The sequence below is a fragment of the Lampetra fluviatilis genome, chromosome 64, assembly GCF_964198595.1.
Source record: "Lampetra fluviatilis chromosome 64, kcLamFluv1.1, whole genome shotgun sequence".
Lineage (NCBI taxonomy): Eukaryota > Metazoa > Chordata > Hyperoartia > Petromyzontiformes > Petromyzontidae > Lampetra > Lampetra fluviatilis.
This window is the reverse complement of record NC_136338.1, coordinates 449,026-591,359: the sequence shown is the minus strand read 5'-3', so window position 1 is coordinate 591,359 and position 142,334 is coordinate 449,026. Positions and strand designations below refer to the sequence as shown.

Sequence of the window (142,334 nt, the reverse complement as noted above, 5' to 3'; positions counted from 1 at the left end):
TGGTGATGGTGATGGTGGTGATGATGGTGGTGGTGATGGTGGTGGTGGTGATGGTGGTGGTGGTGATGATGGTGGTGATGGTGGTGGTGATGGTGGTGGTGGTGATGGTGGTGGTGATGGTGGTGGTGGTGATGATGGTGGTGATGGTGGTGATGGTGGTGGTGATGGTGGTGATGGTGGTGATGGTGGCGGTGGTGGTGATGGTGGTGGTGATGATGGTGGTGATGATGGTGGTGGTGATGGTGGTGATGGTGGTGGTGATGATGGTGGTGGTGATGGTGGTGGTGATGGTGGCGGTGGTGGTGATGATGGTGGTGGTGGTGGTGGTGATGGTGATGGTGGTGGTGATGATGGTGGTGGTGATGGTGGTGGTGATGGTGGTGATGGTGGTGGTGGTGATGGTGGTGGTGATGGTGGTGGTGATGGTGGTGATGGTGGTGGTGATGGTGGTGCAGGCAGTGAAAGTGAAACTAGTAGTGCACGCACACACGTAGTAGGAGTAGGAGTATGCTGGACAACAGGAAAAGTGTGTTGTGGTGGTTGTTGTTGTTCTGGAACCGGAAGGGGAGGAAGAGCCAACAGAGGATGGCGTGACGACGACGACGAGGAGGACGTGAAGAGATGGGTGCCAGAAAGATGTGGCCGCGACTTGCATGTTTCTCGTGGGGGGGGGGGCTGGAGAATCTCACCCCCACCCCTCCCCCCAATTCCGCCGCGCTGCAGTAGAGGGCAGCACCCTCTTGCTGAACTGCCTCTGAGTTCTAGATTTGAAGCTTTCGTGACTGCAAGGAATCATCTTCTTAGGTTTTTTCGGTAAAGTCACGTAGAAAGTAAAATAAAATAAAAACAAAAATCAGCCTCCGAAACGTCGTGATTTTTGTTTTTATTTTATTTTACTTTCTACGTGACTTTACCGAAAAAACCTAAGAAGATGCCTCTGAGTATGGGTCTCTCTGGGTATGTGGGTTTCTATTGGTCTCTGGTTCTATACGAGTCCCATTGACTCGCACAGAAATACAATAGACTCACACGGAGACGCACAGACTCACAGAGAGACCGACAGACTCATACAGAGACCCACAGACTCACACGAAGACCCACAGACTCACACAGACCCATAGACTCACACAGGGACTCACACGGAGACGCACAGACTCACAGACCGACAGACTCACACAGAGACCCACAGACTCATACAGAGACCCATAGACTCACACAGAGACCCATAGACTCACACAGAGACTCACACGGAGACGCACAGACTCACAGACCCACAGACTCACACAGAGACCCACAGACTCACACAGAGACCCATAGACTCACACAGAGACCCACAGACTCACACAGAAACCCACAGATTTACATCAAAATTTATACTGGACTCACGAGACATCTAGACTTACATAGACATCAAGACTCATGGACATATTGAAGGCAATACTGTATATATGGCGAGGGAGAATCTTGCATTCGTAGCATGTTTATTTAATTCTCATGAAGATCATCACGTACACCGCAATCTAAATTTTATATATTTTTTCAAATCTTAAAAATTCCACCTTTGTAGTTGCAACACAAAATCACGTCGTGTGTTTCAATCAACTCCTAATGGTTCCTTTGATCAATGAATTCCTTTCATTTAACCGGGTCGCAAGTCACCACCAGCTCACGAGCACAAACACCTCGCAGTTGAGAGCACGTGCCAGGCGTCCGATCACCGACGGATTCTCCGCGGGGACAACGCTGCACCTCCCAACATCCCCCGCTGCACGTCCCAATGTCGGTGAGTGTCGGTGAGTGTCGGTGAGTCCCGGTGAGTGTCGGTGAGTGTCGGTGAGTGTCAGTGAGCCCCCGGTGAGCGTCGGTGAGTCCCGGTGAGTGCCGGTGAGTGTCGGTGAGTGTCGGTGAGTGTCAGTGAGCCCCCGGTGAGCGTCGGTGAGTCCCGGTGAGTGCCGTGAGTGTCGGTGAGTGTCGGTGAGCCCCCGGTGAGCGTCGGTGAGTGTCGGTGAGTGTTGGTGAGTCCCGGTGAGTGTCGGTGAGTGTCGGTGAGTGTCGGTGAGCCCCCGGTGAGCGTCGGTGAGTGTCGGTGAGTGTCAGTGAGCCCCCGGTGAGCGCCGGCGAGTCCCGGTGAGTGCCGGTGACTTCTGGTGAGTTCCGGCGAGCGAGCGCGGCATTCACATGGTGAGCACCATCTTGCCGAGCGTGGGGCTGCCGGAGATGATCTCGTCGTGGGCGCGAGCCGCCTCCTCCAGCGGGAGGCGAGTTCCCACCGCGGGACGCAGCCAGCCGCTCTCCACGCCGGCATGCAGCGCCGCGGCACTCTCACGGCGCTCCTCCTGCAAGAGGGGGCGGGGCGGGTCGTTCTAAACAACGACTAAACTACGCTCCTCCTGCAAGAGGGGGCGGGGCGGGTCGTTCTAAACAACGACTAAACTACGCTCCTCCTGCAAGAGGGGGCGGGGCGGGTCGTTCTAAACAACGACTAAACTATGTTTTGTTCTACGAGCTGCCACGTAGCTCAACGGAGTGGCTTGTCCCGCACCTCGCTCAGCGCGCTTGGCTACGTACGGTAGAAAGAAGTGCAGCGTACGCACGTCCACACAGCCAAACACACTGAGCGCACGCGGCGACGTTGATTCTAAACGTGGATGGAAAAACCGGATGACCCGGAGACAAATCCACGCGACCACGGGGAGAGGAGAGACACGCAAACTCCAAATATACAGCAGCAGCAGGCGTCAGGGTCGGGATCGAGCCCACGACCTCCTGCGCACCAGGCGAGGTAGTCAACATCTCCTGGCCACCGTGGTGGTATTCTGACGGGTGCGGTGGGGGGTGCGGTGGGGGGTGCGGTGGGGGGGGTGGTGGGGGGTGCGGGGCGCTCACCGCGTTGCAGTTGAAGAGGCTGACCCCCATGACGTGCAGCTCACGCATCAGCGTCTCACGCGGGTTCATCTCCACGGCGCCACGGCAACCGATGATCTGGGAGGGAGAGTTGGTGGTGGGTGGTGAGTGGTGGGTGGTGAGTGGTGGCTGGGTGGCGGTGGGTGAGTCGTGGGTGGCAGTGGGTGGTGAGTGGTGGGTGAGTGTGCGACGGTGGGAGGTGAGTGACGGTGGGTGGTGAGTGGTGGGTGGTGAGTGGTGAGTGGCGGTGGGTGAGCGGTGGGTGAGTCGTGGGTGGCAGTGGGTGGTGAGTGGTGGGTGGTGAGCGGTGGGTGGGTGTGCGACGGTGGGCGGTGAGTGGTGAGTGACGGTGGGTGGTGAGTGGTGAGTGGTGGGTGGTGAGTGGTGAGTGGCGGTGGGTGGGTGTGCGACAGTGGGCGGTGGGTGGTGGGTGACGGTGGGTGGTGAGTGGTGAGTGGTGGGTGGGTGAGTGGTGGGTGGGTGGGTGAGTGGTGGGTGGCGGTGGGTGAGTGGTGGGTGGCAGTGGGTGGTGAGTGGTGAGTGGTGGGTGGTGAGCGGTGGGGGGGTGGGTGTGCGACGGTGGGCGGTGAGTGGTGAGTGACGGTGGGTGGTGAGTGGTGGGTGGTGAGTGGTGAGTGGCGGTGGGTGGGTGTGCGACAGTGGGCGGTGGGTGGTGGGTGACGGTGGGTGGTGAGTGGTGAGTGGTGGGTGGGTGAGTGGTGGGTGGGTGAGTGGTGGGTGGCGGTGGGTGAGTGGTGGGTGGCAGTGGGTGGTGAGCGGTGGGTGGGTGTGCGACGGTGGGCGGTGAGTGGTGGGTGGCTGACGGTGGGTGGGTGGTGAGTGGTTAGGTGGCTGACGGTGGGTGGGTGGTGAGTGGTTAGGTGTGTGATGGGTGGTGGGTGGTGAGTGGTTAGGTTTGTGGTGGTGGGTGGGTGCTGAGTGGTGGGTGCGTGACGGTGGGTGGGTGGTGGGTGGTGTGTGGCGGTGGGTGGGTGGTGAGTAGTTAGGTGTGTGGTGGTGGTTGGGTGGTGAGTGGTGAGGTGTGTGGCGGTGGGTGGGTGGTGAGTGGTGGGTGGGTGGGTGAGTGGTGGGTGGTGGTGGGTGGGTGGTGAGTGGTGAGGTGTGTGGCGGTGGGTGGGTGGTGAGTGGTGAGTGGTGGGTGGCGAGTGGTGAGTGGTGTGTGGCGGTGTCACTCTCTGTGCTGGAGTGTCTGCCAGAGAGACGTCTCACCACCACGCGGCCGTTCTGCCCCAGCAGCTTGAGGTCGCTGGGAAGGTTGACGTTGGCCAGCATCTCAAAGACGACGTCCACGCCGCGTGGGTACAGCTCCTGACCGCCAACCGGCACACACCATCACGCTATTCACATTCTAGTCGACCGTCACCAAAGTTGTTTCGCAAAATTGATGTCGTGTCAACAGAACGCAGGTCGGTTGTTAATATCTGAAATTGTTATCTTCGGCACGTACCACTGCTACTTCTATTTTTATTTTACCGCACGTCTGTGGAAGAAAGAGCTTCATAGCTCATCGGATTCCTCCAGTAGGAAGAAATATTTTGAATCTAATTTGACCAGGTAAGGCCCATTGAGCTATGGAGCGACCTGGCCATCACGAATGATGGCTCAACAAAGTGGCTTCTCATCAACCATCACGTGGAGAATATGTATAGCAGCAGCCAAATCATCTAAACTTGACCACGGGGAGTTTGCGAGATGTTAACTCCCTTGCCTGGTATGCAGGAGGTCGTGGGTTCGATCCCGACCCTGACGCCTGCTGTTGCTGTATATTTGGAGTTTGCGTGTCTCTCTCTCTCTCATCATCATCACGGTGGCTAAGAGATGTTAACTCCCTCGCCTGGTGTGCAGGAGGTCGTGGGTTCAATCCTGACCCTGACGTCTGCTGCTGTATATTTGGAGTTTGCGTGTCTCTCTCTCTCATCATCATCACGGTGGCTAGGAGATGTTGACTCCCTCGCCTGGTATGCAGGAGGTCGTGGCTTCGATCCCGACCCTGACGCCTGCTGCTGCTGCTGCTGTATATTGGAGTTTGCGTGTCTCTCCCTGCCGTGGTCGTGTGGATTTTTCTCCGGGTCCTCCGGTTTTTCCCTCGACATCTAGAATCGACGTCACCGTGCGCTCAGAGTATTTGGCTGCTGCTATCAATTTACACACGACGACGACGATGATGACGATGATGACGATGATGACGATGATGACGATGATGACGAGCCATTTGGTTGAGCGATCATTTGTCATTCTGAAAAACAGCTACACAGCTCAGCGGGGCCTTACCTGCTAAAATAACAATCTGTTTTTATCCGGCGTCAAGGGTGAAGGGTCGAACCCACGACCTCCTGCATACCAGACGAGGCAGTTAACACCTCGCCGCCAATCGACGGCGTGACGGACCACTCGCCTGTATGCGGCCCACGTATCCATCCTCGCGGTGGTCGAAGGTGCTGTGGGCCCCGTGTTTGGCCACCAGCTCCAGTCCCTCGGGCGACCCGGCCGTGCCGATCACGTGCGTGCCCAGCGCGCGCGCCATCTGGCACAGCGCAATGCCGACCTGCGGTCGCACGCGGCGACGCATTTTCTTTTAACGTTCAAAGCCAGGACTACGACGTCGTAGATTGTGCAAGCGTACGAGCGTGCGTACGAGCGTGCGTGCGTGCGAGCGTGCGTGCAAGCGTACGAGCGTGCGTGCGTGCGAGCGAGCGAGCGTGCGTGCAAGCGTACGAGCGTGCGTGCAAGCGTACGAGCGTGCGTACAAGCGTACGAGCGTGCGTGCGTGCGAGCGTGCGTGCGAGCGAGCGAGCGTGCGAGCGAGCGAGCGTGCGGCAAGGCTCACCCCGCCGCTCGCTCCGTGGATGAGCACCGTCTCCCCCGGTCTCGTCGCGGCCCTTCAACCCCACGGACACACACAGACACGTCCCGTCGGGACATCACGGATCGTTGTTAAGCCATCATTTGTGATAGCCAGGTAACAATATAGCTCAGTGGGCCCTACCTGGTAAAATAAAAATAGTTCCTAGTTTAGTCTGCAGGAGGTTGTGGGTTTGATCTTGACCTTGGGGACACCTGCTGTATATTTGGAGTTTGGGTCTCTCTCTCTCCTTGGTCACGTGGGTCCGTTATTCCCCACAACATTTAGAATCAACGTCATGCGTTTAGAGTATTTCGCTGCCGCTATGAATGTCCACACGGTGACGACGACGACGATGATGATGATAAGCTACTTACCGTCATCATAAACTAACTACACACTCCCAGTGGGGCCTTACCCAGAAAAAGCAAAAAAATTTGCTTAAAAGTTTAAGGCAATTGGAGTGACATCACCGCTGTTGATGCCCACGATCAGACGTCCAGCGATGCTTAGTTTCATTTAAGTTTTAGAAACTGGGGCCCACTGTCAAATCTCCCCCCCACCCCCCCCCCCCCCCGGCTCTCTTCGTAGCTCAGGTTCCCCCGGAAGCCCCCGGACCTCGGTGCAGTCGCACCGCCTGCGCGCCCGATGGCCGCGTCGCCGCGGAGCCGAACGTCGGGCGCGTTTACTTTTGCACGAGGGCGCGGTAAGCGGTGAAGTACGGCACACCCAGCGCGGCGCCCTGCGGGAAGTCCAGCTGGGCGGGCAGCGTGAAGACGCGGTCGTGAGCCACGCACACAAACTCGGCGTAGCCGCCCTCCGCCAGCGCCGTGTACACGCGGTCGCCCGCCTGCTCGCAACACCAACGGCAAAGGTCCCCCCGTGAAGCCTTCAACAGACTGCGTGTGAGTACCGATAGAGGCGGCTAAACGGGCGCGGCACGATCTAGAGGAAGAGATGGAGTGATGTGGTACAGGAGAACGTGGAGCTGTGGACTTGCCGATGACCGGTACCAGCGGTGTCAAGATCGGCCTCTGCGGAGGAGGCTCGTGAAGGACGCTACTGGGCAGTTGGAGGCAGTCGCCCTCCAACAACAACGGAGGGCGGAGGAGCAACGCTCACAACAACGAGCGGAGCGCCGGGTGGCTAAAACACAGCAAGTTGACACAGTAGGGGGCACAGGTGGTGCATCGGCCAGTCATCTCAGTCAACCCATGGCACCACCTGGATCTATCCCGTGACCTCCTGCCAGCGGGCATTCGACACTTCACATGGCCTTAACGTGCACCTAGCCTGGCACAAGCGCCGTGGTGACATCACCGCAACTTAGTGGCGCATGGCGGTTGTTTGTTGAAATTCTTTCGCACCGTACGTAGCCAACCGTGCTCATCGGAGGTGCACACAAAAAGCAGTTCTAGAGAATCGAATTGTCACTCTAGACTGTGGAACACAAAGATCCCCCGCGCGGCCTTCAACGATTACCAAGACGGACTAAACCCGCGGTGGTTAGGAGATGTTAACTCCCTCACCTGGTATACAGGAGGTCGTGGGTTTGATGAAGACCCTGACGCCTGCTGTATATTTGGAGTTTGAGTGTCTCCCTCCCCGCGGTTGCGTGGATTTTTCTCCGGGTCCTCTGGCTTTTCCCTCCACGTATAATCAACGTCACGCGTTTAGAATATTTCTTTGGCTGCTCTACGATGGTGATGATGGTGATGATTATCCACTTTGTTGAACTATCATTTGCGATAGCCTGGTCACTTCGGAAAAGATCCACATATCTCAGTGGCGCCTTACCTGGTAAAATAACAAGTTTAGTATTTAGTTTAATCCGGTGATATACAATAGAAGTGCTATGCACTGGCGCCATCTGTTGGTGGAGGTTACGATTGTTTTAAATACTAATTCTTCGTCGGGAAATTTTATTTGCCATCAGCCATCACGACAATTGTTGTGTGCCAATGATGAGAGACTTTGTTGAGATTTAAATTAAACTAAACAATTTAAACTATATTTTTATTTGACCAGGTAAGGCCCCACTACTGCTATCACAAATGATAGCTCATTAAGTGGCTTATCATCGTCATCACGTACACATTTACATAGCAGCAGCCAAATACTCTAAACGCGTGGTGACGTTGATTCTAAACGTGAAATCGAGAAACCGGAGGACCCGGAGAAAAATCCACGCCACCACGGGGAGAGAGAGAGAGAGACACGCAAACTGCAAACATACAGCAGGAGTCAGGGTTGGGATCGAACCCACCACCTCCTGTATATCAGGCGAGGGAGTTAACATCTCTCCTGGCTAGACTGCGGCACCCCAATGTGCCACAAGGTCCACAGCAGAAGAGAATCTCTCTCCTACAACCCAGCCCGTGGATCGCCGCTGATCTAACCCACACACACTCAACAACAACCAGTTTAACACGTAGTAGTCGTAGTAGCAGGGCTTTCGCGACACCAATATTATCCATAAGTTTTTTTTTGGGTTAGAGCGTGTAAAATATAATACTGTCCTTAAACCCGCAACCACCCAACACAGCCAATCGGCAAGGTTTGTCACGTAAACAATGCGTGCCAATTAGTTACTAGTCCGGCACTAGCCGGTGCGTGGTTTGGAGAGTAAACCCACTACAACATTCACAACATGGACGGGTTTAACGACACGTCCATGTTCACTCGATCTAACCCAAAACAGAACCCCTATTGTGGAAAACAAAAAGACAAAGTCCCCCCCACCCCCCCCCAATCGTGAGCCAGTCCACACCCCCCCCCCCCCGGTCGCGTGGCTCCCACCTTGAAGGAGGAGATGGAGCGGCCCACCGACTCCACCGTGCCGGCAACGTCACCCCCCGGGGTCCATGGCAGCTCGGGCCTGCGCGTGTGCGTGCCCGTGCGTATGTACGTGTCCACGGGGTTGACGCCGCACGCACGCACGCGGATCAGCACCTGCGCGCATTGGTGACGGGGTGGGGCGGTGGGTCATGGTGATGGAAGGTGTGGAGTTTATAACTCGTTCGCTCCCTCGCTCCCTAGTCTAGCTATCCACCCACTCACTTACCCAATCGCTCACTCACTAAATCACTCACTAATTCACTCAAGAACTCACTCAGTCACTCGCTCACCCATTCACCCACCCAACCACTCACTGACCCAGTCACTCACTCAGTCACTCACTCACCCACCCACTCACCGACCCACACATTCACCTACCCAACCACTCACTCACCTACCCGCTTACCCACCCACTCACCCACCCACTCTCGCACCCACCCACTCACCCACCCACTTCAAATGTATTATTAGAGGCAGTGCAAAGTTCAGGACCGTGTGAGGCCATGCGTGGAGGAGAGAGAAAAGAGAGGAGAGGGACAGGAGAGAGAGGGAGGAGAGAGAGAGAGGAGAGAGACAGAGAAAAGAGGAGAGAGACAAAAGAGAGGAGGGGGAGGAGAGACGAGAGAGAAAAGACGAGAGAGGGAAGAGAGGAAAGAGTTTAAAAAAAAATACGAAATGATGAACGAAGCAAAGTGCCGATTACACCGAGCATCTTCTTGTTTCCACTGATCGTAAACAAAAAGAGAGAGAGGCGAGAGAGAAGGGAGGGAGAGAGAGAGGAGGGGGAGGAGAGAAAAGAGAGAGACCTCTTTGTCGTTGGGCGAAGGAACGGGAACGTCCGTCTGCAGGCGCAGCACGGAGGACGGCCCGAACTCCCGCATGCGGATGGCCCGCATCACTCGCACGGCCTGCTGCATCTGACACGCACACGGAGCCCGCGGCGGTTGACGCGACGTAGAGGACCGTGCCGCCCGACTAGCACGGTCGGCTACGTACGGCTTGTGCTGCAAGAAGATTGACGGACGTACGTAGGTGCAGCCGCACGCCGCGGTACGGCAATATCGGTCGTGAGCGGGGAATCGAACTCGGGTCGCCAGGGTTCGTGGGGCGGCGCCGCTAACCGTTGCGCCACCGCTCCCCCGCTAAATGGACACGTGACACACACGCACCCAAAGTGAAGTGGCCGGCGCGGCCGGCGCCTGGCTACATCCAGTCACCACCAGCAGCACCACGTGTCTGAGCAAAAGGTCAAGAGGTTAACCATGGCCAGAGTCACCGATGCCGCCAAGAGATGCCGCAATGATTGCGACAGATGACAAATCGACCTCTCAAAGCTCTCCTAGAGCCTCACAACAACCACCACCACCATCTCGTCACAGACCACTGGAAGTCAACCAAATGCCGTTCTCCACCCTCCTCACGTGCGCCACCCAGCACCACCTCCTCTCCCTCACCCTGCACACCACGTGTCCCAGTTACGGCGATGATGAGCCAACAATGTCTGTGTGTCCCACGCGTGACATCACTCCACGTCGACCAGCCCCTCCCCTCATTTTTACTCATGAACAGGTGACGTCCTCCACATGGACCCCCCCTCATTAATAAGCATGAGCAGGTGACGTCACTCAACATGTAGCACCCCTCCCTCAGTAATAATCGTGACGTCACTCCACATCGAACAGCCCCCCTCATTAATAATCATGACGAGGTGACGTCTTCCAAATGGACACCCCCTTCTATTAATATTAATTAGCGGGTGACGTCACTCCACATGGGGGGGGCGAGGCGCCTCCTCCCCCCTCCTCGGCGTCAACTCACAACCCTCACAAGGCAGAACCCCCACGTCATCACGTGATCTCCGTCACGCTGTTGTTGAGACATCGAAGTAAAAAGGACGTCGTGATGAACGAGGGATTATCACCTTTAAATGAAAGAAGTCTGTGTCACCGCGCCCTTACAAATTGCACACAAATTGATGCAATGAATATCAAGTGTAGGATTTACTGCAATGCACCCGCCCTTGGACGGGCAAAAGTCTAGTGAAGTATATTCACGACGCATGTGTTGTGTTTATTAACACGACAACAAACCCTGCACCACGACTGCGTTTCAGCTCCCGCGGCGGGAGACGGACTCGAAGTCTGGCGCCTGTGGGACAACTCAGAGTCTCAGGGTCGTCGGCTGCAGTTTTGCTGGAAGTCAAATCCCTCTCGGCCGTGATCTGTCGCGTGCGCGTGTCAAGGTGAATCATCGCACGTGTGCGCCACACCACGTGCTTGGCACGTGGTGCGTGTACACGCGTAGATCACGTGGTGCGCGTGCATCCCAGTGCGCATGCGTCACCTCACAGCTGCGTCAGAGGGACAATGATTCAAGTCGTGGTGGGGTTACATTTGACCATACTTCACCACGCCGGTGAGCGCTCGCTGTTGAAGGCGCGTGATGGAAGCAATCAATTGGCGTGGTGCCGTAGAAGTGCAGTACAACAATGGGCTTTGTGCTCCAATGGCCGCCTGATGTCCATTGCCCCGCAGCAGCAAGCCTATAGCACCTGTTATGCACGGACCCGGTGGTGGCGCTACGAACCTGGTCACCCGAGTTCGATTCCTGCTCACGGCCAACACCGGTGACAGCGATTATCTGAACCGATCTGAGGCCTCCCCTAGGTCGACTCAGCCTCAAATGAGTACCTGGTGCGGTGTGTAGTCAACATCGCCAGCACTGGGGGGGAGACAAAGGCGGCCCGGTCGTGGTGCCGGCCTTCAGAGGCCCTACTCGCTAACAGCACTTGCCCCTGCAGTCTGCTGAGGCTACCCGGGGAATATTTGTCTTTGGTTACCCGTCCAAGCAGCTCCCAGTCCCACGCGACTTCTGCTGATTTCACTTTCGAGATCGGAATCGCGAAGAGGCTTGTTAATGGTCTCGATGTGTTTATATTAATATTTAATTTGCTTTCAGAGGCATTGACCTGTCCTTCACCCAGCAGTGGACAGACCATGGCTGCCCTGATGGTGGATAACCGTGCACCTTGTGGAATAATGTTTTTTAAACAAATATACGACGAAAACGAAGCGTGTTGTGTGTTAAACAAACGCGTGTGACAGTACCCACGTGCCCTACTGTACAGCACTGCAGCGCGCTAGAGCTTGACGCGGATCGTGTGACAGCGCCCAGAGGCGTCAATGCGTCGAGGCTGCTGCGCGCTGCGTGGCGAGAGAGTTTGTCGCTGAGAAGGATCGTGGCGATGGTTGCCAAAGGCGAGCTGCTGAAGGTGTAACACTAAAGACGGTGGTGGTGTTGGCAGTGGTGGTGGTAGTGGTGTTGGTAGTGTTGGTGTTGGTAGTGGTGGTGGTGTTAGTGGTGGTGGTGTTGGCAGTGGTGGTGTTGGTAGTGGTGGTGTTGTTGCTGGTAGTGGTGTTGGTGGTGTTAGTGGTGTTGTTGGTGGTGTTAGTGGTGGTGTTGTTGTTGGTGGTGTTAGTGGTGTTGTTGGTGGTGTTAGTGGTGTTGTTGGTGGTGTTAGTGGTGGTGTTGTTGTTGGTGGTGTTAGTGGTGGCGTTGTTGTTGGTGGTGTTAGTGGTGGCGTTGTTGTTGGTGGTGTTAGTGGTGGCGTTGTTGTTGGTGGTGTTCGACTTTACCTCGGACACGTCGTGGGGCCTCCTGCGAGGGCAGCAGCGGTCGTGATCGGAAATCGAGCAAGGTGAGAGCGCCCCCCCACCCCACCTTGCCAGATACGGGAGGGAAAACCTCCAGATTCATGCAAAATTCTTCCCAAGCCGGACTCAACCATTTAAAGAAAAATGTGTAACCAGGTAAGGTTGTGAAGCTTTTTTTTTAAAAGCGACCTTGCTACCACAAATTAGAGGGTGAGTGTGTATGTGCATTGGTGAGTGAGTGGGTGAGTGAGAGGGTAAGTTGGTGAGTAGGTGGGTGAGTTGGTGAGTAGGTGGGTGTGAGTGGGTGAGTGAGGGTGAGTGTGTTGTGCATTGGTGAGTGAGTGGGTGGGTGAAAGGGTGAGTAGGTGGGTGAGAGGGTGAGTAGGTGACTTGGTGAGTGGGCGAAAGGGTAAGTAGGTAAGTGGATGAGTGAGAGGGTGAGTGTAGGTGAATTGGTGAGAGGGTGAGTTGGTGGGTGAGTGAGAGGGTGAGTTGGTGAGTAGGCTCCAGCCCCCCACCGCCCGCTTTGTCTTCCCCATGCAATGATGCCGGATTACTTTTCAGCCCCCCACCTGTCGCCCCCCCCCCAGCTATGACCAGACCTATCCCAACCTCTCCTTATCAATCCTTGTTTTACTGCATCAAAACTACACTACCACTTACAATAACCCAAATCTTAATTTCAAATTATCATGCTCTGTACAATTGTATAATTGCTGTAGTGCCTTGGTAATGGTGCTTTAAAAATCTAATTAAGATGAGAAGAGATAAGTGTTCAGTCTTGCCGGCACTTTTATTCAAACCGCAACAATGGATAGCTTGTGCCCCCTGTGTGCCTACAGAGCGGTGTTCTTCATTGCAGGGCTCGCGGGCCTCTGGCAGCCCCTGTTGGCCTTTAGTGCCGCCCCCTGACATGCAGCCCCCATCACAACATAACACGTGTGAAAACACCCCCCATCATCGTGCTGTCAAACCCCCAATTGTTTCATATGTGTCGAGCCTCACACTGATGATGTCTTATCGGCGAAAGTGGCCCCCACCTCTGAAAAATATAGAAAAACACTGGCATGACAGATGGGCCAGACACATTAAAAATGTAACAAAAGCTGAAGAGAGAGGAGCAAGTGGATGAGAGGTTACACGCAAGTTCACCTCTTTCCTGTCTACAACGTCTGAAAGTTGCAAGGTGGTGGGTGTCCCCGTTCACCGCGGAATCTCGCAACGCGTAAGTAGCTCGAGGTTCAGTTGATGTAGAGAGGCACAGCAGTCGCGCCGTCGTTTTTAAAGACGTTGCTCCTCACCACAGAGAGCCGATGTGACACGACCGCCGAAACTCTACGATAGCTGGCACCAAACTGTGCCACACGCCCTCCCGCGTGGCCTTGTGGGAGCCTCAGCACCGATAAAGTTTTTGTTTTTAGATTTGAAGCTTTCGTGACTGCAAGGATTCATACTCTTTGATTTTTTCGGTAAAGTCACGTAGGTAAAAAAATAAAATAAATTAAAACTAAATTAAATCACGGCGTTTCGGAGGCAACACAAGCTTCCGTCGTCAGGTGGAACCGTTACAGCCAAAATCACTGTATTAAGTTATGATGACGTATATGAAAAACAACTTAAAATATAATACATGTACGTCATCGGAACGGAAAAGGGTTGATGACATCCAAAGCGTTAACGCAAAGCGAGTGGGGATCGGGCAGGATGCGTCACGGCCAGAAGGGACGAAGATGATAGCCAATGGTCAAGAGTGAGAAACGGAGTGGCAGCCAAGGAATGGAACGCGTCCGAGAGGACGGCTACCGTGGAGATGAAGCGATGAAATCGGCTCTCGTGCAGGTGGTGGGTGGATTGTTACGTCGCAGAATCATGGCTGCTGCTGCTGCTGCCGACGATGATGACGACGATAATGATGACCACAGGGGTCGTCGGTAACTACAAACGATAACCGTTGACTCCCCACGGGGACTGCAGAGCTCGGGCGATTGTAGGTGCCGCTGCCTTCCCGCTCATCTGTGGTTCCTCCACGCACCTCTGAGGTATCCCCTCTCTTCGAGAGCGAGTTCACTATGGTTTTATTATACCAGGTAAGGCCCCACACTGAACTATACTATCTGTGATAGCCAGGTCACTGGCTCTAGCGAAGTGGCTTATGTGGAAATCTATAACAGCAGCCAGATACTCTGAAAACGTGATGTTGATTCTAAATGTTCACTACCTTGCCTGGTATGCAGGAGGTCGTGGGTTCGATCACGACCCTGATTCCTTTATATTTTGAGTTTGCATGTCCATCTCCCTGTGGTCGTGTGGATTTTTCTCCGGGTCCTCCGGTTTTGTCCCCTCTGCGTTCAGAATCAATGTCACGCGTTCAGAGTATTTTGCTGCTGTAAATTTCGAGATGATGAGCCACCACTTGGCTGAGCTATCATTCGTGATAGCCAGGTCGCTTCTGAAAAAGAGCTCATATAGCTCAGTGGACCCTTCCCTGGTAAAATACAAAATAGTTAAATTAGTTAAGCTTACCACAAGCAAATATATATTTAAAACACATCGTGTGTGTGCGTGTGGCTTTAATTGTTGTTGAGGACAATGAGCCAGCCGGGGCAAACCACCCCACCGGGGGAATCGGAACCGGCGCCGCGCGAGCGTCGGCCACTAGCAGTAGGAGAGGACCCTGGTGGAGGCAAGCAGCTGGCGCAGGGTGGACGTCAGCGCCGGCGCGGCCGTGGCGGCGGCTCGCATTTCCGCGGGAGTGGAGTCGCGCGCGGCCAGCAGCGCGTGGCACAGCGTTGAGTGAAGCTCGGCGCCATCGGGAAGCTCGTCGGTGAAGGCCGGAGCCGACTCGGACATCCGCAGCCGGCACGACCGCTCGGCCGTCACCAGCAGCAGGCCCCAGGCGTCGCCGCCGGCGGCCTCCTCGCCCTCGCGCACCTGCAGCCCAAAACAAACCAGAAAATGCGATCAAAATGATATGTTATAAATAATTATCGTGATAACCTAAAACTATTAAACGAAAAACTAATTTTTATTTTATCAGCTAAGGCCCCACTGAGCTATGTACCTCTTTTTCTATCACAAATGAGAGCTCAACGAAGTGGCTCATCATCATCACCGTGTAGAAATGTATAGCAGTAACCAAATACTGTAAACGCATGATGTTCATGCTAAATGTGGAGGGGAAAAACCGGAGGACCTGGAGAAAAATCCACGGAACCCTGGGGAGACAGAGACACGCAAACTCCAAATATACAGCAGGCGTCATCAGGGCCGGGATCGAACCTACGACCTCCATATCAGGCGAGGTAGTTAACCCTTTCCCATTCCGATGACGTATGTGTACATCAAAACGAAATCAGAAGTAAAAAAAAACTCAGGACCAAGGCTCCCACAAGGCCGTGCGTGAGGCGTGTCACAGTTTGGCAGCAGCAGCTATCGTAGAGTGCGGGCGTGTCGCTGGAGTTCTCCACGGTGAGTACAATGTCTTAAAAAACAACAGCGATATTACGCCGCTCTAAATACATTTAACGACGAGCCGCTTGCGAGTTCCGGGATTCGGCGGTGAACGGGACACCCTCACCATGCGACTCGCAGAAGACGTCTCGGATCGGGAAAGGGTTAAAAACCGTCTCCTAGCCACCGTGGATGTGTGCAGTGCACGTGTCACCTGCATGACGAGCTGGTGAACACCCCGGGTCGCATTCCATCGGCTCCAGGAGAAGGAGAAGTTTGACACCAGCAGGGCCATCTGCTCGTAGGCCCTGCTCTCTGCCTGCGCGTCCTGGTGGTGTTAGAATCAGAATATAGGTTTTTGGGTCAGATCGCGTTATTTATAACACTAAACTATCAGCTATTTTTTATTTTACCGGGTAAGGCCCACTGAGTTACATAGCACTTGTTCAGAAGCGACCTGGCCACCAAAAATGATAGCCCAATGAAATGGCTTATCACCATGTGGAAATTTATACCAGCCAATTACTCTAAACACACATTGATTCCAATTGTGGAGGGAAAAACCGGAGGATCCAGAGAAACATACACACGACCACGGGGAGAACATGCAAACTACAAATATATTGGCGTCAGAGTCGGGATGAAACCCACTACCCCTGTATGCCAGCTGAGGTGGTTCACATCTCGCCACCGTGGTACCCATTTGTGTGTATGTATGTTGAACTATTTCGCAACGTACATAGTCAACCCTGCTAATTGGAGGTGTGGGGGAAGGACAGCAAACCAAGCACAAAAAGCAGTCCTAAAGAAATGTGTTTTCAATCTAGACTTAAAAGTACAAAGCTCCCGGTGGCTTTCTAATATCGGAAGGAAGAGTGTTCCAGACGGCCACAGAAGCGCCTCTAAAAGAGCGCGATGCGGTGACCATCGTTCAATGGCTCGCCAAAAGCCGCTTCTGCTGCTGCGAGGATGACCGGAGTTCGAGTGATGATGGTTTAACGCTCCTTGACGAGCTCAAGCAGCGAGGTATATCAGTTAATTTGTGGCGAGCGCTTTGTTGTTGTTGTGTGTGACGAGCCGCGCCCGTGCGCACCTTTACGTTGACGGCCACGTATTTGTCCGAGTGTGCTCCGGGGAAGACGTTGAGGCCGTGTCGTCGCAGGGTGTCGCGCAGCCTGGCAGGACTCATCCACACGCCGCGCAGAGACGACAGGGTCTTGCTCTCGCCCCCCTCCTCCGGCAGCTCGCACAGACGGCATTCGCCCGGCTGATACCACAACAGACAAAGATCCATCCCCGTGTAGCCTTTATCGGACTGTTGGGGTTGATCGTGCTGCTAAAACTAAACAAACATCTGTTATATTAAACTAAGCAATTTTATATTACCAAATAAGGCCCACTCAGCTGTGTAGCTCTTTGTCAGAAGCCACCTGGCCACACAAATGATAGCAGCTCAACGAAGTGGCTTATCATCAAGTGGAAATTTCTAGCAGCCAAATACTCTTAACACGTGATATGGATTCTAAATGTGGAGGGAAAAATCGGAGGACCTGGAAAAAATCCACGAGACGACAGGGAGAGAGACACGCAAACTCCAAATGTACAGGAATCAGGGTCGTGATTGACCCCACGACCTCCTGCATACCAGGCAGGGTAGTGAACATCTCCTAGCCACCGTGGCACCACGAGGGTGGTCTGTCCCCCGGCCCATCTCTGTCACTTGTGAATCCAACCCCGATCTGCTAGAATAGCAAACTCCAAATATACAACAGATACCGTCATGGTCGCGATCCAATCCATGATCTGCTGCACACCAGACGAGGGCGATAACATCTTCTAGCCAGCCCCCCGCGGCATCCCAAAAACAAAAAAAACACACCGCCGACGAACGTTGCCGCTCAGCGATTTTGCCCAGCGGCGACGAACCCGAATCTCGAACTCGACGTCGACGAAGGCGGCCATGACGGTGAACAAGACGCGCTGGGGCCCCTTCGAGCGAAGCTCCCAGCCGTGGTAGGGCATGTTCACGTGGGCGTCCGCCAGGAGGCACACAGGCCCCGCTGTCGCCAGCCGGAAGGCCACCTTCCTCGTGGCCTCGTCGTACGTCACGTCGCTCACGTCGTCCGTCCGCCAGCGCTGTCCTGTGGCGGCGGAGAAGGTGGATGTGAGGTGGGGGGGGAGCGCCGCGGCTGACGAGATGTTAACTACCTCGCCTGGTATGCTGGAGGTCGTGGGTTCGATCCCGATGCTGATGCCTGCTGCTGTATATTTGGAGTTTGTGTGTCTCTCATCATCATCACGGTGGCTAGGAGATGTTAACTACCTCGCTTGGTATGCTGGAGGTCGTGGGTTCGAGCCCGACCCCGATGCCTGCTGCTGCATATTTGGAGTTTGTGTGTCTCTCTCATCATCATCATCACGGTGGCTAGGAGATGTTAACTACCTCGCCTGGTATGCTGGTGGTCGTGGGTTCGATCCCGACGCTGATGCCTGCTGCTGCTGTATATTTGGAGTTTGCGTCTTTCTCTCCCTGTGGTCGTGCGGAGTTTTCTCCGGACCCTCCGGTTTTTCCCACCACATTTAGAATCAACGTCACGTCTTCGTCGAGCTATGTGGCCACGTCGCTTCTAAAATAACTATATCACTCAGTGGGCCTTATCTGGTAAAATAACACAAAGTATAGTTTTAGTATTTATATTTATTTTCAAATTACCGAAGTGGGTAAAGCCGCGTGGCAACATCGCCCGCTGCTGTGAAACTCCTGCCGACGGTGTACTTTTGCAATTTGTACTCCCTACTTTATTTATATATTTTAAGTAATTTGCTTATCTTTCCCTACACTTTGCATTCCTTTCAGGTTTTTTGTTGTTTGGTTTGTCGTTGTAACTTTCTGACCCCCAGAGGTCCAGTAAGGAGGGGGGCCCTTACCGCACCTCTGTTGTAAAAAAATCTTCGCAGCTCATGGGCTTTCTCCAGGATAAACAAATAAAGATGCTGATTTACTTTTACATTTTAGTGATTTGCTTACTGTTCCTCTACGTGGCATTCCTATCGGTGTCTTTGTACTGTTTGAATGCAGCAGTGGGGCCAGCCAGGAGGAGGCAGTACAGCAACAATGTGGACATCTCTCGGATTTCTCCCGGATAAACAGAGACTGTGATTCCGATTCCGCTGTGTCTCCGCTCGCTCACTCACTCTGCGGGTCCCAGCGGGCGACCTGCGGAGCCTCAAACACCACGAGCGAGGGCGGCACGGCCACCGTGACCCCCAGCGGGGGGTCACGCGGCTCCCCCTCCGCCTCGTGCTCCTCGCCGGCCCCCCGGGAATCACCCGCCGAGGGGGCCCCCCTTTGCGTGGCCGCGTCGCCGCCGCGGTAGGGGTACGACCGCAGGCCCCCCTCCTCCTCGAGCTCCTGCCGCAAACATCACGAGACCCCGACCCCGTCAAGGAACGCAAACCACCATCAAGCAAAATCCGGTCGGCCTTCTGATATTAGGAAGCCACTGGAGCTATGCACTTTTAAATCATCATCTAGATTAAAAACTCATTTCTTTATAACTGCTTTTGGTGTTTAGTTTTTTGTGCTTCCTTCGCACCTCCAATTAGGACGGATGGCTACATACGGAGCGAATGAAATTAAACATACGCACGTACGCATACATACATACCCCCACCCCCCCAACGCACGCACGCTTGCACGCAGGTCCCACCCCAGAGATGACGGCATTACGAGTGCACCACAACACAGGTGCCAATTCAAAATGCGGGCGGTGGTGGCGGTGATGGTGGTGATAGGGGGAGAGGTAGTGTAGTGGTTAGCACGCTGTGCTACGAACCTGGCGACCTGAGTTCGATTCCCGCTCACAGTCAACATCAGTGACGATTATCTGAACCGGTCCTGGGCCTCCCCTAGGTCGACTCAGCTATTAGGGAGACAAAGGCGGCTGGGCGTGGTGCTGGCCACCCACCCCCTCGTGTGCCGTTCTGGCCTTCAGAGGTGCTCGCTAACAACACTTGCCCCAACAGTATGTTAAGGCTACACGGGGGATCTTTGTTTGATGGTGGTGGTGGCGGTGATCGTGATGGTGGTGGAGGTGGCTACGCTGCTGCTGCGCATGGCTGCCTGCAGCGATCCAGCTCTGTGTGTGGAGGCAGCAACAGCGAGTGTTGGTGGATCACTGCACAGATGTCGCAAAACCCCCTTCCCTAAGCCGTGGGTTGCCGTTGAGGACTCGCCGTGCCACTGGCTCTGCCAGGAGAAGACGGTACGGCAAAGTGTGGACTGGTCTCCAGCTGTTCCTACGGCAACATTCCACTTGCAGCGTTGCCGTGTAGACCTGCAGCGTTGCCGCGTTCACCTGCGAGCGTTGCCGCGTTCACTCGCCTGCGTGATGGTCCAGCCACTGATGAACGTGGGCTGCGGAGGCAGCTCCAGCAGATCCACGTAGAGGACTCCGCCGAGAGGCAACTGCTGCCTCAGGTCCACCTCGTCGCTCCCCATCGTCCCGTCATGCTGCTGCACCGGCAGCTCTGAGGCCGGAGACAACGTTCAGACAACGTTCAGACAACGTTCAGACAACGTTCATCGTCAGGGGTCAATGGCAGAGCGGCAGCGCGGTGCCTCGCAGCACGACACGCATTGCTTCGATGCCTGAACTCGGGTGCGCTTCTATATGGTCTTCCCCCGTGTTGTGCAGAATGTGAGTCTGTGAGTGAGTGGCGTTTGGATGTTCTCCCCGTGGTCGCATGGATTCTTCTCCGGGTCCTTCAGTTTTTCCCCTCCACATTTAGAATCAATGCGTGTTTAGAGTATTTGGATGCTGCTATACATTTCCACGTGATAAGCCATTTCGTTTTGTTATCTGCAGTTGTTCTCCCCTCCTTTTTGAAATCCACTTTGAATTCTGGGTTTTGTTTGACGATTTTTTTTTATAAAAGTAAATTATTGCTGAGAAAAGTAAATGGGCTTGGGCAGGGCACATGACATCATGGCCGAGTTCGGATGACGGCCGATGGTGCAGACTAACGGCGGGAGCGGCAGCCAACAAACGAAACGCGCCCGAGAGAAGTCATCCTCCGCGGAGATGGAGCGACGAAATCATCCACAAACGTGATCATCGCGTGACCGCGATGGGGAGCGATGGCGCGGAGAGAGAGGGAGGGCCTTCATTCAGCAGCGGATGGATTCTAGCTGTGGGCGCTGATGACGATGGTGATCAATCAGAATATCTATACTGGAGGAGGAATCCGATGAGCTATAAAGATTATTTTCACAGATGTCCAGTCGGGGCACGGGGTCAGAACGTTACAGCAACAAACAATACAAAACCACGGTAGGGAGTGAAAAGTATAGGAAAGGTAAACAAATTATGAAAAAACATTATACAAGTAAAACTAAATTATGTTTGTCTTACCATGTAACTATTAGCTTCGTTTTCACAAGTGACCTGGCCACAAATGATATCTAGTTTGTCATGGGGAAATTTATACCAGAAAGCGACCAATATTTAAGAGTTTTTTTGGGTTAGATCGCGTAAATATGTGTTGTTAAACCCGCCACCACTCGACACAGCCAATTAGTAAGGTTTGTCACGTAAACAAAACGTGGCAATTTGTTACTAGTGCAGCACACCGATGTGTTGGAGAGTAAACCCACAACATTTACAATTCCAGTATGACGTTTCGCCAGAAATTACAACTCGCATCATCAGGCGGCGACCAGATTTGTGGTAAAAACCTCCAGTTTCGTTCTTAAATAGATGGATACATGTGATGCCTCTATTATGGATTATAGCAGCAAAGAAATCTACATTATTTTAATGCGTAACGTTGATTCTAAATGTGGAGGGAAAAACCGGAGGACTCGGAGAAAAAATCCACGCGACCGCGGGGAGAGAGAGAGACACGCAAACTACAAATAATCCAGCAGGCGTCAAGGTCGGGATCAATCGCCCGACCTCCTGCATACCAGGCGAGGCAGTTAACATCTTGGTGTAGGCCTGCTCAGGGCGTAAGCGCGGCTCACCTGGTGGTGCAGCTCGGTCCGTCTCCACCACGGTGATCTCCGTCTCCTCCTCTGTCCCAGCAACCTTCTCATCGTCCGCCTGTGATGAGGTGCTCATTGGACTCTGCGCACAAGAGGCCGAAGGAGCGCGCTTCACGTTAAGTTTGATCGACATCGGATGTTTCGGTACGCAGGAGCTCGTGGGTTTGATCCCGACCCTGACGCCTGCTGTATATTTGGAGCTTGCGTCTTTCCCTCTCTCCCTGTGGTCATGTGGATTTTTCTCCGGGCCCTCTTGTTTTTACCACTACATTTAGAATACACATTATGCGTTTAGAGTATTTGGCTGCTATAAATTTCCACTCAATAATCCACTTCTTTGAGCTATCATTTGTGATAGCCAGGTCTCTGAAAAAAGAGCCATATCGCTCAGTGGGCCTTACCTGGTAAAATAGAAAATCGTTTAATACTTAAATAATTTACGCGTGCAAAGTGGCGCATTTCATTCGTAGATCCCACCAAAGCGCCGCCGTGTATGGAAAGCAGGGAAATAAACAAAACCTGCTGGGTACACGGCCAGAACTAGCAGGCAAAGGGCAGTTAACCCACTCACCCACCCACTCACCCACTCGCTCACCCACTCGCTCACCCACCCACCCACTCACCCACCCACTCACCCACCCACCCACTCACCCACTCACCCACCCACTCACCAACCCACCCACTCACCCACCCACCCACCCACTCACCCACCCACCCACTCACCCACCCACTCACCCACCCTCTCACCCACTCACCAACTCACCCTCTCACCCACTCACCCACTCACCCACCCACCCACTCACCCACTCACCCACCGACTCACCCACCCACTCACCCACCCACCCACCCACTCACCCACCCACCCACCCACTCACCCACCCACTCACCCACTCGCTCAGAACCAGGGTAAACGGCTGGAACTAGGGGGGGGGTTAAATCCCTCCCTCCCACCGCCACCGCCTCCTCTCACCTTGCGCCTCTCAATTTGCGCCGCACCTTCCTCTGCCTGCGCGTTCGGCTCCTCCGCTCCGCCGCCGCCGCCGCCACCGCCACCAACGGCAGCCTCCCCTTCCTCCTTCCCCTCCTGCTCGGCTGCCTCCTCCTCCCGCCGCTCCTTCTCCGGCGGCGCCGCCGTTGCGTCTCCCGTCTGCGGTCTCGCGTCCGATCGTTCAGCCGGATCGGCGGCTGGTCCGGCGGGAACGCCATCCGTCGTCGTCGTTGCGGGCGTGAGGTCGGAGGTGGCGCAGAGGTGGGTGAGGTGGTCGTAGCGGGTCCACAGGATGCGCACGGCGACCGGGCAAGCGGCCAGCGGCTTGGGCAGCTCGAAGCCCGCGCCCCGATCCGCAAATTCGTAGCCTTTAAACCTGCGCAGGTGGTTGGCGGACAACGTGGCAGGAGGAATGTCCGTGAATTGTAACTGTAATAAAAACAATGACTTCATTTCATTAAAAATTATGGTGACAACCCGGTTTCACGTCGGGGATGCGTTCCTGTATGCCACCCAGTGTGCCACACGGTGTGCCACCCAGTGTGCCACCCAGTGTGCCACCCAGTGTGCCACCCGGTGTGCCACCTCGGGTTCTTGTTGAGGTTGGCCCACAGCATGAGGGTCATGAAGGGGCTCTCCACCACCGTCTGGAGGTTTCCTGTCTCGAGGTCGGCGTCCTTGCTTGCACACTGGCACCCGGCACACACAAAGATTCCCCGTACAGTCTCAACAGACTGTTGGGTCAAGTGCTGTTTATGACAGACACCTATGAAGGCCGGCATGGCACACGAGGGATTGAGTGGCCAGCACCACACCCTTGTCTCCCCAATGACAATGTTTACACACTGCAGCAGATACTCATTTGAGGCCGAGTCAACCTAGGGTAGGCCCGGGACTGGTTTGATAATCGTCACTGATGTTGATTGTGAGCGAGAATCGAACCCGGGTCGCAGGGTTCGTCGTGCAGCATGCTAACCGCTACACTACCGCCATCACCACCACCACCATCATCACCAATACCCAGCGCCATTCGCCACAAAGTGACGGTGACATCATCACGGTGCCTGTGCCTAGGCCAGGTGCACTTTGAGGCCACGTGATGTGTCGAAGCCTCGCTGGTAGAAGTAAAAAATGGGACAGACCCAGGTGCCATGGGTCGACTGATTGAGATGACTGGCAGATGCACCAGCTGTGACCCCGACTGTGCCAACACCACCACCACCATCACCACGTGCACCAGCGTAGCTGGATAGACCCCATTCCGAGCCATCAACCAATCACCTTCAGCAGGTCATGGGTGACCTGGTCCAGCTTTCTGGCGATGATCTCCTGCAGCTGCAGGATGGAGTGGCGATGCCGGGACACGGTCTGCACATTGAGAACTCCGTCCGGCGTGTCAGCCAGAACAAACTCCAGCTCCTCAATCAGCTGCACACACCACGAAGGCAAAGATCCAGCATGTAGCCTCTATAAAACAGACTGCACCCAACAGCACGTCGCCCTCCATGCAGAATCACGGAGCAGCAGGGTGCGCACGGACTGACGCGAATTGTATCCCCGTACCCGCTCAACACCGTGGGACAGAAAACAGGTGAGAGGGAGCGACAAGGACAAATATCCCCCATATAGCCTTAACAGGTAATTGGGCAAAGTTCCCTTCTCGAGCAGCTATGAAGGCTGACACGGCGCACCTCTACGGGGGACCCATATGAGGGGCGTGGGTGACCGACGCAACGCCCAGCTGCTTTTGTCTCCCCAGTGCTGACGTTGAGGAGCATAAACCATCATCACGGGAACTCCGCCAGTCATCCTCGCAGCAGCAGCAGCGGCTTCTGGCCATCGAACAAAGACGGTCGCCGTATCGCAGCGCGTTCAGATGCGCTTTTACGGCCGTCTGGAACGCTCTTCCGTCCGATATCAGGAAGCGACTAGGGTCTATGCACTTTTAAATCATCATCTATATTGAAGAATCTTTTCTTTAGAACTGCTTTTGTGTGTTTAGTTTGTTGTGCTTCCTCCGCACCTCCAATTAGCACGGATGTCTACATGCGGTGCAAAAGAAGTTCAACATACATACGAAATATCACCTGCAAATCACTCAATTACATTTAACATCGCCCCCCTACTGCAAAAACTTGGCAGGAACCCTCCTGAAAACGAGTCTTGAGACTAAGCGAGGCTTTCCTGTGTAGAAAAAAAACGAGTGAGAAAAAAATTATAATAATAAACTAAGCTAAACAACTCTTTTTCACAAATGACAGCTCAAAGAAGTGGCTTATCATCATAATCGTGTGGAAATTGATGGCAGCAGCCAAAAGCTTTCAACGTGTGATGTTGATTATAAATGTCGGAGGGAAAAACCGGAGCACCCGGAGAGAAATCCACGCGACCACGGGGAGAGAGAGAACAAGCAAACTCCAAATAGACAGCAGGTGTCAGGATCGGGATCGAACCCACGCCCTCCTGCATACCAGGTTAGGTAGTTAACATCTTGCCACGGCGGCACCCCAATAATAAACACGTATGTGTGTGTATACAGATGCAGAGCGGTGGTTGTGTTGGTGCCGTGGGTTCGCGCCCTCACGTCCAGCGCTGTGCTACACTCCCGTAGCATCGTGGCGACGTCAAGCGGGGGCTTATCGTCATGCGTAAATGTATAGCGGTAGGCACATACTCTAGATGCACGTTGATTCTAAATGTGGAGAGAAAAACCGGAGGAACCGGATAAAAATCCACAACCAGGGTCAGGATCGAACCCCCGCACGCCTGTGTACCAGGCGAGGTCGTTAACATCTCACCACCGTGACGCCACGGTGGTGACATACAGAGCGGTGGTTGTGTTGGTGCCGTGGGTTCGCGCCCTCACGTCCAGCGCTGTGCTGCACTGCTGCAGCGCCGTGGCGACGTCACGTGGGGCACTCTCGACCCAGAGGCTCAGGAAGGTGTTGATCTCCTTCGCCTCGCTCGGGTCCGGGGTGCCGTCGCAACGCATGTAGCGCTCCCACTGCGAGTGGCGCGAGAGGGTGCGGACTCAGAGCAGCAGCAGCAGCAAGTTATCTGTGTGTATGTTGAACGTCTTTCGCACCGTATGTAGCCAACCGTGCTCATCGGCGGTGCGGGGGAATGACAACAAAATTAAACGCAAAAATCAGTTCTAAAGAAATTAGTTTGCAATCGAGATTATTCAAGCGTGCATAGCTCCACTGGCTTCCTAACACGATGAAGCTTAGCACGTTTGGCTTGCCACAAATGAACCACAATACCTTGATGATCTCGTCAAGGAGCATAAACCATCATCATGCGAACTCTGGTCATCCTCACAGTGGCCTTTGGCTAACCTTCCGAGCCATGCACTTTTAAATCATCATCAAGATAGACAAGCTCATTATTTCTAAGTGCTTTTTGTGTTTAGTTTGTTGTCCTACCCCCGCATCTCCAATTTGCACGGTTGGCTACCCACGGTGCCAAAGAATTTCAACATCCACACATACATACAAACAATACAACAAACGATAGGAGTGCAAAGTAGAGGTAAAGGTAAGGAAATCACTAAAAAACTAACCCGTAAAAACAAAGTTTTTCACTATAAATCCTTTATATGCGTGGCGGCTAGAGTCCTCTCGTCCTCTGGCTTGAGATGGCTGCCACCTATGGGGCAGATGATTGCCTGCCACCATTAAGCAATTGGTAATTAAATATAATTTATTTTTTCCTAAAAAGTGTAAAATTTAGGAAAAAAATTTTCACGAAAATAAATTGTCACGCACAACGAGTCTGTGTGCAAAATGTCAGCTCGATTGGATCACGGGAAGTGGGTTAAAAAACGACCGAAAGATTTGCACGGTCGTAAGCGCGCAAGCAAGTGAACTTAATATAAAGGATTTAAAAATAAATGAGCACTCGTCAGCTCTGCAGGGAACGCGAGCCTCTGGAGAGTCGCCGTGTAGCCATCACCTGAGCGCTGGCTCTCTGCTGGCTCTCCGCCTGCGCCGTGCTGAGCCGCACGGCCTGCAGGGCCTCGCTCAGCTCCGCCAGTTCACCATCACGGCGCTCGCGCTCCTGGACGCACACAAACACGGTCACCTTGCTCTTACGTAACTTTTTGTAATTTTAGCGTCACCTTTTTTAACTTTTGCGAACCTTTATTGTGTTTTTGCGTGATATGTCTTCACTTTAGCGTAAGTTGTTTGTACTTGCGCTTAATTTTGGCGAAACTTTTTTTTACTTTTGCGTAACTTTCTTTTCTCTTTCCCCCGTCTTGAAATGTTTTGTCCATTTCTGCTCACCCCCAACCACCGCCTACCTCTCCACTCCCATCGTGGCCAAACGTGATCTGGACTTTTTATCTTGGCACCGCGTCACGAGACGGAGTGTCCAGGTCATCGGGGGTCCGTGCCAACCACGGAGATCACCATGTGGCTGGGTTACCTTGGCCTCCAGCCGCTCCCTCTCCTCCACCTCCAGCCGCTCCTTCTCCTGCCTCTCCGCCTCCTCCTGCTCCTTGCGTATGCGGGCCTCCTCTGCACAACGACAAAAGACAAAGATCCCCCGTGTAGCCTCAACAGACTGTTGGGGCAAGTACCGTTAGCGAGTAGCAGCACCTATGAAGGTCGGCGCGGTACACGAAGAGGGTGGGTGGCCAGCACCACGCCCGGCAACTTTGTCTCCCTTGCGGCAATATTACACACCACACCAGGTACGCGTTTGAGGGTGAGTTAACCTAGAGGGGGAGGACCAGGATCGGTTCAGATAATCGTCACTGGTGTTGGCTGTGAGTGGGAAGCGAACTTGGGGCTCCAGGTTCGTAGCGGAGCGTGCTAACCGCTGCGCTCACCTCTCCACTGCACAACGACACACGCCGACAGACACACAACAACAACAACCAATGGTGGTGGTGATGAAGATGTGAGAGTCGAGTGCGAGGCTGTAGTGGTGGCTTGGCTCTGGCTCGAGTGAGCCGGCTCAAAGAGCCACGCTTAACTTCTGAGCCAGCTCCGACCAGTGCACGGTTCCCAGGCATGCTCAGGGATTTTCCCCCACGAACAGAGCCTCAGTCGAGCCGCACTTTTGGAAGCAAGTGAGTGGCTCAAGGTTGGATTATAAGAGGCCAGATACAACGATAAACTATTTTTTTTATTTTACCAGGTAAGGCCCACTTGAGCTTTATAGCTCTTTTTCAGAAGCGACTTGCCCAAAATCAGAATATGCAAACTGCAGGAGGAATCCGATTAACTATAGAGCTCTTTTTCAAAGATGTCCAGTAGGGAGCACGGGTCAGAACGTTAAAACAAGAAACACAAACACGATGGGGGCGCAATAAATGATAGCTCAACGAAGTGGCACATCATGTGGACATTTATAGCAGCAGCCAAATACTCTAAACGCGTGATGTTGATTCTGAATGTGGAGGGAAAAAACGGGAGGACCCGGAAAAAAAATCCACGCGACCACTGGGAGAGAGAGAGAGACACGAAAACTCCAAATATAGAGCGAGCATCGTCAGAGTCGGGATCGAACCCACGTCCTCCTGTATACCAGGCGAGGTAGTTAACATCTCCTAGCCACCATGATGATGATGACAGAGAGAGAGAGAGAGACAAACTCCAAATATACAGCAGCAGCAGGCATCGTCATGGTCGGGATCGAGCCCACGACCTCCTGCGTACCAGGCGAGGGAGTTAACATCTCCTGGCCACCGTGATGATGATGACAGAGAGAGAGAGAGACGCAAACTCCAAATATACAGCAGCAGCAGGCATCGTTAGGGTCGGGATCGAGCCCATGACCTCCTGCGTACCAGGTGAGAGAGTTAACATCTCCTGCCCACCGTGGCGCAATGCTGGAAGACAACAAACCTTCCTCCTGCCTCCTGCGTTCCTCCTCCTTCTGCTTGTCCACCTTTCCCGACCGCCTCTTGCCGCTGGCGACGACGCTGCGGCTCCTGGCCGACTGCTCACGGCGAAAACACGACAGAGACATGCGGCGCTTAACGATATTCATTCATTTTATGTTTTTATATTTGTTGGTGATTTGGTCACCTTTTCAACATACGTTGCTCTCCCATCGCTTGTTTGTATGTACACGTGTTGAACTTCTTTAGAACCGTACGTGGCCAACCGTATGTTGTGGAGGAAAAAAACCGGAGGAGGATCGGAGACAAATCCAAGCCACCACGTGGAGAGAGAGAGAGACATGAAGACTCCAAATATACAGGAGCAGCAGGCGTCGTCAGGGTCGGGATCGACCCCACGACCTCCTGTATACCAGGCGAGGTAGTCAACATCTACCACGACCTCCTGTAGACCAGGCGAGGTAGTCAACATCTACCACGACCTCCTGTAGACCAGGCGAAGTAGCCAACATCTACCACAACCTCCTATAGACCAGGCGAGGTAGTCAACATCTACCACGACCTCCTGTAGACCAGGCGAGGTCGTCAACATCTACCACGACCTCCTGTAGACCAGGCGAGGTAGTCGTCTACCACGACCTCCTGTAGACCAGGCGAGGTAGTCGACATCTACCACGACCTCCTGTAGACCAGGCTAGGTAGTCAACATCTACCACGACCTCCTGTTGACCAGGCGAGGTAGTCAACATCTACCACGACCTCCTTTAGACCAGGCGAGGTAGTTAACATCTACCACGACCTCCTGTAGACCAGGCGAGGTAGTCAACATCTACCACGACCTCCTGTATACCAGGCGAGGTAGTCAACATCTACCACGACCTCCTGTAGACCAGGCGAGGTAGTCAACATCTACCACGACCTCCTGTAGACCAGGCGAGGTAGTCAACATCTACCACGACCTCCTGTAGACCAGGTGAGGTAGTTAACATCTACCACGACCTCCTGTAGACCAGGCGAGGTAGTCAACATCTACCACGACCTCCTGTAGACCAGGCGAGGTAGTCAACATCTACCACGACCTCCTGTAGACCAGGTGAGGTAGTTAACATCTACCACGACCTCCTGTAGACCAGGCGAGGTGGTCAACATCTACCACGACCTCCTGTAGACCAGGCGAGGTAGTCAACATCTTGGCACTGCCGCTATGAGTTGCCACACGATCACGATGATACATTACCTCGTCGAGCTATCATTTGTGGCCAAGGTCGTCACAGAAACACATTTATATAACTCAGTGGGCCTTACCTGGTCAAATACAAATACAATGTTTTTAGTTCGCTCGAGGCGAGAGAATCTGAGAGGAAATGTTCCGTCCAACAAGCGGCAGCGTGAGGTGGGGTAAAGTGTGGGTATCTCTCCCACACTCCAACAGAGACGCGAGTGGCCAGGCGTGGAAGAGTAGGCCTATGTCTGTCTCTCTAGAGGGGGTGGAGGGGGTCCCTTCTCCTAGCACGGGCGTGAGCCTGCACTTGCACGGTATGCGCCTTTAACCAGATTCAACACGAAGCAAGCCCTGTTAAAACTTGTAACGTTATACGCGTAAAGGAAAGTTATAAAAGTTAACATTAATGAGAACTGACCATTGTACAGTGAATCTCAAGTCAACACGGCCCTCCGTGTTGAAGCCAAGCGCCGCGTCGCCATATCAACCGGGGGGCGGGGCGGGGGCGGGGCAAGGGGCGGGGCGATGGGCGGGGTGGGGTCGAGACGCCTTCTCATTGGTCGAGAGCTCCTGCGGGGCTTACTGACCACGCCCACTGGGCACCGTTATAGGCCCCGCCCACAGAGCGATGACGCTACTTAGATGCCCCGCCCATTAGAGTGGAGGATGATTTCATATTCTCAGGTTTTTTCGGTAAAGTCACGTAGGTAAAACATTAAAAGTAATGAAAGTAAAATAAAACAAAAATAAAAATAAAATTCACGACGTTTCGGAGGCAACACAAGTCTCCGTCATCAGGTGGGACCGTCACAGCCAGATTAGCTGCATCAAGTGAAGCAATGATTCAAAATGTAATCCCTTATAAACAAGTTGAAGGGGGGGAGGAGAGGGGGGGGGAGTTCATCAGAATGTGGTAGCCAATGAATGGAACGTATCGGGAGGGAGGGGGGTGGGAGGGGGAGGGAGCCAACAAAACATTTGGCGACGGCTTGGACGCGGCTGTTGGCGTGCGCAGCAGCCGCGTCCACCCCCCTCCCTCCCGATACGTTCCATTCATTGGCTACCACATTCTGATGAACTCCCCCCCCTCTCCTCCCCCCCCTTCAACTTGCTTATAAGGGATTACATCTTGAATCATTGCTTCACTTGATGCAGCTAATCTGGCTGTGACGGTCCCACCTGATGACGGAGACTTGTGTTGCCTCCGAAACGTCGTGAATTTTATTTTTATTTTTGTTTTGTTTTATTTTACTTTCATTACTTTTAATGTTTTACCTACGTGACTTTACCGAAAAAACCTGAGAATATGAATCATTGCAGTCACGAAAGCTTCAAATCTAGGATGATTTCAGTTTATTTCATTTCATGTTAAATTTCGATTTAAAGCTTTCGTGACTGCAGGGATTCATCTTCTTGGTTCTTTCGGTAAAGTCACGTAGAATGGAAATAATAAAATAATATTTTTTTCATTATGTTTTATTTTTATTATTTTTCTTAATTTATTATTTTCATTCTACGTGACTTTACCGAAAGAACCAGGAAGAAAATAAAACCAAGAAGAAAATAAAACATAATAAAATAATTTTATTATGTTTTATTTTTATTACTTTATTATTTCCATTCTACGTGACTTTACCGAAAGAACCAAGAAGATTCATTTCATGTATTAAGTATAGCCCTGTGAGCCATTCGGCTCTTGAATCGGGTGCAGCCGCAACAAACAAAAGACAAAAACATGAACAATAAAACATCTTAAAGTGACTATCTGACCAAGTGCAAACAGAAAATCCAGGAAAAAACAGCAAAATATTGCAGAAAAGGCACCGTACACCAACGCTGTGTGCAAAAATCCCAGTGGGATGCAAGTCAAACAACAACAACCACAAGACAACTTAGATTAAGGCCATCATTTTAATTCCGTACCACAACAAACAAACATGGCCAAACCAAAAAACTTTTCGAAATCACCAAAATAAAGCCATAAAAGCAATGAAACAGCGATCATAGGAACTGTGACCGAATTTTCACAATAAACGACGTGAACAACATGTACCACCAAACCCTGCAGTCACAGCTGGCTGCGTGAGTCACTCCACAACAGCAGGAGCATCAGTCGGAGTGTAAAAAATGTTCAATGCACCTTTAAGATCAGCGCACTAAATCAAAACACAGGTCATACTGTTCAGCGGTCATCCGGAGCGAAACCTTTTATTTGAGGCCACTGAATAGCTGTGGCAGCTCAATAGCAGTGGCAGCTATATAAAAGGTACAGGAGCAGAGCTGCGTATTGCTAATTCGCATTTAATACTTGATCATATATAACTAAATTTCGATTTAAAGCTTTCGTGACTGCAAAAAAAATATATAAAACATGCTTCAAATCGCTTTAAACTATTGTCATTGCAGTGCGTATTTAATGTGGCGCTGCACTCTGAGAAAACATTTATTAAAAGTCTATTTAATTAAATAGAACGTGTTGCGTCTATATTTATTTAAAGTTGCACATTTTGATGTGACGTCACATTTCTCACCCCCCCCCCTCGTCACACATCGTCACAAATGTCTGACCCCCCCTCCTAGGTGGGTGACGTCATTTATGGACGGCCCCTTAACACCTCCCGTTTGATTGCCAGAAAGCGTTAACACCTATTCTTATTTTTCATACAAAAGTGGGTTGCGATTCATTCTGGGGTCAAAATAATCATGCATGTTGTACTTTAGGGTGCGAATCAAAGTGTGTGCATTGGAAACTTGTTTCTGCCAAACCGCCCCCGCCTGAATTAGAGCAGCACCCAATCCTCTGTTTAAACACAGCGCAGTTGAATATTATTTGTTTAACTACGACAGTGGATTTAAAGAGTTCACCATGTGGGGTGCCTCTTTTAGAGAGGCCGCTGCGACCGGGCCGTTGTGGCTTTTAGTTTCTTTCTCTCCTCCGGCAGCGAGCAAAGGGAAGAGATTTGCAGACGAGACTGGCAACTTCTTAGGCATTCACATTCCGTCTGTGTGCGACCTCCGTGCGGGCTGTGTCCACCTGTCCGTTCTTGCAAGTTGCGGACAAACACGCACCAAGTCGGGATTCCAAGTTGTGGCGAAGGGAATTACTCCGTGGACGGTTCATTGTTACGATTGTGTACCGCCATCGTGCCCTGCGTGACCCATCAGGTATGTGGTTGATGTTTGTCCATGACCAAAGGGATTTGCTGTTGGGTTAGATCGCGTAAATATAAAATGTGTCGTTAAACCCGCCACCACCACCACCCGACACAGCCAATTGGTAAAGGTCACGTAAACAGAATCGTGCCAATTTAGTTATATATTCTTGGTTCTTTCGGTAAAGTCACGTAGAATGGAAATAATAAAATAATTAAAAATAAAACATAATAAAATAATTTTCACGACGTTTCGGCCACAACTCAAGCAGCCGTCCTCAGGTGAAGAACAGGTCTGTCGAGAAGACAGACTCTGTCCTCAGGTGAAGAACAGGTCTGTCTTCTCGACAGACCTGTTCTTCACCTGAGGACGGCTGCTTGCGTTGTGGCCGAAACGTCGTGAGAATAAATTTATGATGTTTTTTTATTTCCATTCTACGTGACTTTACCGAAAGAACCAAGAAGATGAATCCCTGCAGTCACGAAAGCTTTAAATCGAAATGTAATTTAGTTCTAGTTCAGCACTAGCCACCAGTTGTATGTTAGGATAGCAGTAAACCCACGACAAGATCTACAATTCGAGTAGCGTGACGATTACAGCCAGCAGCTTAATCACACGCGATTGGCCACAATTGTCAAGAAGTCTTCCTGTTTAATGTATTAATCACGGGATCTAACCAAAGACAAACTCTTATTGTGGATGATATTGATCGCGAAGTATTTGGTCAGGGGGAATGCGACGACAAATATCGAAACGACGTCAGTCGCAGCGATTTTTCCGATTCACCAAAAATACTGCGCCGCAAATAAGATACGGGGTGTACGATGTGAACATACCCCAAAAAAACGACGAAAAGTGTTCGATCGGATAAATATAAATGTGTCGTTAAACCCGCCACCACCAGACACAGTGAATTATTAAGGTTTGTCACGTAAACAGAACGTGATCTAACCCAAAAAACCTCTTATGGATAATATTGGTTGCGAAAGCGTTCGTGTTAAACTCAAGAGTTGTATTGTTATTTGAGATACTAACATAAATGTAGTATGAGTACACGTAATTTGTGATGGTATTGATGAGATATTATCGAAGTATGAACACACTTCTACCTCTCGTCGATCATTCACTATGATTAGTCTTCATTCGGCGTTAAAACTCTTGAGAAAACATTATCCGATGTGGGGGGCGATGGGGGGGTTGGTGGAGGAGGGTTGGTGGAGGAGGGTTGTGTGGTGGGGAGTGGTGGGTGGGTTTGGTGGGGGAGGGGAGAGTGGTGGGTGGGTTTGGTGGGTGGTGGAGTGGTGGGAGGGGGAGCCGTGGGTGGGGATGGCTGCGCTAATTAATTGCAGACGTTGAGGACGGACACCTTGCAAAAAGCTCTGTATGGTTCTTCACGTGTAGTAAGTGTTACATTAGATGTTGTATTACTTTATTTTAAAATACATGCATAAGTCGCATTCATCACGTTCAAAACGGTTGTTTCAAGAGCGGAAACCGTTGGGGCCGAAAACGTAACTCAGTTTTCCAACATTGGAGGGAGTCGATTGGGAAAACGACGACGACGACGCTCAGTTGACGCACACTTCGCTGAGCGAACGAATTGTCGCCGAATGCCCTCGAGACGCACCCGCGGTGTCTTCCGCGTGCTCTCTAGGAAGAGGAGGAGGAAGAGGAATGGCGGTGAGCAGCAGGTACTGCCTCCCGTGCGGCACGCTGCTCCTCTGCTGCTGCATCGTCATCAACATCGCCACCATCGTCATCCTCCTCGTGCACGATCCCAGGAGCAGGAGTCACTCCGAGGCCATCGGGGCCCAGGGACTCCCGCTGCTGCTGGAGAGGGAGGAGGCCCGACACGTGGCCGTGCAGGCCAACGTCAACAACATCGACATCGACAACAACAACGTCAACAACATCGACAACAACATTGACAACAACATCAAAGACAACAACGTCCGGGGTAACTGCGCCGCTGTGAAGGGTCACCCAGACCAAGGGCATCGGTGGCTGGGGGTGTTCGATTCATTCTGAACTCGGGCACCTTGCTCTGGAGCACGTGGGGGTGTGTTAGTGTGTGTGTGTTAGTGTGTGTGTGTCAGTGTGTGTGTGTGTGTTAGTGTGGGTGTGTGTTAGTGTGTGTGTACGTGTGCCAGTGTAGGTGTGTGTTAGTGTGTGTGTGCGCATGTGTCAGTGTGGGTGTGTGTTAGTGTGTGTGTGTGCGTGTGTCAGTGTAGGTGTGTGTTAGTGTGTGTGTGTGCGTGTGTCAGTGTAGGTGTGTATTAGTGTGTGTGTCAGTGCGTGTGTGTGTGTGTTCTCTCAGGTCGACTCAGCCTCAAATGAGTACCTGGTGCGGTGTGGAAACATCGCCACTAGGGAGACAAAGGCGGTCGGGCGTGGTGCTGGCCACCCACCCCCTCGTGTACCGTTCTGGCCTTCATAGGTGCTCGCTAACAGCACTTGCTCCTGCAGTCTGTTAAGGCTATATGGGGGATCTTTATCTGTATCTCTCTGATGAGCAGCGGTAGTTCTAGCAGTTACCCTGCAGCCACCCCAGTTCAATTCCCGCTCACGGCCAACACCAGTGACGATTATCTGAACCGGTCCTGGGACTCCCCTAGGCCAACTCGGCCTCAAGTGAGTACCTGGTATGGTGTGTAGTAAACATCGCCACTAGGGAGACAAAGGCGGTCGGGTGTGGTGCTGGCCACCCACCCCCTCGTGTACCATTCCGGCCTTCATAGGTGTTCGCTAACAGCACTTGCCCCAACAGTCTATTAAGGCTATATGGGGGATCTTTGTCTTTCCCCCTTCATACTGCAGATTCACTGTGGAGTTTAATTCCAAATGTGCAGAGAAACAACTGTAGGACCCGGAGAAAAGTCCACACGACCCCGAGGAGAGAGAGAGAAAGACGCAAACTTCAAATACACAGCAGCAGCAGGCATCGTCAGGGTCGGGATCCAACCCACGACCTCCTGTAGACCAGGCGAGGGAGTTAACATCTTCTATCCATCATGGCGAGCCATATAGGGGACTGCAAGCGCCCACGGTGGAGGGATATTGCGTCCTGACATGAGCAGATTTTTATTTTCTCCGAGTCCTCCGGTTTTCCCCTCCACATTAGAAGCGTGCATTTAGATTGTTGAGATTATGTCGCTGCGATACATTTACACACGATGATGATGAACCACTTTGCTGCGCTATCATTTGTGGCGAGGTCGCTTCTGGAAAATAACTTCATAGCTCAGTGGGCTTTGCCTGGTACAATTAAATAGGTTTGATTTGTATTTTCTTTTGGTGATATACAATGTTTGTTTTTGTAACGTTCTGACCCCGTGCCCCTAACTGGACACCTGTGAAAAAGAGCTGTATAGCTCATCGGATTCCTCGACTGTAGATAAATATTCTGATGATGATTAATTCTTCATTCGATAAAAAAAAACTTAGGATGTGTACACAAAAGAGCTTTTTTGCGTCGGATTGCATAAATATCAAGTTCAAGTTCATTTATTAGGTATAGCCCTGTGAGCCATTCGGCTCTTGAATCGGGTGCAACCGCAACAAACAAAAAACAAAAACATGAACAAAAAACATCTTAAAGTGAATATGTGACTGAGTGCAAATAGAAAATCCAAGAAAAGACAGCAAAATATTGCAGAAAAAACAATGAATGTGTCGTTAAACCCGCCACGACCACCCAACACAGCCAATTAGTAAGGTTTGTCACATAAACAAAACATGCCAGTTAGTTACTAGTCCAGCACACCGGTTGTGTGTTGGGAGAGTAAGGCCTCGACAACATTGACAATTCGAGTGCCGTGATGTCTTGCCGGTAATTACAGCATCCAGCATCATCAGGTGACAGCCACAATTGTGGAGAAATCCACCTCCTGTTTCGGTCTTGAATCGAGGGATGACTGATGCCATCACTTGTGAGCCAATCAGGGGGGGGGGAAGTTAAGGTATTCATATCAATTACAATTCATATCTATTCTAGTCAGTAATTGGCACGTTCTGTTTACGTGACGAACCTTACCAAATGGCTGTGTTAGGTGGTGGCAGGTTTAACGACGCATTTATATTTACGCGATCTAACCCAACAAAATAACCTGTTGTGGATAATATTGGTAGCGAAAGCCCTACTACTACGACTACGCGTTAAACTCAAGATGGGTAATCAATTGCTCAAACAATGCCACACGGATGTAAGTGTCACGGCTGCTTTTGCCCGGCTGTTTGCTCAACGCATGACAGGCATCGGTGCCCATCGCTGCCGTTTCCACTGACGCTTACAACCTTGCCACGGGCGGAAACATTTTTCCGCAAACAATAATCGCCGTCGTTGTCGTCATCATCATGGTATTGTTACTTTTTTTTACTTGAGGAAATTAACATCTAAGAACTCTTGTTGATTGGTTACAACTCGTTCATCCAGGAAAGTAATTTATTTAGAACAGATTTTTGTGTTTAGTGTGAAGCCTTTCCCCCGCACCTCCGATTAGCGCAGTTGGCTATGTACGGCGCTAAAGAAGTTCAATTTACATACATGTACATGATGATGGTGGTGATGGTGGTGATGGTGAGGAGGCAATTGCGAGACTGCCTCAAGTTGAAATAAACCAGTCCCTTGCTGTTCTACCATCCATTGAGGAAACCAGCAAAGCCATAAGCCTCCTCTCATCAGGCAAAGCTCCAGAGTCCGATGCCATTCCAGCAGAAATCTATAAGGCTGGAGGGCCTCGCTTAGTCGAGAAACTGACCGACCTCTTTCAGTCTCTGTGGAAATTAGAAGCCATTCCCCAGGAGTTCAAGGATGCCTCTATAATCCATCTCTATAAGAGGAAAGACAATCGGCAGGCCTGCGACAACCATAGAGGCATCTCCATACTATCAATCGCTGGCAAAATCTTGGCAAGAATCCTTCTGAACCGCATAATTGTCCCCCTAAACCAGGGTCTGCTACCTGAGAGTCGGTGTGGTTTCAGAAAAAACCACGGAACCACTGACATGGTATGTACTGCCCGGCAGTTACAGAAGAAATCCCAAGAACAAAATGCTGATCTAGATATGGCTTTCGTTAATCTAACAAAAGCATTCGACACAGTCAGCCGGGAGGGCCTATGGAAGATCATGACCAAGTATGAGTGTCCAGACAAGTTCATTGGCATCGTGCGCAATCTCCATGATGGTATGATGGCCAGCGTCAGAGACCAGCAAGAACTCTCTGATCCGTTCCCAATCACAAACAGGGCGAAGCAAGGCTGCGTTTTAGCACCAAAACTCTTCAGCATGGTGTTTTCTGACATTCTGCAAGACTCATTCCAGAACCACAACACTGGGATTAGCTTCATCTACCATTTTGACGGTGGGCTATTCAATCTGCGGAGGATGCAAGCCAAAACTAGAGTGGAGGAAGTCACTGTTCGAGAACTTTTGTTTGCTGATGACTGTGCTCTGGCTGCTGGCTCAAGTAAAGATCTACAGGACAGTATGGACCACTTTTCCTCAGCTTGTAACAACTTTAGCCTAACAATCAGCACAAAGAAGACTGAAGTCCTATACCAACCTGCTCCTGGGAAACCCTACACTGAGCCCACCATCTTTGTGAATGGGCACAAGCTTTCAGCCGTTGACAAGTTTACTTACCTTGGTAGTACTCTGTCTCGCACTGTGCACATAGATGATGAAGTTAAAATCAGGATTGTCAAGGCCAGTGCAGCCTTTGGACGTCTACGTGACTCGGTATGGGAAAGGACTGGCATCAAGCAGGAGACTAAACCGAAGGTCTACCCGGCTGTTGTTTTACCAACTCTTCCGTATGGGTGCGAAGCCTGGACAGTTTACCAGCGCCATGCCAAGAAATTGAATCATCTCCACTTGAGCTGTCTGAGGAAACTGCTGAGGATCAAGTGGCAAGACAGAATCCCTGACACGGAAGTCCTCAGCAACGCCAATATCCCCAGCATCCACACCTCGCTTGCGAAGGAACAGCTTAGATGGACTGGCCACGTGACCAGAATGCCCTGCGCGAGACTTCCAAAACAAGTCTTCTTTGGCGAGCTGAAGAATGGCAAGCGAGCGCGAGCTGGCCCCAAAAAGCGCTACAAGGACACCCTTAAAGCTTCCTTGAAGAGCTTTGGATTCGACCTGAAAAGCTGAGAACCCTTAGCACAGGACCGACCTGCCTGGAGAAGAAAAGTACAGGACGGTGCAGTCCTCTGAGAGTAGGAGAAGCTCCCGTGCTATCTTGAAGAAGCAGCAGCGCACATCTACCAAGGAGGGACGTGTGGCTGCACCTCAGAGCTCTACATCCTCCCTGACCTGTCCAGTGTGCCACAGAGAATGCCGGGCTCGGATTGGCCTGCTCAGCCATCTGCGCACTCATCAAAACCCAACAAAATGACAAACGTGCCATGGTCATCATCAACTATGATGGACGAACAAGAGAGAGAGATGGTGGTGATGATGGTGAAGTTGAGGAGGGGGTACCTGCATGATGCTATAATTTGTGGCCAGGTCGCTTCTGAGAAAGAGCGATATCGCTCAGTCGGCCTTACCTGGTAAAGTAAACAATAAGTTCATCGTTCTCATAGTTTGGTATGCATGAGGTCATGGGTTAGAGCCAACCCTGACGCCTGCTGCACATTTGGAGTTTGCGTGTCTCTCTCTCTCCCCGTGGTCCCGTGGATTTATCTCCGGGTCCTCCGGTTTTTCCCTCCACATTTAGAATCAACATCACGCGTTTTGAATATTTGGCTGCTACAAACTTTCACACAGTAAGCCACTTGGTTGAGCAATCATTTGTGATAGCCAGGTCGCTACTGAAAAGAACTGTATAGCTAAGTGGGCCTTACCTGGTGTTTAGTTTAGTGTACTTCACTCATGACAGTATCATGTCATGTGGGGGGGGGATGCGGAGTGGTGGCGCTATGGTTAGCGCGACGCGTTCCGTACGAGCCTGGAGATCCGACGCGTGTGATCCCCGGCGCACGGCCAACATCGCTAGCGAGAGTCACAATTTATTACTGGAGGAGAAATCCGATGAGCTGTGATGCTTTTTATCACCGACTTTCCAGTAGCGGCATGGGGTCAGGACGTGACAGCAACAAACACCAAACAGACGGCACGCTCCCCTCCTTCTCCTGTCGTGCAGAGGCTGCCGGCAGAGCGGGGGAAGACGCTCCACCGGAGCCTCGCGGCGACCACAGAGACCCACCAGAGGTACAAAGAGCTTCCGAGCTCTGCCATAGGAACGTGGAATTTCCATCGCCAACAACAAGGGGCTGCCGACTGGACGATGAGCGCCACGTGGCCCCTGCCTAGTGGCGTGTTTGCCTCACAGAGGACTGTTGTATCCTGGCACGCGTGATAGCAGCAGCAGCAGCGATGTGGTTCCAATGTCGAGGTCTCTATGTGTCTCTACCGCTTGTATCACTCTGCATCTCTATGAGCCTCTTTGTGTCTCTGTGTCTTTATCGGTCTTGATGTATCTCTGTGTCATTATGGGTCTCTGTGAGTCTCTGTATCTCGATGTAGCTCTGTCTTTATAGGTCTCTATATCTCCGTTATGGGTCTATGAGTCTGTGTATCTCTATGTGTCTCTGTGTCTTTATAGGTTTCTTTGTATGTGTCTATTGGTGTCTCCATGCATCTTTCGAGTCTCAGTGGGTTAAACTATATGGTCCATCGCGTGCGTTGCGTAGCCACAATCACACCGCTGTGGCTTGCCATCCAGGCGAAATGGATGTCGTTGATTTGAACCGAGGCATTTGTCTCGTGTCATACTTTGAGTAAATAGTGTAATGTTAAAATACGTAGAGATTAATACCTGGGGGTCAGTGGGTTGGAGATTACAAATAACATTCTGACCCATTGAGTGCATGTGCACGTACATGTTAAAGACTGGAATGGGGGTAAGCAACTTAGAGGTTGGGATCAGGAGGCGGAGGAGGTAGTGATGGGTGGGACACGTGGTGAGGAGGGTGAGGGAGGAGGAGGTGGTGATGGGTGGGACAAGTGGTGAGCAGGGTGGGGGAGGAGGTAGTGATGGGTGGGACACGTGGTGAGGAGGGTGAGGGAGGAGGTAGTGATGGGTGGGACACGTGGTGACCAGGGTGGGGGAGGAGGTAGTGATGGGTGGGACACGTGGTGAGCAGGGTGAGGGAGGAGGTAGTGATGGGTGGGACACGTGGTGAGGAGGGTGGGGGAGGAGGTAGTGATGGGTGGGACACGTGGTGACCAGGGTGGGGAGGAGGTGGTGATGGGTGGGACACGTGGTGAGGAGGGTGGGGGAGGAGGTGGTGATGGGTGGGACACGTGGTGTGCAGGGTGGGGGAGGAGGTGGTGATGGGTGGGACACGTGGTGGGGAGGGTGGCGGAGGAGGTGGTGATGGGTGGGACACGTGGTGTGCAGGGTGGGGGAGGAGGTAGTGATAGGTGGGACACGTGGTGTGCAGGGTGGGGGAGGAGGTGGTGATGGGTGGGACACGTGGTGAGGAGGGTGGGGGAGGAGGTAGTTATACTGGTAGGAACGAAGTGGACCAGACCACCAATAGATTATATCGTCCGACCGTTTGTCCATCCGTCCGTCCGTCCGCGTCCGTTTGTCCGTCCGTCCGTCCGACAAGATGGCCGCCCGCTCCCCCTGCGCGTGTGCGTGTGTATGCGCGTGTGTGTGTGTGTGCGTGTGTGTTTGCGTGCGTGCGTGTGTGTGCGTGTGTATGCGCGTGTGTGTGTGTGTGCGTGTGTGTTTGCGTGCGTGCGTGTGTGTGCGTGTGTATGCGCGTGTGTGTGTGTGTGCGTGTGTGTTTGCGTGCGTGCGTGTGTGTGCGTGTGTATGCGCGTGTGTGTGTGTGTGCGTGTGTGTTTGCGTGCGTGTGTGTGTGTGTGCGTGTGTATGCGCGTGTGTGTGTGTGTGCGTGTGCGTGTGTGTGCGTGCGTGTGTGCGTGTCCGGCCCACTCGAGCGGCGTGATGAATGGGCGCTATTGGGCTTCGGATCGTTATTCACGGCGAACTGGAAGCGTAGCAACACAACTTCATTACGTGTGCGTGCGTGCATGTATGTGTGTGTGCGTGCGGTGTGTGTGCGTGTGTGTGTGCGTGTGTACGTTTATGCGCGTGTGTGCGCGTGTGCGTGTGTGTGCGGTCGATATCCCTGTACCGGTATTAGTATTATTCCTACCAGCCCACCCCGCAGGGTCCTGTTGGGTGGGACACGTGGTGACCTGGGTGAGGGAGGAGGTGGTGATGGGTGGGACACGTGGCGACCAGCGTAGGGGAGGAGGAGGTAGTGATGGGTGGGACAAGTGGTGACCAGGGTGGAGGAGACCAAGTCACCGAGACCGCTATTGCAGTGGCGTGAAGCCAGCCAGTGATGGTAGTGATGATGATGACGACGACGATGACGACGATGTTCATGGTGGTGACGATGATGAGACAGAGTGATCCCGGGAGGACCGTGCTTGCCTGGGGGGAGCATGGGGGAATCGGGCAAAAGGAAGGCAGCGATGGCGACACGTTGCGCTCGGTGGGTTCCTCACACGCACGTCGCGTGCTCGTGTGTCGGTGTGCAGAGGAATCAAGCGGTGAAGCTGCCAGCCAGCGGAAGTGACGCAGGTTGGCAACAGCGCACGTCAACACGCGTTACAAAGACCCCCCCCCCCTCATATATAGTCTAAACAGGCTGTTGGGGCAAGTGCTGTTAGCGAGTAGCAGCACCTGTGCAGGCCGGCACTGTGGCACACGAGGGGGGTGGTGGCCAGCACCACACCTGGCCGCCTTTGTCTCCCCAGTGGCGATGTTACCACACCAGGTACTCAATTGAGGCTGAGTTGACCTACACGCACACACACTCATCACCCCAATGCTCCGACTCACTGGACACCGATTTCATTCATCGTTTTCGCGAGCGATGACGTTAGCCTGGTCCCCGGGACCTGCTTGGCCCCAAGCCACTTTCAGACGTCTTTGTGAGGCCAGCGGATCACAGCTCGGGCACGGCAAGTATCCAGTGGGAAAAACCACCACCCGTGCCGTGATGACCCTGGGCTGGCTCGGTTCAGATGTGCCATTGGAGAAGAAGGGGGGGTATCCATGCGTCGCCGTGTCCCTCCAGAGGTGCCCGGCACCGGGATGGTTTGCAAAGGAACAAAGTGGGTGCCAGACCCGGCTGCTCAGCTCTTCAAGGAGTGGGGCAAGGACCTTCCGGCGCGGCAGAAGCGCAAGGCGTGTGCGCGCTTCCTCGCCTACGGCTACAACGCCTACCTGAGCGACCGGCTGCCCCTCGACCGCGACGTGCCTGACAACCGCCCTCCCGGGTACGCCACTCGGAGTCACACTCTCGCTCGGTATCGCCACCATCATCGTCATCATGATCATCACACTACCACCATCCACGCCATAATTACCACCACTATCCATGTCATCACCACCACCACCACCATCATTCACCACCATCATCATTCATCATCACTATCATCATCATTCATCATCACCATCATCATCATCATTCATCACCACTGTCATCACCATCATCATCACCACCATCATCGTCTTCATCATCACTCCCATCATTATCATGAACCGCCTCCGCCCCGGGTACACCACCCACAGTCACACTCACACTCACCGCTACCATCACCGCCACCATCGGCATCACCTCCATCAGCACCATCATCATTATTGTAATCATCGTCATCATAACGGCCACTATCATCATTCATCACCACCATTATCATCATCATCATCAACCACCCTCCCGAGTATGCTACTCGGAGTCACCCTCGCTCATCACCGCCATCATCGTAATCACCGTCATCATCGTCACCACTATCGTCATCATCGCCATGATCGTCACCACCATCACAACCACCATCATCGTCATCAACATCACCATCACCACCATCATCATCATCGCCACCACCCCCCCCCCCCCCCCGCCAGGTGCGCGACTCACTCGTAGAGAGTTAAACTCATTTATCGTCATCATCACCATCGCAGTGCCGGCCAGCTGAGCGTGAGTGCGAGTGTGCCTCGCCACTGGTGGACTAGGGCCTTCCCACGTCATGCGTTGTCACGGGGGTCGTTTGACCATACTTTCCCTCTCCCGCCCCCCCCCCCCCCCCAGCTGCAGCACCAAAAAGTACCCGTCGCAGCTGCAGGCGCTCAGCGTGGTGCTGATCTTCTACAACGAGGCCGTCTCCGTCCTGCTGCGCGCCATCACCTCCGCCGTGCGCAACACGCCGCGCCACCTCCTCAACGAGGTCATCCTCGTCGACGACTGCAGCGGCTACCGTGCGTCGTCGCACACACCCCCCCCCCCCACAACAACAAGGGGATGTCCGACGTTTCGCCCCGCATGCCACTCAACCTCCTTAAGCTGCTCCATCACCACCTCAACCTCCCCCTCCTCATTCCGCCTCCTCTACCTCCTCCTCTCCGTGCAGGGGACCTGCAGGAGAATTTCGCTTTGCAGATCCAGCTGATCGACCGCAAGTACGAGCACGTGTCCATCCGCCTCGTCCGGCACGCGACCCGCAGGGGCCTCAGCGCATCGCGCGTCACCGGCATCCGGGCCGCTTCAGGGCCCGTGGTGGCCGTCATGGACGCCCACGTGGAGTTCCCCGTCGGATGGTGAGTCCCAAACTCTCTCTAGCTGCTGAGTCCCAAACTCTCTCCGGATGGTGAGTCCCAAACTCTCTCCGTCTGGTGAGTCCCCAACTCTTGAGCAAAACTTTTGGACCGTTTTCGACATCCAGTGGTTCATCAGCAGAGCCCGGCTCGCTTGCAACATTGCTGCTCAACTGCCGATCTTACAGGTAAAGGAACATTTCTCATTGGGACATGGGTCCTAGCTGGAAGATTTTTACCAATTAAATAAGTTCCTTGGACCTCTTCCTTGAGAGCCACCGGTGGTCCACTGGGAACTGCCACCATATAGAAAGGGAATTTAATTTATTGACTGACGCGCATGTGTGGGCGTGTGCGTGCGTGCGTGTGTGTGCTGTTACTCGCTAACAGCACTTGCCCCAACAGTCTGTTGAGGCTATCCAGGGGGATCTTTGTCTTTGCTGTATGGGCAAAGACAAAGATTGATTGAAAACTAATTTCTATAGAACTGTTGTTTGCGTTTCGTTTGTTGTCCTTCCCCCCCGCCCCTCCGATTGGCACGATTGGCTACGTACGACGGTGAGACAGAATTTCAACACCCAGACAGACATGGGCAGCTTCCGGGAGCGGTAGCGCAGCAGTTAGCAGCCCGCTACGAACCCGGCGACCCGAGTTCGATTCCCGCTCACGGTCGCGAGATCGGTGGCGATGATCTGAACCGGTCTCGGTGGCTTCTCCCCAAGGTACCCGACTCCCTTCATCGCTCTTCCACTTGGGCCTCCCGTCATTTGAAATCTTTCCCCGGCCCCCCGACCACCTCCCCCCCTCCGCCTTCCCACCCCGCAGGGCTGAGCCCCTCCTGGCGCGTATCCAGGAGGAGCCCCGGGTCGTGGTGTCCACGGTGTTTGACAAGACGCACCACGACACGCTGGCGGTGCAGCGCTACCCCCTCAACCAACACGTCTTCAACTGGGAGCTCGTCTGCTCCTACCACCCCCCGCCCAGGCAGTGGTTCCGGGACGGAGACCTCACGGCCCCCATCAGGTGACGCTGCTGATGCCCCATTCACCCCCCCCCCCCCTCTGCGGGGGAGGGGTGGGGGGGGTCCATCTCCAATGGCAGTGGGGCGCGGTGCTAGTGGAGCGTGTTTTTCGATTATTCGCTCGCTATGAATTTCCACGCGATGACAAGAAGCCGCTTTGCTGAGCTCCCGCTTGTGGTGGGCACGTCTCCCTCCGGAGAAATAAGTTAAAGGCTCAGTTGGGCTCTACCTCGTAAAATAGAAAAAGTAGATTTTTATTTGCATATCTTGTTAAGTGATTTGTTTACCTTTCCTATACCTCACGTCTTTAGTATTGTTTGTTGTGACGTTCTGAGCCGTCTCTGGTGTGGACCAATCAGTCTTTAAAGAAAGCTGTCTCTGGTGTGGACCAATCAGTTTCAAGGACGATGCATATATTATCAGAGTATGTTTTTTGTTTGCATTCTGACCACAAGCATTGTGGTAAACGCAGACATGATTCCTTGTAAAAGGTTTCAGTTTGGTGTTTTAGCATCTTCACGAAACTGTTTTGTTGCCAGAAAAAAGGGGAAAACCTATTATCGTATTTTGTAACTGGCAAAGGAGGTCCCATGATGCAGACCCCCATGGTTGGATGACTGCTTCTCGCTCACGGAATTTGGCCCAACAGTCTGTTCAAGGCTATACGGGAGGAGGGATCTTTGTTGTGTGTTGTTTGTTTGTGGGTAGGAGCGCAATCGTGATGGGCTGCATGGCGGCCAGCAAGAGCTACCTGGAGGAGATCGGCTTTCTGGATGAAGGCATGCAGGTGTACGGAGGGGAGAACGTGGAGCTGGGCCTCAGGGTGAGGACGCACAGACGCAACCTTGAACGCACCCACCCACCCACCCCCTCATGCGTGTGCCATATATATATGTAATAACACGCTGGAGACGGCTTGTAGAATCGGTCCTTTTATTTCACTTCCTTTGCAGTTCACACACACTCCCCGCTGCTGGAAGGCAACGGGAAGCGGGCAGACAGTCACCAGAGACACACCGCCACGTGGCACCCGGAGCCCCACTCGCGCGTGGCCTCTCCCTCTCTTAGTTTTGTGTCTGACCCCGTGTCTCTCCTCTCTCCCCTTATTTAATGCCTGGGTCACGTGGTACACTCCAGCCAATCCTCAATAGCCTGCGCCGAATGTTCCAGATCCCCCATCAACTCCCGGGACCACGCCCCCGACTTGTCTTCCCATTGGCTGAGGCCAAGACCAACGAAACCAATCACCGAGCTGACATCCCGTGATCACGCCGGGGCCATGCTCCCAGGCTCTCCCCCCATTGGCTGTAAAGCGGGACCGGCAAAGCCGATCACCACGTGAATCTCTTATTACATATACATCGACCTGCATGGGTGTTTTGAGTTCACTGCGCGGCCCCCGCCTGCCTTGTTCAGAGTGGACAGTGAGAGTGGCCTTGCTATTGGTGACCAGCTCCACCTCACCCCCCCCCCATTCCCTCCACCCCGTGTGTCCAGGTGTGGCAGTGCGGGGGCCGCGTGGAGGTGCTGCCCTGCTCGCGCTTGGCTCACATCGAGCGCTACTTCAAGCCGTACGCCCCGGACCTGAGCGTCCACATGCGCAGGAACGCGCTGCGCGTGGCCGAGATCTGGATGGACGACTTCAAGAGGAACGTGTACATGGCCTGGAATGTGCCCATGAACGTACGTGCAGCACATGCATGCGTATTCATGTAGACGTAATGCATATTCATGTAGATGTAGTGCGTATTCATGTAGACGTAATGCATATTCATGTAGATGTAGTGCGTATTCATGTAGACGTAGTGCGTATTCATGTAGACGTAATGCATATTCATGTAGACGTAATGCATATTCATGTAAACGTAATGCATATTCATGTAGACGTAATGCATATTCATGTAAACGTAATGCATATTCATGTAGATGTAGTGCGTATTCATGTAGACGTAGTGCGTATTCATGTAGACGTAATGCATATTCATGTAGACGTAATGCATATTCATGTAGACGTAATGCATATTCATGTAGATGTAGTGCGTATTCATGTAGACGTAATGCATATTCATGTGGACGTAATGCATATTCATGTAGATGTAGTGCGTATTCATGTAGATGTAGTGCATATTCATGTAGACGTAATGCATATTCATGTAGACGTAATGTATATTCATGTAGACGTAATGCATATTCATGTGGACGTAGTGCATATTCATGTAGACGGTATGCGTATTCATGTAGACGTAATGCATATTCATGTAGACGTAATGCATATTCATGTAGACGTAATGCATATTCATGTAGACGTAATGCATATTCATGTGGACGTAATGCATATTCATGTAGACGTAATGCATATTCATGTAGACGTAATGTATATTCATGTAGACGTAATGCATATTCATGTAGACGTAATGTATATTCATGTAGACGTAATGTATATTCATGTAGACGTAATGCATATTCATGTAGACGTAATGCATATTCATGTAGACGTAATGCATATTCATGTAGACGTAATGTATATTCATGTAGACGTAATGCATATTCATGTAGACGTAATGCATATTCATGTAGACGTAATGTATATTCATGTAGACGTAATGCATATTCATGTAGACGTAATGCATATTCATGTTACCGTGATGCATATTCACGTTGATTTGATGCATATTCAGTCCCCAAAAGTCGAGTCGCCACCCCGATTACTTCTCAGTAAACATGGAACCTTGGTTCTAGATTTGAAGCTTCCGTGACTGCAAGGATTCAGATTCTTAGGTTTTTTCGGTAAAGTCAAGTAGGTGAAAAATTAAAATTAATAAAAGTAAAATAAAAATAAAATAAAAATCACGACGTTTCGGAGGCAACACATGCTTCCGTCTTCAGGTGGAACGTCGTGATTTTTTTTACTTTTATTAATTTTAATTTAAAATTTTCACCTAAGTTACTTTACCGAAAAAAACCTAAGAATATGGAACCTCGGCCCAACATTGATGCAACGTTGTTCCAACATCGGTCGAACATTGCCCCAACGTCGGCGCAACGTTGGCCCGTTCACTGGGTGTGCAACTCACGTCTCGTTGACGACCCCTGCGCAGGGCTCCGGGATCGACATCGGCGACATCTCGGAGCGCGTGGCTCTGCGCAAGCGGCTCAACTGCAAAAGCTTCGCGTGGTACCTGGAGAACGTGCTGCCCTCACTGCCGTGGTACCACGACATCGTGCAGTACGGCGTGGTGAGTATCCGGTACGGCGTGGTGAGTATCCGGTACGGCGTGGTGAGTATGCGGTACGGCGTGGTGAGTATCCGGTACGGCATGGTGAGTATCCGGTACGGCGTGGTGAGTATCTGGTACGGCGTGGTGAGTATCCGGTACGGCGTGGTGAGCTCCAGCGCCTGCGGGCACCCTTGCCGCCCGTAGGAACGGTGCCTATCGAGTTCCCGCAGGAGACATTCACCACAACGGCGCTTCATCGTTGTTGTGATGGAGTTTTGTATCGAACCAGGACCGATGGTTAACAGAGAGAGAGAGAGCCCTCGCCTTTAGACATCTGGCAAGTTCAGCATTAGTGATTTGTAAGTCTGTGGGTCTCTGAGTCTATGGCTGTCTACGATGGACCTATGACGGATCTACAACGGACCTACGATGGACCGACGATGTCTGACGTTTCACCCCCACGTGCCTGGGAGCTTCTGCAGGACCTGGCGTGGATATTGAAATGGAACACGGCATGGACATTATCCTGCGTGTTTTGTTGTTGTTGTGTTCAGTTCAAGAACAGCATCAGGAGCGACCTCTGCTTGGATCACGGAAACCCAATTGACAAGCACCCCCTCCTGTACGACTGCCACGGAGAGCGTCCACAGGTACTGTACCGCCACGGTCCGATCCAATTGGCGCCACGGTGGCGAGGAGATGTGAACTCCCTCGCCTGGTATACAGGAGGTCGCGGGTTTGATCCCGACCCTGATGCCTGCTGTGTATTTGGAGTTTGGTGTCTCTCTCTCTCTCTCCGTGGTCTCATGGATTTTTCTCCAGGTCCTCCGGCTTTTTCCCTCCACATTTCGAATCAACGTCACCCGTTTAGAGGATTTGGATACTGCTATAAATTTCCACACGATGATGATGATGAGCCACTTCGTTGAGGCTTTCATTTGTGATGGCTTTGTCGCTTCTGAAAAGAGCTACATAGCTCGGTGAGGCCTTACCTGGTTAAATAAAAAAAATACCCCCCCCCCCATCAGCCCCCCCCCCATTAGTCCCCCCCCCATTAGTCCCCCCCCATCAGCCCCCCCCCCCATCAGCCTCCTCCCATTCGTCTCTGACGTTCTTGCCCACAGCTGGCGATGAGGACGTCGGCCGACAAGATCGTCGTGGGGCTGTACGCGGACCTGCTCGACCAGGAGACCACGTGCGTGGGCATGACCCCCTCGGGCGGGGGCAGCCCGGCCCTGGTCAGCTGCAGGGCCCCGCCGGGCGACGAGCGCTTCCTCACCTTCAAGGTGAGTCGCGGACTGATGACGACGACGTAGCGGTGCGACGTGACGTGAATTGTTTCAGGGTGACTCCGTTGCACGCAGAGGGGTTTTCTTTTGCCCATCCAACCTCCACAGCCGCCGTTGTTCAGGGTTCGTTCATCGGATGTTCAGGAGTGGCACTGCGGTGGCTAGGAGATGTGAACTTCCTCGCCTGGTATGCAGGAGGTCGTGGGTTGGATCCCAACCTATTGTATATTTGTAGTTTGCGTGTCTCTCTCCCCGTGGTCGCGTGGATTTTTCTCCGGGTCCTCCGGTTTTTCCCTCAACATCACCACACGTTTTAGAGCACTATAAATTTCCACGTGATGATGATAAGCCACTTCGTTGAGCTACCCTTGACCTCGAAGGGCAAAGAGTTCAACAGGTTAGGTGTCCCAATTGCAAAGGCACCATCACCACCCTCCAAGTGTAAAGCCTCGAGACCGTGGGGACAGTGAGCAATGCACAATCCGAGGATCTTGATGATCTCGATGGATTTTTATTCGTGACTGAAGGAGGTCATGAATGTAGGGGAGGAGAGCAAGTCCATTAAAGGCCTTGAATACCAGCAAGAGAATCTCAAAATCAATATGGGTAGACAGGCAGCCAGTGAAGGGACAGGAGCCCAGGTGTGTGATGTGGGATCCTTAAAGGGTTGTGCACAGTCTACCAGGCGAGGTGGGTGAACACCTCCGAGCCACGGTGTCTCTCAGCCGCAGACCGGCGAAATGAAGACCAAGGATGGCACCCGGTGCCTGGAGGCGCTGGAGGCTCGGGAGAACCAAGCGGAGCTCGTTCTGCGTGCCTGCAGCGGCCAGAAGTGGCACTTCGAGTACTTAAAACCCATCGGCAGTCCGCCATGAAGCCCACGGAGCGCCGTGGTGCCGGCTGCTGCTGCCGCTTGCCGGGAAACCGCGGCCACTTGCAATCGCGTCGGTTTGCCGGTTCTGTCTCCAGGGGGTTTGGTACGAGGACACCGGCAAATCGGGGTTACGGTATTTAAACTAAACTCTTTTTATTTTACCAGGTAAGGGCCATTGAGCTATGCAGCTCTTTTTCAGAAGTGACCTGGCGATCACGAATGATAGCTCAACGAAGTGGCTTATTGTCATGTGGACATTGATAGCAGCAGCCACATACTCTTAAACGCACGATGTTGATTCTAAATGTGGAGAATGAGCCACACGACCACGGGGAGAAAATGAAAATTCCAAATATACATGGGTAAAGGGTCGGGATCAAACCCACGACTTCCTGTATTCCAGGCGAGGTCGTGAACATCTCCTAGCGCCTGCAGCAGCACCAACCCTTGAGTGTTGTCCGTGGCACCGGGGGACACCAGAGGCAGGAAGGAGCTCGTCGAGTGAGCGCCGGCGTAGAACAAGAAACTTTACAACGCCGTCTAGGATTTCGTCACCAATGTTAGCCATAGAAGTTTTTGGGGTTGGATTTCATGAATATAAATGTCTTCAAATCCGCCAATTAGTAAGGTTTGTCACGAACACAGAACGTGCCAATTCGTTATGAGTTCAGCACACACCGGTTGTGTTGGAGAGTAAACCCACAACATTCACAACTCGATTAGCATCATCATCAGGCAGACAGCCAGAGTTTATTTAACATAAAGCAACTTTATTGAACATTTTCACAGCTGTAACTTATGACAAGGCTCTCTGTCCCGTCTCACTCGACGACGCCGTGCAAAAACAACAAAGTGTTTACAAAAACAATTGTTTACAAAAACTAAATTCCTTCAAGGTGTGGGGTGGGGGGGGGTTGGCGGTGGAGTTCTGCTCTGGGCTGAACAACACCACGACGCAGAGTTGCAATACAACTCAGCGCTCCATCTCTGCAGAGGTGGGTGGGTGATGCACAGCCCCACTTCAGGGCTCATGGGGGGGGGGGGTGGGGGGAAGAGGTTGCAAGGGGTGGACTGGGGGGGGGCTGGGGGGGGGGGTCACTGGTACAAAAACGATTCCGTGATCTTAACCTCAAAGAAATTTGGCAAAATTGAAAATCTCTCCATGTACACCACGTGTGTGTGTGTGTGTGAGAGATGTATGTACAACATCATCCAGACGGTTCATCTTGAACTAAAATACAATCAAACGTGCAAGCGGCGTTGGTGCAGGTTTAAGCAGAACGGTTTAGACCAGGGGGGGGGGGGAGGGGGGAGACGGAAGAGGGGGTCAACCAATTCCATTAAAAAAAGCGACCTATTTCAAGAGCTGCGGTGCGATGTCGTGAATACTGAAGACCACAGGCATGAAGAAGGTTGCTGAGCAGTCACTTAGGAGCTGCCCACCCCTCATTTTAGAGGCTGAGGGTGGGGGTCAGGGACTCTCTGCTGGACGCTCAGCGGTGCTGCCTCAAGGCGTATGGCGAGAGGGGCGGGCGTTTGCCAGGCCATCCGTTGGCACACCCTCGCTACGAGCCGTGACATTACCGTCCGTGCCTCAATGCGTAGTGGAAACCCACATCGCCAGTTGGCACGTTTGTTTGTCTGGCGATGTTACCCAACCATCTGGGTAGGCGTCTGCAAGGCCAGACTTTGGTGAGATGATTGTTATTGTGATGGTGGTGATTATGGTTACTGTGGTAATGATGAAGATGGTCATGATGGCTATTGTGATGATTATCGTGACGATGGTTATTGCTGTGGTGGTGATATCGGTCGCTGTATTCGTCTGTCCAAGTAAAGCTCGGCAAAGTCTCAACTCATCGAGCGACGTTCTGTGTCGCCCTGCCTCTACAAACATCACCCACGTTCAGGCCCACAGCCCTCTCATGCCACGTGGAATCGATGGCGGGACCACCACCGCCGTCACCACCACCGCCATCACCACCACCGCCGATCGCCGTATCTGTGCTGGTGTAACCACCGTGCACCGCTGCTGGGTGGCACAGAGGTGGCCGGCCGTTGCCGTATTCAAGTTGAGACCGCCGCTTTGAGTGCCGGGGAGAGATGGAATCGAATCGGCGCCCCTCTCCTCTCCGTATTGCCGGTCACAGCGCCGTGACACCACCAGCACCAGGGCACTGTGGACACAGCTCCACGGAGTTTGATTAACACTGAGAGGTAATGGATGCGTTGGCCACCAAATGCTGAGCGGTCACCGTTTGGAGCCCCTGATCCAAAAAAATCACTTGTAACCAACGCGTGCATGCAGACTGAGCTCATGTCTTGTAACCGGCGCGTGCGTACGTGCCAACCGCGCTTTACCGGAGGTGCGAAACACAACCCCCTCCCCCCCTCTAACACTCAATGGCAACAAAAAAAACCCCATCGTCCCAAACCTGAGCACCCCCCCCCCCAACTCTGAAACGCATGCACGTGGGTCGCAACTCCTTAGAACGGCGTAAGACTTGCGATGCGGACCCACACGCACGCCGCAACCAAAACCATCGACTTGTCTCCCAAGGGTTAAACTGTTTAACGCGTAGGAGCAGTCGTAGGGCTTTTGCGACCAATGTTACCCACAGAGATGTTTTAATATCGTTAGATGGCGTAAATATGAATGCGTCGTTAAACCCGCCAACACCGCCCGACACAGGGTTTTTCGCGTAAACAAAACGTGTTGATTAGTTCAGCACTAACCGGTTGTGTTGGGAGAGTACACCCACAACATTTACAATGCGAGTACCATGACGTTTCACCGGTAATGACATCATCATCCAGCATCATCAGGCGACACCCACAATTCTGTCTGTCGCGTGAGGAGGCGGCTGGCATGTGCTCAACTCGTCACTAATTGCCACGTTTTGTTTTCTTGACAAACTCTTTACTGGTAATTGGCCGCGTCGGCTGGTGGTGGCGGGTTTAAACGACATTTATAACCCACCAAAAAAAAACCTCGTGGGTAAACAAAACTAACTTCACAATAAACTCAACCCCCCCCCCACCGCTTCCCCGTGTAGTGCATGAGATCGCAGGCGCGGCCCAACGCGGCCGCAAGCGTGCAGAGAGCCGTGATCAGTCGTCACGGCGACCTCGAGATCCCCTCTCCAGCGCAAAGCAGTCGCGGGCCAATTGGGAGGGGCACCACGGTGGCCATGAGATGCTATCGCCCTCGCCCGGCACGCAGGAGGTCGTGGTTTTGATCCCGACCCTGACGCCTGCTGCTCGATATTTGGAGGTTGCGGTGCTATAAATCTGCACGTGGTGATGACGACGACGATGATGATGACGAGCCACTTTGGTGAGCTATCATTCGTGACGGCCAGGTCGCTTCTGAAAAAGAGCTCAATAGCTCAGCGAGCCTTCACCTGGTAAAATAATAAAAATAGTTGAGTTTAGGTTTCGACCGAGCAATGTTGCTGGAGCAGCCGATTGCTCACGTGCAGTGTGATGTAATACAATGCATCACCATGCAATGCATCACCATGCAATGCGGTACAATACAATGCGGTACAATACAATGCAGTATGGTACAATGCGATGTGATACAATACAAAGCATGACATTGCAATGTATTACAATATAATACGATGTGATACAATACAATGTATAACAACATGATGTGATACAATGCAATGTCTGACAATGTAATGGGATACAATATAATACGATGTGATACAATGCGATGCAAGGCGGTTTAAAACAGCGAATAGAACGCAAGCCCATCTCAAGCCGCTGAACAAGAGTGGGGGGGGGGGGGGGACCGAGGGTGCGCGGGGCCCTGTAACCGTGGAGTTAACTTGGTAACGACGTCATTGTAGGGGGCACTGGGGTAGGAGGATCATCGGTGGAGAGGATGGCTCATAGTTCACAGGTCACGGGGCCTGGGTGGCAGGTCAGGGTTTCAGCCGAGATGACACCGGGGGGTCTCGTAGACTCGCACGGAGACCCACAGACTCAGACAGAGCCAGCAACTCGCACAGAGACCCACAGACTCGCACAGAGACCCACAGACTCAGACAGAGCCAGCAACTCGGACAGAGACCCACAGACTCGCACAGAGACCCACAGACTCAGACAGAGCCAGCAACTCGGACAGAGACCCACAGACTCGCACGGAGACCCACAGACTCAGACAGAGCCAGCAACTCGCACAGAGACCCACAGACTCGCACAGAGACCCACAGACTCAGACAGAGCCAGCAACTCGGACAGAGACCCACAGACTCGCACAGAGACCCACAGACTCGCACAGAGACCCACAGACTCAGAGCCAGCAACTCGCACAGAGACCCACAGACTCAGACAGAGCCAGCAACTCGCACAGAGACCCACAGACTCAGACAGAGCCAGCAACTCGGACAAGACAGCCAGCGACTTCAGAGCCAGAGAGAGCCATAGACTTACATAGAGAGCCTGAGACTCACACAGACACCCGTAGAGTCACACAGAGACGCATAGAGTCACAGAGACCTATCGACTCGTATTGGTACCCATGAGAGTGAGAGCCATAGATCCGTCTCTGATCATTCGCATTACTGTGCAAGAGGCAGGGGAGGGGGGATGGGGAGGCATTGGTGAAATGTAACTTGAAATGTCTTAGGGGGTGGGAATGAAACTTAATAATTATTTAGCATCGGTGAAAAGTTCAAATGCGCCGGTTTTAAGTAGCAAAAGAAAAGTCTAAGAAATGAAACTGAAGTGAGGGGAGCACGGCGCCCAACCGCGTTACAATTATCCGGACCAGTGGGCGTCCCCTAGGTTGACTCGGCCTCAAAACGTCGTGAGGGGGGGGCGGGAGACAAAGGCGTGGTGCCGGCCACCCACCCCGCCTGGCCCTCCACAGGCGCCGCTACTCGCTACTTAACAGCCCTTGCCCCTGTTGAGGCTACATGGGGGACCTTTTGTCTGCGCGCGTGCGCGAGACCGGATTTGTTAAAACTTAAAATCGACTCCGTTAGCGGCTCAGGTTGCCCAAGTGCAAAGTAAACACACCCCCAGAGGGCCGCCACGCGTCAGACCGCACACGCCAACCCCCGGCACGGCGTAGCGGTTTGCGCACCGGGCGCTACGGAGCCCGGCGGCTTGCGGCGTGTAAACGTCGCCCGCCGAGGGGGAGGCGGCCGGGAGCCGGCGTGGTTGCTGGATCCCGTGCGCGGTGGCGGCCGCGATGGCCGCCGCTCGCTACCGGCGTTCTCCCCGGCGGCCTTGCGTGGGCTGTGCCGAGGGGGAGGGGCGAGGGATGTTTATCTTCGCGCGTTTTCTCGGCCGCGGTAGAAAAATCAGGCGTTTAAAAAAAAACGATCGACACTTTCCCACCGAATGGAAGTGAGCTCATTGACGAATAACTAATAACTTAGAACGCCAAACGTACGCACAACTTATTTCGCAAACCGTAACGTAGCCGACCGAGGTGCGAAACACAACAACAACACAAAACACAACAACGCACAATTGTGGCAACACACAACAACATCCCTCACCTAACCCCCCCCTTCCAACTCGCAAACAGGCGCAGCGTCGCAACTCCTCAAATCCGCTGTAAATGCTTGGCCACGTCCGGGGACGCTTCTGTAGATTTTTTTAAATCGACGACGGTACCAAAGGTGGCCGCGGCTGGCGGCAGTTGCGGCTGGCCGCGGCTCCTCAATCCCCAACGCCGCCCCCGACGCAAAACACAAACTCTGGAGCGACGACAAGCGAGCGTGAATGAGAACGCGTGCCCGCTCACGCTCGTGCCCGCTCGTGCCCGCTCGTGCCCGCTCACGCTCGTGCCCGCTCGTGCCCGCTCGTGCCCGCTCACGCTCGTGCCCGCTCGTGCCCGCTCACGCTCGTGCCCGCTCACGCTCGTGCCCGCTCGTGCCCGCTCACGCTCGTGCCCGCTCACGCTCGTGCCCGCTCACGTCCGCCAGAGGAGGCCGATCCTCTTGGCATCCTCGACGCCGGCTCCACTGGCACAGGTCGTCGTCGTTCTATCCGTGCCATGCCGCCGACGTCGCGTGTGGCGATGGGGGGGGGGGGGGGGCGCAGGAGCGGAGACGCCCGAAGCGTCGCGACCGGCTTACGCGGCGGACTACGACGGATGAAGAAGAGGAGGAGGAGGTAGAGCGGTGGAGAGTGAGGAGGAAGCAAGGGAGGTAGGAGGGGGCGGAGGGGAAGCATCAGACCGCCAGCACCGCCTCCTCCTCGCCCACGTCGTCCACCTCGTCGCGCTCCTTCAGGGAGCTCTTGAGCCGGTTGATCTCAAACTCGTGCAGCAGCCGCTGGGTCAGCAGCTTCTCGCGCTTCATCTTGTCCTTGATGTCCTGCGGCACGTCCGGGATGAGGTACGCGATGAGGAACTTCGCCACGAACACGGCGTGCTGCGGGAGGAGAGGGGGGACACCACGGGGAGGAAGACGGTTATGGGAAGTACGTGGCGATTGTCACGGACACCCGTTCCCCGTACCGCCTCGTCACGGTCCCCCGTACCTCCATGACGATGATGAAGGCGAGCTTGGCGGCCAGGATGTGCCAGTAGCGGGTGCTGAACCGGTACCTCTTGGGGTGCTCTGGGGGGTAGCGGAAGTCCCGGTACCTGTGGGGACGGTGGGGGAGGCAAGCCACGTGACTCACGGCATCACTGATGGTCACTTTGCTGCTGCCGCTGCTGCCGATGATGATTGTTGTGAATATGATTATGCTGATGATGACAATGCGATCATGCTGATGAAGCAGATGCTGCCGATGAAAATGCTGCTGCTGGTGATGGCGGCAACGCTGATGATGCTGCTGATGACAACGCTGCTAATGATGACAATGCTGCTGATGACAACGCTGCTAATGATGACAATGCTGATGATGAAGCAGATTACGCTGATGCTGCCGATGACAGTGACGATGCTGATGCTGCCGATGATGACGTTGAGATGGCGCTGCTGATTATGATTATGCTGCCGATGATGACAATGACAATGCCGCTGATGTTGCCGCTGACGACGACGAGGACGACCGGCCCGAGCCCCTCTCACCGGCAGGTGACGTCGGTGTCGTTGCTGAACCAGTAGGGCAGCGCGGCGGCGTCGGGGCGGTTGCGCTCCTGGAAGTCGGCGATGTGAAAGACCGAGAGGCTGTAGTCCACGTAGCCCTCCATCGAGTGCTCCTCTGTGCCGTTGAGCAGGCTGTGGTGCGAGTAGTAGTACACGAGCCGGGGCAGCATGTCCGACGTGAAGGCCACGATGATGGCCTAGAGGGTGGGGGGGTGGGGGGGCAGAAGCGTCACCGTGGGACGACTCGCGCACTCACTGGCCCACTAGGCCGGCCCTATCCGTACTCTGCTAGTGACTAGGCCTGCACCACCTGCACTCTGCTAGTGACTAGGGCTGACCACATCCAGTGATGACAGTCTGCAGATCAATCACCGCTCAGCATGCGCACACACACGCTGCATCAAAAGGCTCGCTGTGATTGGTGGGACAGAGAGAGATAACTCTTGTCCCTGCATCTCACTAACATTTTTCAGAAGCGACCAGGCTATATCACTAATCATAGCACAAAGAAGTGGCTTATCACGTGTAAAATGTATAGCGGCAGCCAAATGCTCAGAATGCACGTCGATTCTAAATGTAGAGGGAAAAACCGGAGGACTCGGAGAAAAATCCACGTGACCACAGGGAGAGAGAGAGACACGCAGACTCCTGCACACCGGGCGAGATAGTTGACATCTCCGGCGACGGTCACGACGAAGCCACCGGGGGGGGTGGCCGTCGTTTCGGGCGAGCGACCTCCGCACTCACGTTGGTGACGACGGAGAGGATGGCGATGGAGGAGAGGATCTGCTGCCAGACGCCGATGTTGCGGGCGTGCGACGGCGTGGGACGACGGAACTGTGTGGTGAACTTCCAGGCGTCCACGCGGATCTCGATGATGTTGTTGAGGAGCGCGAGCAGCGGCGCCAGCGGGAAGGAGACCACGAAGAGCGTCGTGAAGCCGAACTGCACGACTGGGACACGCGGCGCCGGGGGGGGCGGCACGCCTGCGGTTAGCGTGGCAGGCCACGTGCCGTGTTCAACACACGCAGACTCCAAATATTCAGCAGCAGGCGTTAGGGTTAGCATCGAACCCACGACCTCCTGCATACCAGGCGAGGGAGATAACATCTCCTAGCCACCGCGGCGCAATTCGCACGGTTGGCTACGGTACGGTGCCTAAGAAGTTAATCGTACGGTCCACATGCAACAAAGCCCAACATTCAGGCCGCACAGGGATAGACAATGAATTAAGTTTGTCGCCATAGTCGTCTTAGTTGTCGTAGTCGTCAAAGTCCTTGTCGTCCTCGTGGTCTTCATCGTAGTCGTCGTTGAAGTCGTCATAGCCGTGGTGATAATAACCATGAAGATGAAACCCAACGTACTCATCTCCAGGTACTCGTGGAAGAGTCCGAGGCGGCCCAGGTCCTGCAGGTTGTAGTCGTGCTCCCAGCGAGTGCGGATGCGCGTGTGCGTCGCTTTGCGCGCACTGCGGCTCGACAGCTTGTTCATCAGCCACCTGGGGGGGGGGTCAGCGGCAGTTACAGCAGCAGGAGGTCCGGTGGACCGGCTCTGGCTCCTGCCATCATGAGGGGTAGGCGCAGAGGTGTGGACTCGAGTCATGTGACTTGGACTCGAGTCAGACTCGAGTCATGAATTTGATGACTTGCGACTCGACTTGGACTTGCATAACAATGACTTTGTCCCACCTCTGGGTAGGCGTGTGTATGTTTGTGTGTTTACCTATGTTTGCACACGTGTGTGTGTGTGTGTGTACGCTATTGCGTGTTACGCACGGGAAGACCACTTCCTGGATGTTACCCCAGATCTGCTTTCCGACCATGATGATGGTGAGCTGGGTGGTCAGCTCCACCAGACAGCCGGCAGGCTCGCACTGCAACCGCACCACCACCACCACCACCACGGCACAACCACCACGTCAGGCAGCACAACAACCAAATCGTGTCACCGCTACCGTGGGCAAATGCACAACCACCACTGTTGCACCACCACCACGGCAGGCACGCAACAACCAAATCTTCACCGTCCCTGTGTGCAAATTAAAATTTTATTATTTCAATTTTACCAGGCCAACTGAGTAAAAGATCAACGAAGTGGCGGCTGATTATCATCAACACGTTGACATTTATAGCAGTCGCCAAAACTCTCTCAACGCGTGATGTCGATTCTAAATGTGGAGGAGAAAAACCAGAGGACCCGGGGAAAAATCCACGCGACCACGGGGAGAGAGACACCGCAAACTCCAAATATACAGCAGCAGGCGTCAAGGTCGAGATCTAACCCACGACCTCCTCTATACCAGGCGAGGTAGTTAACATCTCCTAGCTACTGTGGTGATGATGATGGGAGACGCAGACTCCAAATATACAGGCACCACCACTGCCGCCATCTAACCAACCGCATCACTCAACCACTCATTCACCCATTAATTCACTTCTTCTCTCACTCAACCACAAACCCCACACACCCAAACTCACACTGCCAGCTTACTCAACAGACTGTTGAGTAAGCTGGTTGGGGCGAGTGTTGTTAGCGAGCACCAATGAAGGCCGACACAGCACATGAGGGGGTGGGTGGCCAAAACCTCGCCTTTGTCTCCCCCGGCGATGTTCACACACCGCAGCAGGTACTCATTTAAGGCTGAGTCGACCTAGAGGAGGTCCAGGAGCGGTTCAGATAATCGTCACCGGTGTTTGCCGTGAGCGGGAATCGAACCCGGGTCGCTAGGTTCGTAGTGCAGCGCGCTAACCGCTACACTACCGCTCCCCACACCCACACGCACATACACACATACATACACACACGCACATACACACACATATACACACATATACACACACACACACATATACACACACATACACACACACACATATATATACACACACACACATACACACACATATACACACACACACATACACACACACACATACACACACATATACACACATATACACACACACACACATATACACACACATACACACACACACATATATACACACACACACACACACCTCTTCGTTGCGGAAGCGGCCGAAGAGGTAGATGTAGCCGCCGGGGTACCCCACGAACTTGCCCTTGAAGAAGGCGATGTAGAAGATGGAGGAGTAGTAGTTGACGAACTGGAAGAGGAACATCTTGATGGTGAGTCGGTTCTCGTACTCGATCTGAGTCTTGGGCATCTCTGCGCAGAGGGAGGAGGGCACGGGCGGTGGCGGTGGGCAGACGGGGCACAGCGTTGGCACGCAGTGTCAAATAATGACGATGACGGAAATGAGTTAATATTAATATCGATCTTAATTCACGCGCCGCACGGTACACGCTCATCGCTCTCGTAGAGAGAGACAGAGGTAGGGGAAGGGAGGGAGATAGGGGAAGAAGGGAGGTAGGGGAAGAAGGGAGGGTGGTAAGGGGAGGGAGTTATGGAGTTAGGTAGGGGAGGGGAGGGAGATAGGGGAAGAAGGGAGGTAGGGGAAGAAGGGAGGGTGGTAAGGGGAGGGAGTTATGGAGTTAGGTAGGGGAAGGGAGGGAGATAGGGGAAGAAGGGAGGTAGGGGAAGAAGGGAGGGTGGTAAGGGGTTATGGATAGGTGGGGGAGGGTAGCGAGACAGAGGAGGAGGAGGAGGAGGGGGTCCCCCTCACCCATGTCGGTGATCCAGATGGCCACCTTGACGTAGAAGTAATTGAGCACCATGATGATGGCGAAGTTGAGGCAGGAGGCGGTGATGGCGGTGGCCATCTGGGGCGTGAGGAACGAGTCGATCACCTCGTTCTTGGTGAGCTCCTTGGGCAGGCGCGACGCCAGCACAAAGAAGACGGCCAGCCGGTACACGATGATGCCCACGATCGATGCCAGCACCAGCAGAATCTGACCTCGCGGACGGACGCATGGGGGGGGGGGGTCGGTGGGCAGCCGGCAGTGTGTGTGTGTGCGTTGTGCGCGTGTGTGCGTGTGTGCGCGTGTGTGTGTGCGCGTGTGCGTGTGTGCGTTGTGCGTGTGTGCGTGTGTGCGTGTGTATAAACTAAACTCGACTAAAAACGTCTTTTCATTTTAGCAGGTTAGGCCCCACTGAGCTGTGGAGCTCTTAGAAGCGGGCGTGGCTATCACAAATTATTGTAGAGAGACGGTGACAGTGACATACAGAGAGACACAGGGAGAGACACACTCAGAGAACGTTAGACACTGAGAAACAGAGAAAGAGGAAGATAGACACTGAGACAGAAATAGACGAGGAGACACAGAGAGACAGTTAGAGACAGAATGAGAGAGACAGAATGAGAGAGACAGTGAGAGACAGAATGAGAGAGACAGTGAGAGACAGAATGAGACAGAATGAGAGAGATAGAATGAGAGACAGAATGAGAGAGACAGTGAGAGACAGAATGAGAGAGACAGTGAGAAACAGTGAGAGACAGAATGAGAGAGACAGTGAGAGACAGACAGAGAGAGAGACAGAGACAGTGAGAGACAGAATGAGAAAGACAGTGAGAAACAGTGAGAGACAGAATGAGAGAGACAGTGAGAGACAGACAGAGAGAGAGACAGAGACAGTGAGAGACAGAATGAGAAAGACAGTGAGAGACAGACAGAGAGAGAGACATGGAGAGACAGACAGTGAGAGACAGAATGAGAGAGACAGAGAGAGACAGAGAGAGAGACAGAGAGACAGAATGAGAGAGACAGTGAGAGACAGAATGAGAGAGACAGTGAGAGACAGACAGAGAGAGAGACATGGAGAGACAGACAGTGAGAGACAGAATGAGAGAGACAGGGAGAGACCGAGAGTTCTCCTCACCCAGAAGAAGACGGTGATGGCAGAGGCACATGTCCGCCAAGCCAGCGTGCCACAGGGCATGTACGGGTCCTGGGCCTATGGGACAGCACCCCGCCAGCACCAGCAGCGCCACCACAACCGGCACCAGAAACCACAACCAGAAACCATCAGCATCGCCAGAAGCATCGGCGCCACCGTCAGAGAACAATCAGCGTAACCGGAACCCATGGGCAAGAACCGCAGGAATCATCAGCACCGCCACCGCCGCAATCATCAGCACCACCAAAATCATCAGCACCACCGGAATCATCAGCACCGCCACCGCCCGAATCATCAGCACCGCCACCACCAGAATCATCAGCACCGTCGGCACCATCGGGGGTAGAGAAACGAATCGCAGAGAGGATGCAACCAGAAATGGAACCCCCCCCACCCCCAGCAAGGCACGGAGAGAGAGACCCAGAGATGGTTCAACTTAAATAATTTTTTTACGAAATAAAACAAATTTAAACTATTTTTTATTTTACCAAGTAAGGCCCAAACTGAGGCGACGTCGCTCTTTTCTCCAGAAGCGACTTGGCAATCGCAAATGGTAGCTCAACCAAGTGGCTTGTTGTCATCGTCATCATCATGGCGTGGACATTTATATCAGCAGCCAAATCCTCTGAACGCGTGACGTCGATTCTAGACGTGGAGGTGGAACGACCGGGAGGACCCCAGAGAGAAAAATCCATGCGGCCACGGGCAGAGAGAGGAGGGGGAGAGGAACATGCAAACCCCAAAAATACACAGCAGCAGCCGCAGCCGCAGACCTCCTCGTACACCAGGCGAGCTCGTCAACATCTCCCTGACGCCACCGTGGCGTCCGTGCCAACCGCCCCCCCCCCCGCGCGCCGTCTCCCCCCCGGTCTCTCTTACCCCAAGCACCACGACGGAACTAATGCAAAGGTTCAGGCCGCAATACTCTATCCACGACTTGCTGGAGACAAGCTCGGTGGCCTGCTGGAGGCACAAACCAAGGCCACGGCCGTCATGAGCACACCCAACGTCGGCGCGTCCATCGCCAAACACAAACACACGCACACGCGCACCGAACACTCACATTGTCATTGGCTGCTGACATTTGGTCTACGCCCATTTCAAACCTTGATCAACAGTTTCCCTTGGAAGCGAACCCCACTCTTCCTGAAGACGAACGCTTGCGTTGCGATCGGAACGCCGTAGTTTTCTGTTTTTTTTTTAACCTATCCACGTGACTTTACCGAAAGACCGAATAATATTAATTCCTGCAGTCACGAAAGCTTTCAGTCAAGATTTAGATTTTTTTACTTTTCGTCACGGCTATTTTCATCGGAGTTATGGCAGGTGAGGCTCTGCCTCCCCTGACCGCACGTCCCTGGTGTAGTGCGATGAGAAGTCATTGGTGGTGCAGCGCACGATGCATTGCGTTTATGAACCCGGTGACCCGAGTTCGATTCCCGCTCACGTCCTTCCCCTAGGTCGGTTCAACCTTAAAAGAGTGTGTGAGCGCCTGGTGCGGTCTCTGTAGTAGACATCGCCACTGGGAAGACAAAGGCGGCAGGGCATGGTGCTGGCCACCCACCCCCTCGTGCGCTCTGTCAACCTTAACAGTTGCTCACAAATAGCACTTGCCCCAACGGTCCGTTGAAGGCTACACGGGGAATCTTTGTCTTTGTGTAGTATAGTATGTATAGTGTAATATAGTGTGTAGTGTAGTGTGTACTGTAGAATGTAGTGCAGTGTAGGCATGTAATGTGGTGTAGCATGCAGTGTCGTGTACTTTGTCGTACGTAGTGTATAGCATGTAGTGTAGCATGTAGTGTAGCATGTAGTGTAGCATGTAATGTAGGGCGCAGTGTAGTGTAGGATGTAGCGTAGTGGGAGAGCCACTGGCCTGGGTGATGGGGTTGTACTAGTGTAGTGTAGTACGTAGTGTAGTACGTAGTGTAGCGTAGTACGTAGTGTAGTACGTAGTGTAGTGTAGTACGTAGTGTAGTGTAGTACGTAGTGTAGTGTAGTATGTAGTGTAGTACGTAGTGTAGTGTAGTACGTAGTGTAGTGTAGTACGTAGTGTAGTGTAGTACGTAGTGTAGTGTAGTACGTAGTGTAGTACGTAGTGTAGCGTAGTACGTAGTGTAGTACGTAGTGTAGCGTAGTACGTAGTGTAGTACGTAGTGTAGTACGTAGTGTAGTGTAGTACGTAGTGTAGTGTAGTACGTAGTGTAGTACGTAGTGTAGTGTAGTACGTAGTGTAGTACTGGCCTGGGTGATGGGGTTGTACTTGCGCCGCGTGCACTTGGCCTCGTACTCCGGCCTCAGCTGCTCCTCATCCTCCTCGGTGGCGACCAGGTCCCACTCGTAGTCCAGCGTCGCCTGGTAGCGCTTCCACATCTCCAGGAACAGCGTCACTACGCGCACACGCAGGTCCCCCGGGTAGCCTCAGCCGACTGTCGGGGCAAGTGCTGCTGCTGTTGGTGGACCCCGAGCGGGAATCGAACTCGGGGTCTCCGGAGTTCGTAAGTCAATGCGCTGACCGCTCCCCAGACACACGCACGCGCACGGTTACGTACAACAGAGACAGATCCCCCGTATAGCCTCAGCCGACTGTAGGGGCAAGTGCTGTTAGCGAGCACCTATGAAGGCCGGCACGGCACACACAGGGGGTGGGTGGCCAGCACCACGCCCGGCCGCCTTTGTCTCCCCAGTGGCGATGTTTACTACACACCGCACCAGGTACTCGTTTGAGGCCGAATCGACCTATGTGTGTGGTGCTTCCATTCTTCCCTGCCGTTTGGCTGTTGTCTCCGACTCTCCGAGTTGCATTGCCCTGTTGGGTGCCTCTGCATTAACGAGCTGGGGTCTCACTAACATGGCCACCTCTGCTCCCTTAGCCTCGATGTACCGACGGTTCTGGCTGTGTGATGGGCTGTGCGTCTCACTGGTGCGACCACCGTTGCGGTGATTCTCTTGTGTTGACGCGCTCGCAGTTGGCAGCGCCGCAGCTTGTGTTACACACAGACGTGACGTTAACTTGCTAATCCCCCTAATCTCCCTGCCTAATCTCTCCCATCAACGTAGTGCTAATCTCCCATTAGCACTGCTGTTGTGCGCATATGCGGGGATAACACTCTTATGCGGCAACGGAAGCTAATTTCATGCAAATCTCTCTACCTAATCTCTCTCTCCCTAATCTCCCCCATTAACACAACTGACGTGCTTGCGTCCGGGGATGGAATTCCTTTCCAGCTCAGACCCCGCCTGCTTGCCCATCGCCTCTTGTTGTAACAGCTCTCTCGCTGGCTCAGCAGCTCCACTGCTCGATTATTTTTTCCGCCCGAGGACGACCGCTTGTGTTGCGATCGAAACGTCGCGATATGAATATTTTTTTCTACCTACGTGACTTCACCGAAAAAAACTCAACTTTGTTTTATTTTAACAAGCAAGGCCCACTGAGCTGTGTAAGCTATTTTTCAGAAGCGACCTGGCCATCACCAATGAGAGCTCACAACTAAGTGGCTCATCGTCATCGTCATCGCGTGGAAATGTAGAGCAGCGGCCATTATGACTCCCAATGCTGGACCTTGATTCTAAATGTGGAGGGAGAACCTGGAGGAGGACCCGGAGACAAATCCACGCAGTGACCACGGGGAGAGAGAGAGACGCAAACTCCAAGTATACAGCAGCAGGCGTCGTCAGGGTTGGGATCGAACCCACGACCTCCTGTGTAGCCGGCGAGTTAGTCAACATCCCAGCAGGGATCCGTCGCCCCCTGCCGCTAAACAGCCAGCAGGAGCCTCCTGCAAAGAGAACCGCGAAGAGGCTCGGCGGGGGAGAGAGCCGGCGAGGGTGCGCCGGCAAGGGAGATCAGCGACAAACGCTTGGGGCCACGGCACTCACCCCAGATGCCCATGAATGCCGCGAAGAAGACGGTGGCCGGATTGTCGAAGAGGTAGGTTTGCTGCACCACACACACACACGCACACACACACACACACACGTATGTACACACACACGTACGTACACACACGTACGTACACACGCACACACACACGCACACACACACGTACGTACACACACGTACGTACACACACGTACGTACACACACGTACGTACACACACGTACGTACACACGTACATACACACGTACGCACATATACACACGCACACACACATGCACACACACGCACCGTTCACATTGTTGTCATCATCATCATCGTCACCACCAGAGTCTGGCTTCAGGACTTCTCTTCCCCCCGTGGTTGCAGACCTCTGGGAGTCACTGCAATAGCAGTCTCAGTGACCTGGCCTCCTGCTCGTCGACCCTCCACACCACGTGTCCCACCCATCACTCCCTCCTCCTCCCCCACACCACGTGTCCCACCCATCACTACCTCCTCCTCCTGCACACCACGTGTCCCACCCATCTCAAGGTGAGCGTCTTCACTCACCTTGGAGGAGCTGCAGGTGATGTTCAGCCTCCAGTAGGTGCACTGCTTGTCGCACTGAGGGCACATGATGAACCTCCCGCCGATGTTGGCGTCGCAGATCTCCTTGCTGGGCGGGCAGACGCACGGGAGGGGGGTTCGCTCAGCCCGGCGGGAGCCGTCTTCACGGCAGGCATCCCCGCCGAGGCCGTCGCTGGGCCGGGCCGATGCTGTAGCCGCTGTTGTGAGCGGTAGTGTAGTAGCAGTTGGCGCGCTGCCCTACAAGAACCCACCCACCCACACGTCCCCCCCACCGACACACCCCGAACCCCTATCCACCCGTCTCCCCACCCACCCGTCTCCCCACCCACTCACCCGTCTCACCACCCACTCACCCGTCTCACCACCCACTCACCCATCTCACCACCCACCCACCCATCTCACCACCCACCCACCCATCTCACCACCCACTCATTTCACCACCCACTCACCCATCTCACCACCCACCCACCCATCTCACCACCCACCCACCCATCTCACCACCCACCCACCCATCTCACCACCCACCCACCCACCCACCCATCTCACCACCCACCCACCCATCTCACCACCCACCCACCCATCTCACCACCCACCCACCCATCTCACCACCCACCCACCCATCTCACCACCCACCCACCCATCTCACCACCCACCCACCCATCTCACCACCCACCCACCCACCCATCTCACCACCCACCCACCCACCCATCTCACCACCCACCCACCCACCCATCTCACCACCCACCCACCCACCCATCTCACCACCCACCCACCCACCCATCTCACCACCCACCCACCCATCTCACCACCCACCCACCCATCTCACCACCCACCCACCCATCTCACCACCCACGCACCTATCTCACCACCCACCCATCTCACCACCCACCCACCCATCTCACCACCCACTCACCCATCTCACCACCCACCCATCTCACCACCCACTCACCCATCTCACCACACACCCACCCATCTCACCACCCACCCACCCATCTCACCACCCATCTCACCACCCACCCACCCATCTCACCACCCACCCACCCATCTCACCACCCACTCACCCATCTCACCACCCACCCACCCATCTCACCACCCACCCATCTCACCACCCACCCACCAATCTCACCACCCACCCATCTCACCACCCACCCATCTCACCACCCACCTACCCATCTCACCACCCACTCACCCATCTCACCACCCACCCACCCATCTCACCACCCACTCACCCATCTCACCACCCACCCACCCATCTCACCACCCACCCATCTCACCACCCACCCATCTCACCACCCACCCATCTCACCACCCACCCACCCATCTCACCACCCACCCACCCATCTCACCACCCACCCACCCATCTCACCACCCACCCACCCATCTCACCACCCACCCACCCATCTCACCACCCACCCACCCATCTCACCACCCACCCATCTCACCACCCACCTCCACACGCCGTCGTCCATGGTGCAGAGGCCGTAGATGAAGCAGCCGGTGCCGACCACGGCGGCGATGAACAGCATGAAGGTGTAGAAGCCCAGCCAGGCAAAGTACAGCGCAATCTTCTCCCCAAAGTACTTCCTGCAGCACGCACCACGACAACAAGCGCCGTTTGTACTCAGGGGCGGCAGCGTCACCGCGGCGCGCTTGTGCCAGGCTAGGTGCACGTCGAGGCCGTCAAGTGAATCGAGGAAGGCCCTCGCTGCTGGCGGGAGGTGGTCACGGGACAGACCCAGGAGGTCACGGGACAGACCCAGGAGGTCACGGGACAGACCCAGGAGGTCACGGGACAGACCCAGGAGGTCACGGGACAGACCCAGGAGGTCACGGGACAGGCGCAGGAGGTCACGGGACAGAGTTGTGGGCTGCCTGTCTGGGATGACCAACGGATTTCTGTGGGTAGAAGCAGCAGCAGCAGCTGCCTACTCAACAAGGACGATGATCCAGGGAAAAACAGGACAGGTGGCAACCCGACCCTGCCACTCAAACAACAACAACAACCACCATTTTCCGCCGAAAGTGGCGGTGACGTCACCAAGGCGTTTGTGCCAGGCTAGGTGCACTTTAAGGCCACATGAAGTGTAAAAGGTTCGCTGTCAGGTCACGGGACAGACCCAGCAGGTGCCATGGGTTGACCGACTTAACATGAGTGGCCGATGTACCACCTGTGCCCCCTACTGTGCCAACTTGCTGTGCTGTAGCCCCCTGGCGCTCCGCTCGTTGTTGTGAGCGTCGCTCCTCCCCCCTCCGTTGTCGTTGGAGGGCGACTGCCTCCAACTGCCCAGTAGCGTCCTTCACGAGCCTCCTCCTCCACAGAGGCCGATCTTGACATCGCTGGTACCAGTCATTGGCAAGTCCACTCAGCTCCACATCTCCTCGTGGCCTGTGTGCCATGGGTTGACTGACTGAGATGACCGGCAGATGCAGCCACTCACACACCGACTCATCAACCCACCCACCCGCACACTCATCCACTCACTCGTGTGCCCCCCCCCGTGCCCCCCCCGTGCCCCCCCCCGTGTCCCCCCCGTGCCCCCCCGTGCCCCCCCCCCCCCCGTGCCCACCGTATGAAGTTGAGAGGCTGCTGCTTGTAGAAGCGTGCAGGCCGTGCCCACTCGCTGTACAGCACCAGTCGCTCGCTGCCTCCGTGGGCATCCGCCGTCTCCTTCCAGTACTTACTCTGCAACACGCACGCCCACGCGGCACTCACCAGCCGACACTCACCAGCCGACACTCACCAGCCGACACTCACCAGCCGACACTCACCAGCCGACACTCACCAGCCGACACTCACCAGCCGACACTCACCAGCCGACACTCACCAGCCGACACTCAGCAGCCGCTCACCAGCCAGTAGCTATTCACCACTCACATCGTCCACACATTTAGCTGTTTCCTAGTGAGTCACCATCACCGTGCCCGGCACGGCTCTCGCTGGAAAGCAGCGGCACCACGCGGCTGGACAGCGGTGAGTGCTCGTGTGTGGGTGAGTGTGTGGGTGAGTGTGTGGGTGAGTGTGTGGGTGGTGAGTGTGTGGGTGAGTGTGTGGGTGAGTGTGTGGGTGGTGAGTGTGTGGGTGAGTGGGTGGTGAGTGTGTGGGTGAGTGGGTGGTGAGTGGTTGAGTGGGTGGGTGGGTGAGTGAGTGGGTGAGTGGGTGGTGAGTGTGTGGGTGAGTGGGTGGGTGAGTGGTTCAGTGGGTGGGTGAGTGAGTGTGTGGGTGAGTGGGTGAGTGAGTGAATGGGTGAGTGAGTGGTTGAGTGAGTGAGTGAGTGATTGAGTGAGTGATTGAGTGAGTGGGTGAGTGGCTGAGTGAGTGGGTGTGTGAGTGGGTGTGTCAGTGGGTGAGTGCTTGAGTAAGTGCTTGAGTGGTTGAGTGAGTGGTTGAGTGAGTGGGTGAGTGAGTGGATGAGTGAGTGAGAGTGAGTGAGTGAGTACACTCCACGTTCCGAGCCTCTTGGGCTCAAAGCGACCGTCACGCGACGTCACGTTGATTGTCTTTGGTGGCAGTGTTGACAGTGGTGCCACGTGGTAAGCAAAGCCTGGGTTTCACTCCCGACTGGGGCGTCTTACTGTGTGGAGTGTCTGTGAGAGTGAGAGAGTGGAGTGAGAGAGTGGAGTGTGTGTGTGTTCTGCAGAGTGAGAGAGTGGAGTGTGTGTGTGTTCTGCAGAGTGAGAGCGTGGAGTGTGTGTGTGTTCTGCAGAGTGAGAGAGTGGAGTGTGTGTGTGTTCTGCAGAGTGAGAGCGTGGAGTGTGTGTGTGTTCTGCAGAGTGAGAGCGTGGAGTGTGTGTGTGTTCTGCAGAGTGAGAGAGTGGAGTGTGTGTGATCTCCCCCTCTTCTGCGTGAGTTTCCTCCGGGTTCTCCGGTTTACTCCTCCCATAGCTAAACCCACACCCACAGTGGAACTGCTATCGTGTGCCGTGCCGGCCTTTAATAGGCGGTGCTACTCGCTAACAACACTTGCCCCAACAGTCTGTTGAGGCTATACGGGGGATCTTTTGTCGTGTGCGTGTGTGCGAGTGAGTGCGTGTGAGGGTTTGTGGGGGGAGCAGTAGTGCGGGGTGAGGAGAGGGTGAGGGAGGGTGAGGAAGGATAGAAAGGTGAGCAAGCAAGAGGCAGACAGGGCCGGACTAACGCAGAGGCCGGACCATCACGATCGTAATAATTAGACTGCAGGAGGAGGAATCTGATGAGCTATGAAGCTCCGTGTCACAGATGTCCAGTAGGGGCATGGGTTAAGAACATTACAACAACAAACAACACAAACACGCGGTAGGAGTGCAAAGTAAAGTAAAGGTAAACAACAGATCACTTAAACAATAAACAACAAAGGCAACTCAACTATTTTGAACGCATTCTTGAGAAGCGCCCTGGCCACGACTGAGAGACTAACGCAGCGGAGGCCGCCGCACTAAAGCAGAGTCCGGACTATCAGAATCTCAATAATTATTTGCACTGGAGGAATCCGATGAGCTAGAAAGCTCTTTGCCGCAGTCGCCGTTGGCGTGCCACTGGTGACAGCGTCCACATTTTCCCGAATTCGAAAATCTCGGCGGTGAATCAAAAACTAAAACTGAACTATTTTTTGCTTTACCAGGTAAGAACCCCACTGAGCTATGTAGATTTTTTTCAGAAGCGACCTGGCGATCGCAAACGACAGCTCAGCCACCACGTGGACATTTATAGCAGCAGCCAAACACTGTGAACGCGTGACGTCGATTCTAAATGTGGAGGGGGAAAAAACCGGAGGACCCGGAGAAAAATCCACGCGACCACGCGGAGAGAGAGACACGCAAACTCCAAATATACAGCAGCAGCGGGCATCGTCAGGGCCGGGATAGAACCCACGACCTCCTGTAGACCAGGCGAGGTAGTTAACATCTCCTGGCCACCGCGGTGCCCTCACGCGACTGGGATTGTGACCAGACAGGCAACAGTGGGCAGCGATCACGACACACGCATCGCGCCCACCCCCTCCTACTGGTAGCAGACGCGATGCCCCAGGAGAGCCTCGCAACCGGGGATCTACCGTCAGCTGGTCTCTCAGCTGGCCGCGCCCGCCACCAACTCAACGTGGAACCTGAGAGCGGCCCAAACCCGCAGCGCCCGTCACAGAGAGCTTCACAGCTCATCGGATTTCCTCGGGTATGAATAATAAATATTAAATTGATTCTGCTTCTGGGAAAGCAGAGCCGCTCTAATGGCGTCGAGAAAGTTTTTACCACTGCTGCGGTCCTCGCGCATGACGCGGGCAAAGATCCCCCGTGTAGCCTCAACAGGCTGTCGGGGCAAGTGCTGCGAGTAGCAGCACCTATGAAGGGCGGCACTGTGGCACACGAGGGGGCGGGTGGCCAGCACCACGCCCGGCCGCCTTTGTCTCCCCAGCGGCGATGTTTCCACACCGCTGCAGCAAGTACGCATTTGAGGCCGAGTCAACCTAGGGGAGGCCCAGGACCTGGTTCAAATTAAACGTCGCCGGCGTTCGTGGCCGTGAGCAGGAATCGAACTCGGGTCGCCAGGTTCATGGCGCGGCGCGGCGCGGCGCGGCAACTACGATGCTCACACAGCCACCGGGTTTTATTTCACTTTGTATTTTACTGAGCTAGAACAGCTCTTTTCAGAAGCGACTCATCATCGTGATCGTGTGGAAGTTTATAGTGGCAGCCAAACACTCGAAATGCGCGTGACGCTCATTCTAAAAGTGAAGGGGGAAAAAAATGGAGGACCCGGAGAGAAAAATCCACGCGACCACAGGGAGAGAGAAACACGCAAACTCCAAATAACAGCGAACATTGTCAGGGTCGGGGTCGAACTCATGACCTCCTGTGTACCAGGAGAGGTAGTTAACATCTCGCCAAATATACAACAGGCATCGTCAGGGTCAGGATCGAACCCACGACCTCCTGTGTACCAGGAGAGGTAGTTAACATCTCCTAGCCACCACGGCGGCCAGCTGTGGATGTCCAAGCGCTGTCGATCGTTTTTAAACTTAGATCCAGATTCGTGATCTGTACAATTGGGTTTTAGAAAACCAGAATCGGACTAAGTGCCAGTGGAGGAGTTTGGTGGTATCGCCATCATCAGGAACAGGTGGTGGGTTCAACAGTCAAGGGAAGGAGGAATTGAAGGTTCAACAGAGAGAGCGAGTGGAGTGGGGGACCCCCCCCCCCGCCACCACCTCACCATCCAACACCACAACAACTCCGCGTCCAAGCGTTCAAACGTAATCCGGCCCCGATTTTGAAAGCTTGCGAGGCTGCTGGTTCCCAACCGTGCAGCAGGCAACGTGTTGTGCGTGTGTACGTACGTGTGTGTACGTACGTGTGTGTACGTACGTGTGTACGTACGTGTGTGTACGTACGTGTGTGTACGTACGTGTGTGTACGTACGTGTGTGGACGTACGTGTGTGTACGTACGTGTGTGTACGTACGTGTGTGTACGTACGTGTGTGGACGTGTGTGTACGTACGTGTGTGTACGTGTGTGTACGTACGTGTGTGTACGTACGTGTGTGTACGTACGTGTGTGTACGTACGTGTGTGGACGTACGTTGTTCAACTTCCTTCAGCACTGTACGTAGCCTATCGTTGCAAAAAATATAAACAATTTTAAGCAGCCAAACCGCTGCCCAAATAGCATCGTAATAACAATCGTCGTAAGTTGTACGATGTCTGTAATGTGGATTTGTGACGTTCAGCCACACGGTATTGGCTCGCCAACCCCTCACTGCCGCTACAGCGGTGCTGGGTCGCTACGGGCAGACACGCACCTCCGATTGGCGCGGCTGGCTACGTACGGTGAGAAGGAAATTCAACGTACGCCACTATACGTACGTGCGTGCGTACATGGCGTTCATAGCGTCCACGACAGCTGTGCTGGAGCACGGGTTGGGGACCGCTCGCGTCAAAGCCGTGAAGAAGCTCGCGAATAAAAGGAGGTGGAGGAGGTAAAAGCTCCGACAGGAGACGTCGAATAAAATATCAAAATGACGAGGGTTGAAGGGGGAGAGAGAGGGCGGTCATTTTGATGAGGTGATACCCACCTCGGCATCGGAAGTTAGCAGTGAATCAACGCCGGCCAGCGACTGCAAACAGCAACACAGAGACGCTCAGAGTCACCGCCGCCGCCACCACCGCCACCACCACCACCACCGCCGCCGCCACCACCGCCACCACCACCGCTGTCCATCCATCCCACCGTCACTCGCCACAGCAAAGTTCGCGTGGCCAAACCGTTTCTCCCCCCCTCTCACTCGTCCCTACACGCAGATTTTTCCAGAGCCAGGCCAGCGCGGGGCTGGCTCTCGGGCGCCACCGGTGGCTAGGAGATGTTGACTACCTCGCCTGGTACGCAGGAGCTCGTGGGTTCGATCGACAACCCCGGCGCCCGCCCGCCCGCCGCTGTATATCTGGAGTTTGCGGCGTCTCTCTCTCTCCTTGGAGGACCCGGAGGAAAATCCACGCGACCACGGGGAGAGAAAAGAGAGAGAAGACTCCAAATACACAGCAGCAGCAGCAGCAGGCGTCGTCAGGTGGTCGGGATGGGACCCACGACCTCGTGCGCACCACCAGGCGAGGGCGACAAGATCTCGTCTCCCCTGCTCGAGGGCTCGAGGGCTCGAGGGCTCGAGGGGTCTCGCCGCGGCGACGAGTTTTCTAAACGCGCGACGGGAGGAGTTTTCTAAACGCGTTGGCAAGAACTTCGTCTCCGTGGACCGCGGGGGGGCGGGGGGGGTGGGGGGGGTGGGGACCGCCGGCAGAATCGGCGAGGGGGTGGTAGGGGGGGATGGAACGCTCGCCGACGATGGCGGTGGCGGCGGCGGTGAGCGCAAGCCGAGCGAACAAAGCGAGCCACCTCCAACTCCCAGCTCACACCGGCGGTGAAATGACGTCGTCGGCATAGCCAGGCAGGCAGCCAGGCAGCCAGGCAGCCAGGCAGCCAGGCAGCCAGCCAGGCAGCCAGCCAAGCAGCCAGCCAGGCAGTCAGCCAGCCAGGCAGCCAGGCAGCCAGCCAGTCAGCCAGGCAGCCAGCCAGCCAGGCAGCCAGCCAGGCAGCCAGGCAGGCAGCCAGCCAGGCAGGCAGGCAGCCAGCCAGGCAGGCAGGTGTGGGGGATTAGCGGCCAAGTCATCAACACTCCATTAATCTTTTCCGTGGTTACATTCCTCCCACCCCCTCCCGTTCTCTCCATGAACCCCTTCCATGAGAACGCCATCAGTTTGTTTTCTTTTCAGATTCCGTTCCGAATTTACCAGAACAATAATACAACGTGCGGCCTCTGTGGGTAGTAGCCTTCGGGTCGGAAGATGTGCAGGGGCTTCCCCGGGAAGGCCATACGTCTGCACGCTGGAGGGCGCGTGTGCGTGTGTGTGCGTGTGTGCGCGCGTGGGTGTGCGTGCGTGTATGTAAGTGCGTGCGTGTGTATGTAAGTGCGTGCGTGTGCATGTGTGTACGTGTGTGTACGTGTGTGTACGTGTGTATGTGTGTACGTGTATGTGCACGTGTGTGTGTACACGTGTGTGTACGTGTGTGTACGTGTGTGTACGTGTGTGCGTGCGTGCCCGTACGTCGTGGAGGGGGTAAGCTGCGCTGTAGGTGCCGTTGCTCAGCAGCCGTTCGATCCCGAACCGCACCTTCTCCTCGTCCTCCTCCTCCGTGTAGCCACAGCGCGACAGCACGTAGTACACCTACAGGCAGCAGCACACAGCACGTAGTACACCTACAGGCAGCAGCACACAGTACACTTACAGGCAGCACACCGCACGTAGTACACCTACAGGTAGCAGCACACAGCACGTAGTACACCTACAGGCAGCATCACACCGCACGTAGTACACCTACAGGCAGCAGCACACAGTACACTTACAGGCAGCACACAGCACGTAGTGCACCTACAGGCAGCAGCACACAGCACGTAGTGCAGCTATAGACAGCACGTAGTGCAGCTACAGGCAGCACGCAGCACGTAGTGCACCACGTACGATGTGGTTGCGCGTGTACGTGCCTATACATGGGTGCGTGTGTGCGTGTAGGAGCGTGTATGTGCGTGTGTTTGTACGTGCGTGTACGTGCGTACGTGCGTGTACGTGTGTGCGTGTGTGTAGGAGCTTGTAGGAGCGTGCGTGTGTGCGTGTAGGAGCGTGTACGCGCATGTGTGTGTGTGTGCGTGTGTACGTGTAGGAGCGAGCGTGTGTGTGTGTAGGAGTGTGTACGTGCGTGTGTGCGTGTAGGAGCGTGTGTGTGTGTGCGTGTAGGAGCGAGCGTGCGTGTGTGTGTGTGCGTACGATGCGGTTGCGCGTGGTCTCGCTGAAGAAGGCCTCCTGGTCGTGGATGAGGAAGGCGTCGCGGTGGCTCATCTGGAACGGCGCCGTGAAGTACTCCACGTCGGCACGGATCACGTCGGGACTCAGCTTGTACAGCTTCTCCAGGCACGAGCGCAGCGTCGTGTCACGCTGCACCTGGTTCTCCTTCACCGGCACCTGTGTGCCCACACCGCCCTCGTCACCCTCACCGCCGCCACCGTCGCCACCATCGTCGTCGTCGTCACCATCACCGCCGCCGCTATCATCATCATCATCGTCACCATCACCGTCATCGTCGCTATCATGATCATCATCGTCACCATCACCGTCATCGTCGCTATCATCATCATCGTCGCTATCATCATCATCGTCACCCTCACCCTCACCGCCGTCACCGCCGCCGCTATCATCATCATCGCCGCTATCATCATCATCGTCGCCCTCACCCTCACCGCCGCCGCTATCATCATCATCATCGTCGCTATCATCATCATCGTTACCACCATCATCATCGTTACCATCACCATCATGGCTGTCGTCATCACGATCGCCGTCATCACTGTTATCGATCGTGATTCTTTAAAAAACAAAAAAGATAATTTTTTGATTGCACTTATGATTTGCCAGCTATTTTTTTATTTATCTGATCTGTGATTGTTTACCGTCGATTTATTTTACTGCGACTTGTTGCGTTTGTCGGAAAAGCAGCGGTGTTGTTGCTTTTGTTGATGAAACACCGAATTAAGAGCTTCTCGGCTCACAGGGTCCTTCAAAATAAACTCAACTGAACCGTCATCATCATCACGATCATCGACATCATCACCATCATCACCGTCATCACGATCATCGACATCATCACCCTCATCACCATCACGATCATCATCACCGTCATCATCGACATCATCACCACCACCGCCGTCGTAACCATCATCGCTGTCACCGTCATCATCACCGTCATCATCACCGTCATCATCACCGTCATCATCACCGTCATCATCACCGTCATCATCACCGTCATCATCACCGTCATGCAGGAGAGGGAAGGAGGGAGCCAGGGGTCACACAGAGGCGCGTCGCTACCCCCCCCCACCATCAGCTGGGGGTCTCCCTGCCCCACCCACCACCTGGGGGTCTCCCTGCCCCACCCACCACCTGGGGGTCTCCCTGCCCCACCCATCAGCTGGGGGTCTCCCTGCCCCACCCACCACCTGGGGGTCTCCCTGCCCCACTCACCACCTGGGGGTCTCCCTGCCCCACTCACCACCTGGGGGTCTCCCTGCCCCACCCATCAGCTGGGGGTCTCCCTGCCCCACCCACCACCTGGGGGTCTCCCTGCCCCACTCACCACCTGGGGGTCTCCCTGCCCCACCCACCACCTGGGGGTCTCCCTGCCCCACCCATCAGCTGGGGGTCTCCCTGCCCCACTCACCACCTGGGGGTCTCCCTGCCCCACCCACCACCTGGGGGTCTCCCTGCCCCACCCACCACCTGGGGGTCTCCGTGCCCCACTCACCACCTGGGGGTCTCCCTGCCCCACCCACCACCTGGGGGTCTCCCTGCCCCACCCACCACCTGGGGGTCTCCCTGCCCCACTCACCACCTGGGGGTCTCCCTGCCCCACCCACCACCTGGGGGTCTCCCTGCCCCACCCACCACCTGGGGGTCTCCCTGCCCCACCCACCACCTGGGGATCTCCCTGCCCCACTCACCACCTGGGGGTCTCCCTGCCCCACCCACCACCTGGGGGTCTCCCTGCCCCACCCACCACCTGGGGGTCTCCCTGCCCCACCCACCACCTGGGGGTCTCCCTGCCCCACTCATCAGCTGGGGGTCTCCCTGCCCCACCCACCACCTGGGGGTCTCCCTGCCCCACCCACCACCTGGGGGTCTCCCTGCCCCACCCACCACCTGGGGGTCTCCCTGCCCCACCCACCACCTGGGGGTCTCCCTGCCCCACCCATCAGCTGGGGGTCTCCCTGCCCCACCCACCACCTGGGGGTCTCCCTGCCCCACCCACCACCTGGGGGTCTCCCTGCCCCACCCACCACCTGGAGGTCTCCCTGCCCCACCCACCACCTGGGGGTCTCCGTGCCCCACCCATCAGCTGGGGGTCTCCCTGCCCCACCCACCATCTGGGGGTCTCCCTGCCCCACCCATCAGCTGGGGGTCTCCCTGCCCCACCCACCACCTGGGGGTCTCCGTGCCCCACTCACCATCTGGGGGTCTCCCTGCCCCACCCACCACCTGGGGGTCTCCCTGCCCCACTCACCATCTGGGGGTCTCCCTGCCCCACCCATCAGCTGGGGGTCTCCGTGCCCCACCCACCACTTGGGGGTCTCCGTGCCCCACTCACCACCTGGGGGTCTCCGTGCCCCGCTCACCTTGATGTGAAGTTTCTCGGCGAAGGTGCAGAGCACCTCGAAGGGAGCGTGCACCTTCACGAAGTAGGTCTTGCCGTCCGTCGCCGACTGTGACGACGACACACGCAACAACACGCGTACAATCACACACAACAACACACACACAATCGCACACTCGCGCCGTGACGCCGTTCTTCTCGCTCGGGTTGAAGCGTCTCCCTGCGGTCTCGACATGTCGGACACGGGACGGCAGAGAGTGGCCACACGGAGAGCACTTTGTGGTCGTGGCGAGATACACTCACGGGGCGGAGGGAAAACACTCACGGGGCAGAGAGGAAACACAGCGGCGGTGACGGTGGTGGTGCTGGGAAGAGGCTCACAGAGCAGATCTATGTATGTTCAACTTCTTTCGTACCGTACGTAGCCAACCATGTTAATCAGAGGTGAGGGTAAGGACACACTATGGGTCTCTGTGCGAGTCTTTGGGTCTATGCGGGAGTCACTGGCTCTGTGGGAGTCACTGGCTCTGTGTGGGTCTATGGGTCTCTGTGTGAGTCTTTGAGTCTCTGCGGAAGTCACTGGCTCTGTGTGGGTCTATGGGTCTCTGTGTGAGTCTTTGAGTCTCTGCGGGAGTCACTGGCTCTGTGTGGGTCTATGGGTCTCTGTGTGAGTCTTTGAGTCTCTGCGGGAGTCACTGGCTCTGTGTGGGTCTATGGGTCTCTGTATGAGGCTATGGGTCTCTGCGGGAGTCACTGGCTCTGTGTGGGTCTATGGGTCTCTGTGTGAGGCTATGGGTCTCTGTGTGAGTCTTTGGGTCTCTGCGGGAGTCACTGGCTCTGTGTGGGTCTATGGGTCTCTGTGTGAGGCTATGGGTCTCTGTGTGAGTCTTTGGGTCTCTGCGGGAGTCACTGGCTCTGTGTGGGTCTATGGGTCTCTGTATGAGGCTATGGGTCTCTGTGTGAGTCTTTGGGTCTCTGCGGGAGTCACTGGCTCTGTGTGGGTCTATGGGTCTCTGTATGAGGCTATGGGTCTCTGTGTGAGTCTTTGGGTCTCTGCGGGAGTCACTGGCTCTGTGTGGGTCTATGGGTCTCTGTGTGGGTCTATGGGTCTCTGTGTGAGGCTATGGGTCTCTGTGTGAGTCTTTGGGTCTCTGCGGGAGTCACTGGCTCTGTGTGGGTCTATGGGTCTCTGTGTGAGGCTATGGGTCTCTGTGTGAGTCTATGGGTCTCTGCGGGAGTCACTGGCTCTGTGTGGGTCTATGGGTCTCTGTGTGAGTCTTTGGGTCTCTGCGGGAGTCACTGGCTCTGTGTGGGTCTATGGGTCTCTGTGTGAGGCTATGGGTCTCTGTGTGAGTCTTTGGGTCTCTGCGGGAGTCACTGGCTCTGTGTGGGTCTATGGGTCTCTGTATGAGGCTATGGGTCTCTGTGTGAGTCTTTGGGTCTCTGCGGGAGTCACTGGCTCTGTGTGGGTCTATGGGTCTCTGTATGAGGCTATGGGTCTCTGTGTGAGTCTTTGGGTCTCTGCGGGAGTCACTGGCTCTGTGTGGGTCTATGGGTCTCTGTGTGGGTCTATGGGTCTCTGTGTGAGGCTATGGGTCTCTGTGTGAGTCTTTGGGTCTCTGCGGGAGTCACTGGCTCTGTGTGGGTCTATGGGTCTCTGTGTGAGGCTATGGGTCTCTGTGTGAGTCTATGGGTCTCTGCGGGAGTCACTGGCTCTGTGTGGGTCTATGGGTCTCTGTATGAGGCTATGGGTCTCTGTGTGAGTCTATGGGTCTCTGTGTGAGTCTATGTCTCTCTGTGTGAGTCTATGGGTCTCTGTGTGAGTCTATGTCTCTCTGTGTGGGTTTATGGGTCTCTGTGTGAGTCTACGAGTCTCTGTGCGAGTTCATCGGTGTTGTAATAATTATAGATGTTTGTTTAAAGGGCTCACGTACACTTTTGTCCACCGTCTCCAGGAGTAGGCCGTACTTCTTCTGCAGGTTCAGCTCAAAGGTTTTGCGACGATCCTAGAAGAGAGGGGAGAGGGGGTCGGGGGGCAGTGGGAGGTCGTCGTCATCTTCACAAGAGAGGTTTTTTTTTTTAATCGGGCTAGATCGCGTAAATATAAATGTGTCGTTAAACCCACCACCACCACGCGGCAGAGGTCGCAACCGGGTACCCGATACCCGTACCCTACCCGATACCCGTACCCTACCCGATACTCGGCTACCTGTACCCAGCCGGGTACGGGTAGCTGTTTGCGACCCTGGTGCGGCCGGGTACGGGTAGGCCGTGAGTCACTGGTGAGTAACCGTTTGTCACTCATTTCAGGTAGGGTACGGGTAGGGAACGGGTACCCGTACCCGGCCGGGTACGGGTACCCATTTGCGACCCTGGTGCGGCCGGGTACGGGTAAGGAATCAAAACCCGTTTGCGACCTCTGCCACGCAGACAAGCCCAGCGAGTGAGGGGTTTGCGATGTATTCAACGAACGGAGCAGGGGGAGGATTTCTCCACAACTCTGGTTGTCGCCTGTTGATGCTGATTGTTGTTGTTGTTGCTGCAATTACCGGCGAAACGTCACGGTAAACGTTGCAGTGGGTTTACTCTCCAACACGCAACCGGTTAGCGCTGCACCGGTAACCAATCGGCACGTTCTGTTTACGTGACGAACCTTTACCAATTGGCCGTGTGGTGGTGTTGCGGGTTTAACGGACGCATTCATATTCACGCGATCCAACCCAGAAGGAGAAACCTCTAAATTGGATCACGTTGGTCACGGAAGCCGCACCGAGTGTCACGTCGTCATCCTCGTGACCATCACCGTCGCCACCGGCTGCTTACAGACAAAGTTGGTTGACAAAAGGAGCCAGCATCTATATCACCAAGAGAGCGAGCAAACCGTCCAACTATTTTAAACTACTGAACTACTTACACTATGAGATCTCTTTTACCAGTGGCAAAATATAATGGTAGGTTTTTACCCTTTTAACTGGTACAAAACTGACACCTTTATTCAATGCATCATGTTTGCAATGACCACAACACAAGTAGTCAATAAAGCAAACAAAAAGAAGCAACTCTGATAAGGATAATAATATGCACTGTCCTTGAAGTTGATTGGCCCACACCCGAGACGGCTTTCTTTAGAGCCTAGTCCCGATTGGTGTAGGGCCAGATGACACCAGAAGGCGTACAACTCAAAAACAGTGCAATATCAGAGTATTGAGAGTTCGGGGTAAACATTTACACTATGAGATCTCTTTTTGAGTTGTACGCCTTCTGGTGTCATCTGGCCCTACACCAATGGGGACTAGATCTCTTTTTGAGTTGTACGCCTTCTGGTGTCATCTGGCCCTACACCAATGGGGACTAGGCTCTAAAGAAAGCCGTCTCGGGTGTGGGCCAATCAACTTCAAGGACAGTGCATATTATTATCCTTATCAGAGTTGCTTCTTTTTGTTTGCTTTATTGACTACTTATGTTGTGGTCATTGCAAACATGATGCCTTGAATAAAGGTGTCAGTTTTGTACCAGTTAAAAGGGTAAAAACCTACCATTATACTCAACTACTGTTTTTCATTGTACCAGGTAAGGCCCACTGAGCAACAGTAGCTCTCTGTTTCAGAAGTGACCCGGCAAGCACAAATGGTAGCGGCTTCTCATCATCGTCACCACCACCAGGGGGAAATGTGTCGCAGAAGCCAATTACACTCTGAGCACACGATTCCAAATGTGGAGGGGGAAACCGGAGGACCCAGTGACCACGGAGAGAGAGAGACGCAGACTCTAAATATTAAGGGGTCAGGGTCGGGATCGAAGCCACGGCCTCCTGCACACCAGGCGAGGGAGCTAACATCTCCCATTCAACACGGAGGCTTTCGAGGACCGATATGTTCTACAACACCAGCTCTATGGGTTACATCGCGGTCATCTAAATGCGTGAAGTAGTAAACGAATTGGCACGCTTTGATTACGTGACAACAACTCACTAATTGGCTGTGTCGGGTGGCGGCGGGTTATCTACACATTCATATAAAAGTATGAAAAATAAGATCAGGTTTTACCCTTTCTTAAATAAAACAGGACGTGTGAAGATGTTCAAACGTACTTTGATGCTGGCAAAAAAGGCATCCCACGATTTTGCTGCTCACCCTGAGCTACGACTGCCCTGAGAGTGGGACTGCCCTGGTGGCACCGTTCGTCTTTTGGCGAAGTTCTCTGGCTTGACGCTGCCGGTGAGACCAGGCCATGACGGAGGCGGCCGTCTCCGGAGTAGGACAATCAGTTTCTAAGACGATGCGAGCACGCTGAGAGCCGTGTTGTGTGTGCATGTTCGGCACATGCACTCTTAATGCAGTAACTTGATTCCTGTTTGGCGTGTGAGCGTCTCAACACAACGCGTTTGAGCGTCCCAACACAACTCCTGTTGTATTGCCAGAAAGGCACGCACATGTATTATTACTCTTCGCACAATGTCATTTGTTCGCTCTTCACGTGCACCTCGGGGCTGTATCGCTGGCGGCGAGTGAGGAGGCAAAGCCGGAATCCTCCCAAGCCGTCTTGGCGAGCGTGCGGGGCAGGGAGCGTGCGGGGCAGGGAGTGTGCGGGGCAGGGATCGTGCGGGCAGCCCGAGTGACATCGACCACGACTGATAACGCCCTCCGTGGGTGTGGTGGGGTCACAGCAGATGGCACGCACAGCTGCCTGTGTGTTGGTGTGTGTGCGTGTTGGTACGTGTGCGTGTTGGTGTGTGTGCGTGTCGGTGTGTGTGCGTGTCGGTGTGTGCGCGTTGTGTATGTGCTGTGCGTGCGCTCTGCGCGTGTGCGTCTATGTAACAACGGTGACCAGAGTTCGATTCCTGCTCACGGCCAACACCGGTGGCAATTATCTGAACCGGTCCTTGGCCTCCCCTAGGTCGACTCAGCCTCCAATGGGTACCCGGTGCGGCGTGTGGTAAGCATCGCCACTGGGGAGACAAAGGCGGCCGGGCCTAGTGCTGGCCACCATCCCCTCGTGTGCCACAGCGCTGGCCTATATAGGTGCTGCTACTCGCTATGAACAGCACTTGCCCCCAAAAGTCTACACGGGGGACCTTTGTCTTTGTTTGGGGGTGGTGGGAGGCGCAGGAAGTGTGGGGGGATGCAGGGAGGGGTCGTGGCAGTGATGGGAGGGGCACTTCCTGTGTGGAAGGTCACACTTTGAGCAGATGATTATTCATAGATGTTTTGTATTTTAATAGATGTTTGTTGTAAGAAGCACAGCGGGCAGTCGCAGTCGTCCGCACATCTCGCTCTCTCTCTCTCCCTCCCCGCCGCTCACAGTTCGTCGCCGTACCCCCCGCACCTCCGATAAGCACGGTTGGCTACATACGGTGCGAAAGAAGTTCAGCGTACACGCACACGCAAACATACACAGCACACACACACACAAACACAGCACACGCACACATACACAGCACACAGACAAACACAGCACACGCACATACACAGCACACACACACACAGCACACCCACATACATACATACACAGCACACACACATACACAGCACACACACCAACACAAAGATCCCCTCTGTGTAGCCTCAACAGACTGTTGGGGCAAGCGCTGTTAGTGGCAAGTAGCAGCACCGATGAAGGCCGGCACTGTGGCACACGTGTGGGGTGTGGGTGGCCAGCACCACGCCCGGCACGGACACACACACGCAGAGACACACACACACAGATACAGAGTTACGCACACAGAGATACACACACACACAGATACACACACATAGATACAGAGATACACACACACATAGATACAGAAATACACACACACATACAGAGATACACACACACACAGATACACACACATAGATACAGAGATACACACACACATAGATACAGAAATACACACACACATACAGAGATACACACACACAGATACAGAGATACACACACACACAGATACACACACATAGATACAGAGATACACACACACATAGATACAGAGATACACACACACATAGATACAGAAATACACACACACATACAGAGATACACACACACAGATACAGATATACACACAGAGAGACACAAAACAGACACTGACGCACACACAACAAGCACCATTCATTATTCACATTCCGGAGTTCTCCCTGCCTTGGGGTGACGTCATCTCATCCGGCTGCCACCATCTGCTGCTGCTGCTGCAGTCGCCGCCGATGACTCACGAAGCGCGGACGCCGCCAATTCTACTGGCCGTGTCGCTCCCCCTCATCGTGCACCACGGCGCCGGGCTTCAACCTCGCCGAGACTCATCAGCGCACCACGTCGCCGGGCTTCAACCTCGGCGAGACTCATCAGCGCACCACGTCGCCAGGCTTCAACCTCGCCGAGACTCATCAGCGCACCACGGCGCCGGGCTTCAACCTCGGCGAGACTCATCAGCGCACCACGGCGCCGGGCTTCAACCTCGCCGAGACTCATCAGCGCACCACGGCGCCGGGCTTCAACCTCGGCGAGACTCATCAGCGCACCACGGCGCCGGGCTTCAACCTCGGCGAGACTCATCAGCGCACCACGTCGCCAGGCTTCAACCTCGCCGAGACTCATCAGCGCACCACGGCGCCGGGCTTCAACCTCGGCGAGACTCATCAGCGCACCACGGCGCCGGGCTTCAACCTCGCCGAGACTCATCAGCGCACCACGGCGCCGGGCTTCAACCTCGGCGAGACTCATCAGCGCACCACGGCGCCGGGCTTCAACCTCGCCGAGACTCACCAGCGCACCACGTCGCCGGGCTTCAACCTCGCCGAGACTCACCAGCGCAACACGTCGCCGGGCTTCAACCTCGCCGAGACTCATCAGTGCCACACGGCGCCGGGCTTCAACCTCGCCGAGACTCATCAGCGCACCACGGCCGCCTCCCGTCGGTCGCTCAGGCGCGGCACGCGTCGACGCGGACCGGAGACCAGAGGTCGCAACCGGGTACCCGATACCCGTACCCTACCGATACCCGGCTACCCGTACCCATACCCGGCCGGGCACGGGTACGGGTACCCGTTTGCGACCTTGGTGCGGCCGGGTACGGGTACGGGTAAGGAATCAAAACCCGTTTGCGACCTCTGCCAGAGACCCCAGGGATCCGTCAACGCGGTAATTATTAAGGACCCACCGATGGTCTTTACTAAACTATAAACTGTTTTGTATTTTACCAGGTAAGGCCCCGCTGAGCTACGTAGCGATTATTCAGAAGCGACCTGCCCATCACAAATGGGAGCTCAGCGCGGTGACTCATCACGTGGGCATTTATAGCAGCAGCCAAATCATCTAAACGGAGAATAATTCCTCATGACGACAGGGAGAGAGAGACGCGCAAACTCCAGCAGGCGTCGTCAGGGTCGGGATCGAGCCCACGACCTCCTGTATACCAGGCGAGGTAGTTAACATCTAGCCACCGTGGTGATGATGATGAGAGAGAGAGACACGCAAACTCCAAATATACAGCAGCAGGCATCGTCAGGGTCAGGATCGCACCCACGACCTCCTGCACACCAGGCGAGGTAGTTAACATCTCCGAAGCGGCACATCGATGCCGACCGACGCCCGGGGGAAGCGGCCATGCGGCAGCTTGAGTCACGACGGGACGCGTGGCGGTTCTGGGCCAGCGAAGTCGTTCCGTACCGGCGCTCGCTTGGTCGTCGCGGACGGCTCGGAAGGATCGATGCCCCCCCCCCCCCTGCACCCCCCCCCCGCTCACCTCTTTCTTCTCCGCCTCCTTCCCCGCGGAGTCTTCGTAAGCGAGGATGTAGTCGATCTTCCGCTGCCCGTCCTCGAAGTACATCGTCTCGGTGCGCCGAGACGATCCATCCTGCACGACATCGCCACCATCGCCACCAACACATCATTATCAACAGTCATTGTCAACATCATCATCGTCAACAACACTGTCATTGCCAATAGTCATTGTAAATGTCACGCCATCAACGTCCATGTTGTCGATGTCATCGATGTCGTCAACGTCAACATCGTCATCGTCGGAAACATCAACATCATCATCAACGCCAACACCTTGAACACCATCCTGCTGCCACGTGCTCCCCCCCCCCCCACCCTGAACACCATGACCGCCCCCGCCCTAAACACCGGGCACCCCTCTGGCCTGCGTGTGGGAGCTGTGGCCCTGCATTGTTTATCCAGAGGGCTGCGTTGACCATCCGCAGGCCCCAGCGAGCGGTTGTTGTTACCACCCCAGCCACACACACGCACAAACACGCACGCACGCACGCACACACACACACACGCACACACACGCACGCACACACACACACACGCACACACACGCACGCACACACACACACGCACGCACGCACGCACACGCTTGTTACACAACGCACCGGTACATTACACTGGCCTACAGCTACAGACTGCACAGGGAACTGCAGACTCACGCAGGGACCCACAGACTCACACAAAGACCCACAGACTCACGCAGGGACCAGTAGACTCACGCAGGGACCTGCAGACTCACACAGAGACCCACAGACTCACACAGGGACCTGCAGACTCACGCAGGGACCTGTAGACTCACGCAGAGACCCAAAGACTTACGCAGGGACCTGTAGACTCACGCAGAGACCCAAAGACTCACGCAGGGACCTGTAGACTCACGCAGAGACCCAAAGACTTACGCAGGGACCTGTAGACTCACGCAGGGACCAGTAGACTCACACAGAGACCTGTAGACTCACGCAGAGACCCACAGACTCACACAGAGACCTGTAGACTCACGCAGGGACCAGTAGACTCACAAAGGGACCTGTAGACTCACGCAGAGACCCACAGACTCACACAGGGACCAGTATACTCACACAGGGACCTGTAGACTCACGCAAAGACCCACAGACTCGCTCAAGGAATGGAATGAATTCGAGTAAGCGAGGGAGGCCGCGGGGCGACAGCGGGAGGCTTCGCTCATTGGCCACAGCGATGCCACCGCAGGTACCCGTCCAGAGCGGCCATCGTACCTCGATCAGCCGCTCCATCGCTACCGCACGAGCACTCGGGCTCACCTCCACCGCTCGCTAGAACGGCTCAACGCGGCGCAGAGCGCGACGCCACTTTGAAATTGTCAATTTTGCGGAGAGCGAGACGAGAGGGAGAGAGGCAGGGAGAGAGAGGCGGAGAGAGAGGCAGGGACAGAGGCAGGGAGAGAGAGAGGCAGGGAGAGAGAGAGGCAGGGAGAGGGAGAGAGAGGGGGAGAGAGGCAGGCGGGGGAGAGAGAGCGAGAGCTGGAAACACTCAAATGCTCGCCGGGGCGGCTCCTCCCTCGCTGGCTATGACCGCTCGCTACGCACAGGCACACGCAGACGCACACACTCACATGCACACGCACGCACACACTCACAGACGCACACACTCACAGACGCACTCACGCACAGACGCACACACTTACAGGCGCACACACGCACACACTCACAGACGCACACATGCACGCACGCACTCACAGACGCACGCACAGACGCACGCACGGACTGTCGGAACGCGACGTGGAGCGAGGCGAGCAAACCATGATGCCGGCTCACGGCTCACGTGACTCAGCCCCACTGCGCACTACGCGGCGGGGAGGGGGGCACGGAGGGGGGTGGGGGGGGCCACGGAGGGGGTTTTCTCGCTGTTTAATTGCCCTGCTGTGTGGGGGAGCGCTGCGTTTGCCGCGGTTTACAACGAAGATGCCGGTCGGCTGTTATCGTCGCTGCTGCTGCTGCTGTTGTTTTATTTCATTCGACGGAATTCTTTTTGACTGCAGTCGTCGTGGTCGCTGTCGGTGGTAGCGGCGGTGGCGGAGGCGGCGGCTGCGAGGGGGGGGGGGTGTTTGTCCGTGGTGCTGCCCCGAGTGGGGGGACGCCGAGGGGGGGGGGGGGGAGCCGGGGGCCCCGGAGTGAATTACGCGGCGGCTCCCCCCAGGCAAGGCCTCGCTTGAGACTCGCAGATCTCTCGGTCAGGAGGGCCCTGTCAGCAACTGCTGCTGCTGCTGCTCCTGCTGCAGCTCCTGCTGCTGCAGTTCCTGCTCCTGCAGCTGCAGCTCCTGCTGCTGCAGCTGCTCCTGCGTCCGTACAATCTCGAGCGAGGGGGGCACCGTGCTGCCTAGACGATGTTTTCTCTTGCCAGGATTGGAGGAGGTAGTGGGTTCGCTCGCGGCCCTGACGTCAGCCTCTTGTCTACGTTCATTATTAGGGCGCCACTGGAGCTAAGCACTTTAACATCATCATCATCTCGATGGAAGACGAATTTTTTTCGAACTCCTTTTTGTGTTTAGTTTTTCGTCCTTCCCCCGAGCCGCCGACGAACACGGCTGGCTACGTACGGTGAAAAAGAAGTTCAACGTACAGATGCATATTCAAAGTTTGCGTCTCTCTGTCTCTCTCCCCGTGGTCGCGTGGATTCTTCTCCGGGTCCTCTGACTTTTCCCCTCCACATTTAGGATCAACATTTCCACGTGATGATGACGACGATGATGACGACGCTATCGTTTGCGATGGCCAGGGCCGCTTCTGCAGAAGAGCAACATTGCAGCTCGGTACGGGGGAGTGATGTCTGTTAAAATCAAAACGAGCTCAGTCTACGGTCACTCGTCCATCGCCCCTCGCGCCGCCGCTGCTGACGTCCCCAAACCGCTCGGTCGTTGTGGCCGCTGCTCGAACTCCTTCAGCCCAGGCGCTCTATAAATATAAAATAAATAAATAATCGATTTCACGCCGACTGGCTCGGCACGCGAAGAGTTTGCCAAGGGATTGGATGAGCCGTGCCGATACCGAGCGGCAGACGATTGCATCCTCGCAACCCGACAATGCCGTGCTCGGCTCAGCCGCTGTGGCCTGCAGCAATCCAGCAGCGCCGTGGGGGCGGCGTGAGCGGCAGCGCGGGGTTGGCGGATCGCTCGCGGATGGGCTGCGGAATTCCCTTCCCTCACCCTGGGTGGCTCTGCCTGGAGCAGGCGGCACACAGCGGCAGAGCGAGTGGTGGCCTCCTCACTCGCACCCGGAGGGTTTTCTCCAGGTGCTCAGTTCTCCTCCCGCGCTTATAAACCGCCCTGGAAACTATCTCGCTACGCAGAGGACAGCAGAGATTGGGGGGATATTGTTGGTCGCGTGGTCTCATCGTGTGGCTGTTGCTGCCTTCCCACTCCTCGTTTGTGGTGCCTCATCCTGGTGTCTGTTGAAGCAGGTGGAGGACTTCCCCACAACTCTGGCTGTCGCCTGATGAAGCTGGTTGTGATTACTGGCGAAACGTCACGGTGCTCAGATTGTAAATGTTGTGGCTTGGCTCTCCGACACACAACCGGTTAGTGCTGTACTAGTACACTACACTATACACTACTATACACTAGTGCTGTACTAGTATACTACACTATACACTACACTATACACTACACTATCATATACTACACTACTAAACACTACACTATACACTACACTATACAATACACTACTACACACTAGTGCTGTACTAGCGACGAATTGGCCACGTTCTGTTTACGTGACAACCCTCACTAGTTAGCCGTGTCGGGTGGTGGCGGGTTTAACGACACATTGATATATTTACGCGATCTAACCCAACAAAAGCCGCATTATGGAGTTTAGTTTGTATTGAGCGGTTGTTGGTTTGGTGACGATGATCATCCGTGCAGGGTGCCGGGTGTAAGCGCTGGCACGCTGGGAAAAAACTCCCCCATTTGACGAGCCCACAGGACTCTGACGTGGCACACACTCTTCTCCGAGTGACACACGGCGGTGACACGCACACGCACGCAGGTGCACGTCAAGACGCATAAAAGTTGGTCTCTGACACACACAGACAGATGGCCTGTTGTGTGACACACAGAGGCACGGTTCACAGCGGGAAAGATTTGAGTGACACACACACAGCCTTTTCTTTGTGACAAACAAGATGATCAGTTTTGCGTGACACACAGAGATGTTCTGAGTGACACAGAGGCAGCAGGTTGTGTATAACACACAGACTCAGTTGTGAGTGACACACAGACTCAGTTGTGTATAACACACAGACTCAGTTGTGAGTGATACAGAGACAACGTTGGAGTGGCACAGAGGGGCGCTGGAGTGACACACGGAGTTAGCTGTGAGTGGCACAGAGGGGCGCTGGAGTGGCACACGGAGTTAGCTGTGAGTGGCACAGAGGGGCGCTGGAGCGGCACACGGAGTTAGCTGTGAGTGGCACAGAGGGGCGCTGGAGTGACACACGGAGTTAGCTGTGAGTGGCACAGAGGGGCGCTGGAGTGACACACGGAGTTAGCTGTGAGTGGCACAGAGGGGCGCTGGAGTGACACACGGAGTTAGCGGTGAGTGGCACAGAGGGGCGCTGGAGTGACACACGGAGTTAGCAGTGAGTGGCACAGAGGGGCGCTGGAGTGGCACACGGAGTTAGCTGTGAGTGGCACAGAGGGGCGCTGGAGTGACACACGGAGTTAGCTGTGAGTGGCACAGAGGGGCGCTGGAGTGGCACACGGAGTTAGCTGTGAGTGGCACAGAGGGGCGCTGGAGTGACACACGGAGTTAGCTGTGAGTGGCACAGAGGGGCGCTGGAGCGGCACACGGAGTTAGCTGTGAGTGGCACAGAGGGGCGCTGGAGTGACACACGGAGTTAGCTGTGAGTGGCACAGAGAGGCGCTGGAGTGGCACACGGAGTTAGCTGTGAGTGGCACAGAGGGGCGCTGGAGTGACACACGGAGTTAGCTGTGAGTGGCACAGAGGGGCGCTGGAGTGGCACACGGAGTTAGCTGTGAGTGGCACAGAGGGGCGCTGGAGTGGCACACGGAGTTAGCTGTGAGTGGCACAGAGGGGCGCTGGAGCGACACACGGAGTTAGCTGTGAGTGGCACAGAGGGGCGCTGGAGTGACACACGGAGTTAGCTGTGAGTGGCACAGAGGGGCGCTGGAGTGGCACACGGAGTTAGCTGTGAGTGGCACAGAGGGGCGCTGGAGTGGCACACGGAGTTAGCTGTGAGTGGCACAGAGGGGCGCTGGAGTGACACACGGAGTTAGCTGTGAGTGGCACAGAGGGGCGCTGGAGTGGCACACGGAGTTAGCTGTGAGTGGCACAGAGGGGCGCTGGAGTGGCACACAGAGTTAGCTGTGAGTGGCACAGAGGGGCACTGGAGTGGCACACGGAGTTAGCTGTGAGTGGCACAGAGGGGCGTTGGAGTGACACGCGGAGTTAGCTGTGAGTGGCACACGGAGTGGGCCCTACCATGGGTACACGGTGGCCGTGTCCACCGCAGGATTCCGTTAGAAGCTGGAGGAGGGGTCGGGGGGGGAGAACGAAAAATTGAACGCAGCGTTAGCGACGACTCGTTTAGCGACGACTCGGATACCCGACCACGACGCACGCAGAACATCGTCATCCTCACAGCACCACACACACACGGCGCCACACACACACACCTCATTTGACAGTGCCACACACACACACAGTCATCACAGATCACCACACACACAATGGCACACACACATCATCATCATTATCACGGTGCCACACACACAATGCCACATATCATCATCACAGCATTCACGAAGAAAAAATCTAATTTGTCGTGAACTACAACAATAACAACAACAACAAGTTGGGCCTTCATCACGGGCACGTGATGGGCGAGAGGCACGGGGCGGGGGAACGAGGGGATGGAGACTGCACCCCAGGGTGGGATGGGAGATGGCGGCACCACCACCGACACCGCCACCACCACCACCACCAACACCACCAACACCACCCTAACCACCAACACTACAAACACCACGTGCCTCTGTGCGAGTAGTCTATGAGTCTCTGTGTAACTCCACGAGTCATGGAGCTGATAGGCCCGGAAGCTGAGTGAGAGGAGAGGAAGCAGCCGGAAGGTAGAGCAGACATGAGGAGGAGGTGGAGGAGGTGGAGGAGGTAGAGGATGATGAGAATGATGAGCAGATGGATGAGGTGGAGCAGGAGGATGATGAGAAGGATGAGGTGGTGGATGAGGTGGAGGATGAGTTGGTGGATGAGTTGGTGGATGAGTTGGAAGATGAGTTGGTGGATGAGGTGGTGGATGAGATGGTGGTTGAGTTGGTGGATGAGTTGGTGGATGAGTTGGAAGATGAGTTGGTGGATGAGTTGGAAGATGAGTTGGTGGATGAGGTGGTGGATGAGTTGGTGGATGAGTTGGAAGATGAGTTGGTGGATGAGGTGGTGGATGAGTTGGTGGTTGAGTTGGTGGATGAGGTGGTGGTTGAGTTGGTGGATGAGTTGGTGGATGAGTTGGTGGTTGAGTTGGTGGATGAGGTGGTGGTTGAGTTGGTGGTTGAGTTGGTGGATGAGTTGGTGGATGAGGTGGTGGATGAGTTGGTGGTTGAGTTGGTGGATGAGGTGGTGGTTGAGTTGGTGGTTGAGTTGGTGGTTGAGTTGGTGGATGAGGTGGTGGTTGAGTTGGTGGTTGAGTTGGTGGATGAGGTGGTGGTTGAGTTGGTGGATGAGTTGGTGGTTGAGTTGGTGGATGAGTTGGTGGTTGAGTTGGTGGATGAGTTGGTGGATGAGTTGGTGGATTAGTTGGTGGTTGAGTTGGTGGATGAGGTGGTGGATGAGTTGGTGGATGAGTTGGTGGTTGAGTTGGTGGATGAGTTGGTGGATGAGTTGGTGGTTGAGGTGGAGGAGAATGAGGGGTAGGAGGATGTGCAGGGGGTGGAGTGGAGCCGAGTGGACGCAGAGGGGAGCGGCAGGAAGGAGGAGGCCGTGACCCCCTCCCACCCAAGTAGGGGCAGCAGCGCCGGCTCGGCGAAGCGGCGTGGGCAGGGCCGGGATCCCGTCCAGCACAGCGACGCGTGGCCAAGTGGACCGGGGCGTTACGCGGCACCCCCACCACCCCACCCCCCCCTCTCTCTCTCTCCGCGCTCGTTCTACAAATGCCGCTTCCCACGCAGAGTTTTTTGGAAACCTTCCCTGCGCCCGTGCCCACGTTCACCCGGCGTGTAAACAGTTGGCTTCGTGCGCCGCGGTTTAAACAAATGTCACGGCGACTGGAGAGGGGTCACAGGCGCTGCGAGCACGCGAGGCCGACCACGCTGGGTTCCAATCCGGGTTCTACAAGCGTGGTGCGCTCGATGGGTCTCAGCCCGGCCACCAATGTCTGACAGAGACCCACAGATTCATATAGAGGAGACCCACAGACCACACGTAAACCCATAGACTCACCTCACATAGACCCATAGACTCACCACACAGAGACCGATAGACTCATCACACCGATACCCAAAGGCTCACAGAGACCGATAGACTAACACAGGGACCCATAGACTCACATGGAGATCCAGACTCGCGTAGAGACCCATAGATTAACACAGAGACCCGTAGACTCACACAGAGACCCGTACACTCGTATAGAGACTGGGTTGTAATTAAACTGCGTTCTCAAGTGCAGTGAATTGATGGGCTCAGCCTCATCACAGAAAACATTACATCTGTTTCTGTACTTTAGCTAAATTCCAGGGAATTAAAAGAAAAAAAAGTTGGTGGGATTCTTGGCTACGGCTCACATCAGCGGCTAGTGATATCTCAACGAAGGCGACGAGGAGATGTGAACTACCTCGCCTGGTATACGGGAGGGTCGAGGGTTCGATCCCTTCCTCTGACATCTGTTGCACAGGTGTGGAGGATTAAATGAACCACAATTCCTCGCTGATCTCGTCAAGTACCTATAAACCACCATCACACAAACTTCGCTCATCCTAACAGCGGCGGCTTTTGTCGCGCCATCGAAACAAAGACGGTGGTCACCGCATCGTGCGGCACTTTCAGATGCGCTCCTGTGGCCGTCTGGAACGCTCTTCCTTACGATATTCGGAAGCCACTGGGAGCTACGCACCTTTAAATCATCATCATCTAGATGGACAAACTAATTTATTTTGTGTTTAGTTTGTTGTCTTTCCCCTCCCACCTCCGATTATCACAGTTGTCTAAGTACGGTGCGAAGGAAGTGCAACATACATACAAGCATGTGGGGGTCAGTGAGTGGGTGGGTCAGTGAGTGGGTGGGCGAGTGGATGAGTGGGCGAGTGCGTGAGTGGGTGAGTGCGTGAGTGGGTGAGTGCGTGAGTGGGTGAGTGCGTGAGTGGGTCAGTGAGTGGGTGGGCGAGTGGATGAGTGGGCGAGTGGGTAGGTGGGCGAGTGCGTGAGTGGATGAGTGGGGGGGCGAGTGGGTGAGTGCGTGAGTGCGTGAGTGCGTGAGTGGGTGAGTGGATGAGTGGGTGAGTGGGTGAGTGCGTGAGTGGATGAGTGGGTGAGTGGGTGAGTGGCTAACCATTGAACAAAGACCGTCTCCGCATCGCGCGGCGCTCAGACGTGCGGCCGTCTGGAACGTTCTTCCTTCCGATATTAGGAAACTACTGAGAACTATGCACTTTCACATCATCTAGACTGACAATCTAATGTCTTTAGAACTCGTTCTTGTCGTGTTTATTTAGTTTGCCCTTCACCCGCACGGTTGGCTACGTACGGTGCAAAGAAGTTCACCGAACGTGCGTAGGTGCGTACGTGTGACACTGATGCAGGCGTGGCGGATTGTACGACCTGCCGTCTCAAAGCTGATGGCGAAAGTGGCCACTCGTGATTGGAGTCTTACTGGGTCATGACGCAGGCACCTGGGCCGGAGCGATCGGCACGGCACGGGTCAGATCAACCCACCGCTTTCCTCCCTGCCAATTCCTTCCCTCCATCCCTCGGTATCCCCGTAATTCCTGTACCCACCAACTTCCCTCCACATACGCCACCCCTATTCACCGCATCACGTTTAGCTCCCCTAATTGTACCACTCATAACCCTTGCAAAGCACCTTTGATGACAGCGCTAAGTAAATATAAAATACGATTTATAAGATCGGCTCAATAACAACGGCAGCCCCCCACCGAAGACGAACATCAACGGAGGGATGGAGGCAAGGCCGATGAGTCGGACGCCCTTCGATGACCTCCTGTCGCAGGTGCTAGCTCGTGTCCCCCCCCCGCGGGGTAGAGTCATCCCGTTGGGAGACTTTAATGCCCGGGTGGGTCGTGACGCGGAACCAGGACTGGAGTTTATTGGAAGGCACGGGCCAGATCGGCTCAATAACAGCGGTAGGAGGCTGCTAGACTTGCGTGCGGCCCATGGGCTTTGTGTCATTGCGCAATGTATATCGGCATCCATTCCAGTCTCTTGTTTGGATACGCAATTTGCCGGCGCATTAAACCGGATTAGCGCTGTGAATGGCGCGCAGGCTGGTTGGGTGCTCACACTAACGGCGCCGATTACCCCGTGATCCACCACCGTGATGCTGCCCGATGATGGTGATGATGGTGTGGCCCTATGGTGATGGCGATGCTGCCCAATGATGATGATGATGGTGATGATGATGGTGATGATGGTGTGGCCCTATGGTGATGGTGATGCTGCCCAATGATGTTGATGCCCAATGATGATGATGATGATGTGTCCCGATGATGATGATGGTGTTGATGATGGTGATGATGATGATGGTGTTGATGATGGAGATGATGATGGTGATGATGATGGTGATGATGATGGTGATGATGCCCAATGATGATGTGGCCCGATGATGGTGATGATGATGTGGCCCCGATGACGATGATGAAGCAGCTCCCTTTGGACACGGCCTGTGGCCACGAGGCCACCGATGCGTTCCAGCTCGTACGCCACACGCGACATCGGCAGCTCGGCACAGCGTGCCACGGCACAGCGTGCCACGGCACAGCACGGCACAGCACGGCACAGCACGGTACAGCACGGTACATCACGGTACAGCACAGCTGCGCAAGGGCCATCTCGGCACCGCAGTGAGGGTGCGCCGGTGGTAGCGGGGCAGTGGTGGTGGCGACGGCTGCGGCGGCCGTTGCGGCTGTGGTGAGTGCGGCGAGTGCGGCTGTGGTGAGTGCGGCTCACCCGCGTGGTGAGTGGTTGGCTGGACGGGGCGATGGAGTCGCACTCGGGGCTGTTGAACTCCTCGCTCGCTCCCGAGCGACGGCGGCGGCCATTCTCCCCTGTTGAGAGGAAGAGGGGGCAGGTGGGGGGGGCAGGTGGGGGGGGGCAGGTGGGGGGGGGGCAGGTGGGGGGGGCAGGTGGGGGGGCAGGTGGGGGGGGGGCGTTTAGCTTCGTTAGCATTCAATTAAAAATCAGAATCAGTATTTTTCGTGGAGGAATCCGATGAGCTATGAAGCTCTTTATCACAGATGTCCAATTAGCAACGGCAAGGAGCGGCGTCACGTGGCGAGGTAGCCCCGCCCACTGCCCAGGTAGCCCCGCCCACTACCCAGGTAGCCCCACTCACTGCTCAGGTAGCCCGCACACAGCCCAGGTTACCCCGCCCCCTGCCCAGATAGCCCCGCCCACTACTCAGGTAGCCCCGCCCACTGGCGGAGGTGAGCGATGAAGCTTTTTTTCACAGATGCACAGTAGGGGCGGGTCAGAAACTTACAACAAACAACACAAACCCCACGATAAGACTGCAAAGTATAGGACAGGTAACCACATCACTGACACACTGGACAGAGTTAGTAGAAGTTGCACATTGCGATGCCCAACAGTCCCAGACCACACCAAGGCCACTGCTGCACACATACACAGACAAAGGTCCCCCGTGCAGCCTTGTCACACGTTTTGGGGCAAGTGCTGTTATCGAGCAGCACCTGTGAAGGCCGGCACGGCACACGAGGGGGTGGTAGCAACCACGCCCGGCCGCCTTTGTCTCCCCAGTGGCGATAATAAGACACACACACAAAGACACCTTAGTGGTCAACTCTGCTAAAACACGCGCACAGAGACGCATACAAACATCAAACCCTCACCACGCCAGCCCTCACCCGCGTCTGTGCGTGTGTCTTTGTACATGTGCGACCGTGTGTGTACATGTTCAACTGTGTGTGTACGTGTGTGTACATGTTCAACTGTGTGTGTACGTGTGTGTACATGTTCAACTGTGTGTGTACGTGTGTGTACATGTTCAACTGTGTGTGTACGTGTGTGTAGGTGTGTACGTGTGTGTACACGTTCAACTGTGTGTGTACGTATGTGTAGGTGTGTACGTGTGCACGTGCCTGCAGCGTTGGCAGTGGTTAGCGCACTGCGCCACGAACGCAGCAACCCCGAGTTCGATTCCCGCTCACGATCAATAAAAAAAATCGGCGAGCGTTTGACCTGGGTTCCTGGGCATCCCCTAGCTCGACTCAGCCTTAAATGTAGGACCTCGTGTGGAGTGTAACTACAGCAGTGAGCGCACGGCCCTGGGAACCCGGCGGACACCCCCCCCCCCCCGAGTTCATTTACCGTCCAGACTATTCGTGGACCTGAGAATGTGTAAGAGTAAGCGTGTGTGCGAGTGTGTGTGTAAGCGTGTGTAAGTGTGTGTAAGCGTGTGTAAGTGTGTGTAAGCGTGTGTAAGTGTGTGTGTGAGTGTGTAAGCGTGTGTAAGTGTGTGTGTGTAAGCGCGTGTGAGTGTGTAAGCGTGAGTATGTAAGCGTGTGTGTGTATGTAAGCATGTGTGTGTGTAAGCGTGTGTGAGTGTGTATGTAAGCATCTGTGTGTGTGTGGGGAGCGGTGGTGTAGTGGTTAGCGCTACGCTGCGCTACGAACCCGGCGACCCGAGTTCGATTCCCGCTCACGGCCAACACCGGTGACGATTATCTGAACCGGTCCTGGGCCTCCCCTAGGTCGACTCAGCCTCAAATGAGTACCTGGTGCGGTGTGTAAACATCGCCACTGGGGAGACAAAGGCGGCCGGGCGTGGTGCTGGCCACCCACCCACTCGTGTGCCGGCAGCCTTCATGCGGTGCTGCTACTCGCCAACAGCACTTGTCCCGGCAGTCAGTCACAGGCTACACGGGGGAGCTTTGTCTTTGTGCGCGAGAGGTCACGGGAGTGGAGGAATCGGAAACAAATCGCATTCCTCTCTCTCTCTCGGCGGCGGCGTCCCCACCCTGGGGGAGTGTGGTGGGGTACAGTGCAGTAAAACAATGATCAGCCACGGCCGAGGTATTGGTCCTACCGTGTTTCAGATCTGCCTTGTGTTCACGAACACGGTCTGAGACGTGTCGCTTAGTTTTTGTTAATTTTAGTTATTTTCTTTGAACCCAAAGAATATGAATCCCTGCAGCCACGAAAGCTTTAAGTCAAGATGTAACCCTTCCTAGTTGGCTGTGTCGGGTGGTGGCGGGTTTTAACGACACATTTATATATTTACGCGATCTCACCCGAAAACCTCTATTATGGACAAGCCGCTTCGTTGAGCTATCATTTGTGATGTCCACGTCGCTAGCGAGCGATGGAGCGCAGTGGGCTTGACCTGGTAAAATAAAACAAATAGTTTTTAGTTTAATTTAAGACGACCGCGCAGCCTTAACCGTAATAAATACTTATGGGGGGAAACCCATAGACCCGCGAGCTATTGTGATGCATCTTCTTGGTTCTTTCGGTAAAGTCACGTAGAAGGGAAAACAATTAAATCATAAAAAATAAAACATAATAAAATAATTCTCAGTGAGAATTATTTAATTATGTTTTATTTTTTTTATTTAAAACATAATTAAATAATTCTCACTGAGAATAATTTTATTGTTTTATTTTTTTAAATATTTAAAACATAATTAAATAATTCTCATTGAGAATTATTTTATGTTTTAAAGGAAAAAAAAATAATTCTCAGTGAGAATTATTTTATTATGTTTTAAATAAAAAAAATTAAACATAATTCAATAATTCTCGCTGAGAATTATTTTATTATGTTCTATTTGTATTATTATTGTATTATTTCCCTTCTACGTGACTTTACCGAAAGAACCAAGAAGATTAATCCCTGCAGTCACGAAAGCTTTAAATCGAAATCTATTGTGATGCTTTGATATTTCCATTGCCCTGCGTGCTGATCGCCTCTTGGCGTTGGTCTCTGGTCTACGAACACTGCTGCTGGTGCAGAGGCACGGCCACACAGGAGGAGGCTGTTGTATGGACGTGTGTGTGTGTGTTGAACGTCTTTCACACCGCACGTAGCCAGCCGTGCTAATCGAAGGTGAGGCTCTGATGTAGACCAATCAGCTTCAAGGACGATGCGATTAATATTATTATTATTACCATCATCAAAACAAGTTTGTTTGCCTGCTTTGCCACAAGCAAGACGTGTGGTTAACGCGGACTACTTGATGATGCCTTGCAATAAACAAATTGGCGTGTGTGTGTGTCTATTGTGGTGTTTAATCCGCACCTCCGAGAAGCACGGTTGGCTACGTACGGTGCGAAAGAGGTTCAACGCAGGAATGTTTGATCATCTTAACTCCTCCTCTGTTGCCGGAGAAGGTAAAACTCGAATACCTATTACTAATTAATCGTCTTGATAGAGTCAAGAAGAGCCTCATAGATACAGAGTAGTAGTGGTAGTACTAACACGTAGTAGTTCTACAGAGTGATTGGAGTTTGTATGATCTCCCCCTGTTCTACAGAGTGAGTGGAGTTTGTATGATCTCCCCCTGTTCTACAGAGTGAGTGAGTGGAGTTTGTATGATCTCCCCCTGTTCTACAGAGCTAGTGAGTGTAGTTTGTATGATCTCCCCCTGTTCTACAGAGTGAGTGAGTGGAGTTTGTATGATCTCCCCCTGTTCTACAGAGTGAGTGAGTGGAGTTTGTATGATCTCCCTGTTCTACAGAGCTAGTGAGTGTAGTTTGTATGATCTCCCCCTGTTCTACAGAGTGAGTGAGTGGAGTTTGTATGATCTCCCCCTGTTCTACAGAGTGAGTGAGTGGAGTTTGTATGATCTCCCCCTGTTCTACAGAGTGAGTGAGTGGAGTTTGTGTGATCTCCCCTTGTTCTACAGAGTGAGTGAGTGGAGTTTGTATGATCTCCCCCTGTTCTACAGAGTGAGTGAGTGGAGTTTGTATGATCTCCCCCTGTTCTGTGTGGGTACTGTGGATGCTCTCGGCTCCCTGCAGTAACAATGTTGCGTAGTTCAACCCACACACGCTCAGCGGCATTGGCCACAAACTCCCAATGCCGGATCTCTGCTGAAAATAAAAAAAAAGAGTTTGGGCTCTCGTTTCGCGGGGTAAGTAAACATTCATTCTCTCTGTGCAGTCGTTGTTATGCAGGCCGACAGTCGGTGGGAGGGGGGCACGCGGTGGAGAAGCGAACGTCACGGGACTGCCGCTCTCGAGCCAAACATGTGGCGGCGGTGCTGGCCACCGGCCCCCTCGTGAGCCACAGAGCCCCTCGTGAGCCACCGGCCCCCTCGTGAGCCAGAGAGCCCCTCGTGAGCCACAGAGCCCCTCGTTAGCCACCGGCCCCCTCGTGAGCCACAGAGCCCCTCGTGAGCCACCGGCCCCCTCGTGAGCCACAGAGCCCCTCGTGAGCCACCGGCCCCCTCGTGAGCCAGAGAGCCCCTCGTGAGCCACAGAGCCCCTCGTTAGCCACCGGCCCCCTCGTGAGCCACAGAGCCCCTCGTTAGCCACCGGCCCCCTCGTGAGCCACAGAGCCCCTCGTGAGCCACCGGCCCCCTCGTGAGCCAGAGAGCCCCTCGTGAGCCACAGAGCCCCTCGTTAGCCACCGGCCCCCTCGTGAGCCACAGAGCCCCTCGTGAGCCACCGGCCCCCTCGTGAGCCACAGAGCCCCTCGTGAGCCACCGGCCCCCTCGTGAGCCAGAGAGCCCCTCGTGAGCCACAGGCCCCTGGTGAGCCACAAAGACCCTGGTGAGCCACAGAGCCCCTCGTGAGCCACAGAGCCCCTCGTGAGCCACAAAGACCCTGGTGAGCCACAGAGCCCCTGGTGAGCCACAGAGCAACTCGTGAGCCACAGAGGCCCTGGTGAGCCACAGGCCCCTCGTGAGCCACAGAGCCCCTGGTGAGCCACAGAGCCCCTAGTGAGCCACAGAGCCGCCCTGGTGAGCCACAGAGCCGCCCTGGTGAGCCACAGAGCCCCTCGTGAGCCACAGAGCCCCTAGTGAGCCACAGAGCCCCTGGTGAGCCACAAAGACCCTGGTGAGCCACAGAGCCCCTGGTGAGCCACAAAGACCCTGGTGAGCCACAGAGCCCCTAGTGAGCCACAGAGCCCCTGGTGAGCCACAAAGACCCTGGTGAGCCACAGAGCCCCTAGTGAGCCACAGAGCCCCTAGTGAGCCACAGAGCCCCTAGTGAGCTACAGAGCCGCCCTCACGGCCACCGCTCCTCACGCCACTTGGCCCGGCCCTCTGTGACAGGCCACACGGGGGGGGTCTCTGTCTGCCATCGTCAGCGAATGAGTGGAGCGTGTTGGTGGAACAGGCGCGGGTGCCCATCGTCTCAGTGGCACTCCCCCTACCTCCTCCCCATCTCATAGCTTAGGAACCACTAAGTAGAGTTAGATATAGTAATAATATCAAGAGTTGGATATGGTTAGTAGTTCCTCCCTGTGCCAATCTTCCCCCCTCCCTCCATCCTCTTCCCCTTACACCTCCCCCCCCATCCTCCCCTGCCCCCCACCCCTCCGCCAGCGGCAACATTGGTGAGATTGTTGAGATTGGTGAGATCGCCCGGCTGAGATTGAGCCCAGGAAGTGCTGCTCGGTCGCTCCGTGTGGGTGCCGCCGGGCCTCCTGCAAATCCTAGACAAGACTACAAACCACCAAACTACTTTGTGTTTCACCAGGTACGGCAACGCTGAGCTGCGTAGATAGTTTTCATGAGCGACCTGCCTATCGCAAATTATGCACCCAACCAAGTGGCTTATCATCATCATCATCGCGTGGGAGTTGTAAAGCGGCAGCCAAACACTCAAGACACGTGACGTGGAGGGAAACCGCCGAATGACCCGGAGAAAACTCTACGCGACCCCGAGGAGAGAGAAAAACAAAATCTCCAAATGTAATCCGTGTACGTTGCACTTCTTTCACACCAGTTTAACACGTAGGCTTTCGCCACCAATATTATTCATAATCAACGTTGTTGGGTTTAGATCGCGTTATTTATAAATGTGTCGTAACCCTCCACCACACGACACGGCCAATCAGCAAAAAAGTGTCACGTTGACAAAAGACAAATAATTCACTGCTTTAGCCCACCGGTGCGTTGAAACGTGAAACCACAACATTTACAATTTTTGAGTAGTAGGACGTTTCACTGATAATTGCATCCAGCATCATCGGACAATTCGCCAGAATGGTGAGGCTCTGTTCTTGCCAACCGTGCTAATCGGAGGTGTGGGGAAAAGGACAACAAACTAAACACCCAAAAGCAGTTCTAAAGATATCCGTCTTCAATGTAGATCACGTAAATTGCATCAGGGTCAGGGGCTAACCCGCGACCTCCTGCATGCCAGGCGAGATCGTCAACATCACGCGATTGTGGTGCGATCCGCGGGTCACGGGGGGAGGAGGAGGACGAGGAGGGCCCCCCCCCCCCCTAATGCATCACAGACGTGGGACGGGACGCGGGACGTTCGGGACGTTCGTTTTGGCCGCTCGCACAATCGCGGCGCTTGCACGGGCGGCACCGCCACACGACCCCACGGCGGCTGGGCAGGCGCTGCGGGACTCGGAGCCACCAACTCGCGGCTCGTCAGCGGACAGACCGGGACGAGCGGCTTCGACATAAGGGGCCGTCCATAAATGACGTCACGCGATTTTGGACGATTTTTGACCACCCCCCCTCGTCACGCGGCGTCACAAAAAGTCAGACCCCCCCTCAAATATGACGTCACAAAGCTTTCCCCCCCCCCCCCAACCATATTTCCATTTTGAAAATAAAACATGCTTAAAATCGCTTTAAACTATTGTCATTGTAGTGCGTATTTAATGTGGCGCTTCACTCTGATGTTGTAGGAGAAAACATTTATTAAAAAGTCCATTTAATTAAGTAGAACGTGTTGTCTATATTTATTTATAAAGTTGCGCATTTTGATGTGACGTCACATTTCTCAAACCCCCCCCCCTCGTCACACATCGTCACAAATGTCTGACCCCCCCCCCCAGGTGCGTGACGTCATTTATGGACGGCCCCTTTGTCGAAGCACGACGAGGGACAGAGCAACATTTAAAAATAAAAATCTCTCTCCGCTGGTGCCGCTGCTGCCACTGCTGCTACTGCTGCTGCTGCTGCCGCCGTGGGAAAGATTAGAAATCGGCGCTTAGCCTTGCTGGCAATACAACAGGAGGTGCTAATCTTCTTGGTTCTTTCGGTAAAGTCACGTAGAAGGGAAATAATAAAATAATAAAAAGAAAACATAATAAAATAATTCTCACGACGTTTCGGCCACAACGCAAGCAGCCGTCCTCAGGTGAAGACCAGGTCTGTCGGAAAGAACCATTCAGACGCTGTCTTTCCGACAGACCTGTTCTTCACCTGAAGACGGCTGCTTGCGTTGTGGCGGAAACGTTGTGAGAATTGAATTTTATAATATTTTATTTTTATTATTTTATTATTTCCCTTCTACGTGACTTTACCGAAAGAACCAAGAAGATGAATCCCTGCAGCCACGAAAACTTTAAATTGAAATACAACTTCCTCCTGTTTTCATTGCCAGAAAGTCTGCAAACCTCTTCTTATTTTTCATACTTTGACACAGGGCAGAAAGGGCCCATTCTGCTGCGGCTGCTGTGGTCGCACAAATACAGCGGCCGAATCAACGCCTCCTTGACACGACGGGGGCACAGCCATTGAATTGTTTTCTTTGCTGCGAAAACTTTTGTTGTTGTGGTAGTTGTGGTGACGGTGGTTGTTGGTGCTTTTTGGTTTGGTGCCAATTATTTATTTTGATTATTGTTTTATGTTCGCTTGGCAGCAGCAGCAGCAGTCGGGGTTATTTATCTTCCATTTGCTTGCAAGTGGCTGTATATGGGATTTGGTCACGATGCACGCAAGAATCAGAATATTTATTTATGCCGGAGGAATCCGATGAGCAATAAAGCTTTTTTTCACAGATGTCCAATCAGGGCAGGGGGTGTGAACGTGACAACAACAATCACACAACCACGACAGCAGTGCCAAGTACAAGGCAGGTAAACAAAGCACCCAAACACATAGTGTCAAAATATCAGAGGAGGTTTTAACCTTTTTATCAAAGAGTAAAGGGTAATTGTTTTTGTATAAACTATGTTTTATTTTACCAGGTCAGGCCCCACTGAGCATTGTAACTCCTAGTGATCACAAATCGTAGCTCAACGGAGTGGCCCATCGTCATCATCATCATCGTGGGGACATTTACAGGAGCCAAATACTCTAAACGCGCCGTGACAATGAGTCCAAATGTGGAGAGAAAAACCGGAGGACCCAGAGACAAATCCACACAAGCGCTGGGAGAGAGAGAGACACGCAAACTCCAAATATACAGCAGCAGCAGGCGTCGTCAGGGTCGGGATGGAACCCACGACCTCCTGTATACCAGGCGAGGGAGTTAACATCTCACCACCACCGCGGCTCGCTCGACAGCAGCGAGAGAGACGGCAGGAACTCTCTCTGCCCTGCAACAAACTCCGCGATGGTTCAGGGTCACTGGAGGGAGGGAGGTGGGGGGGAGTCAAATAACCGCTTACGAAATGAAAACACGAAAGTGACCCGAAGAATTGAATAATAACAGCAATGATAATAATTTAACAACCATGACATTCTGTGACAACAAGGACAACCCGTCTGCCACGGTGGCTAGATGTTTACAACCTCGCCTGGTCTACAGAAGGTCGTGGGTTCGATCCCAACCGTGACGCCTGCTGCTGCTGTATATTTGGAGTTTGTGTGTCTCTCTCTCATCATCATCACGGTGGCTAGATGTTTACAACCTTGCCTGGTGTACAGGAGGTCGTGGGTTCGATCCCAATCGTGACGCCTGCTGCTGCTGCTGCTGTATATTTGGAGTTTGTGTGTCTCTCTCTCATCATCATCACGGTGGCTAGGAGATGTTAACTACCTCGCCTGGTGTGCAGGAGGTCGTGGGTTCGATCCCATCCCTGACGCCTGCTGCTGTATACCGTATTTGTAGTTTGCGTGTCTTTCTCTCGCCGCGCTTGCGTGGATTTGTCTCCGGGCCCTGCGGGTTTGCCCTCCACATTGAGAGTCAACGTCACCGTGCGCTCAGAGTATTTGGCCGCTGATATTAATTTCCACACGACCATGATGATGTTAACCCACGTCGCTGAGCTGTCATCTGCGATAGCCAGCTCGCTTCTGAAAAAGAGCCACACAGCTTAGTTGCGGGGCCTTACCTGGTCAAATAGAGTTTCAAATAGTTTCAACAAAATAAAAACGAGTTTATATTTAGTCCGTCCATCCGAGTAGCGGTCCTGGCAGTGCAGCGGTCAGCAGCGTGCCTTCTGACCTACGACCTCAAGGTCACCTGTTCAATTCCATGTGGTAGTTGAAACGGTGTCAGGTTTCTTAAATCCACCCCACCCTCCGTCATAGGAATGTGGAATTTCCACCACTGGCTCTTCAAGTTGATAAACAGGACATTAGTGAGGCAACTGTACGCACGTATGTTGAACTTCTTTCGCACCGCACGTACCCAACCGGGCTAAATCGGAGGTGCCAAAATGTTCAACATAAACTAAACTAGTTTCATTCTACCAGCTAAGGCCCACGACGTAGCTCTTGTTTCAGAAGCGGCCTGGCTATCACAGATGACAACTCAACCAAGTGGCTTATCGCGTGGATATTTATAGCAGCAGACCAAACACTCTGATCACGTGGCGTTGATTCTAAATGTGGAGGGGTAAAAAAACCGGGGGACCCCGAGAAAAATCCACGCGACTTCCAGCACACTCCAAATATACAGCAGCAGCAGCAGCAGGCATCGTCAGGGTCGGGATCGAACCCACGAACACCAGGCGAGGTAGTCAACATCTCCTAGCCACCACGGTGATGATGATGTGAGAGACCAGCACACTCCAAGTCGACAGCAGCAGGCGTCGTCAGGGTCGGGATCGAACCCGTGACCTCCTGTATACCAGGCGAGGTAGTTAACATCTCCTAGCCACCACGGTGATGATGATGTGAGAGACCAGCACACTCCAAGTCGACAGCAGCAGGCGTCGTCAGGGTCGGGATCGAACCCGTGACCTCCTGTATACCAGGCGAGGTAGTTAACATCTCCTAGCCACCGTCTAGATACTGTAACTCGAGCGAGGCAGCAGGGACACTTCTGTTCTAACTAATGCCCTGCACTTGACACAACCTCTCTCAACATATCCTCTGGCGTAACTGCACTACATTATGACATTCTTATTCAGTTTACGTTGCCTGGGGAGACTGTGACAGATCTGATTATACAATGCCAAGACCCAAACTACTGTACACTCAGCAGTACACCCGGACACGTGGTCACATCAATCCCAGTGACTGCCACAATCCTGGCGAGTCCCAGATGCACTTGAAGACTGCAGACACGGAGTCGTGTAAATTATTCACTGTATTCTCCTGCCTCTCATCTCACTCCCCTCCACGCACTCTCCTGCCTCTCCCCTCTCATCTCACTCTATCCCACGAGGCATGTAGACTCAGCCACGAATAGACCCAGAGACCAATAGCGACACATTAAAGACACAAGCCAGAGCAGTGCGAGCGTGGCCGTGCCACGCAGGCAACTCGGTGAACCCACCGCGGTCTGCGCTCCTCCAACGGAGGAGGAGCAGCGGACACGACACGAACCCTCTCTCTGTGTGTGGCTGTCTCTTTGTCATCTCTTTCTGTCTGTCTCTCTGTTCGTGGCAGCAGCAGCAGCACGACCTCGACACTGGGCCATCGAGATCTTGAACCACATCACCATACGTAAGAAGAGAGATATACAGACGGAGTTGTACACAGAGACTCAGAGACCCATAGTGATACAAGAGGTAGTCACCCATGGAGATACAGGGAGACTCATAGAGATCTCCACATAGACAGAGATCTCCACAGACGTCGAGATCCTGAACCACATTGCATTATGTAAGTAGATATACAGAGACTCATAGAGACCCATAGTGACACTCTAGGTAGAAACTCACGGCATTGAGATCCTGAAACACCACGCTGCTGCTATCACGCGCATTCATACTACAGTCAAAACTTCAGGCCCACGTGTTTCCACGTGACATCATATCGAAATGTATTCTTCCTGTGACCGGTCTAGAGGTGCAATTGCATTTGGACATCCACCAGGACCACAACAACGTCCCTCGCCATCGCTGGAACTCACGGCCAAGCTCTTCACCTTGAACCATGCGAGTTCAACCCCCGAGGAAGCTTGCGAGCGCTGAATGGAGTTTAAAATAAATCACAAACAGCACGTTGTTGTGAAAGACCCAACGCAGGAGATCCCCTGGGGTTTCATCTTCCACGAAGCTCATATCAATGGGACCTTTCTGCCAGTATTAAAAATTGCGAAAATAAGATTAGTTTTTACCCTTTCTGGAAATAAAACTTAACCTTTTGCCTTGTCTTGCAAAATGTATCTACCTGGGGTTGGAACATCTCAACACAAGCCCGGTTTTATTGGCAGAGAGGCTACAGCCGAGTCTTATTTTTCATCAATTTAAATTCTGGACAAACGACCCCATATATATACGACTGCTTGCACTGTTATCGCCTTTGTGGCGATGTCCTCTGACACTGGCGGTGAGTCTCTGGTGCAGGCCAATCAGTCTCAAAGTCAACGCGCAACATTATGATGATGATCATCAGAGCACGCTTGTTAGCATGCTTTGCCACATGTGTGTTGAATGCAGACTTGATGCCTTGCAAAAGATTTCTATTTGGTGTTTGAACGTCTTAGCACAACTCCTGAGGTGTTGCCAGAACGGGCAAACACCTATTCTCATGTTTCACTGCCCATGGTCCACCCTGCACCACATCACCCACTGCACAAGGCAGGGCAGCAGCTGATGCGGCTACCCGAGTCAACCCATTGCCAAATTAAAACCTGTCCAGAAGCGACGGTCAGTGACAGGGTGAAGCGACCCATTGCCCCGAGACCCACACATACGAAGGTGGAGACATGACAGCTGATGATGATGATGAGGATGATGAGGATGATGATGAGGATGATGATGAGGATGATGATGAGGATACACTCACTCCGCTGGCTCCTCACTCTGTGGCAGAGGTCGCAAACGGGTTTTGATTCCTTACCCGTACCCGGCCGCACCAGGGTCGCAAACGGGTACCCGTACCCGGCCGTACCCGTACCCTACCCGTACCCGGGTATGAGTAGGGTACGGGTATCGGGTACCTGATTGCGACCTCTGGGATGAAGCCATGTTGCAGGCGCGGGTGGGTTGATTCTAGGAACTTGAATTGTGAGAAGAGACAAGACGTTGGGAAATGAGTGACAAACGGTGACTCACCAGTGACTCACGGCCTACCCGTACCTGTACCCGGCCGCACCAGGGTCGCAAACGGGTACCCGGCCGGGTACGGGTAGCCGGGTATCGGGTAGAATACGGGTATCGGGTACCCGGTTGCGACCTCTGCTCTGTGGTCTGGTCACCGCAATGTGACTTTGTAGAGTTGCTGCTCTGCAATCGACATCATCAGCCGTACGATCGAATAATAAGTTATGCAAATGACTGCATTGTGCTGCATCTGATTAAATGACTTGTAAAAGCAACAACAAATGACGTGACGACGCATCATCACATCCCCACCCACCGCGGCACGAGCACTGACCACGTGAATGTGGATATGTTGAACTTCTTTCGCACCGTACGCAGCCAACAGTGCTAATCTACAAACGTGTGCACGGTGCCATTGAAGTTACAAAGACAAAGATCCCCCATATAGCTTGCCCAGACTGCTGGGACAAGTGCTGTTAGCGAGCACACACACACACACAAAGACAAAGATCCCCCATATAGCTTGCCCAGACTGCTGGGACAAGTGCTGTTAGCGAGCACACACACACACACAAAGATCCCCCATATAGCTTGTCCAGACTGCTGGGACAAGTGCTGTTAGCAAGCACACACACACAACCACACAAAGACAAAGACCCCCCCCATATAGCTTGCCCAGACTGCTGGGACAAGTGCTGTTAGAGAGCACCTACCGAGGCTGTCACGGCACACGAGGTCCTTCGTGGGTGGGTTGGTGGCCAGCACCACACGCCCGGCCGCCTTTGTCTCCCCAGTGCTGATGTGGATTTTTTTAACGCACCGTACCAGCGGTGGGCTACGGGTACTAATTTAAGTCCGAGTGGACCTAGAGGAGGTCGCTACTGCCGCACGCGTGGTGTACACACACACGTGGTGTACACACACACACGTGGTGTACACACACACACACGTGGTGCACACACACACACACACGTGGTGCACACACACACACACGTGGTGCACACACACACACACGTGGTGCACACACACACACACACACGTGGTGCACACACACACACACACGTGGTGCACACACACACACACACACGTGGTGCACACACACACACACACACGTGGTGCACACACACACACGTGGTGCACACACGTGGCGCACACACACGTGGAGCACACACACACGTGGCGCACACACACACACACACGTGGCGCACACACACACACACACGTGGCGCACACACACACACACACGTGGCGCACACACACACACACACGTGGCGCACACACACACACACACGTGGCGCACACACACACACACACGTGGCGCACACACACACACACACGTGGCGCACACACACACACGTGGCGCACACACACACACGTGGCGCACACACACACACACACACGTGGCGCACACACACACACACACACGTGGCGCACACACACACACACACACGTGGCGCACACACACACACACGTGGCGTACACACACACACGTGGTGTACACACACACACGTGGTGTACACACACACACGTGGTGTACACACACACACGTGGTGTACACACACACACACGTGGTGTACACACACACACACGTGGTGTACACACACACACACGTGGTGTACACACACACACACGTGGTGTACACACACACACACGTGGTGTACACACACACACACGTGGTGTACACACACACACACGTGGTGTACACACACACACACGTGGTGTACACACACACACACGTGGTGTACACACACACACACGTGGTGTACACACACACACACGTGGTGTACACACACACACGTGGTGTACACACACACACGTGGTGTACACACACACACGTGGTGTACACACACACACGTGGTGTACACACACACACGTGGTGTACACACACACACGTGGTAGCGTTGCTGTGGTTGTTGTTGTTGATCAAGGTTGGGTTTTGTTTGGGAGTGGCTGTTTTATGGGTTTCGGTTTGGTATGAATAAAATCATTCATTTTTTGTATTACTGCTAATTATATTTCCTCCCTTTATTACTGCTAATCCTACATACATAATACACGAGCATAATATGACTTTGAGACCCCCCCCCACACACACATTGCACAAGTAGTGACTAATCCCATATCTGCATTTTCCATAAATATGCTAAATGCATCTGTTGATATGCAAATTCCTTTGTCAAGGCGCCCTTCCTCCTCTAACCCAGCTTAAATAGACGCTGCCAAGGTTGGTGGTGTTCATTCAGACGCTGTCTTTCCGACAGCCCTGTTCTTCACCTGAGGACGGCTGCTTGCGTTGTGGCGGAAACGTCGTGAGAATTTTATTTTATTGTGTTTAATATTTATTATTTTATTATTTCCCTTCTACGTGACTTTACCGAAAGAACCAAGAAGATGAATCATTCATGTGCAGCGTATTGGGACGCTTCCAGCGTGCATGACGCTGTATACAATTAAAGTCGTCGTGTCGCGTAGGGAGAACGTCCCCCACCTGAGGACGATTGCTTGTGTGGCGATCGAAACGTCGTCATCTATTGTGCTTATACCCACGTGGCTTTGACGAAAGAACCAAAGATTATGGATAACCAGCGGTCACGAAAGCTTCAGATGAAAGTCGTAGTATAATTGCACACAAGTTTGTCTTTCACAGGGAGGTTTGCTCTTTGGGATTTTTTTATCCCATATCCAGTTCACCAACAAACTAGTACCACATTTATCGACCCTCCCCTGTAAAGTTTCCTTATATATAAAAACCAATCACAAAGTCGCGCACAAGGACATTGAAATCCTGTCCAACAATCCTGCTGACAGTACACACGTGGATTACGACCACAGCAAGGCTGTAACATCCATTGTTGTACTCGACTTTCTATGCTACCACGCAAACGGCAAAGGATGCAGGAGTGAGAATTGGCGTGGTAGAGAGGGCAGTGAGAAAAAAGAGATTAATCGAAACGCGGTAAGATCGTGAATGTTAAGGACTGTCTCTTGTGAAACCTGTGCAGTCTACGGGCACACGAGACGACTGCAAAGACAGAACGGGTGGTGGTGGTGGTGATGGCAGGAGTAAGGGTTCACGCCAGCCCTGTGTGTGTGTCCTGGCGAAACTCGGGCCATTAACAAGAAGCTAAAGACTGACCGAGAGTAAGACATTGACACTCGAAATGTTCACTGGAGTGCCACGGGGTTGCTGCTGCTGCGTCTAAGCTGGATTCACAGAATTCCTCAACGTAGAGGTCAGAGACAAGGCTGATGGTGGTGGTGATGCGGTGATGGGAAGTGAAGCTCATGGAGACACACGCATAAGTAGTAAGATGGACAACAGTAGGACATCTTAAAGTGTGGTGGTGGTGGTTGTTGTTGTTGTTGTTCAGAACACGATGGCACGAGACGCGAGTGGCCACGACTTCAGCAGCCTGGCACGGCGCGGCAAGAGAGGAACGTGGAGGCTCATGACTTGGTGTGCTACGGGATATTTGCCCATTCATGGCCCGTCGTGATGATTATGATGCACTATACACTACACTCTTATACACTACACTATTATACACTACACTATACACTACATTATACACTATACACTACTATACACTACATTATACACTACACTATACTATACACTACTATACACTACACTACTATACACTACACTATACACTACACTACCACGATGTGCACTACTTGAGCACACTACGACAGAGAGTAAAGTGTAAACAAACAAATGACGGAGTGTGTAGTGGACACCTCCTCGGGGCTCTCTGCCCCATGGATCGCGACGATGATGAAGATGATGACCAGTCAACACAGCAACACCTCATTGACCAGCGCGGTGAAGTATGGTCAAAACAATCCCCCCAATGACCCAACAGCACGGAGAAGGGTGGAAGGTCACGCATGGGGCAGCAGCGGCGGATTGCCACCCTGGTCGTGGGGCAGACGGACATTCCACGTTACCAGGCCGGGTGGCGCTTACCGTTCTTGGGCGACTCGTTCATCTCGATGGACTCCGTGGCTTGAGCGTATTCCGCGTCCATCTTCTCTCGAAGCTAGTTCTCCGACGTTTAGTTCCGCGGACTCTTCTTTGGGGTTCGTGTGTTGTTGTTGTTGTTTGTGGTTCCCTTCGGGGTTTTATTTTGGATGTTCACGACAAAACTGCAATGGTGGAACACAAAGAAGGGGGCCGATGAGAAGAAGTCGTCACTCTGCGTGCCGCTGGCAGTGGTTGATGGTCGAGACTTGGCACGGAATCGCAGCCAAAGGCCGGCAGACGTCCTACCACCACCACCACCACTAATTACCACAACCACCACACTAACCACCACCACTACCACCACCACCACTAACCACCACCACTACCACCACCACCACTAACCACCACCAATACCACCACCACCACCACTAACACCACCACCACTAATTACCACAACCACCACCACTACCACCACTAACCACCACTACTACTAACACCACCACCACCACCACTAATTACCACAACCACCACCACACTAACCACCACTACTACCACCACCACCACTAACCACCACCACTACCAACACCACCACTACTAACACCACCACCACTAACCACCACCACCACTAACCACCACTACCACCACCAACACTAACCACCACCACTACCATCACTAACCACCACAACCACCGCTACTACCACCACTACCATCACCACTACTAATTACCACAACCACCACCACACTAACCACCATCACTACCACCACCACCACTACCACCACCAACACCACCACTACCACCACCACTACTGTACGAGGCGTCAAGTTTAACCCCCGGGGTGGTCGCGTGGATTTCGCGCCTCCGATCAGCGCCTCTTGGCTACGTACGGCGCGAAAGAAGTTCGGCTACACACGCAGGAGGCCTTCATCCAGCAGCGGATCGACAATGACGACTGCTGCTGCTGCTGTGACGTCAGCAGCAGCAAGGCCACGTGGCGTAGAGGGGCCCGGATCCATCGACCTCGCTCAGGTCGCTCGCAAACTCTATCCAGCGTCACCCTTCGTCGTGTGTCTGTGTGTGTGTCACTGTGTGTGTGTGTTTGTGTCTGTGTGTGAGTGTCTGTGTGTCTGTGTGTGTGTGTCTATGTGTGTGTGTCTGTGTGTGTGCCACTGTGTGTCTGTGTGTGTCTCTGTCTGTGTGTGTGTCTCTGTCTGTGTGTGTCTGTGTGTGTCTCTGTGTGTGTCTGTGTGTGTATGTCACTGTGTGTGTGTGTGTCTGTGTGTGAGTGTCTGTGTGAGTGTGTGTCTGTGTATCTGTGTCTGTGTGTCAAGATTCAACGGACGAACGCGAGAGCGAGCGAGCGAGATCTCCACGAGGTCTTCCCGATCCACTCCGCCGCCGCCGCTGCCGCCGCCGCTCCTCGCAACGAGGCGGAGCCGGGGAAGTCTTCGGGGAGCGGAGGGGGGGAAACCCGGAGTCGGATTTCTTCTACACCGGCGAACCCGGAGTGGAGTCTCACATGCAGGAGCCTGGAATGGTTTTGTAGCAGCAGCGAGTACCCGGAGTGGAGTCTCACAGGCAGGAGCCTGGAACTCTCTTATTTTAGCGACTGCCCGGAGTGGAGTCTTTCAGGCAGGAGCCTGGAATGGTTTTGTAGCAGCGAGTGTCCGAGGTGGTGTATTCCGTACAGGAGCCCGGGATTTGTCGTCGTGGCGAGTACCCGGAGTGGAGTCTCACACAGGAGCCTGGAACTCTGTTTTTAGCGTGTGCCCGGAGTGGAGTATTTAATAGAGGAGCCTGGAATAATTTTAATGTGAAATCAGGAGTGGAGTTTTTTACACATAGCAGTATGGAGTCTGTTTTCGTAAGACCTTAACAGATTGCTGGGACAAGTGCTGTTATTGGTGAGCAGCAGCACCTATGAAGGCCGGCACTGTGGCACACGAATGGGTGGGTGGCCAGCACCACGCCCGGCCGCCTTTGCCTCCCCGACTGGCGATGTTTACTACACACCGCACCAGGCGCTGTACTCGTTTGAGGCCGAGTCGACCTAGGGGAGGCCCAGGTCCGGTTCAGATAACCGCTCCCCACACATTGAGACCAGGAGTGGTAATTCACACACATAAACCCGGAGTGGCGTGCTATAACACAGGAGCCTGGAGCGGCGTATCATACACAGGAACCTGGAGTATTTTTTTAATAAGAAAACCAGGAATGGAGTCGCATACATTAGAGCCTGGAGCCTCATTATCGAGAGGCTGCAGTGCGGAGCTTTGTTCCATGCGCGAAATGCCGCGTACAACAACCTGGCGTGGAGTGTCAAGCACAGGAGCCTGGAGTGGTGCTTTGTTTCAGTGACGAGACCCTGGGGTTACTTAGAGGAAGATCCGGAATGGAGTACCCGATACTGGAGCCTGGAGTCCACTCCAAAAGGCGGAGCCGACCACGCCTTGGAAAACCCTGAAGCAGAGTCCCGTAAAAACGACCGTGGAGTGAATTTATAACATCCGGAGTGGATTTTAACTATACTGACTGTATTGTGGTACACTGGAGCCTGGAGTGTGGCTCCCAAGGTGAAGACGGTGCCTCAGGTAAAACCTGGAGCAGAGCTTCAGATATAAGAGCCTGGAGTGGTTTAAAAAGGAGATCCGAAGCGAATTGTGGACTGGATTTTGGGACACAGGAGTCTGGAGCGCAGTTTTAATATAAGTCTGGAGTGTGATCCAGCCCTCACCAAGGGGCGCCGCGGTGGCGAGGAGATGTTAGTTACCTCGCCTGGTGCACAGAAGGGCCTGGGTTCCATCCCGGACCCTGACGCCTGCTGCTGTCTGTTTGGAGTTTGCGTGTCTCTCTCCCCCCGTGGTCGCGTGGAGGATTTGTCTCTGGTTCCTCCTCCGGGTTTCCCCCCCACCCACCCCACATTTAAAATCAACATCACGCGCTCAGAGTATTTTTTTGGCTGCCGCTGTAAATCTCCACGTGATGATGATGACGATGATACACCGTCACTTGCGGCCGTCACTTGTGATTGCCAGGGTCGCCTCTGAGCAAAGAGCTGCAGAGTTCAGCGTCTAAATTTCGATTTAAAGCTTTCGTGACTGCAGGGATTCATCTTCTTGGTTCTTTCCGTATAGTCACGTAGAAGGGAAATAATACAATAATAAAAATAAAACATAATAAATAATTCTCACGACGTTTCGGCCACAACGCAAGCAGCCGTCCTCAGGTGAAGAACAGGTCTGTCGAGAAGACAGAGCATAATATGACTTTAAACCCCCCGCCCACCTCCTACGCATTTCACAAGTAGTACTAATCCCATATCTGCATTTCCCATAAATATGCTAAATTCCTCTTGATATGCAAATTTTTTTGTCAAGGCGCTCTTCCCCCTCCAACCCAGCAGCTTAAATAGACGCTCCAAGCCTGGGGTTGTTTCATTCAGACTCTGTCTTCTCGACAGACCTGTTCTTCACCTGAGGACGGCTGCTTGCGTTGTGGCCGAAACGTCGTGAGAATTATTTTATTATGTTTTATTTTTATTATTTTATTATTTCCATTCTACGTGACTTTACCGAAAGAACCAAGAAGATGAGTTCAGCGTCGTTTTAGTGAGAATGCGAGTCACAAGAAGACAGATCTGGACCCGCAGCCTCTGCCCTCTCCCTCGGTGTGACAGCGGCCGCTCTAGCGGCCGCTCTAGCGGCCGCTCTAGCGGCCGCTCTAGCGGCCGCTCTAGCGGCCGCTCTAGCGGCCGCTCTAGCGGCCGCTCTAGCGGCCGCTCTAGCGGCCGCTCTAGCGGCCGCTCTAGCGGCCGCTCTAGCGGCCGCTCTAGCGGCAGCTCTAGCGGCAGCTCTAGCGGCAGCTCTAGCGGCAGCTCTAGCGGCAGCTCTAGCGGCAGCTCGCTGGGGCGAAATGTGCACGACCCATGGCGTCAGTTTGCACACCTCAGGGGGAATCCGATGAGCTGTGAAGCTCTTTTGTTCACAGATGTCCAGTTAGAGGCACGGGGTTATAACAGCAAACACAAAACGCACGATAGGGGTGTGTAAAGTAGAGGAAAGTTAAGCACATCATCTTCTTGGTAAAGTCACGTAGAAGGGAACGCTGTCTTTTCGACAGACCTGTTCTTCACCTGAGGACGGCTGCTTGCGTTGTGGCCGAAACGTCGTGAGAATTATTTTATTGTGTTTTATTTTTATTATCTCCCTTCTACGTGACTTTACCGAAAGAACCAAGAAGATGAATCCCTGCAGTCACGAAAGCTTTAAAATCGAAATTTAAGCACATCACTCAAACAATAAATATGCAGAGAAACTATTTTATTTCGGCAGGTAAGGACCACTGAGATATTCACTTCGCCTTGGGCAGCTTCACAGAGCGGCTTATCGCGTGCAAGTGCACAACACAGAAGGGAAATAATAAAATAATAGTAAAAGAATAAAATAATAATAAAATAAATAATCATTCAGACGCTGTCTCCCCGACAGACCTGGTCTTCACCTGAGGACGGCTGCTTGCGTTGTGGCCGAAACGTCGTGAGAATTATTTTGTTATGTTTTATTTTTATTATTTTATTATTTCCCTTCTACGTGACTTTACCGAAAGAACCAAGACGATGATTTAAAAGTTCGCAGCTCCAAGCGGCTTCGTGATATCGGAAGGGAAGAACGTTCCAGACGGCCACGGGCCGACGGCGCGGTGACCGCCGCCGTCGCTCTCTGCGATGTCTGAGCCGAGCTCTGCTGCTGCGACGACGAGCCGAGTTGGCGGTGGTGGTGTTGGTGGTGGTGTTGGTGGTGGTGGTGGTGATGTTGGTGGTGGTGGTGGGGGTGGTGGTGGTGATGTTGGCGGTGGTGTTGGTGGTGATGTTGGTGGTGGTGGTGGTGATGTTGGTGGTGATGGTGATGTTGGTGGTGGTGGTGGTGGTGTTGGTGGTGGTGGTGATGTTGGTGGTGGTGTTGGTGGTGGTGGTGATGTTGGTGGTGGTGGTGGTGATGTTGGCGGTGGTGGTGTTGGTGGTGGTGTTGGTGGTGGTGTTGGTGGTGATGGTGATGTTGGTGGTGGTGATGGTGATGTTGGTGGTGGTGGTGATGGTGTTGGTGGTGATGTTGGCGGTGGTGTTGGTGGTGATGTTGGTGGTGGTGATGTTGGTGGTGGTGGTGGTGATGTTGGTGGTGGTGATGTTGGTGGTGGTGGTGGTGATGTTGGTGGTGGTGATGTTGGCGGTGGTGTTGGTGGTGATGTTGGTGGTGGTGATGTTGGTGGTGGTGGTGGTGGTGTTGGTGGTGTTGATGGTGGTGGTGTTGGTGGTGGTGTTGGTGGTGATGTTGGTAGTGGTGTTGGTGGTGGTGTTGGTAGTGATGGTGGTGTTGGTGGTGGTGTTGGTGGTGGTGTTGGTGATGTTGGTGATGGTGTTGGTGGTGTTGGTGGTGTTGGTAGTGGTGGTGTTGGTGGTGGTGTTGGTAGTGGTGGTGTTGGTAGTGGTGTTGGTGATGGTGGTGGTGTTGGTGGTGTTGGTGATGGTAGTGGTGATGGTGTTGGTAGCGATGGTGGTATTGGTGGTGTTGGTGATGGTGGTGGTGGTTACCAAGATAGATCTTCCGTGGTGAGATGGGACGCGCTGCGGGAAATGGGATAATTGGCTGTTCCCTGGGAGTGAGATTATATTGAGACCCTTTATCGAACCAGTTGAGAGATCCACTGAGATTCAATCTCTCGTGATTCACATCCTTTATTTAATCAGACGAGAAACCCACTGAGATTCAATCTCTCGTGATTCACATCCTTTATTTAACCAGACGAGAAACCCACTGAGATTCAATCTCTCGTGATTCACATCCTTTATTTAATCAGACGAGAAACCCACTGAGATTCAATCTCTCGTGATTCACATCCTTTATTTAACCAGATGAGAAACCCACTGAGATTCAATCTCTAGTGATTCACATCCTTTATTTAATCAGACGAGAAACCCACTGAGATTCAATCTCTCGTGATTCACAGCCTTTATTTAACCAGATGAGATCCTCACTGAGATTCAGTCTCTCGTGATTCACATCCTTTATTTAACCAGATGAGAAATCCACTGAGATTCAGTTTCTAGTGATTCACATCATTTATTTAACAAGGTGGGAGCGCATTGGCACTCATCACAGCTGGACATCTGCAAACTAAATCAGCTTCACAGCTAAGTGTATTCCTCCCGCAGTAAACATCTTCTGATTACCAAAATGACGAATAGAAACCACGGATTCGATGTCCAATTGAATCGAATTCATGGCCGCACAAACCGAACGCGTTACTGAAGATCATCTGCCTCCATCCAGCAGTGGATGGACCATGGGTGGTAGTGATGATGCTGCTGGCGGTGGTGGTGATTGGTGGAATCGATGAGATCGTAAATCACCAGTGGAATCGAAACACCGGAATTGATGCGTACTGGAATCGACTGCGCAATTGAAGCTACAGCGTTGAAATCCAGCGGAGGTGGAATCGAATATCGAAGAATCGTTAAAAATTCTTATTTTAATGGATCAATTCAGCAGAGGAAATTTTTTTGCCATTGGAAACAATGGGAATCGATAGGTTGGTATCCAAGTAAGGGAATATGTGGATCGATTCCTATTGGTCCGCCCCTCTTTCGCTGCAGCTCTTGGTCCTGTCTCATCTCCTCCTCACATCAGCAGCCGCATCCTCATCATCATCAGCAACAACATCATCATCATCAGCAACATCATCATCAGCAACATCATCAGCAGCAACATCATCATCATCAGCAACATCATCATCAGCAGCAACATCATCATCAGCAACATCATCATCAGCAGCAACATCATCATCAGCAGCCGCATCCTCATCATCAGCAACATCATCATCAGCAACATCATCATCAGCGATATCATCATCAGCAACATCATCATCAGCGATATCATCATCAACATCATCATCAGCAACATCATCATCAGCGACATCATCATCAGCGATATCAACATCAGCGATATCGTCATCAGCAAAATCAGCAATATCAGCAACAGCAGCATCAGCGAACTGTCTCAGCATAATCAGCATTCAGAAATATCAAAAGCATCATCAGCAACAGCATCATCAGCAGCAGCATCCTCATCAGCAACAGCAGCAGCATAACCATCAATATCATCACGATCAATATCACCATCACTAATATCACAACCAACATCACCATCTTCATTTATATTATCACAATCAACGTAGCCAAAATATACATTACATCACCATTATCATCATCACTAAATTTCACCACCATCACCACCACCTTCAACATCCCCGACATTAACATCACCGTCATCAAACACCCACATCAACACAATTACCAGCACCATCACCCACATCACACAACCACCCACATCACCCACATCACACCACCACCCACATCACACCATCACCCACATCACACCACCACCCACACCACACCACCCACATCATCACCCACATCACACCATCACCCACATCACACCATCACCCACATCACACCACCACCCACATCACACCACCCACATCACACCACCCACACCACACCACCCACACCACACCACCCACATCACACCATCACCCACATCACACCATCACCCACATCACACCACCACCCACATCACACCACCCACATCACACCACCCACACCACACCACACCACCCACATCACACCAACACCCACATCACACCAACACCCACATCACACCACCACCCACATCACACCACCCACACCACACCACCCACACCACACCACCCACACCACACCACCCACATCACACCAACACCCACATCACACCACCCACATCACACCACCCACACCACACCACCCACATCACACCAACACCCACATCACACCACCACCCACATCACACCATCACCCACATCACACCACCACCCACATCACACCACCCACATCACACCACCCACACCACACCACCCACACCACCCACATCACACCAACACCCACGTCACACCACCACCCACATCACACCACCCACACCACACCACCCACACCACACCACCCACATCACACCAACACCCACATCACACCACCACCCACATCACACCACCCACATCACACCAACACCCACATCACACCACCCACACCACACCACCCACATCACACCACCACCCACATCACACCACCCACATCACACCAACACCCACATCACACCACCCACACCACACCACCCACATCACACCAACACCCACATCACACCACCATGTATCTCTCTCCTCTCCTCTGCCTCCTCTTCCCTCTCCTCCTCCTCCACGCCGCTCCTGAGCCGAGCACTCGAGACGACACCGCCCACTCACAGGTGGGCATGGTGGGGTCATCGATAAGGTCATGGGGGCATTGATAAGGGAGTTGGGGTATTGATAAGGTCATGGGGGCATCGATAAGGGCATGGTGGGGTATTGATAAGGTCATGGGGGCATTGATAAGGGAGTTGGGGTATTGATAAGGGCGTTGGGGTATTGACAGGTGGGCGTGGTGGGGGCATCGGTAAGGGCATTGGGGTATTGATAAGGTCATGGGGGCATTGATAAGGGCGTTGGGGTATTGATAAGGTCATTGGTGCATTTATAAGGGCATGGGGGCATTGATAAGGGCATTGGTGCATTTATAATTGAATTGGTGTATTGATAAGGTTTTTTTGCATTGATAAGGGAATTGGTGCATTTATAATATAATTGGTGCATTAATAAGGGCATTTGTTGATTGATAAGGACATTTGTTGATTGATAAAGGCATCGGTGCATTGATAAGGGGATTGGTGCATGGATACGGGCATTGGTGCATTGATAAGGGCATTTGTTTATTGATAAGGGCATTGGTGTATTGATAAGGGGATTGGCGCATTGATAAGGGGATTTGTTGATTGATAAGGGGATTGGTGCATTGATAAGGGGATTGGCGCATTGATAAGCCATTTGTGTATTTGAGGGCATTGATGCATTGATATGATGGGTTCAATCCCTGGGTCTGTGTGTCTTGATGTGTCTCAGGGGTTCATAATGGCCGTGTCACGTTCATAGTGGCCGTGTCAGAGACGCAGAGCCATCGCAGCTGAGAGATGATGGGTTCAATCTCTGGGTCTGTGTCTCTCAGGAGGTTCATAGTGGCCGTGTCAGAGACGCTGAGCCATCGCAGCTGAGAGATGATGGGTTCAATCTCTGGGTCTGTGTCTCTCAGGAGGTTCATAGTGGCCGTGTCAGAGACGCTGAGCCATTGCAGCTGAGAGATGATGGGTTCAATCTCTGGGTCTGTGTCTCTCAGGAGGTTCATAGTGGCCGTGTCAGAGACACAGAGCCATCGCAGCTGACAGAGCCTGGGTTCAATCTCTGGGTCTGTGTCTCTCAGGAGGTTCATAGTGGCCGTGTCAGAGACGCTGAGCCATTGCAGCTGAGAGAGCCTGGGTTCAATCTCTGGGTCTGTGTCTCTCAGGAGGTTCATAGTGGCCGTGTCAGAGACGCTGAGCCATTGCAGCTGAGAGAGCCTGGGTTCAATCTCTGGGTCTGTGTCTCTCAGGAGGTTCATAGTGGCCGTGTCAGAGACGCAGAGCCATCGCAGCTGACAGAGCCTGGGTTCAATCTCTGGGTCTGTGTCTCTCAGGAGGTTCATAGTGGCCGTGTCAGAGACGCAGAGCCATCGCAGCTGAGAGATGCTGGGTTCAATCTCTGGGTCTGTGTCTCTCAGGGTGAGGGGGGCGCGCACTTCGCCATGGTGACCCAATGCTTGTTGTTTTATTTTTGACCCCGGTCTCGTGTCGCATGAACGATATGTAAATGTATTTATCCAAAACATTGTTGGACTGTAACCAGGGTGGTCAAGATGACTTGTGACCCGCCCCCCCCCCCCTCCATTTAATTATCAAAAACGTAATATTTGTGTATATTTGATATTTGTAATCTATTTAACGTTTGTATACTTAAATCATCTTTGTGTCAAAGCCAGAAATTAATAAGCAAAGGAAATAAAACATAATTGTGAGGGCTCTAATTTAAATGTGGGGATGATCACAAGACATCTGGACCACCCCTGTTTTTGCTCTGGACACGTTCCGGAGATTTCAAGATTCACATCCCGGATATCAACGAGTGCTGTTTGTGTAGCCGCGGTAATAATCTGTACGGCAAATTCCGCGTGTCCGTCAGAGTGTGTCACGAGTGCGTTTCTTGCGTTTGCCAGTCCACATGATTTACCCCGAGAGATTAAAAACGATTAACCTGTTTCACATTCATCTTTTGTTACCAGCTAAGGCCTCACTATTGAGCTGCGTAGTTCTTTTTCAGAAGCGACCGATCACAAATTACGGCTCAACGAAATTGGATAAACAGCATCATCATCATCACGTTCAAATTTTTTGCAGTAGCCATCTACTCTAAACGCGTGACGCTGATTCTAAATGTGGAGGGGAAAACCGGAGGACTCGGAGAAAAATCCACGCAGTGACCACGAGGAGAGAGACGCAGACTCCACATCAGCAGCAGGCGTCAGGGTCGGGATCGAACCCACGACCTCCTGTTGTAGACCAGGCGAGGTAGTTAACATCTCCCCACCACGGCACCCGTGCCTGGCACGAGCGCTGTGGTGACGTCACCGCTACCTCGTGGCGACTGGCTGCTGCTGCTGCTGTTGTTGTGCATGAACTCACACCCCCAAGTGTCTTCATCTCCCTCACTACTCCCCCCACCTCATCCACCACCTCATCCAGCACCACCGCCCACTGATGACGCTGATGCCTTCACAGACGATGTCACAGCAGCAGCAGCAGCAGTGGAAGGAGCCTGACGTCGCTGGGTCGTTCCACAACGGGACGGACTCTGAGGGGCTCGTGGCGAGCGTCACGCCGCAGCGACTCCGTGAGGTGGACCAGGTGCGAGTCCTGCTTAGCTTAGCCCAGCCCAGTCCAAACTAGTGGAGTCCAGTCCAGACCAGTCCAGTCCAGTCCATAGTCCAGACCAGCCCAGTCCAGACCAGTCCAGACCAGTCCATAGTCCAGACCAGTCCAGTCCAGTCCATAGTCCAGACCAGCCCAGTCCAGACCAGTCCAGACCAGTCCATAGTCCAGACCAGTCCAGTCCATTCCAAACTAGTCTAGTCCAGTCCATAGTCCAGACCAGTCCAGTCCTGCCCAAACTAGTCCAGTCCAGTCCATAGTCCAGCCCAGTCCAGTCCTGCCCAAACTAGTCCAGTCCAGTCCATAGTCCAGCCCAGTCCAGTCCTGCCCAAACTAGTCCAGTCCAGCCCAACCAGCTGCAGTCCAAACCAGTCCAATGCTTTCCAACTAAACTAAACTATTAAAAACATTTTTTATTTTTTCAGAAGCGCCCTGCCATCATAAACAATAGCTCAACCAAGTGGCTCATCATCATCACCACCATCACGTGGACATGTATTGCAATAGCCAAATACTCTACATTGCAGCATGTTTAGAATGCGGCTGCTCGTGTGTTAAGCAGACCACCTTGTTCACATCATATTACACCCGCTATGGCCTCCTCCACTGGCTTCCAGTTTCACACAGAATCCAGTTTAAAATCCTATTAACTTACAAAGCAGTGAACCATCTTACGCAGCCTACATAATGTATGTGCTGCACCCATCAAGGTCCCTAAGATGTTGGGGCAGATCTTCTCTCTGCATTCGTGTAGCCCCCAGGCTACGGAACGATCTTCCGCGAGCTATCAGAGGAGATCTCTCTCAGAGTCGGTGAACATTTTAGAAATGGGTCCTAAAACCTACTCAGACACTTCCGCTTGTTAAACGTTTAGTTCATTTGGTAAATGGATTCTCACAATGTATTTCTAATATAATTATTTTGATGCCGTCTGCTGCAGCTGTGTCCGATACAGCACTTTCTTGATGAAAAGCGCGAAATATATGGAATTGTTATTTTTAAACGCGTGATGCCGATTCCCATGACACAGAGCACCGTCTGTAGCCCAACGCGTCAGAAAGGATGGAACCCCCCCCCCGTCACCCCCCCCCGCCACCCCCCCCCGTCACCCCGTCAACTGAGCGTGGCGAAATTCTGGCCTTGAAGATGCGACAGTGGCTGGATAAGCCATTCTCCTCCCCTCCGCAGGGTGGCGCCGTAGTGACGGAGGGTGGCGGCATGGCAACAGAGGGCGGCGCCATGACGACCGAGGGTGGCGGCACGGCGACGGAGGGTGGCGGCACGGGGACGGAGGGTGGTGCCATGGCAACGGAGGGTGGTGCCGCGGGGACGGAGGGTGGCGCCATGGCAACGGAGGTTGGTGCCGCGGGGATCGAGGGAGGCGCCGTGGCGACGGAGGGCGACTACGAGGGTGACGACGAGGGTGACGACGTGTTTGTGGAGGCTCCCGACGAGGACTATGCGGTGCTCTTCCCTCGCGACGACGACGACGACGGCGGCGAGGCGGTGGAGAGGATCTTCGAGGCGGCCGTGGACGACGCCAGCGACGTCTTCACCCTCCCCAACCTCCTGGATGACCTCGTCAGGGCCGAGATGAGCGAGCTGATGCCCAGCGACGACGACTACGACGACGACGACGACGGTGGTGGTGAGTTTCCCTGCCTGTGCGTCTGGAGGCGCCCCCCGGAGTGGCTCGGCGCCAGTGGTGCCGAGCCGGTTCTCTTAGAACGTCGTTTCCACGGCGCCTAATGGAGGCCCCTTGCGGAGAATTAACAACGACACAATGAGAACGCGCGTGTGAATGTAACGGTGGAAGGTGAGGCGCATAGACGAGAGCGATGGAGCGCAAAACTGTGATGATGCGGGGATTCGGTGAAAGCGAAATTGATGACAATCGATGATGATGAATGGATTGAATGAACGGGGTTGATGAGTGATGGCTGTGGTCATGAGGGGGATATTGAGGCGGCCGTGGGGTGAACTAGGGAACCGTGAGTTTTTGAGTGAGGAGCGGAAACAGTGAGCGCAGGTGATGTGGAGGGGTAAGTTTGTTCCAGTGAAGGGGGTGGGGGAGGAGAGAGAGAAGACGACGCAGAGAGATTCAGGAGTGGCAAGATGCGGTGGGGGGGGCGCTAGGCCACGCAGGGACGGGTGTAGCGCAGCGTGAGGAACTTGAACAGGCAGCGGCAGGAGACGGGGAGCCAGTTGCACGAGGAGGGTCGGGGTATGGGAATTGTAGCGAATGGTCGAATATGATCCGGGCAGAGTTGTTTGGGATTTGTTCAAGAGTAAATGGGGAGACCGAGGGTAAGAGAGTCGTGGTAGTCCAGACGGGTACGGATAAGGGAATGGATGAGGAGTTTCGCAGCAGAGGTGGAAATAAGCATTCGGATTTTGTTGAATGTTGAACAAGTGAAACCGGCAAGCAGGGGTCGTGGTGGAGTTGCGATCGGTGAGGGAAGAGTCGAACGTGACACCAAGGAAGGGTGCGGGCTGATGAAAGAGGGGAATTGGAAAAAGGAGGGGAAAGAGAACGGAGGAGGGGAACGGGAGTTTGGGGGAAAAGAGAATTTGAGTTTTTTGAAGGGTCGATGGAGAGAGACGTGACACCCAAGATTGGATCGAGAGATGAGGCCGGCTGCCAGAGGCGGAGTCGGAGTCGGGGGCGAAGGAGAACATTTTGGATGCCGTCCGTTAAGAGGCGTCTGGGGGAAAGTTCGGCGAAGAAAATAACTAAAGAGAGAAAAGGCAACGTTGCGAGTGGTGAGATGGAGAGATACAATTTAGGGAACCAAGAACAGAGAATTGGGGAAGACCAGCAGTGTACAGGGGGTGCAGGGGGAAGTGGCAATGACTGAATGAGACCGCAGAGAGAGAGAGAGATGGGAGTGTCGACAGAGAGCGGTGTGCCACAGCACGTGCCGAGGGAGGAGAGAGTCGGGGGTGGTCGACCGAGAGGACGAGTATTATAATAATAATGTAAATGTATAAAGCGCCCTTGAACAATCGTTCTCAGGGTGCTTAGCGTGGAAAGGCAGAAAATAGTTAACAACCGAGTAAAGAAGTGACGAAGCCGTTTGTAAAGAACCAAAGAGAGCCGTGTTCAACCGATACGTTCTCCGTCGAGATGTGAAGATTTGCGAGTGTCTGGGACGTCCCTTTGACCCCGAAGGAGCAAGGAGTTCCCGCGGTTGGGTGTCGCAGTTGCCAAAGCACCGTCACCACCCCCGAGTGTGCTGCCAGGGGAGGCCAGCGGCGTGAGCAGGTAGCCAGGTGACTGTGAGCCCAAGAGCCGTTCCGGGTGAGAGGGACGAGAAGCAGATTGGAACTGGGGCTAGAGAGAGTTAGAAGAAGATGAGGAGTGGGAAAGACGAGAGCGTACCGGGCATTCGGAGAATCGGGAGACATCGGGGAGAAGAGAGATGGGGCGGTAGCCGCTGATGCCGCTGAGCCCGCCACACCAAGAGGCTGGGTTCCACTCCGGGTTTCAGCCCCAACCACGGAGATTCTGAAGTGCAGGGAGTTGGCGGTCTCAGGCTGGTCACCAGTGACTCACACAGAGACCCATCGACTCACACAGAGACCCGTCGACTCACACAGAGAACCATACACTCACACAGAGACCCATACACTCACACAGAGACCCATACACTCACACAGAGACCCATCGACTCACACACAGACCCATCGACTCACACACAGACCCATCGACTCACACACAGACTTATAGACTCACACAGAGACCCATAGACTCACACACAGACCCATCGACTCACACACAGACTTATAGACTCACACACAGACCCATAGACTCACACAGAGACCCATACACTCACACAGAGACCCATACACTCACACAGAGACCCATCGACTCACACACAGACCCATCGACTCACACACAGACCCATCGACTCACACACAGACTTATAGACTCACACAGAGACCCATAGACTCACACACAGACCCATCGACTCACACACAGACTTATAGACTCACACACAGACCCATAGACTCACACAGAGACCCATCGACTCACACAGAGACCCATCGACTCACACACAGACTTATAGACTCACACAGAGACCCATAGACTCACACACAGACCCATCGACTCACACAAAGACCCAGATTGAAAACCCATTTCTTTAGAACTTATTTTTGTGTCGAGTTTGTTTGTCCTTCCCCCACACATCTGATGAGGACAATTGGCTATGCATGGTGCAAATGAAGTTCAACATACACACACATACATCGTCCCTTTGCCTGCAGCTCCAGACGATATCGTCGACAGCATGGTGGACAACTCCATAGTCCATCGGCGGAGGGGTTCTCTCTCCCCGGACTACCAGGACCTCGGCGCTAGCTCCTCCACCGGCGAGGGCCGGGATCCGGACTACGCGGCCCCCATGGGGGTGCTGATCAACGAGGCGCGGCGCGAGATGGAGGACAGCCGGGGCCTCCGGGACGAGCTGGGTGGAGGTTTGGTGGACGTGGATGGCCTGCCGGAGGCGGAGGTTGGGCTGGAGGCGGAGCGTGGGGATCTGCAGCGGCTCGTCAGCAGCCTGTCTGTCGTCAACGGCGACGCGGAGTCTCAAACACGTTAGCTCCGTCCGTCCGTCCGTGCGTGACGTGGGACCGCGCTGGCTCTCATTTAGACGGACTGACGTGAACCGGAATCCCTCGCGTAAAAGTTGTGTTGCCCTTAGCGAGCTTGCCCTGTAGAAAATCATTATCGCTGTGTCGTGTGTCTGCCCGTTTAAATTGGCACGACACGGGCTGGAGAAGAGATGGGGTGATATGGTACGGGAGGACGTGGAGCTGAGTGGACTTGCCGATGACTGGTACCAGCGGTGTCAAGATCGGCCTCCGTGGAGGAGGCTCGTGAAGGACGCTACTGGGCAGTTGGAGGCAGTCGCCCTCCAATGACAACGGAGGGTAGAGGAGCGACGCTCACAACGAGCGGAGCACCAGGCGGCTAAAATGCGGCAAGTTGAGACAGTAGGGGGCACAGGTGGTGCATCGGCCAATCATCTCAGTCAGTCAACCCATGGCACCTGGGTCTGTCCCGTCACCTCCTGTCAGCGAGCCTTCCACACTTCACGTGGCCTCAAAGTGCACCTGGCCTGGCACACAAGCGCCACGACGTCACCGTCGCTTCGTGGTGAATGTCGGATACTGGTGTCTGTCTTTGTGTGGAGGGTGCTCGCTAACAGCACTTGACTCAACAGTCTGTGAAGGCTATGTGGGGTTATCTTTGTCTTTGTGCGTGTGTTAGGAGTGGTGGTGCAGCGGTGAGCGCACTGCGCTACGAAACCGGCCACACGAGTTCGATTCCCGCTCACGGCTAACACCAGTGACGATTATCTGAACCGGTCCTGGGCCTCCCCTAGGTCGACTCGGCCTCAAATGAGTACCTGCGGTGTGTAGTAAACATCCCCACTGGGGAGACAAAGGTGGCCTGGCGTGGTTGCTGGCCACCCACCCCCTTGTGTGCAATGACGGCCTTCATAGGCGCTGCTACTTGCAAACAGCACTTGCCCCAAAAGTCTGTTCAGGCTATACGTGGGATCTTTGTCTTTGTACCCATCTGTCTGTGCGTCACGGGGGTGGGGTCAAGTTGCGTTGCTGTTCGGGACTCAACCCTGGAGGAAAGCGGTCACGATGACGGACGTACGCATGCACGTTGCACTTCTCTCGCACCGTACGTAGCCAACTGAGCTAGGCAATGAGGTGCGGGGGAAAGCGTGACCGGTCAAAGCGTTTTTACTACCCAGAAACTGGGGAGACAAAACAAAACCCACAGCGCTCGCAGGACAAAACGAGCCTTCTCCTGTCCACCTCCAGAGCGCCACGGTGGGGCTAGGAGATGTTAACTCCCTCGCCTGGTGTGCAGGAGGTCGTGGGTTTGATCCCGACCCTGACGATGCTTGCTGCTGCTGCTGCTGTATATTTGGAGTTTGCGTGTCTCCCTCTCTCCCCGTGGTCCGGTTTTTCCTTCCACATTTAGACTCAACGTCACGCGTTTAGTCTTTGACTGCGGCCATACACTTCCACACGATGACGACGATGATGCTGATGATGACGACGATGAGCCACTTCGTTGAACTATCAACATTTGTGGTGGCCAGGTCGCTTCTGAAAACGAGCTACAGAACTCGGTGGGACTTATCTGGTAAAAGAAAAAGTTTATCGTAGTTTTAGTTTATCTGCTCGTGTACATATCCATGTGACATGACAACACTCGATGTTGTACTAGAAAATAGAATATACAGATCATACATTTCCGATGATATAAATTGTCTATTATTGATATATATATGTGCGTGTGTACGTGTATTAGGGTGCCACTCAACACTCAGCATTGTTATCATCAAGGTCTCAGCCTCCTGTTGTTGTCCGTTTGCTGCTAAACTGAAGTCGCTGTGAGTTGAGAGAATTCCTGTTTACTGGGTGCTCGACAGAGCCGAGACATGGATCGCAGTCAAGACGGTCGTGGTGTCGGGGCACAGGTTAGTGGGCACCAAGGTGGTGAGATGTTAGCTACCTCGCACGGTATACAGGAGGTCGTGGGTTCAATCCCGAGCCTGACGCCTGCTGCTGTATATTTGGAAGAGGTTTTTTGGGGTTAGATCGCGTAAATGTGTCGTTAAAACCCGCCACCACTCGACACAGCCAACTAGTAAGGGTTGTCACGTAAACAACGTGGCCAATTCGTCACTAGTACAGCACGCCGGTGTGTTGGAGAGCCAAGCCATAACAAATGTGGCTGTCGCCTGATGAAGCTGGTTGTAATTACTGGCGGAACGTCACAGTACTCAGATTGTAAATGTTGTGGCTTGGCTCTCCAACACACCGGTGTGCTGTACTAGTACACTACACTATACACCACTACTATACACTTCACTATACACTACACTACTATACACTACACTATACACTGCACTACACACTACACTACTATACACACTAGTGCTGTACTAGTGACGAATTGGCCACATTCTGTTTACGTGACAACCCTCACTGGTTGGCTATGTCGGGTGGGGGCGGGTTTAACAACACATTTATATATTTACGCGATCTAACCCAACAAAACTTCTCATGGATATTGGTCGCAAAAGCCGACGTGTTAAACTGTATATTTGGAGTTTGCGTGTTCTCTCTCTGCCCGTGGTCACGTGGATTTTCCTCCGGTTTTTCCTTTCACTTATAGAATCAACGTCAGACGTTCAGAGTATTTGGATGCTGCTATAAATTTCCACGTGCCGATAAGTCACAACTTTGTTGAGCGCTGAATACGAGCCGGCGGTCCTTAACAAGTGACGTCACGATGCAGCATCTTTAAAGAGGCACCGCCTGCGGCTCCGGATCCGCAGGCTGCCCACCCCGATGTCGGGACGTAGCGGAAGAGGGGGCTTTGAGTGCGGAGGTGAGTGGGGAGCTGGAGAGTTGCGGAGTGCCACTCGATCCACGTCGCCGCAGTACTTGAGGCACATACGCAGAGAAGATCCAGACTAGATGAGTCAGTGAGTGAGTATTAGGTGCCAATCACAACAACCGCCATTGTTGTGGCGAATGGCGGTTGTTGGTGCCAATCAATACACAGAGTCACAGTACGAGAGGCATTGGTGCAGAGGACTCGGTCGCGAGTAGAATGAGATTCTGGGTCAGCGACCAGATGGAGAGGAGGGATTCGATCCCAGATGACTCCGAGACCTTTCCCAAGCGGGCATAGCAAGTGGCACCAGACTGTGCATACTGCTTACGGAACGGCTCTTGGTTTTGCTTGCGACATGGTAAGTTTCTCGACAGGCTTGCGTGTTACAAAGTGTTGAAATAAAACTTGACCGACCCATTGTTAATCCTGGAGCGGAACGTTGTGCATTCATCAATGTCGTGATGCCCGTTTGCCCCGGAAAGCCTCGCAGAGTCTCAAAGGCTCCCTTCACGTTTTTCACAGAACAAATGCGTGTGTGTGTCACTGCGTATCATTGGCGAGTGGTCGTGTAGCGGTGAGCGCGCTGCACTACCAAACTATCTTTATTTTACCAGGCAAGGCCCACTGAGATCATCATCGAACCCGGCAATCCGAGCTCAATTCCCGCTCACGGCCAACACCAGTCAGGGTTATTTGAACTGGTCCTGGGACTCCCCTAGGGTAGACTCGGCCTAAAATGAGTAATGTTCCTGGTGCGGCATGTAAGCACGACCAAGAGGGAGACAAAGGTGGCCGAGCGTGGTGCTGGCCACCCACCCCCCCCCTTCGTGTGCCGTGCCGGCCTTCACAGGTGCTACTCGCTAACAGCACTTGCCCCAACAGCCTGTTCAGGCTACATAGGGGATCTGTCTTTTTTTGTACCGTCCATAAAATTTCACAACAGCCGTAAGCTACGTTGGCGGTCGTGCAGTGAAGAGCACACTGCCGCTATGCGGACCGGTAATGTCATGTTCCATTCCCAGCCACAGGCTGCTTCTACCTCCAACTCCCGGCTCTACCAATCCTCACCGACTGGCTCGGTCAAGTATGGTCAAAGCACCCCCCCCAATTCACAACCAGACAGTGGTGGGGGACACCATCATCCAAGCAGCGCAACGACAAAGGGCTGTAAATATGTATTACAATTGCTGTCATATATATTAAAAAACAATGATAATACAATAACGATAGCGAGATAAATGTTAGAAAGTAGGTGACGGAGGCAACTGTGAACAGCTGCTGTCAGAAGAGATGCACACAAACAAGTTAGGCCGATGATAATAGTTTTTTCCCATTTTTTCTGGCAACAAAACAGTTGTGTTAAGATGTTAAAAGACCAAACTGAAACCTTTTACAAGGAATCATGTCTGCATTAACCACAATGCTTGTGGTCAGAATGCAAAAAAAAACACCGATAATATATGCATTGTCCTTGAAACTGATTGGTCCACACCAGAGACAGCTTTCTTTTGAGCCTCCTCTCAAACGGTGTTAGACCAGAGCACGCAAAAAGTTAGGCCTATCTGCTGTATTATTTTCAAGCCGTCAAAGCTGCCGTGCCGTTGTATACGTTAGACCACATAAGCAGCACCGGGACCATTAGCGGATTACTATTATTAATAAGGTGGCAAGGGGAAAACTAAACAAAAACTCAAAAACACCACCACTGCGATTGTATGAATAAAAACGAATCGCCAAGCTTTTGAATGACTCCCCCCACGCCCGTTAAAACCGGTGGAATAGCGGCACAGTTAAAACGATTACATTTCTCTTACACCCGGTAAGGCCCCGCCGAGTTGCGACATGGCGGGTGAATATTTGCTTTGGTCTGATTTCCACTTTCCCCACCGGCACAGCGTCCGAGCCAATCCGGCGTAGCGGCTGCGGCTGCTTCTTCCGGCGTGCCGTTGAGCCGAAACGGAGCCAGAGCCGCCAACACGTTCTGGCGACGCCGGCCTCGCCAAAATGCGGCAAAAACCGCGGTGGCCCGAAACTGGCGCCGGGTTCCCGGTGCCGGGCACCAGCGCGCTCCGCCCGACTCAGTAGGCGTAGTCCACGGCGGGCAGCCCGTGCCGGATCACCAGGAGCGCCGCTCCGAGCTCACCGTGCCACGAACGCGGCACTCGCTGACCCCACACGCAGTCGCCGGCGTCGTCGCCGCCACCGTCGCCGCCGTCACCAACGCCGCCACCATCGTCCTCCTCGCCGTCACCGTCACCGCAACCGCATGTCGGCGGCGCGGCCAACAACCGCCGAGCCAAACGTCCCAAACGGGGGAACCTGGAGCCGCCGCCGCAATCGCCGCCGGCAGAAACGGCGCCGGCAGCATCCTCGGCTCCGTCGCCCGCGCCCCACCAGGCGTGCGGGCACCGCGTGCGCTCCACCGGCGGCTCCAGCAGGTACACCGTCACCTCCTCCGCCGGGGAGAGGCGGGCGCCTGCCGGCCGGTGCTCCGCAATCACCTCCTCGAAGCGGCTCCAAATCTCCGAGGAGCCGCCGGCGCCGCCGCGCGCCGCTCCGCCGTGCCCGGCGCCGTCGCGGTCGTCGCCGTCGTCGCCGCCGCCAACGCCGGCGTCCTCGAGGAGCCAGGCGCGGGCGCGGGCGGCGGCGACGTCGCCGGAGAAGAAGGCGCACTTGAAGCGCGGATCGAGGACGGTGGCCAGCGCGGCGCAGCGGCACGACTCCAGGGCCTCGAGCGCGCGGCCCAGCGGCGCCAGCAGCCCCGCGCGCAGACCCTCCTCGTCCTCCTCCTCCTCGACGGCGCCGCCTCCGCCGGAGCCGCGGGCGTCGTCCGCGGCCAGCGTCCGGCGCTCCCCGGACGACGCCGGCGCCGCCGCCAGCGAGCGCAGCAGCACGCGCAGCAGGGGGATGGCGGCGCCCAGCGTGGCGTCGGGGCGCGCCAGCTCCCGTGCCACCTCCGCCACGGGCCGCAGCAGCAGCGCCAGCAGCTGCAGCAGCCGCTCCTGGCTCGCCGATAGACGCGGAAAGCTCCAGTTCGTGCCGGTCGCGCCGCCGCCGCCTTGCTTGTGCCGGCACGCCGAAGCTGAACGCAGCAGCCGGTACGCGCTCGTCCACCCGCCGGCGAGGCCCGCGGCGCCGGCGGGCGGGGGTCGCGAGTCGGCGTCTCCGCGGCCGGCGTGCCGCCCGCGCAGCGCCAGCAGCAGCCGCTCCGTGGCCGCGAGCGCCAACGCTCCGCGGGCGACGGCGACGCGCAGGAGGTGCGACGCGCACGGCGCCGCGGGCAGCGCCGCCAGGGCGGACGCCTCGCGCGCCAGCTCCTCCGCGCTCCCCACGGCCTCCGCGTCGTCGGCGAAATCGCCGGCGCCGCCGCCGCACACCAGCAGCACGGACACGCGCCGCACGCCCCAGAAGATCGCCTTCTGCAGCTCCTTGGCGACGGCGGCGGCGCGCGGCGGCGCGAAGTCGGTGGGCGCGCAGCGCACCAGCGCGCGGCGCCGGCAACCCTGCCGCCGGCGCTGCTGCTGCTGCTGGCGCCAGTGGGCCGCCATCAGGAGCCAGGGCTCCCCGTCGCCGGCGCGCAGCGTCCGGGCCGACAGCGCAACGCTGCGGGCGCCGCCCAGCAGGCAGAGCAGCCGGGCGCGCAGCGCCGCCAGGACATCGGGCACCACCCGTTCGGCGAGCAGCGCCGGCGAACCGGGCCGGTAGCCCGGGGAGAGGTGCGCCAGCAGGCGGCGGAAGCCGGCGTCGCGCACGCACGAGAGCGGGCGCCCGTCCTGCGCCACCATCTCCACCATCTTGCAGTCCAGGGGCACGACGCGCATCGCGCAGAACGGGGCGAACGCCGGCGCCGGCGCCGATGATGATGATGACAACGTTCGCGGCGACGCCATAGGACGGCCCCGCGTGTGGCCACGCACCTGCAGCTGATAATTATGTTGCGGACGCTGTTGCTGCTGATGCAGCTGATGATGATGTTGATGATGCTGCTGATGATGCTGCGTATGATGTTGAAATTGTGAGGGTATTTCCATGGAGACGTTGCTTACGTTGCCCTTTACCTGGGGGAAGACCAGAGATGCTATTGTGGCCAAAGCCAGAAATGCCACCACCAACTCCAGCACCACCACAACCACCACCACCACCACCGCATCACCACCAGAACCACTTCCGCAACCAACTCCACCACCTCCACCACCCATCACCACCACCACTACAAGCCCCTTCACTAACAACAACCAGCATTCGCCAATAAGTGGCTTGTGCCAGGCTATGTATACTTTAAGGCCACGTGAAGTGTCGAACGCCCGCTGACTGCATTTTAGCCCCCCAAGGCTCCGCTCGTTGTTGTCAGCGCCGCTCCTCTGCCCTCCATTGTCCATCACGAGCCTCTTCCATAGAGGCCCATCTCGACACTGGTGTTACCAGTCGTCGGCAAGTCCACTCAGCTCCACATCCTCTTCTACCACATCACTCCATCTTTTCTCTAGCCTGTGCCGCCTGTTTAGCCCCCTCTATCCAGCCGACCAAAAGCTGTTTTGGCATGCGGTGGCTGGGAACGCGGGCTAAATGACCCAGCCAATGCAGCCTTACCTGCTGGTGGAGCTCACCGATGGGACTTTGTCCACATCTTTCGAGGATTTGTGAGCTCCTCACATAATCCAGCCCTGGTTAAACCCAGGCTGGATCGTAGGCAGACCAGCCTAAATGTTTCTAACCGGTGAAGATGTTCTAATAGGGGGGTCCACGTTTCGCAAGCATAGAGAAGGGAGGGCATGACCGTGGCCGAGAAGACCCGAAGCTTCATGTGGAGCGACAGACAAGTTAGCTTCCAGTATTACGCAGCCGAGGAATAGATAATGCTGCGACTGCGACAGGAGGTCATGAAAGGCATCTAACTCATTGGCCTTGACTGCATCCCTCCACTGATCTTCGGTGGGGGCATAAGCAACCACCTCCACCACTCCTTGCCTCTGGTTGATGGGGAGGCGAGCCCACAGGAGACTGGGGCTTACAGCTTCCCACACCTCCCAGCCACACTCCCACGCCCTCTTCATTCTTTCGTTCACAAGAAGAGCCACTCTCTGTTGCTTTGCAGTCTCCTGCCCCCAGTAGAGGACTGTCCATCCCTCATGGTGATTGGAGCCAGAGCCAGTCTACCGGACCTCCTGAATACGGCAGAAATCCAGGGAGTACCGGGCCAGCTCCTGACAGAGGAGTGGCAGCTTCTTCTCCGCAGTGAGCATTCAAACATTCCACGTGGCCACCCGCAATGACTTTTTGCCATTTCTAGAGGAACTCCAAGGGTAAGGATTCAATCTCCTGGCTCCGCCAAATAGGATTTGGCCAGGAGACGTCATAGACGCCGGTCCCCCCGGAGCTTTCAGTACAAACTTAGTACGATATTTTTCACGAATTTTAGGGGTAGGCGAATTGAAAGTGGAGGTACCATCCTCTCGCACCTGTCCAGAGCCCCAATTTGGCCACTTGTGGTGGCTACAATGCACCATGAAGGGTATAGCTTATTGGAATTGTCCATCCCTCCATGGCATTGCTCACATCCACCACAGCATTACCATCCGGCACCCCTGAAATAGGGAGTTGTTGTTGCCCCACCACTACCATGAACACCACCACCCCCCCACCACCACATCATGCCCGATCACATCTCCACCACTCACCCTCCATGTCCCCTTCCCATCCTCCAAGTTGCTAACCATATCCTGCCTCCCCCCACCCCCCAAATTGACCAACCTCATTGATGCAGAACTTCATCTCCACGAGGCCGTTGTGGGGCCCTCCCTCGCTCCCATTGGCCGCAGCCACCACCACCGCGCTCGGCACGTTGGGCGACGCCGAGAAGTAGTCGACGGCGCCGCTGCCATCGGCGGCGCCACCGGCCCCCACCGGCGTGCCGGCCCCGCTGGGCACGCCGACGAGCACTGGCGGTACCTCTTCTCCGGCCTCCACGCACCACCGCTTGGCCGCTAGAAAGTCGTCGACGCTGCCGGCGCTACCGCTGCTGCCGCTGCTGCCGACGGGGTCGCCGATGATGGCGCCGCCCCCGGCGATGGCGCCGATGACGGCGTGGTGGTGGGGGTGAGTGGAGGAAGTCACGTGGGCTGTGTGCACCTTCTGCCGCTTGCGATATTCCTGGCAGGCGCCGCCGTTCCGCTGGCATTAGAGCCGATTCCGCCACGTCCCCCCCCCCCATACCGGGCTACCGGCGTTGGCCGCGCGTGTGACCGTGCGCGCGTGTGTCTGTGTGTGTCTGTGTTATTGGTAATAGTGGGAAGCGGGGGTTTAGGTGTTAGCGCGCTGTGCTACGAACCCGGCGGTCCGCTCGCGGCCACCAATGCCATCTACCCCCTCGTGTGCCGGCCTTCATAGGTGCTGCTACTCGCTAACAGCACTTCCCCCTTCTCCAGCACCTCCGATTAGCCACGGTTGGCTACGTACGGTGCCAAGGAAATTAAACACATGTAAACATACATGAATACCCAAGGCAAGACCCTGCTGAGAAGGAGGCTTATTGTGGCTTCCCAGGATAAGTATTTATTATTGCCTGCCAACAGTTCTGGCTGTGGCTTCAATGTGACGAAACTAAAAGTTTTTTTTATTTGACCCACTGAGCTACGTCGCTTTTGTTTTTTAAATCAGAAGTGACCTGACCATCACGAATTGCTGCACGAAGTGGCTGATCATTTTATAGTGTGGAAGTGGTGCTACATTGGGGGGGAGTGCAGGTGGTGCATCTGTCAGTCATCTCAGGAGGTCAACCCATATGACACCTGGGCCTGTGCGGCGAGCCTTCCACACTTCACACGATGGCGGCCTCAAGGTGCACCGAGAAACTCAACAGTTTATTTTTATTTTACCAGGTAAGGCCCACTGAGCTATATAAGGTACTCGAATTGTAAATGTTGTGGGTTTAATCTCCAACACACCGTTTAGTGCAACACTAGTAACGAATTGGCACGTTTTGTTTTACGTTACTAATTGGCTGTGTTGGGTGGTGGCGGGTTTAACGACAGATTTATATTCAGAAGCCTACGTGTTAAACTATATACGCAGACATCACAAATGATAACATCTCAACGAAGCGGCCTATCGTCATCGTGCGGGAATTCATAGCAGCAGCCAACTCCCCTAAACGTGTGACGTTGATCCTAAATGTGGAGTGAACAACCGGAAGACACCAGGGCGAGGCAGTTAACATTCCGCACAACGCCGCCGGCTCACCTGGTAGGCGACCTTGTGGTGCAGCCACAGGTGGCTGATGAGGTTGGTGGTGGTGTAGTCGGAGGCACGCCGCCCCCCCCGGGACACCTTGGCGCCACACAGCTTGCAGTCGGCGCGGTTCGGTGTCTCCGCGTTCAACTCGAAGAAGTTCCAGATCTGGCTGTAGCGCCGCATGGTGGCCCCGGTGCCGTCCCCGCTACTGCCGTCTCCGCCGTCTTGCTCTTCTAGTCAGCGGGCTCACCGAGCCGGTTAGCGGGGCTCACCTAACCGGTTAGCGGGGCTCACCGAGCAGTAACCGGTTTACATCTTGCCATGGACTTGGCGAGCATCGGCTCTGGGGTTCAGCGCCGGATCGGCAGTTTGATGGCAGTTCAGTGGTGGTCCAGTGGCAGTTCAGTGGTGGTTCACTAGCGGTTCAGTGGTGGTTCAGGTGTGGTTCAGGTGTGGTTTAGTGGTGGTTTAGTAGCAGTTCAGTGGTGGTTCAGCGGCGGTTCAGCGCCAGGTGCGTTGGTGTTTAATGGAGTCGCACAACTCCCGACTCCGATCTGAAATCGAAATGTACAATCAGCTCCAGTGATGTAAGCGCCACTCATGTAGTCTACGGCACACAAACTCGTTATGATGCGGAACGCGCTCCATTGTAATGCGCCGTTATAAAGCGGACCGCATGCCGTGGTTATAACACAGTTTCTGAGCCGTCAATGGATTATTTTCTTGGGCTGCACGGCTGAGCGGAGCGATACGGTACGTGGAACGACACAGTCACGCAGATGTCCCGGCATCTCACCGCGTGGCGTGCGTAGTCCGTCGCATCTCGCCAAACTTTAACGTGACTACTTTGCCATTACTACTTTGTGTATTGGGAATTTTTTTCGATTAACTTGACTACCGCTACTACGAGCAGTGGTGCGTTATAAAAACGAGGACCTCGCTAGATATACGAAGGACATACGAAGTTTGGCTGGAGGTTACAACCCGACATCATCCGTACGGAGGAGGGGAGGGGGAGCACTCGAGCAGGTGGTCTGCGCTCCTTCAACAGACGAGGATCAGCAAAATGGCGGGAGTTCTCTGTATGTGTGTACATTGAACTTCATTCGAACGGTACGTAGCCAACCGTGCTCAATCGGAGATGCGGGAGGATAACAAACTAAACACAAAAGGTAATTTTAAAGAAACGAGTTTTCAATCTAGATTATTTAGAAGTGCAGAGCTCCAATGGCTTCTTAATATCAGAGGGAAGAGCGTTCCAGACGGCCACATCATTTACATCACCACCACCATCATCTATGTTGAACTTCATTCGCACCGTACGTAGCCAAGCGTGCTACTCAGTGGTGCGGGGGAAGAGCGTCCCAGACTACAGGCAGCCATGTACTTCGTCACGTACCCAAGTTTGTTGAACTTATTTTGCGCGCTTTCAGATGTGCTTCTGCGGCCACCTGAAGAAACCCATACCTTGCGCGAGGGGGCAACGCTCTATCCCCGTACAGACGAAATAAACTGATGGACATTAGTTTAACACGTCGGCTTTCGGGACCAATATCATCCATAAGAGGTTTCTTTTGGGTTAGATCACGTAAAAAATGTGTCGTTAAACCCTCCACCACCCGACACAGCCAACTAGTGAGGGTTGTCACGTAAACAGAACATGACAATTCGTCACTAATACAGCACTAACCGATGTGTTGGAGAGCCAAGCCACAACATTTACCATCGGAGTACGACGTTTGGCCAGTAATTACAACCAGCTTCATCAGGCGACAGCCACATTTGTGAAGAAGTCCACTTGTTTCGTTCTTTAAATGAGATTGGCTTGCACGTGTCGCTGTACCGCCTCCTCCAGGCAGAGCCAGGGGTACGGGGCTCCTCCTCGACCCCCACCCGCGGGGAGGGAGGAGTTTCGTGGCCCATCTCTGTGTGAACCACCAACCCTCGCCTCCACGGTGCCGGATCACGAGACGTGCATAGCCAACACCGCCACCACTTCCAAGCTTACTACACACGCACGCGTATAACACGCTACGCACGTGTATAACACCACACACACGTGTATAACACCACACACACGTGTATAACACTAGACACACGTATAACACCACACACACGTATAACACCACACACACACACGTGTATAACACTAAACACACACGTGTATAACACTACACACACGTGTATAACACCACACACACGTGTATAACACTAGACACACGTATAACACCACACACACGTATAACACCACACACACACACACGTGTATAACACTAAACACACACGTGTATAACACCACACACACGTGTATAACACTAGACACACGTATAACACCACACACACACGTCTATAACACCACACACACACACACGTGTATAACACTAAACACACACGTGTATAACACTACACACACGTGTATAACACTACACACACGTGTATAACACTACACACACGTGTATAACACTAAACACACACGTGTATAACACCACACACACGTGTATAACACCACACACACACACGTCTATAACACCACACACGCAGCACAGCACATGCTACTAACATACTGTAAATGTGCTGTAGACGTAACCTGCTGGACATCCGTCACAGAGGTTTATAGGTCGCGAGATGTACTGTACACGCGCACTGTACGTGTCCCACTGTACAGGCTGTTCCTGGTGTCTTACGACTTCACAACGGACCCCCAACATGTATTTGTCTTCTCCTTTGCACGTCCATCCCTCCTTAAAACGAACCTTACGTCTAAGGGGAACAACTGCTCATGAGCCAGAGGCATCGCGCTACGGGGGATGACCATCAGCGCCGAGTGGAGCAGCAGCATCGTCGGTTCCCTCGCGCGGGGAGAACGCGGCCACGACTCTCACCGCGGGCGGGCGAGCGGGCGACGAGGTGGACAACTTTCTACAGCGCTGGTGATGACGCTGAAGAGGAAGGAGGAGGTGGAGGAGGAGAGGGGAGCGCGCTACACAACTCCTTCACGGCACTGGAAGCCGCCATTGTCGGTGGGGGGCACGAGGGACCGCGGTCAACCGCACCCACCGTTGTCGCCACCACGCTCCCTGCGGCCGAGGTTTCTCTACCGCAAAGGGGTCCGCGGCGATTTGCATCAGCTGGGAGACAGCTTGTGGTCACGCCCAGGGGACATCTCGGTCCCAATCCACCGTGCGAGTGGCGGCGTTTAATGTCGATGTTTTTATTGATTATTTAATTTACTTTAAACTTTTGTTGATTTTAGCAGGTAGGGGCCCAATTGAGTCATCGTGTGGCAATGTAAAGCCGCCGTCATCAGGAGGACAGAGACGAACACCGCTTGTGTTGTGATCGATGCGTCGTCGTTTATTTTCTTTAAACCTATCGACGTGATTTTACCGAAAGACCCAAAGAATATGAATTCCTGCAGTCACGAAAGCTTTAAGGGGCCGTCCATAAATGACGTCACGAACCTAGGGGGGCGGGGGGGGAGGGTCAGACATTT

The 142,334-nt window shown here is 54.0% G+C and overlaps 6 protein-coding genes across 17 annotated transcripts; 2 read left to right on the top strand and 4 right to left on the bottom strand.

Moving 5' to 3' along the window:
* Positions 1–1,371: 1,371 nt before the first annotated feature.
* LOC144951944 (zeta-crystallin-like) lies at positions 1,372–12,316 on the bottom strand. 3 transcript variants are annotated; one of them, XM_078882310.1, is made up of 10 exons: positions 12,241–12,273; positions 9,634–9,747; positions 9,412–9,522; positions 8,567–8,719; positions 6,457–6,617; positions 5,753–5,804; positions 5,321–5,470; positions 4,135–4,233; positions 2,887–2,982; positions 1,372–2,336 (listed from the first exon to the last, which is right to left on the bottom strand). In XM_078882310.1, the coding sequence occupies exons 3-10, from the start codon at positions 9,520–9,522 to the stop codon at positions 2,175–2,177; spliced, it is 984 nt and encodes a 327-aa protein (XP_078738436.1). In that variant the 5' UTR covers positions 9,634–9,747; positions 12,241–12,273; the 3' UTR covers positions 1,372–2,174. The 3 variants fall into 3 exon arrangements, with proteins under 3 accessions (XP_078738436.1, XP_078738435.1, XP_078738437.1); XM_078882309.1 differs by lacking the exon at positions 9,634–9,747 and having other exon boundaries at positions 12,241–12,316; XM_078882311.1 differs by lacking the exons at positions 9,634–9,747; positions 12,241–12,273 and adding an exon at positions 9,775–10,061.
* Positions 12,317–14,793: 2,477 nt separating this feature from the next.
* Positions 14,794–30,300, bottom strand: DNAI7 (dynein axonemal intermediate chain 7). 3 transcript variants are annotated; one of them, XM_078882307.1, is made up of 15 exons: positions 30,234–30,300; positions 28,598–28,691; positions 27,171–27,262; positions 26,697–26,801; positions 25,609–25,746; positions 24,024–24,170; positions 23,328–23,431; positions 22,725–23,118; positions 21,734–21,836; positions 20,093–20,238; positions 18,904–19,120; positions 17,635–17,849; positions 16,802–16,975; positions 15,923–16,036; positions 14,794–15,189 (listed from the first exon to the last, which is right to left on the bottom strand). In XM_078882307.1, the coding sequence occupies exons 1-15, from the start codon at positions 30,234–30,236 to the stop codon at positions 14,914–14,916; spliced, it is 2,322 nt and encodes a 773-aa protein (XP_078738433.1). In that variant the 5' UTR covers positions 30,237–30,300; the 3' UTR covers positions 14,794–14,913. The 3 variants fall into 3 exon arrangements, with proteins under 3 accessions (XP_078738433.1, XP_078738432.1, XP_078738434.1); XM_078882306.1 differs by lacking the exon at positions 30,234–30,300 and having other exon boundaries at positions 28,598–28,792; XM_078882308.1 differs by lacking the exons at positions 25,609–25,746; positions 30,234–30,300 and having other exon boundaries at positions 28,598–28,792.
* A 2,381-nt stretch (positions 30,301–32,681) lies between these two features.
* On the top strand, positions 32,682–50,997 carry LOC144951889 (polypeptide N-acetylgalactosaminyltransferase 18-like). The gene is made up of 13 exons (XM_078882236.1): positions 32,682–32,688; positions 34,623–34,840; positions 42,539–42,581; positions 43,081–43,282; positions 44,092–44,258; positions 44,411–44,597; positions 45,420–45,617; positions 46,324–46,438; positions 47,113–47,298; positions 48,714–48,851; positions 49,388–49,483; positions 49,958–50,119; positions 50,854–50,997. Exons 1-13 carry the CDS (start codon positions 32,682–32,684, stop codon positions 50,995–50,997), a joined length of 1,863 nt encoding a protein of 620 aa, XP_078738362.1.
* Positions 50,998–51,768: 771 nt separating this feature from the next.
* LOC144951976 (anoctamin-5-like) lies at positions 51,769–114,706 on the bottom strand. Of its 7 annotated transcripts, none has more exons than XM_078882349.1 (25): positions 114,610–114,706; positions 113,269–113,447; positions 96,929–97,026; positions 92,219–92,263; positions 86,710–86,820; positions 80,921–80,992; positions 79,009–79,095; positions 76,610–76,804; positions 75,893–76,012; positions 74,371–74,412; positions 69,895–70,010; positions 68,777–68,911; positions 67,310–67,415; positions 66,759–66,819; positions 65,124–65,269; positions 63,759–63,839; positions 62,862–62,936; positions 61,708–61,933; positions 61,081–61,250; positions 59,836–59,933; positions 59,425–59,558; positions 58,808–59,013; positions 58,043–58,257; positions 57,504–57,609; positions 51,769–57,394 (listed from the first exon to the last, which is right to left on the bottom strand). In XM_078882349.1, exons 2-25 carry the CDS (start codon positions 113,327–113,329, stop codon positions 57,194–57,196), a joined length of 2,907 nt encoding a protein of 968 aa, XP_078738475.1. In that variant the 5' UTR covers positions 113,330–113,447; positions 114,610–114,706; the 3' UTR covers positions 51,769–57,193. The 7 variants fall into 7 exon arrangements, with proteins under 7 accessions (XP_078738475.1, XP_078738476.1, XP_078738477.1 ...); XM_078882350.1 differs by lacking the exon at positions 114,610–114,706 and adding an exon at positions 114,151–114,578; XM_078882351.1 differs by lacking the exon at positions 74,371–74,412.
* Positions 114,707–120,556: 5,850 nt separating this feature from the next.
* LOC144951888 (uncharacterized) lies at positions 120,557–128,780 on the top strand. The gene is made up of 4 exons (XM_078882235.1): positions 120,557–121,590; positions 124,027–124,152; positions 125,365–125,824; positions 128,446–128,780. The coding sequence occupies exons 1-4, from the start codon at positions 121,495–121,497 to the stop codon at positions 128,778–128,780; spliced, it is 1,017 nt and encodes a 338-aa protein (XP_078738361.1). The 5' UTR covers positions 120,557–121,494.
* Positions 128,781–132,739: 3,959 nt separating this feature from the next.
* On the bottom strand, positions 132,740–142,011 carry LOC144951877 (uncharacterized). Of its 2 annotated transcripts, none has more exons than XM_078882225.1 (4): positions 141,724–142,011; positions 138,851–139,395; positions 137,363–137,761; positions 132,740–135,669 (listed from the first exon to the last, which is right to left on the bottom strand). In XM_078882225.1, exons 2-4 carry the CDS (start codon positions 139,022–139,024, stop codon positions 133,690–133,692), a joined length of 2,553 nt encoding a protein of 850 aa, XP_078738351.1. In that variant the 5' UTR covers positions 139,025–139,395; positions 141,724–142,011; the 3' UTR covers positions 132,740–133,689. The 2 variants fall into 2 exon arrangements, with proteins under 2 accessions (XP_078738351.1, XP_078738352.1); XM_078882226.1 differs by lacking the exon at positions 141,724–142,011 and adding an exon at positions 141,595–141,663.
* Between the last annotated feature and the right edge of the window lie 323 nt (positions 142,012–142,334).

Bases quoted from the DNA above. Each gene is read 5' to 3' on its own strand.
- LOC144951944 (XM_078882309.1), bottom strand. From the start codon at position 9,522: ATGCAGCAGGCCGTGCGAGTGATGCGGGCCATCCGCATGCGGGAGTTC. The intron at 6,618-8,566 runs GTGGGAGCCACG...TGTTGCGAGCAG, and splicing joins GCTCCATCTCCTCCTTCAAG to GCGGGCGACCGCGTGTACAC. The intron at 2,983-4,134 runs GTGAGACGTCTC...TCTCCCTCCCAG, and splicing joins GGCAGAACGGCCGCGTGGTG to ATCATCGGTTGCCGTGGCGC.
- DNAI7 (XM_078882306.1), bottom strand. From the start codon at position 28,742: ATGAATATCGTTAAGCGCCGCATGTCTCTGTCGTGTTTTCGCCGTGAG. The intron at 17,850-18,903 runs GTGAGTGAGCGA...CCGCCGCCACAG, and splicing joins CGCCCGCTGGGACCCGCAGA to GACAGCGCTGGCGGACGGAC. The intron at 16,976-17,634 runs GTTCGTCGCCGC...TTGTGGTATCAG, and splicing joins ACGTCGAGTTCGAGATTCGG to CCGGGCGAATGCCGTCTGTG.
- LOC144951889 (XM_078882236.1), top strand. The intron at 34,841-42,538 runs GTCAACAACATC...GTCGGTGTGCAG, and splicing joins ACGTGGCCGTGCAGGCCAAC to AGGAATCAAGCGGTGAAGCT. The intron at 44,598-45,419 runs GTGAGTCCCAAA...CCCACCCCGCAG, and splicing joins GTGGAGTTCCCCGTCGGATG to GGCTGAGCCCCTCCTGGCGC.
- LOC144951976 (XM_078882349.1), bottom strand. From the start codon at position 113,329: ATGGACGCGGAATACGCTCAAGCCACGGAGTCCATCGAGATGAACGAG. The intron at 59,014-59,424 runs GTACGTTGGGTT...CGCGTGTCCCAG, and splicing joins CCACGAGTACCTGGAGATGA to TCGTGCAGTTCGGCTTCACG. The intron at 57,610-58,042 runs GTGAGAGGGGCT...CCGTCCCCACAG, and splicing joins GACACCGACGTCACCTGCCG to GTACCGGGACTTCCGCTACC.
- LOC144951888 (XM_078882235.1), top strand. From the start codon at position 121,495: ATGTATCTCTCTCCTCTCCTCTGCCTCCTCTTCCCTCTCCTCCTCCTC. The intron at 121,591-124,026 runs GTGGGCATGGTG...ATGCCTTCACAG, and splicing joins ACGACACCGCCCACTCACAG to ACGATGTCACAGCAGCAGCA. The intron at 124,153-125,364 runs GTGCGAGTCCTG...TCCCCTCCGCAG, and splicing joins GACTCCGTGAGGTGGACCAG to GGTGGCGCCGTAGTGACGGA.
- LOC144951877 (XM_078882225.1), bottom strand. From the start codon at position 139,024: ATGCGGCGCTACAGCCAGATCTGGAACTTCTTCGAGTTGAACGCGGAG. The intron at 137,762-138,850 runs GTGAGCCGGCGG...GGCGCCTGCCAG, and splicing joins ACCACAAGGTCGCCTACCAG to GAATATCGCAAGCGGCAGAA. The intron at 135,670-137,362 runs GTTGGTCAATTT...GTCTTCCCCCAG, and splicing joins TGAAGTTCTGCATCAATGAG to GTAAAGGGCAACGTAAGCAA.